Source organism: Ursus arctos, unplaced genomic scaffold (genome assembly GCF_023065955.2).
Source record: "Ursus arctos isolate Adak ecotype North America unplaced genomic scaffold, UrsArc2.0 scaffold_1, whole genome shotgun sequence".
Taxonomy (NCBI): Eukaryota; Metazoa; Chordata; class Mammalia; order Carnivora; family Ursidae; genus Ursus; species Ursus arctos.
In genome coordinates this window covers 75,100,894-75,223,484 of record NW_026622763.1, presented here as the reverse complement: position 1 = coordinate 75,223,484, position 122,591 = coordinate 75,100,894, and the positions used below count along the sequence as shown (strand labels likewise).

The 122,591-nt window shown below is 39.3% G+C and overlaps 3 protein-coding genes across 6 annotated transcripts; 1 reads left to right on the top strand and 2 right to left on the bottom strand.

The window, feature by feature from the left end:
• Positions 1-46,066: 46,066 nt before the first annotated feature.
• MAIP1 (matrix AAA peptidase interacting protein 1) lies at positions 46,067-61,242 on the bottom strand. Of its 3 annotated transcripts, none has more exons than XR_006408757.3 (5): positions 60,611-61,239; positions 55,170-55,241; positions 54,414-54,540; positions 53,180-53,281; positions 46,067-51,407 (listed from the first exon to the last, which is right to left on the bottom strand). XR_006408757.3 is itself a non-coding variant. In XM_026492241.4 (5 exons), exons 1-5 carry the CDS (start codon positions 61,049-61,051, stop codon positions 51,329-51,331), a joined length of 867 nt encoding a protein of 288 aa, XP_026348026.1. In that variant the 5' UTR covers positions 61,052-61,242; the 3' UTR covers positions 46,067-51,328. The 3 variants fall into 3 exon arrangements, 2 of the variants coding, with proteins under 2 accessions (XP_026348026.1, XP_048069920.1); XM_026492241.4 differs by having other exon boundaries at positions 53,180-53,327; positions 60,611-61,242; XM_048213963.2 differs by lacking the exon at positions 53,180-53,281 and having other exon boundaries at positions 46,067-53,142; positions 60,611-61,241.
• A 111-nt stretch (positions 61,243-61,353) lies between these two features.
• TYW5 (tRNA-yW synthesizing protein 5) lies at positions 61,354-83,303 on the top strand. Of its 2 annotated transcripts, XM_026492238.4 has the most exons (8): positions 61,354-61,458; positions 66,185-66,339; positions 70,802-70,871; positions 73,581-73,625; positions 74,695-74,832; positions 76,579-76,666; positions 76,975-77,091; positions 79,971-83,303. In XM_026492238.4, exons 1-8 carry the CDS (start codon positions 61,381-61,383, stop codon positions 80,225-80,227), a joined length of 948 nt encoding a protein of 315 aa, XP_026348023.1. In that variant the 5' UTR covers positions 61,354-61,380; the 3' UTR covers positions 80,228-83,303. The 2 variants fall into 2 exon arrangements, with proteins under 2 accessions (XP_026348023.1, XP_026348024.1); XM_026492239.4 differs by lacking the exon at positions 73,581-73,625.
• A 1,341-nt stretch (positions 83,304-84,644) lies between these two features.
• CUNH2orf69 (chromosome unknown C2orf69 homolog) lies at positions 84,645-97,909 on the bottom strand. Its single transcript, XM_026492242.4, has 2 exons — positions 97,450-97,909; positions 84,645-87,596 (listed from the first exon to the last, which is right to left on the bottom strand). Exons 1-2 carry the CDS (start codon positions 97,789-97,791, stop codon positions 86,769-86,771), a joined length of 1,170 nt encoding a protein of 389 aa, XP_026348027.1. The 5' UTR covers positions 97,792-97,909; the 3' UTR covers positions 84,645-86,768.
• Between the last annotated feature and the right edge of the window lie 24,682 nt (positions 97,910-122,591).

The window sequence follows — 122,591 nt, the reverse complement described above, 5'->3', positions numbered from 1 at the left end:
GCCTAATGTTACAGCCTTAGAAGAACTTATTAAAGAATGATTACCTCGTTTGAATTTTTAATAGTCTTCCATCTCTTTTTATGGATATCAACATGCCACTCCCTCACAGAACTACTATCATATGATTATTATGTTCATTAAGTCCAACAGCTGTCCTTCACCATGGGGAAAACTGAGGCCCAGAACATTTAAGCACCACTTTTCCGAATATCTCAGCTGAACTACCTGATGTATTGTGTATTTCTCTGGAAGATGAAGCTCTGCCTTGTGCAGTTTTGTCCTATTGCTTACATTGGACTCTACCTTTCCTCCAGTCATCTCATAAGAGTCTGCACAAATTTTCCTTTGGATCTGTGAAATTCTGACTACTAGCCCCCTGTTTTGAGAGGTGGGAAGTAGAACATAAGAGGAAGAGCCAAATGACCGCTGGTTGCAAGTGAGTTCTGTTTAAGAAAATCCATGCTCTAGTTTGATAAACTTTCTGCTCAAAGTTTCAATTAAGAGCAAGTGGTTCTGGAGTTTATTCTCAGGTAACAAGTTTATGTTCTAAAATCAGATTAGAAATTAGCTGGGTTCTTTGATCTTTTTCTTTTGCTTATTTGAATTTCTACTTTTTCTATAGAGAACATGAATTACTCATGTAACTTAGTAAAACTGTTGTAAAGAAGTTAGTAAATTGTGAACACTTCGAATTAGCATGAAGATGTTAACCCCATGGGAGGACTGTCTGAATGGAATGCTACCCAGCACTGACTGAATATAGCCTTAGGACTGTTTTTAATGGTTCTCTACTTCATTAAAGCTAAGTCTGCTAGGCTAATAGAGCAGTGTGAATTCATTTTTGAAAACTCACTCTGCTCCAAATACGTAGCAATGATGGATAAAGTACAGAAATACAGAAAGCACCAAGAAATTCAACTGATCTAAAAAGGAGAGATTAATATCTTACTGGGCCAGTCATGGAAGAGAGGTGTTGTTGTTTTTTCATCTGTATCTTTACAATTTTAATGTTTTTTCATTTGAGGTAATTGTAGATTCACATGCAGTTGAAAGAAATAATATAGAGAGGTCCTATGTACCCTTTACCCAGCTTCCCCCATAACACCTTATGTAACCATAGTGTAATATCACATTCAGACAATTGGCATTAGTATAATCCACCAATCTTGTACATATTTCATGAGTTTCACATGTACTTAGTCATTTATTTATTTGTTTGTTTTTTAAGTAGGCTCCATGCCCAGCATGGAGCCCAACGCAGAGCTTGAACTCACGACCCTGAGATCAAGACCTGAGCACAGATCAAGAGTGTGACACTTAACCAACTGAGCCACCCAGGCTCTCCAATCATGTATTTAATTCTATGCAGTTTTATGTTGCACGTACAAATTCACATAATCCTCTCCACTGTCTGGAGACAGAAGAGATTCATCACCATAAGGGTCCCTTGTCCTGCCCTTTTATGACCACAGCCCCCATCTCTCTATCCCCTGGCAACTACTAATCTGTTCTCCATCTCTAAGATTTTGTCATTTCAAGGCCGTCATATAAAATGGAAGAATCATACAGTATGTGACCTTCTCAGATTGACTTTTTAAACTCAGCATAATTCACTTGAGCTCCATCCAAGTTGTTACACAGAGCAGTTCCTTTCTGTTGCTGCGTAGTATTACATGGTGTGGATGTGCCACAGTTTATCTGCTCACCCATTGCAGGATATCTGGGTTGGTTTTCATGTTTGGCTATTACAAATAAAGCCACTATGAATATTTGTGCATATGTTTTTGTGTGAATGTTAAGTTTTCATTTCTGTGGGATAAATGCTCAGAATTTTTTTCTGCTTTCAAAAATAAAAACATAATAGGATGAAATTTACACTTCTCACAACCAGTCCATGAGTCCGGCTTAAATGATCGTGCTCATGTTAGAGATGAAGAAACTGGAACTGTCAAATGCTTCAGTAGAATTAGTCTCCATGGAAGCTTTGAAATTGGAATTCTCACTCATTTAAGGCCTTGTTTACTCTTCAAGGCAATCCTCTTAGAAGGGAGGTTTACTCCCTACCTTGCTTGAAACATACTCTCCTACCTCTGAGGTTGTTCATCTTAAATACTAATGTCTAAAATCCCAAATTCTGCACACATATCAGAGATGTCTGTGATTTTGAAAATTGATCCTTGGGGCGCCTGGGTGGCACAGCGGTTAAGCGTCTGCCTTCGGCTCAGGGCGTCATCCCGGCGTTACGGGATCGAGCCCCACATCAGGCTCCTCCACTGTGAGCCTGCTTCTTCCTCTCCCACTCCCCCTGCTGTGCTCCCTCTCTCGCTGGCTGTCTCTCTCTCTGTCAAATAAATAAATAAAATCTTTAAAAAAAAAAAAAAGAAAGAAAATTGATCCTTATCCCTATTCTCTTAATGAAGAGAACAGTCCAGCAACGGCAGACAATCAGGAATGCATTAGTGCCAACTGGGGAAGAGCAGGAAGTCTGCAAAGCCCTCAGTGAGGCTAGCTAGCAGCCAGAAATTCTTCCTCCCCATAAGCTGGAAACCAGCTGTCTCTGGAAGCTGTTGCTCCAAGGGAGGAATTACTTACACTCTTTTCTTTAACTCAAGAGATCAAGGCCTGGCCAAATGGAAGGCCAAGTCATTTGTCTGTTCGTTCACAAAGGGCAAATCTAGCATCCCTAACTTCCGACTGGTTGTACTTGAAAAAGTAAACCTGGACACCAAGAACCACCAAACCCTAAGCTTCGTTATATCTTCCTTTGACTGTTTTATTTTATTCAAATGGGCCACTCAATGATTATATTTTTGTCAATGTTTATCCATGTGAGAGGAGATGAAAAGACTTAATGACTCAGCAAAACCTAAAAAAAAAAATATTCTAAATCTATCAATCCCAAAATGTGCATTTCAGAAGATAGGGAGCCAGTCTAATTTAACAATATGCTAAAGAGGTAGGATATTTTATCTTAGAATTAAAGTCATCAGCAGTGAAACATGCAGCTTCTACGCTCTGCCTGGAAAAGACAAGAAATGTTCTGGCTCTGTTGTGAGAGCCATGCATTCAAGCCAGGGCAGGCAGGGATTCAAATGACCTGAATATGCCACTTTCCACAACTAATTCAGATTAAATGAATTCTCCACCTTTCCTGGTTACTGGGCTGGCCTGACATATAAACAGAATCAATCCTTGCCTATGAAATGGGATTCCACATAAGCAATAAAAACTAACACTTATTAAGTGCCTGCATGAGGCTACATACCTCACAGGGATTATTTCTGTAAATTTTCATGATAATCCTATAAGGTAGGTATAATTGTCCCTATTTTATAGATAATGAAACTGAGGCTTAGAGATAATAAGTAACTTGCCTAATATAGCTACTCATTAATGGATCCAAGATTCAAATGTGGGCACGTCTAATTGAGGAGTCCAAGTTCTGAACCATATGCTCAGCTCTTTACTCTTAAATTTTACATTAGAAAGCCACTTGCTTGGCATAAGATACAGTCCCTTATTAAGTGGCAATTTCCTTTGAGGGGGATTACATGTTCAGGTGTTATGGTATTACTAATCACCAACTCCAGTGTCAATGAGTTTTCCAAATCCTTTATAACTTGATAAAAAGCTGGGAAGAAGTGCATCAAGGAAACAAGGGGAATGAGTATGAGAAGTTTAAGGATGGCAATGAGATGTGGAGGGCCTTTGAGAGTCTGTAAAAAGGCTATAACCAGAGTCCCTATGACTATTGCCAAGTCTGCCTAAAGAGATTTAAAGCAAGCCTACTTTTTTTTTTAATGATTTTTTATTATATTATGTTAGTCACCATACAGTACATCCCCGGTTTCCGATGTAAGGCTCGATGATTCATTAGTTGTGTATAACACCCAGTGCACCATGCAATACGTGCCCTCCTTACTACCCATCACCGGTCTATCCCATTCCCCCACCCCCCTCCCCTCTGAGGCCCTCAGTTTGTTTCTCATATTCCATAGTCTCTCATGTTTCATTCTCCCTTCTGATTACCCCCCCTTTCTTTATCCCTTTCTTCCCCTACCGATCGTCCTAGTTCTTATATTCCATAGATGAGAGAAATCATATGATAGTTGTCTTTCTCTGCTTGACTTATTTCACTTAGCATTATCTCCTCCAGTGCCGTCCATGTTGCAGCAAATGTTGAGAACTCGTTCTTTCTGATAGCTGAGTAATATTCCATTGTATATATGGACCACAACTTCTTAATCCAGTCATCTGTTGAAGGGCATCTCGTCTCCTTCCATGATTTAGCTATTGTGGACATTGCTGCTATGAACATTGGGGTGCATATGGCCCTTCTCTTTACTACGTCTGTATCTTTGGGGTAAACACCCAGTAGTGCAATAGCTGGATCATAGGGTAGCTCAATTTTTAACTTTTTAAGGGACCTCCACACTGTTTTCCAGAGTAGCAAGCCTACTTTTATCCTTCTGTCTGTAAATGGCATTCATACCCACACAGGACTGGCCCTACTCACTGACCATTCTTTTATGCCAAATTAACTTTATTGATACTTCTAGGTGACAGTAGTACACATTTTTCATAGACCCCCCCAATATACTTTCACCCACTTCTTTGGGTCTTATACTCCATATAAATCGAGTCTTCTTGTCTCTGTTTATTCTCAGTAACTTTTGATGAATAAGAAACCTGTTTACAAATTAAAGGGATAGAGAGGAGTGGAAACTAACATGAGCTGAGGATCTGTTATATGCCAGACACTGTGCCAGGGACTGACATACATGACCTCATTAAATATTAACAGCAACCCACGCATGAAGGTGTATTATCTCCATTTTACATTAGAGGAAACCCACATCCAAAGCCTGCCCTCAGTTTCACAGCCTCACCAAGCCAGGATTCAAGCACAATCTTACAGACTCCAATCTCCATTTTTGAGCCACTACTAGATCAAGTAAATGAGCTATAAAGTAAATATCTTAGAAACAAACCCCTGATTAAAATTAAAATAATATTCAAAAGGAGCAGAAAGGATACTGATACCTCATACGCATCTTGGTAGTCAGGACATCAAAGAAGGGTAGATTGGTCTTGATGGGGCAGAGTAGTGAAAGTGATGGGAAAGAAAAACCAGCCAACCAAAAGTCTTGACAGCCACTCGTTTGGTGTGGTTGCTAATAGTACATGCTAGTCATGATCAACAGAAAGATGGCTTAGACTTCAAATCCTCTAATCCTTACCTGAGAGGAGGACATGCACAGCTGACACTCTAAATAAAGTTACATTGCTGATTACAGGGCTGGTTTAGGGCTTCAAAGCCCAAACTGGTCTCCTTGGGAGGTAGGATGGGCTCTGTGAGCTCTGGTTGCCTCTTGGTCTTCTAAGAGCAGCCAAATAGGAGATAGTCCTAGACTTTCTCGTTGCCCTATTACAAATGGGGTTTTATGTGAAGAGTGACAGCTTTTAGCTTTTGCCTCTCCCATTGGAGTTTTTGCTCCAATCCTTAGCATTATTTCCCAAATGAAAGAAAAGATGCACAGGGAATGCCCTTGGCCAAATTGTGTCCTTGTCTCACACCCAAATGCATTTTTCTTGGCTTGAAGGAGAAAGCCTTGAGCTCTTCTAGAGGCAATCGTTTTAATCGTCTCTTATTCACCCTATCAGTGAAGGAGGGATTCCCACCCTAGAGTTTTGTGGATGACCAAACACATGAAGCCAACACTGTACAGGTGAGGTCAACGACAGTTTATAAATCACATATACTCACAGACTGGGAAAGGAAGGCACTGCACATCACACATGGCCACATGAGGGTTCACTCAGTAAGAGAATGAACAACCAGGGAGGCTGTGCGAGAGAGATGCTATAGTATGAAGAGGGTGAAAGGCCCCTGATTTCCACGGGAGTATGTAATTGACTTATTTGAATAATTCTGTGAGCTGACAGGGACCTGAAGCCTGTTATTCAAAGATAACCAGGCACTATGCCTGGTCCCAGTGGTGAGAAGAGCTGCTAGGCTCTCCTCTTTCACAGGAGCAGGGCAGGGAGGTGAACTTGTGATTAGGTCCTCTCGGTTTTCCTCAGAAGTCAAGCAAGGAACACATAATATTAGGCCTTAGTTTTAGTCTTTGTACTGCAATAGCACATGCCATTAATGGAACGAACAAAAATACAGAAGGCATAATACAAATTTTGATTCGTATATGTCCTTCCTCTGTCAACTTACATGCTCTGGAAGTAAAGAAACATACCTGCCCCTCCCCTTTTCCTCTCCTTCATGAAGCCTTGGAAAATACTCAGTCCTTTTTGATGGAATGCCACAATAACCAGAAACTTAGAGTTACTGATCGAAGAAACCGATTTTTATTTGAGCAGATGCTGTCATCCAATTTTTAAAATGAATTTATCAAATATTTATAGAAACTCTGAATACATACCATCAGTATATGAGCTATGTCAGGGTTCTTTGGTTGCAGGCAACAGAAACTGACCCTGGTTGACTTCAGCAAAAAAGGAATTTGTTGGACTGTATTTGAGTAGTTTAGAAAAACAAACAAACAAACAAAAAACTTAAATGACTTAGAATCAGAAAAGAAAATAATCAGGGCAGCTCTGTGGATCATGGTAACAGAAATGAATGGATACTCTAGTAAGGACATCATAGTAGGAATGAATCAGCTCTAACACTTCAATCATTGGCTTAACATTCAAATTCCAAGGAGAATTTTAATGGCACTACTTAAATCTTGGCCAAGGAATGGCGGACACATTGATTAAAAGCCCCACCAAATCTGCAATAGATGAGGGATGATTTCTCAAAGGAAAATCAAATGATGTTTAGCCAAAGAAAGGGGAATGGATTCTGGGCAGGCAAAAACAAAACAAAACACACAGGTATTCATTTCTAGAGAGGTTTTCTTATATTATATGAATCAGAAAATCAGTGATTATTAAACAAAACCGGTAAGTCATATTTTAGTTCACTTGTTGGTTATACTTTCAACTGTGTATTTTTCCATTTGTGTACATATTTTTTCATTTAATTAAAATGAAGCATTTTCAATGTCTCAATACCTGGTTGTAGGGTAGATTTGTTATGGATTTAACTATTTATTTATTTATTTATTTATTTATTTATTTATTTATTTAAAGTAGGCTCCACACCTGGGGCTTGAACTCATAACCCTGAGGTCAAGAGGTTCATGCTCTACCAAACGAGCCAGCCATGTGTCCCCTGTTATGGATTTAATCCTTAAAGAAGCCAGTCTGCCTTTAAGCCTAATCTCTTACCTCAACTACAAGAGTAGGTCTTTTTATCTTTTCTTTTCCCTCAAAAAAATAAGTAGGAGTGTAAATAGATCAGTAGAAACTCAATTTGTTCAGTGATTTAAATACTGTTTAATGAAAGCGTATTATGTGCACACTGCAGTGCTAGCCTTGTGGGTAGTAAAAAAAACAGATACACCCAACAAAAGTACAACTGCCTACACCTAAGGAGTTTGTAATGAATGTATGCACACACAATTAAGTGAAAGTTCAAATAACAAATATGTAATCCAGATGTCAATGGAAACTACACATTCCTTTCCCTCTCAGTTTCCTGAAGAATCCAGAGGCTTCTGTATTCAAGGTCACTTTTGAATCTTAGTATCCGCTACCCCTGGAATCTTATTTTTACTTTTATTTCTGCCCCACAGTTGCTGCCTTTTCTCTGCTCTATACCAAACCAGCAGCACTCCTACTTAAAAAACAAAAAGGCATATATCTGAGTATAGTAGACCCCCTTATCTCCAGGGATACATTCCAAGACCCACAGTGGATGCCTGAAACCACGGATAGTACTGAACCTTATAGATAATATGGTTTTTCCTACATATATATATTTATGATAAAATTTAATTTATAAATTAGGCACATTAAGAGATTCACAATAACAACTAACAATAAAATAGAAAAATTATAACAATATACCATAATAAAAGTTATATGAATATGGTCTCTCTCTCTCTCTCAAAATGCCTTATTGTACTGTACTCACTCTTCTTGTGATGATGTAAGATGATAAAATACCTACATGATGAGATGAAGTGAGGAGAGTGACATAGTCATTGTGACATAGCATTAGGCTCCTATGGACCATCTGATGGTCTGTTAGAAGGAGGACCACCTGTTTTAGACTGCAGTTGACAGTGGGTAACTGAAATCATGGAAAACAAAACCACAGATAAGGGGGGCACTACTGTATAGCAAACTACTCAATCTTTGGAAAAATGAGGGGACTCACATCACAGAAGAGATAACTGGTTCAAAAAAAAAGTATGTGATTTCTATATTTTTAAAAAGTCCCTCAGCTCTTTCCAACAATTCATGCCTCAGCATTTTGCAACACATTTTAGCGCGTTCCTTCTCTAACTCCTTGCCAATAATTTGTCGCATGTTATTATGCAATGCAATTCAGTTCTCCTTAACTCAGCCCAGTCCCCCCTTGGCACATCCAAAGACCCTCTAGCTATTGGACAATAGGTCATCTACTTCCTCACTGGTCTCTATAAGAGAACTGGGCCAGTAAAAATAATTCCCCCCCAGGGATATTAATCTTACCACCCATCTTTGAGAGTTAGGATGGGGGCAGAAATGGTTATGGTTAGCTTAGATTTTAATATTTTAATACTTTTATCTTTGTTATAACTATGTGTGCAGGCCCATGAGGGAGGGAAGACTATGGGCCCAAGAGGTAATGAAAGGTTTTTCTGGGAAGAACTATGATTTGAACTCATGACTATGATTTAAAGGTGTGCAGACGAAATTTTTTTTTAATTTTTTTTTTTTTTGGTCAGAGAAAGAGAGAGAGAGAGCATCAGGCAGAGGGAGAAGCGGGCTCCCCGCTGAGCAAGGAGCCCAATGCGGGACTCGATCCCAGGACCTTGAGATCATGACCTGAGCTGATGGCAGACACTTAACCAACTGAGCCACCGAGGCAACCTGAAAACGAAGTTTAAACTGAAAATTTCAGATTACATTTATTTCCCTACCTAAATACATATATTTGTCTCTCTTTTCCAAACCCCATCAAGATGTCGTAAGTAATGTCGAAGGAAGAACAAACCCATTGTAGTACTGAAAAACTGAGGGGGTACCTTCAAGCAAGTAAAGAATTCCTGGAGGATATAAAGCAAATGGAAAATCCCCCTAAAGCTGAAGAACCTGAAACTCCATGTAGTTGAAAGAGAGGAGCGCTCTCCCTCAGAAAAAAAGAAAAAGAGAAGAGAGAGAGAGAAAATAGGAAAACAAATATGAAAGGAAGGAAGGAAGGAAAGAAGTTTCCCAAAAGAATGTTGGAATCTTAAGATTAAGGATAGTAGGAATTAAAAGAAGAACTGACTATGGGGAGGGAGGTTGGGTAAATAACTAAAGCCTGCAGAACAACTGCACCAGTACCCTGCTCTCAGTGTTGCTGGCTCTGTTGTTTGTCCCAGGATACACTCTTCCACTGCCCAAATAAATGAAAAATCTGATACAGAGTATTCCCAGGGTAGTTTTTGGGACCAGAAAATCATGAAGTTCCCGAGATAATGTATGATCACTATGTGATCCCCAGTGAAAAAAAACAAGCAACTTGTACATTTTTCCCTTAACTTCACTTATCAATTGCCAAAAGAAGGTTTGCAATATTCAGAACCTGTCAATGACAGGTAAACAAGGATTTTCACTTGGGCTGAGGAAAAGCACTTCAGCTACCTATCTAGGTCAATATAGAACATTAATAAATATGAATATACAGCCAACAATCATCAATCATTTCAAGAAAAAAAATGACATGAAAGAGAGGGAGCCGACTCCAGGAGTGAAAGAACTACTTCCTGAAGAATAAAAGTTAAGAGAAGAAACAAAAGAGAGTCAAGAGCATGTCACATCCAAAAGAAGAGCAGATGGTTTTAGAAAGAATTTATCAGAATCCTTGGAAATTAAAAATATGATCACCAAAATAAACAGCAGATGGCTCAAATAACAGAATTTACATAGCAGAAGATAAAATTAGTAAATTAAAATATCTGGCCAAGGAAATCTCTCAGGATGCAATAAAAAATAATGAGATGAAAATAGGTGCAAAATTAAGGGACAGGAAAGATAGTTACAGGAGATCCAACATTTGTCTAATTGGAGTTCCAGAAGGGGAGAAATCTGAGAGGAAATTATCAAATAAATAATTATGTAAACACATTAAAAATGTTCAACATTACTAATCTTTAGGGAAATGCAAATCAAAACTGCAGTGAGATATCTCTTCAACACACTAGGATAGCTATTATCAGAAAAGAAAAAAAAAAGAAAATGACAAATGTTGGCAAAGATATGGAGAACCTGGAACCTTTGCACATTGCTAGTGGGAAGGTAAATGGTGGAGCTGCTGTGGATAACAGTATAGTGTTTCCTCAAAAAAGTTAAATACAGAATTATCATATGATCCAGGAATTCCACTTTTAGGTATATATCCGAAAGAATTAAAAGCAAGGACTCCAACAGATATTTGAACATTGTTATTCATAACAGCATTATTTACAATATAGACAAAAAGTGGAAACAAACCAAATGTCCATCAGTGGATAAATGGATAAACAAGATGTAGTATAGCCATATGAATATTACTCAGCCATAAAAAAGAATGAAATCCCGATACTTACTTCAACGTGGAAAAAACTTGAAAACATTATGCTTAAATGAAATAAGCCAGGCACAAAAGGACAGTGATTGTATGATTCCACCTACTTAGAGTAGTAAAATTTGTGGAGACAAAAATTAAATTAGTGATTACCAGGGGTTGCAGGAAGGGCGTTATTGCTGAATGGTTACAGATTTTGGTTTCAGAAGATGAAAAAGTTCTGGACATGAATGGTGGTGATGGTTATACCATAATTTGAGTGTACTTAATGTCACTGGAGTGTACACTTAAAAATAGTCAAAATGGTAAATTTGATGTTATGTGTATTTTGATAAAATGAAAAATTTTGAAGCAAAACAAAATATATTATTTAAACAGACATTTCTAAGAAGAAAAATTATGTAAAATTTCACTGAACTTAAAAGTCTTCATATTGAAAGAACTCACTGAGTGCCGAGCAGGAAAAATTTTTTTAAGAAAATCAAACCTAGACACCTCATACTGAATTTTCTGAAGTCTAAGATTAAAGAGAAAATCCTAAAACCACAACACAGAAAAAGCAGATTACCTACCAGAGCAAAGGAATCATATTGACATCTTACCTGCAGTACAGGATGCTAAAAAAAAAAACAATGGAGTGATGCCTTCGAAGCTATGAAGGGAATTATTTTGAGTCTAGAATCCTTTCTTGAGCAAAACTGGCAATCATATGTGGAGGGAGAGCAAGTTTAGACATGTAATTTCTCCATTTACCAATTTTGAACCCTTCCTAGAGCAATTATTGGGAGATGAAATAGGGCAAACTGGAAAATTCATTTAAAAAAAGAAGTGCAATGCAAGGAAAAAAATAGATACTAAAAGACTTTTTAATTAAAGTTAAATAATTGTTGATAATGTGTCTATAAAACAACTACAATTTTTAAGAAAAGATAAGGATAATGTAAAATAATTCAGAATACTTAGAACTTAAAATTCAGAGTTATTTCAATGAAACCTGGGGAAGGGAATGGGGTAGAAAAATTAAGTGAAAAGTCTTGCGTAGTTTGAGGGGCATGAGATTTAGATATAGATTAAGCATCAATTTCAAGAGAAAATGTAAATTTAAATATGGTTATTAAAAACCTAAGAATACTGGACAATAAAAGCAAGATTTAGAACTTTCAAATACCATGGAGAGAAAAAGAAAACTTTATTAACAAAAGGGAAAAACAAGGACACACACAAAAATGTAAGCAAGACCAAAGTCAAGAAAGTCTTGCAAGTAGAGAACAACACAAGAAGGCAGGAATAGGACTAATGCATAGATTTAGCAAAAACCCAGCACCTGCATTGTCCTAGGGACTGTCCTAAGTGCTTCACAGGTATTGACTGTTTTAATCAAGCATACAATTATCTCAATAAAAGTGAATGGGTTAAATCCCTCAATTAAAAAGAAATTCGTCTGTCTTAAATTATGTTAAAGCAAGGGGAGAATGGGAGCAACAGTGGAAGTGAAAGCAAGAGAGGAAAGAACACCTTAAAATAAAATTAGTTAAATTTTTGAAAACAAAGAGCTAGGAAAATTACACCAAACCAAACCAAACCAAATAAACAAAGCAGGGATGGCAATATGATTATTGAACAATAAAATTCAAGTTGAAAAGCATTAAATAAAAGAAAAGGATTATTTGATAATGGTGAGAGCTATAAACCATTAAAAGCTTTAAGAGTACCAACTTATGAGCCTCAGAATAATATCAAAACATACTAATCCAAAAATATTAGGAATGCCAGGATTTGAATTGATTGAGACGGTAGAAAAGGGAAGGAGGAAGTTTTGGTAAAAAGAGATTACCCAATCAGAGCTCATACTGGGAAATGGTCACCTGGACTAAAACTGAGGCTCAGGGGAGGAGACTGAGGGAGAAATAAGACAAAAAAGATGGAGCAGGTTGAATGCCAGCTAAAGGGAGTCTAGATTTTACCTTCCAGGAAAGGTGATGAGGAGCAGAAGAGAGAGGTGATGAAAGGTGTTTTTTAGGAAGGTTAATCAGGCAGCAGTTACATGACTGGCCGGAGGGGCACTGGGGTGGCTCAGTTGGTTGAGTGTCCAACTCTTGATTTAAGATCAGGTCATGATCTCAGGGTCATGAGATAGAGCCCCGTGTGGGGAGTCTACTGGAGATTCTTTCCCTCTGCCACTCCCCCTGCTCCTCTCTCTCTCTCTCTCTAAAATAAACAAACAAATCTTAAAAAAAAAAAAAAAAAGGACTGGCTGGAGAAGAAATGGAGTATTGGCAAAAAGGCAAAAGTGCATGCTTACTATTGGTAAGTCAGCGGTACATTTTCATATTATACTTATGTTCTTGGACTATCACAAAGAAGTGTTTGGAAATTGAATTCAATAATGTATATGAAAGCACTCTGAAAACTGAGGCACTATAAATATGTAATATTAATATTAATTATTCTCATTCATTCTATAGTATTACACTTAAATACTTAGAGTCTCTAAATTATGATCAATGTAAATTGGTATCTGTTATCCTTATCCTCTAGGTAATTGGAAGCTTTGAAGAACTTGATCAAAGTGAATTCTTTTCACCAAGAAATCCAAGAAAAGCCGGAGTATGAGCAATTACAGAGGTTGTCCAAGCATATCTGCTTTCCTCTTTTTTTTTTTTTTTCCTTGCAGGTTATCCTACTCTATACCATGCAGAAAGTTAAGATACAGGAACTTGAAAAGGTCCTACTAACTAGAAGGACATTTTCTCCTGTGAGAGAAGCTTTCTTTGTTAGGATATTAAAGCAGTTTTGTAAACTTAAGAAAATTTTGATACTCACATTTTTTAGGAAATATAATTTTTTAAATCTATAGTGCTCAAGATATGCACAGAAGCAGGCCACGAAGAACAGATTCGCCTGGTTTTAGGAACTGTTGTCAGAGATGCCCCCCGCCCCCAATCAGCTGCATTAATGGAGGAAGCCAAGCTGGAGATCATGCCAAGGGTGGATCATTCAAAAACACATTGCTCTTTAGTTGGGAGCATAGTCAATTACTTCCTTTTCTTGTAGCTAGATCTTTCTAATTGCATATTCCTTAGGTTAATGTTCAAATTCATTTACTATCCCTGACCACACACTAATTTATAACAGTAGGAATGGCCCAGGTATGCTGTTGGCAGTGGTGCATTAAGCCCAGATTTAGCAATTTGCCACAAATAACTACAAATGGGTAATTCACACCCAGATAACAGAGAAACCTTAAATATATAGAACTTTGTTAAGAGTCAATTGTTAAATATCTATGATATCTGTCATTCTGTGTGTGTGTGCATGTGCGTGTTTGTGTGTGTGTATGAGAGAGAGAGAGAGAAAGACAGAAATTAAGAAAGATTTTATGATAATTTTATGGTAATGTTTTAGCACTAAAAGGTAATTCCCAAAATCTTGTTTTTGGAATTGAAGTCATTCTCTTTAGCCTCTCTCTAACTTCGAATGTATGAGGATTTTTATTTTTAAATGAAAAAATTCAATGATAATCTCTAAGTAAATTATTTTAATGTCACATATCAGAAAGAGAACATATATATTAAATATGAGACATCATTTCTCAACTGGTTTCATTAAGGATGATCATTTTCAGGATTTTTATCAAAGCTTCACACTGGCAACAAAAATAAACATAGTTAATTATTGTCTGGCTTCACAAAGCACTGTTGTGAGGTATTGAGAGTAGGTTTTAAGATAGATAGAATTATTATTGAAGGATATGAGCCATTTATATATTTTTCCATAATACCTATAAAATATAATTTAGAAGGAATTATAATCAAAGTGTATATACAATATCATTTTCTTCACAGATAGGAATCGGTGAGTAGTCCATCGTTTGGTGAACCTGTCCCAAATTACAAGGCTAAAGATAACATAGTTACTGATAACTGGTAATAACAATTGAGAAATTGAATGAACACCAGCTTGTCAAAACCTAATATTGGCAATGACTACCATTCTACCCACCTATCATTTTCTTGCTGCCCACTTGTTCTTCTTGAAGAGGATGTCTGGCTGTGACCAGAAGGGACCCTAGAACAATGTGTCCTTGACTATCAGACAGTGTGAGCTGATTGGACCTAGGTTGAAATATCCCCAAATATGAGACCATCACATTCTCTCTCTTGGTTTTGGATATGCAAACTAGAATGCCATTTGTAATCAGAGATGGAAGCTGCTATTTTTAGGGACATACGTAATTGTATATTTTTCAAAAGACAAAAGCATGAAGCAGGTGCAGCAGAGACAGCACATGGGACAAGAGAAAAAGGGAGAGAAAGAAAGTGAGCAAAAGAAAGAGGAGTTTACTGATCATTTTTTGGTTCTGTAAAATTTGGCTCTACTTGCTAAAGTTGGGCACCACGAAAGGCATCCATATCCTTACAATAAACTTCTCTTTAATTAGCCCGACTTAAATGGATTTCTTCCTGCAACCACGCATAAGAAACCGTTCAACCACTATGTTAATTTTCAAGACTTCTAAAGATGGCAAAAACTTACACTTTTCTGCCAGAATTTCAGAGAGAAGCAAGCAAAGCAGATATCAGAAATGCAGTTGCCTCATTTTTGGTTTGATCTCAAATCAGTTTAGGGAAGCAGTGGGTGAACATTATTTTTACATGGCCCACAGTCAACTTACTCTACTCAAAAGTGGGACTGCAAGACTAAGGAGATAGAAGTGGTCAAGAGTTTTTAAATTATTTTCTTTTAAGTGATGGTAATACCAAGTGTAGGGATTATACAGAGCAACTGGATCTGTCATACATGGCGGATGGAATTGTTAAATGATACAATAACTTTGGAAAACTATTTGACAGTTTTCTATAAAGTTCACAATATATTTGCCTTTTGGTCCAGCAATTCTATTCCTAGGTATTTACCCCAAGGAAATGAAAACATGTCCAGAAAAATATTGAAATAAGAATATTCATTTCAATATCATTTATTGTAGCATAAAATTAGAAACAATCAAACTGTCCATCAACAAAAAGATGGATAAACCAGTTATGGCATATTTACATAATGGAATGCTTCTTAGCAATAAAAAGGAAGAAACTACTGATACAACAACATGAATGAATCTCTAAAGGACTACTGAGTGAAAGGAGCTAGACCTCCTAAACTGTATTCAATAATAGGCAAATGTAATATATGGAGATATAAATCAGAGCAGTGTTTGTCCAAAGGGAGTGCTTGCAGACTTTGAAGAGAATTTTCTACGGTAAGAATTTTCTAGGGTGATGGCAATATTCTATAACTTGATTGGGATATTGGTTTACAAGTGCATACATTTGTCAAAATTCATCAAACTTTACGCTTGCAATTGTGTGCTTTACTGTGAGAGGAAAGTAAAGGCATTACTTGATCAAAAACATGTAAGAGGGCAAAAACAGTTACTGAGGCAGAGGGGATAAAGGAGGAGAGCAGAGGTGTGGCACATTCAGAGGAAACATGCTCCAGCTTGTTGTTCAACTCCAAGGTTCCTAGCATAACTGCTTCCCCTGGAGACCCTAGTAATAGACCTTGAAATTCCAGCACACATGAAATATATGAGTCTCTAGATGACTTAGTTAACCTCTCAGCTGTAAAACGGTGATGGTGATAATGGTAACACTCACCTGGTGGACCACCATAAAGATTGAATGAGTTAACACATGTAAGGCTCTTAAAATTCCTTGGCATGTAAGAAATACTTGATAAATGTTAAAATCTCGTTCTTTTTCAGAAAACCAAAAAGGAATTCTAAAGTGGGTCTTCATGCATAGACTCTACTGTGCAAGTTTTAACATACTAAGTAAAAAAAAGATATATGGACTTTTGAAATTTTGAACCTGCCTGTATATTTCTCTGAAAATGATGGTTTCTATTCAGGGAAGAGGCAGTCTGAACTTTTCGCAGGGATTCAAGAGGCTGTGAATTGTAGTAACGGTTTCACTGTGTTCCCTACCACAGTTGGGTGGGAAAGGCGCCATTGGGATTAAAAGCATTTCTTCCCATGCCAACGATTGTAAAGTGAACATCCCATTAACTGAGGCAGTTACTGTGTCTGCTTGTTTTCTCCAAATTACATAAACTATAACTAGTCAGACTACTAGTGGAATATTGAATAGTGCATTCGCTCTTACTGGTTCATCCTTCATTTGATCAAAGGCTATGAACATCTTCTTTTCACTTCAGATTTTACCAACAGTATCCATGAATTAGACCTCAAAATGACTACATTACTGCAAACTAGATTAACTTAGCCAGCTTATATTACTGGCAATAGTTTGTCTTTGTTCTGAGATAGATATACTGTCCTAAAAATCTGATATAGCCCTCTTTAAAAAAATTTGATGAATTCCCTAGTAGTGTACAGGAATCCAGAGACATTACTTACTGAAATGGATGCAACCGTATAATGTATCTTATTGAATCAGGACTATTTCCCAGTTGATTATTGGATGCATAAATCCAATCAGAGTTATCACCTATCGAACTGAAAACATTAAACTTACAAAGAAAAATGGATCACCCGGCAAATCATAAATATTGCCATGGCATCTACATCATGGTACTCTGTTGTTTTGAGTCAGGACTCGGGAGAAACATTAACTCTTTCATGGGACCAAGGGTAAGGTGTGTTCTCCCAGAAATGACCCGCTATAATCAGGTTTAGGAAGCTAAACTACCCTTCACATCTGAAAAGGCACCTTTCCAAGCAACACGTAATAGGCTCCTTCCATCTCCCTGTCCTTTCTCCCTTGGAGCCAGTGACCTCCAGAGCTGTAGACAAAGCAGCTTTTCTGCTGCATTTAAAACAGACAAACAGCACAGGAAGGTGACCCCATGTGATCAAGACAATATTAGGCTGTTCTCACTGATCATAAAAATACAAAGTTGAACTCTCATTAATATGCTGTTCCTGCTTTCCTCCTGAGAGAAAGTTGAATTTGGGGTTACCAGGAGAAAGCAGGGCTGTCTCAGGGTGAAGCAAAGTGGGTTTTTTCATTTTCATTTTAGAATGGCTTGTTAAATCCTCTGTTATTCCCCTCCTCTCTAGGTCCCATTATGTTTTTCTTTGTCTTGTATGTACACTTAGACATCAAGTACCCCTACATCTTACATATTTCTAGAGACTTCTGCTTTCAAATATGTTCTGCTATTTTCCCCATAAGCATATTCATACCAGTCAGATCATGTTTCCTGCTTTTTAATTTGGAGACCAAGGTCACTAGTACACCCATGATGAAAAGAGTTCCCTGTTTCGTACAGGCTGTGTGTCTTCATTCCTCCGTCATTAAGTGCGGCAGACGTTGTGCTACATTGGTATTCTCTGCCATAGTCTGTGTGCTAGTTAGCATTCTTTCAGTTGCAAGTGAGAGAAACAGTCTCTGGCTAAGTTAAGTTAAAAAAAAAAAAAGTAATTTATTGAAAGGGTGCTTAAGCAGTTCCCAAATCCGAGGATGAAGAAAATAGCCAAGCCCGCTGGCTAAACTCTTGGCAGCAGGAGTCCATGGACCTTCTCTCTGAAGCGCCACCACTGACGTGAATCATCTCCAAGGGGTCCTATCTCTGCACATCTCATTGAAAAATCCCAAATTGGAGATTCCCTCCAGAATCTGATTTGCTTAGCTTGGCTCAGGTGTGCACTGCTGTATCCTTCAGCTTCAGCCAGAAGGGAAAGCTACTTGATATAACACGACAGCTGGGGACTGCCCCCTCTTCCCATAGGGCATTCCCCTGAAAGGAGAAGGAAAATGGCCCTGAACTGAGATGTGACACCAGAAGGCATCTGAAGCTCAGGAACCCCTCTGGCTATTGTTTTGAATTGAATCACGCCTGGCAAGCTTTTCTTCGATACTTCGCCATAATACTTCCAACAGTGGCTGGAAGTATTGCCTCTCCATCCCAAACGAATGGCACATTCTTCAGCCCAAATGCTTTCATGGCTTTAAAAACATCGTTTGACTCACCTCGACACGGTATAGAGCGTGCAAAGCTAGCAATGGATTACAATGTACCCACCAAGCGTGATAGACCAGGTTTTGAAAAAGAAAACTTCTAAAGCCAAGTAAGATACATCTACCTCCCCAAAGACATAATTTAGGATGGAAGGGAGAAGGGCTCTTTTAAAATGCCAGCTGGTTAGTTTATAGCCTCTATCAGTGCCACAGAGATGGAAAAGTAAGGTGTCAAAAAAGTGAAATAGCTGATTTACTATCTACCGAAGATTAACAGCGTTGCTAGGCCAAGGCACGTCTGGAAGTAGAGCAGACTGAAATGCTCCTGTTGGACTCACACTGATGAAAAGGGGTTGGGTGAGCAGATTGACCAACTTCTTTCTATGGTGATGAAAAAATCGTCACCCATCATGATCGAATCTAGTCAGGCAAGATTTGGGAATCTAGATCGTTTTAAGGTTCGTTTTCACAAATTGGTACAAACAATGATTCTGGGACTAAATAACCAAATTTCCACTACTTATCTGAGTTAGGGATATCACAGACCCTTAGTCTCCTCTGAGGATTTATTCTTGTCCTTCTTTTTGGATTAAGGGGATGCCAAAAGGCCCCAAAGAAAGCTGCAACCTGGTGAAGGTTAGCATTGGCAAAGCTGATATGGCCAAAATGTGGGTCAAACCCAGGAAGCAAGAGGTCGGGCCTGACTGGTGACAAGCCCGTTTCAGAGCCAGACTGGGCTCGTTCAGGCATCAGATTGGCTCATCCTCTCTCTGAACACTGCGGGAGGCAGGTGCCCGGCTAGGAATCTTTGCTCCTCCTGGCCTGGGGCAAGAGCAGCACCTTCCTCACAACCAAGCCTGGGTCTGGAGGAGGGGGACGAGAAACAGAGCGCTGGACGGTTGTTTCTACACACCTGGAGCCCGAGGCCATTTACTGAAATAATCTAAGGAGGTCATAAACACATGGCTAAATTCTGGAACATATTAAAATAAAAATTAACGAGAAAATACCTTTCTAAACCTATTTTTTAAAAAATCATGTACTTTAGTAGTGTGCTAAGAAAACCCATCAGAGCCTCATCTAGTTTCTAAGCATTTCCAATGTTAAAGATAGCTTTCTATTTACCCATGACCCTGGGTATGACTTCACAGAATGCACAGCCCCTATCATATTTAAACTCTGCCACCTAAGCCTCTGAGAGATATTCGGGTATTAGGGTAGTGCTTTTAAACCCTGTCAGACTCAGTATCTCCTTCTAGAGCAAGTATTTTGTAACATCTCCTTTCCTATCTTGAGATGATAATAACAGATAATGTATCTTAACTTCACTTGTAACTTTAAAAAAAATCAATATAATGCCATAGCTGTAATTTTAAGAAATAAAAGGAAAGTGATTTATAATAAAATAAAATATATTTCAATATGTAAAAGCTCAGACAGGCCTGAATTAAAAGAATGAAAAAGTCAGATGTTTGTACCTATATGTAGAATTACTTTGGTTGCCAGAGCGAAAAATGCCAACTGTTATAGGCGCTATGTTGGCAACTCAAGTGCCCCAAGCAGTATCGCTGTCAGTGATACAAGTTTCTGGAGTGGCTAAAAACTTTTATTAAATTCCCAACAAAGCAAAGTAGAATCTTCCATCCATTTGCATGGTAGTTGCCCTCATGGGAAATTCAGTATATATTTAAACTGTACCTAATATAGTCTGTGTTTAATATAAAGTAGAGTTGGGCTTTACGCTTAGATTATTACAAACAGGTTTTTCACCTACATTGATGTCTCTGGGGATATTTAAAAGACGTGTAGATCACGCATCAATTATTCACTATGCAAGACTGTCTTGTGTATTGCCGAGTATACACAATCCCTGACACTTATCTCCCGAATGGCCATTGTACCCCCTAAACATTGTGACAATTGAAAATTCTCCTCCATGTTTCCAAATGGTCTTAGGGGAAGGTATCCTTGAGAGCCATTGAATTAGGGCATCATAGTATGAAATACCATTTAAACTATAAGAATCAATTAATTGACCCTTATGCAGTATCTTCACAGTTTTAAGGATAAAAATGTCAAGCATACAAGACTCAAATCTGGGGGCAGGAAGAGAGGGAACAACTTGAGGGTCCCTCAAATAATTTAAGCCAAGAACAAATAAGGATGTCATAAAAACCAGACATTTTTAGAGAACTAGTAACTATATCGTGTACCAACCTATACAGGCCAAACTGCCAGGTTTTAATCAATAGCCCAGAATGGAAAGCACTCATCCATTTTAGGTTGCTTCATCTACCTGAGAAATCACTAACATGACATCAGATCCTACTCTGTTCTGTGCTTCTGACCTTCTAGAATACTTTGTGTCTGCGGGTTTAGCATTTAATGTTGACCTTCTGTGACTTTTTGCATAATCTAAGTGTTAAGCCCTTTGAGGGCAGGGATTTTTTTTTTTAAAGATCTTATTTATTTATTTGAGAGACAGCACGCACAAGCCAGGGAAGAAGCAGAGGGAGAGGGAGAAGCAGAATCTCCACTGAGCAAGGAGCCTGATGCGGGCCTCAATCCCAGGACCCTGAGCTCGTGACCTGAGCCAAAGGCAGACTCTTAACTGACTGAGCCACCCAGCGCCCCTGACAGCAAGGATGTTTTCTGACGTATCTTGTGCTTCCTCACAGGGTGCAGTACACGACGGCAGATTGGCGAGCACTCCCAGGGAGGAACTGAGAACAAGGGATGGGAACTGCTTCCCGGGAGTGGAACCCAGCCGCAGTCAAGAGCGTTTGCTGTCTCCAGAGATGGGGAACCCGGCGGCATGTGCCCCGCCGGATTTCAGAATTGCTATGACTACTGCCTGCTCTTTACCCCTCATCCTTCCACCTTATACGTGAGAGTGTTCAGTGTGTCCTAACCGTGTCACCATTGATGGAGGGTATGTGTGAGGAGGAGGAGGGGACAGAGATCCTTGTATTTCTAGTTCCTAAGTCTCGAGGAAGAGGTGCTGCCCTGGGGGAGTCTATCTGAAACCCCTTGTCTGCAGCTGGACTTGGCTTCCATAATAATCCTGGACTTCAAGTCTGATACCACAATGACAGGAGAATTTTGAATGACCTGTGAAGACCATAGTAGATTTGCAAAAAAGGGTCACAATCTCTTTGGATTCCCCCCAATAACACTTGGTCCTATGGCCTGCCTTTGTCAACGGGACACTAGCACACATACAGCAAGAAACCTGAAGTGTGCTTGCACATGGTGGTTCACAGCTGTCGTTTGGAAACCATGTAAGCAAGCTTGAACTTGCCTCCTTAGGAATGAGAAGTTGTGTTAAGAGACCACAGCCGTCCCATGCATCCGTAAGCCGACTGCAACGGATGGAGTGAGCGAGCCCGGAGAAGCCCGGCAGGACGGCGAGGGGAGTGCAGCCCAAATGGCCAGTGCAGAGAATCATGAGCTAATCAGCGATTGTCGTTTTAATGCACGAAGTCTGGGCGGCGGTTTGCTACACAACACAGGGGAGCTGATGTGGTGGCTCGACCGCTCTCAGCGAGAGCAACCCCATCGCCGGAACAGCGCGGTGCAGTCCCCTGCATAGCACGGCCGAAGGCGTCATCATCTGGCTCACTGGAGACATCAAAGTCCCCAGCTTCTCGAAAGGAACGCCAGCCAGTCTGATTACTGGCTTGTTTTATGCATCCAACGTTCACACATAAAGGTTTCAATCTTGCTAAGGTATCAGATCCTGAAACCGCCTGAGACAAAGAAACTTCATGGTCCAGTACACCTACCTGACATTTTTAGGCAGTTCCTCTGACTTTAATTGTACCTTTGGCTCATGAAACCTTATATAATGTATCAGTTTTGCTCCCGAAAAGCTTTGGGGTTTTATCAAACTACATGTTGTTAGTTGACCCCTATGCGTTTCTCCCCATTATGCCGGCTTACGGCAAGGTACGTATGATTAAATACCATTAACCAAGGGGAAGAAAGAAGTCCCGTAAATACACACACCGACCTTTGAGCCAACACAGTCCGCAGGCTATTTCGGAAAAGAAATGCTGGAGTTTTCTTCCGGCCCTGCTCTTTCTGAGTTCAGTTGGAGCTGTGAGGTGAGAGAGGTACTCAGGTAGGAGTAACCAGGCCTGGTTTCCCAGCTACGCCATTCCTTCTGTTTTCTCTGGGATCCTGGAGTTACTGAACCTTCCCTAAGTCTCAGCGTTCCCGTCCCCTGACGGCAATGATGCAACCAGCTTTGCCGCTCACAGGCTGGGTGTGAGGAATAAACCAGGTAGTGTTTTTGAAGGGATTTTGAAAACTCAAGATGAAAACTTCAAAGCAACGCATGTCAGCATTACCGAGTGTTGACGGGGCCACAGAGGCTTTGTTTACAAAAAGCTGCCTCGAATGATAAAATTTCACCCATACCCGGGAATAGGTGAGTGAAACAGTAGGTGCCGTGCTTACCAGAGAGAAGCAGCCCACGCCAAGCCCTCCAGGCCTCGGTGCCCCGGCAGCTGGGAAGACGGGCCGGTGCCCTCCCTGGGCCGCAGTCTCCACCTTCTGCTCAGAATTTCCCTGTCGCCGTGCTGGGGGAGGTCTTTTGAGCATGCGTCGTGCTTTTTCATGATATTAGATCATTCGACCCCTTCTATGACTGCCAAAAAATTTTCCCCGCTCCTCTTATACACACACCCCCTGACATTTTCGAGGCCCGGGGCAAGAGGATGAATGCAAATCCCCCCGCCCTACGTAGAAATGTTTTTGAACTAATATGGTGCTTAAGTAAAATAGTCTCATATCTTGACAAATATACCTTCACGCTGACCTTGAAGGCTGGTTTCAAATTTAGAATTCCTCAGACCTCAGAGTTCCTTCCTAGGATATGGTGCCTTCGTACCCTCTCTTTCCCTTCCATCCTGCACTTTGAGGCACCCTAAGATCACACATATGTGGACATCTCTGTCTTCATGCCTAAGCTCCACCCACACCCCACCAAGATAGTGTTTTTGGCCCCTGGTCAGGCTGGGGGGGTGTCAGGGGAGTATGGGCCACACTCAGTAAGGCAGATGCACACAGAGGTTTGCACGGGCCCTGCAAGTAGGGTAGGAGCCTTTTGGACAGAGACTTCTAGAGTCCTAGATACCTGGAGTATGGTCCAGAAGGGGAGTCATGGGCCCCCTTCATGGCCACTTTCCCTTGGTCCTCAGCCTCACCTCCTGGAATCCCTTCAGCTGTCAGGCTTACCACTTCCCTTTCTCTGACTTCAAAAGCAAGCCACGACTTGAGAAGAGATTGGGGGTGACGTTAAAGCTCTTTTAAAGCAAACACGGCATGAATACCGTCCAATCATCCAACCGTTCTACTGGCAAAATTGACACAGGCTTTGAGCAGTTGCTATGGCCGTAGTTCTGCCTGGAGCTGGCACTGCCCTCTCTCTGATATTTGCTCCTGGCCTGTCCCTCTCCCTGCTACACTGGCAAAGTCCATACAACTGCTGCTCTGCCCCAGTCGACTTGCTGGACCTGGAAGCCTTCCCTGACCCCCAGTGTCCTTGACGGCAGCCCCGACACCCTTCCAAGTTCTTCCCAGCTCCTCTTCCAGGGCCTGGACGCCTCCGTCGATAAAATGGCCTGGACGCACAGTGCCACTACCTGCCGGACGGGGGCCAAGACCTGCTGCCTGTGTCCCCACGGCTCCTCCCCGCCCACTGGCATGGGCCCCACTGAGCCTGTCTGGAGTGAATCTTCCCCTCCACTTCCTGGGCGCTGGACAGCCATCGCGCCAGCTACATGGATAGAGTAGGTGCAAAAACAGGCGAGCAGAAGCAAGACTGATTCAAGCAGGGCCCTCTACATCTGGCCTCTGCCCTCCCTGTCTCCAGCCTTGATCGTCTCTAGTTTCCACCGCTGTGACTAGGAGCTCCTTTCCATCCCGTCCCTCCAGCCCAGAATTTCTGGATTCGGCATCTCCTGCTCCGATTTCTTTCCATCCCTGGTCGTCTTCCCCGGTTTGCTCTTTCTGCTCCCTGCTTCTAGCAGAAGCTGCGTCCTGACTCCGCTTTGGTGTGCTCCAATGTACCCTCTTGCTCCCCCAGTTAGAGCATCTGACTAGTCATCTCCCACCTGGGAGAGGTCAGATTCCTGATGCGCTTCCCAGGGCAACAGGCCCCTGTGTCCCAGGCAGTGTCACCTGGAGTACCTGGGTCCCAGGTAGAAGTATGAATGGAGGTCCTTATATAGTACATCTAAATATTTTCAAGTTATACATTAAGCCAACTGCCTGCTAAATAAAACACATTCTATTATCTTACCTGGACAGATATACCTTCATAGTGTCTTTGAAGTCCAGATTGAAAATTCAGTGTATTGAACCCCTCAGAGTTTTATGGCAAAATGTGAAGGCACATAAGAACTAGTCCCCAACTTGCCACACAACCCCCTTTTCTTTCTGACCAGGGTTTGCTCCACATGGGGAGGGATCTTGCAAGGACATGTGTGGACATCCCAGTCCTCAGTCCCAAATTTCATCCACACTCCTTGAAAACATCTTCCCTTTGCCCACCCCATCGTTGGGGTGACCAAGCCAGGGAAGAGGCAGGCACAGGCCTTGGAAGCAGGCCTGAGGCTATCCGGACAGGGAATTCTGGGGTCCTGGATGCCCAGGCAAGTGTGATCTAAAAGAGTGGATGTGAGCTTTACGTGGAGAGTTCCCCTGACCTACGGATTTCTTGCCTTGTGGGGACTGGCAGAGCAGGGGAAGGGAGGGAATGAGCCTTGTAATGCCTGAGGTCCAGTGCAGGACTACTCTTCCAGGCCTAGAGGCTGTTAGGAGAGAGACAATGAGGAAGTTTGGCTTTCAATGTGTCCAATTTGAGGAGCTGTCCAGAACCCCAGGTGGAGATGTCCTGCAGGCCTTTGGAAACATGGATGTAAAGTTTGATCAAAGAGCCACAAACAGCAGAAACTTGAACATCACTGAGCTAAAAAAATAAAATAAAATTAACTGGGATTTCCCACACCAGCTGACAGATGGTAGAAAGTTGTTAAAGACAGTGGAGTTTTGCAGTGCCCCTGGAATCAATGGTCCTCACAGAGCAAAGGTGGTTGCCTCTCCCTCTCCTGGTAAGGCTGTTTTAGCAAGATACGTGGCTTTCCGGGGGGCATCAGGGATTTTAGAAGGTATACTAAGATAGATTAGGTTTGGCTACAAGTGCCAAAAAATATCAATGACTTACATAGTGGCAGTCCAGGCTGCAAAATTGGTGCCACAACACCAGGAGCCCAGGCTCCTTCTATCCATCATTCTGAGTAATAGTTTCCACCTCATGGTTCAAAGTAGTTGCTCAAGCTCCAGTCATCACAACCACATCCTAGCAAGCTGGAAAGAAGAAGAAGAAAGTATATACCTTTCCCTTTAAAGACATTTCTCAGAAGTCATATGGGGCAGTTCTACTGTCATCTCCTTGTCCAGAGCTTAGAGACATAGCCATATCAGACTGCAAGAGGCTGGGAAATACAGCATTTATTCCAGTCAACTAGGATTCTCTCCTCACCCCCTTGAGCATGAGGGACTCGATTGCTAAAGAATAGAACGGAAACATAAGGACAATTAGACAATTAGGGACTCTGCCACAGGTTGGAAGAGAAGAGGTAACAGAATGAGTTGCCTTAGCAACAGCCTCTCTTTGCTTCTGATCCACTGAGAAGTCTTCGGTGGTCTGGCCACCTTTCCACCCTAGTCTTTCTGCTGCTGTTTAGGAGGGGGTGACGGAAACCTCCCTTGCCCCCCGACCTCATTTCTATTCAAGCGAAGCCTGCAGCAGTAGGCTACTATCTAGATACTGGGTGATAGCCACGTCTTAATTTGTCCTTGCTCTGCTCATCAAAGGCTATTTCTCTCTTTGAATGAGCTGTAGCCGTTATTATGCCCGGAAAGGCTGTGAAGTTTCCACGGATCAGCAGTTTTGGTAGTTGACTCTGCCTGATCAGATGTAGAGCAAATCATAAACTATTCAACATGTAAACACTGAGGATGTGCTCTGCGTGGCTAACTCATATGAGGTTTGCTTTGGCTAAATGGGTCCTGGGAGGGCTTTAATTCAATTCTTGTGGGGAAGGGCGGTTCTAAGTCCTACCAGCCCAATGTGGCAAATTCGGGAAGGAGAGGAAGTTGAAATGAGGAAAAGGGAGGAAAATAAGGAGCAGAGTCTTCGCTAAGAGATTCTGTCCTTTTCCTTCCTGATCAGCCACTCAAAGTCAAAGACTTCCTGGGAGCTTATTGACGAAAGTCTTCCGAATGTCACAACGCATGAGCTTAGGGAAGAAAAGATGGCAGTACAAACCCCTTGGGGCACCAGCAACGTGGCCACTCAGGCTGAATCCCAGCACCAACTTGCCCCACCTGGTAAGCCCTTCACCAGAACGACAATCTGTCCTTTCCACCCGTTAGCACTCACTACCGGCCCACACTGACAGAGTGCCATTATGGCAAATGTGTGGGGTTTGGAGCCAAGTAGAACCAAGCTAAAATTCCAGATCTGCTATTTACTAGGTATGGAGTCATAAACATGGTAACTTTCTGAGCCTTAATTTGCCAACCCGTGACATGAAGAGGAGGGAGAAATACCTCACAAGGTTGCCGTGAGGCTTGAGTCAAGAGAGTACACATAAAACTCAAGAGCAGCTCCTGCCCAGTCAGGTATACGCGCTGTAAATTCCCTCCCATCACCCCTTCTCCCCCACTGGAAACCCTGAAGCATGTGTAGGACTTGGCCAGGAAAACCTGCTATGTCTAATAATCCTCACCCACCCCCACTGTTCCCAGCAACAGATTCCCTCTCTGCTGCTATTCCTGACTCTCGGGTTGAGCCCTACCCTCACTTATCCAATTCTTTCTCACCAGTCCCAGAATGTCCTTTCTCAACAGCCGCCTGGCCCACATCAAATTCTCCCTGCCCCGGGGAGACGTATGGAGGAAGTCTTTCATTTCTCCTACCACAAAAAACTACTTGTTGGCTAGGCGATACCTCCACCCAGGTGACCTGGGCCTGGCCAGGGTGAGAGTAAACGCACAGCTGGGGAAGCATGCGGTCCTAGTAGCTGAAGGTCCCCTGACTCTGAAGGCCCTCAAAACACCCCCACGGGGACGAAACTCTTCTCTTGGGTTAGAGCAGGATGCAGGGCTAGCTGGAGACACTGGAGCCCCAGAAACTTCCTTCTGGGCTGTTGCGTGTGTTTGTAGTTCAAACTCCCTTATTCCTCCGTGACATTAGCCGTCGCCAGAAGAGCCTGGCCACATCGGGTCCAGTTAGCACTGGAGGCCTTGAGTGGAAGACACAGAACTTGCTCCTGATCCTGACTTGCTTCCTCAGTAAGAGACACTTGGGGAATCTGCCTTCTCTTCTTCTTCCTCCAGCCACAGGGCAAGGACCCCTACAGCCAGCCCTCTGCTTTGGCTCAGATCCCAGTCCTTGAAGTGGTTTCCTTCCATTATCTCCTCTCTCCTCTTCATCATGAATGCTTCCCTCTGGACTGGATCATTCCTAACACCATACATACATACTTTGTCATCTCCCGGTTAATAAGCAACCAAAACAAAATGGACACCCTCTCCTTACCCTGCATGCCCCTCCAATCACTATCCTACTTCTCAGACCTTTTAGAAGAATTGTCAGTACTGTCTGTCTCCTCTTTTTCATCCCCATTCCCTCCATGACACAATCCATTGTGGCTTCCATTCCTTTCTCTCTGTTGCCACTGCTATTATCAAGACTCCAAAAGATCTCCATGATGACAGATCTTGGGGGATATTTTCTATCTTCGTCTTGCTTGGCTTTGTATCAGCTTTCAGTGAAGTTGACCACTGTCCTTCATGTAACCTTTCCTCCTTGGCATCTGTAATGCCAACTGTGTCTGATTTTCATCCCTATTCACTAATCACCCTCTGTCTGGCTCCTTTGCTAGTCTACCCTCTTCTATCCAACCCCTAAATACTGGAGCTGCTCATTGTTCAGCCCAGAGCCTCATTTTTTCTTTACATCCTATTGAGGGCCAGATACGTCTCATCCATTCTCATGGGTTTAGATCTCTTTAAATACCATTTATGTGCTGATCACTCTTCAGTTCACAAATATGCCTCCAACTTCACCTCTGAAATTCAGACTCCACTCACTGCTAGAATTCTCCATTGGGGATCTCATAGGTATTTGCAAATGGCCGAAATGGAACTTTTGATTCCTTTAAACCTCTCTTTCTTCTTCAGCCTTTCTCCAGCAAGAAAAAGGCATAACACTTCTACCCAGTCAGTTGCTCAGGCCAGTAATCCTTGTTGAATGTAAGTTCCACAAGGGAGGGGATCTTTGTCTGTTTTCATTGTTGACATATCTCAAACAACTAGAACAGTGACTGGCACATAGTAAGCACTCAATGTTTATTTGTTGAATAAATGATTCCCTTAATTTTTCTCATGCTCCACATCCAATTCACCAGCAAATCTGATTAATTACACTTTCAATTCAAACTGTACTCCCACCTGCTCGTGCCTCCTCTTCTCCTGGCTACCATTCTGATGATCTTTCACCTGGATGTCTGAAATAGCCTTTCTTTTTGTCTTGCTGCTTCCACTTTTGCTGCTTGCCAATCTGTTCTCGTCACAGCATCAGATGATAGCACTCCTTTGCTTAAAATCCTTCAGAGGCTTCCCATTGGGCTTCGAGGAAATTCGAACTCCATTCCTTGGCCTACTAAGACTTGAATGGCTATTTGTAACTTTTTGACCTCATTTCATAATCATTTCAAACTTTCTCATTAACTTTTAGTCATTGGTCTTCCATGAATTCCTGGAAATTTCCAATTTCCTTCCACCTCAGGGCCTTTTCAATCACTGTTCCTTTTGCCTAGGAGTGTTCTTCTCTCTGCTCTTTGAATGAAGGATTCTTTCTCAGCTTTTAGATCTCTGCCTAAATATCACTTTATAAAGAGACCTCGTTGACTTCCTTACATAAAATAGCCCGCCTTTGTATTTTCTATTACAGTACTGCCACTAACATTGAATAGAATCCATCATTATTTTGACCATTGGTTTAAATGTTTATCGTCTCTCCCCACCTCTTTCTCTACTCCTCCCACACATTTGTTAACTCCATAAAATCAGAGGCTGTGTCTGTCCTGTTCACCATCATATGCTACTGAATCTGGTATAAGCACCAGCATTTGCTCTATACTGTATTTATTGAATAATGAATGAATGACTCAGATGTGCTTCACCTGTCAAGTTACATGTGCATTCATAAGATATCTGGTCCTACTTCACAATTATTTGAATGTTAAGTAACTCAGACATCAGCTTGCAGTACCCATTCTTTCAGATTTACATATAGTTGAGAGGAACTTTCCTTCCTGCAAAAGTTCAATGTCCTCCTCAGGATGTTTGTGAATTCCTGGTGTCTCAGTTCTCAAGAGCACTTCTGGTTTTAATTTGCTGCTCCTGTAAATTCTCGGTCTCATTCACATCTCTTCTCATGAAGCTGTTCTTAGATTTCTGCTCCAACATGCCCCAGATGAGAAACAGCTTTTGCTTTCTCATTGGCCTCAAACACCACCTGACCAGGCTTTGAGGATAAAGCAGAAGTGTTGGAGCATTTGCTGGGACAGAGGAGAAGCGAGGGAAGCAACAGTGTTCACACTACAGCACTGGGAAACAAATAGCTTTAAATTTCAACGTTAAACGTTCCTGTCCTTAAAAGTCCTAGAGCCACGACCACCACCACCTTACCATTGGTGATTTTTCACTGGTGGCATTTTGTGGCCCCTCTTCTCCTTTCCCACTGTTCTCCCCCTCATTTCTTTTGGAGAGCAGCTTAATGCTCTCTTCCCATTCTTTTAAACCAAAGGGTGGTGGGAGGGAGCAAAACGGGAAAAGTGACACTTGCCTTTCAAATAAACACAGAAACACCCTTAGAAACAGAGTGGCTTCAGGTTGTTGTGGTTCAAAAAAAAATACCTTTTTACTCTATTTTGCCTACTCATTCTGTGCCCCAATTAAGAGAAGTATATTTGTTGCTATAAGTGCCTACATTAATAGTGATATATAGAGAGATAGAGATGCTAGAGGGACAGTGAGATAGAGACAGAGACTGAGAGACAGAGACAGAGATAGAGATGATTGGGCAATTATTTTGGTTGTTTTCCAAAGAACTCCTGTGGAAAGGCCAGAGGCTCATGGTCTTGATTCTCAGTGAGTCATGACTTTGGAGTCTGAGCAAAGATTCCTCTTGACTGGGTCTGCAGCCCCAACCCCCACTCCTTCAGGCTGTACCTGTTACACGTTGGCTCAGGTAGCCCAAGTAACCAAGTCTGGTAGAGTGTGAGCTGTGGAAAGGATTTAAAGACATTCACACAAATCCCAGTTAACATTAGAGCCAAGGAAGAATAAGAATCCCCATTTGGATGTAAAAGTATGGAACACCAATGGTAATGGTTGTACTTGATTTCCAAAGAACAACTCTGAGCACATAGGAAACCTCACACATCTCAGAAACAATAAGGAAAATAATAAAAGGACTATGTTCCTCTGGTGAAAGAGATTGAAATCATTTGCTCTAGATGAAAACATTTGGAAAGGTCATGTTTAGATTACCCAAGGAACATAATAGCTGGTCTCCCCAGAGCTCAGAGCAAAGTGCAGTCTCAGACTTCACTTTGTGATTGAAGTACGTTCTCTTTTGCTCTAAGTACAAGTTGATATATTCTAGACCATTCAAACCAAGATAACGTGGTCTTTAAATACAAAATAATTTATACTTTTTGGAGAGGTCTGAGCCATTGCTGACTTGCTTAAATTAATGGGGAGTAGGGTTATAAGTGGAATGGACAGCATCAGTATTTCTGTGGGTTACTGAGTAGGATACATGCCAGGTATTCTAGAAAGAATAGAGATAGGACCGTCCCATCATCCAAGGTAAGGTAGAGAAACAAGGGGTTGTTGCTGTTCCTGTGGTTCTCCTCTTATCCCCGGATGGCAAACAGAGCCAATCCTTACCCCCAGCTCATTACCTCTCCCAACATACTTCCTTTGGAAGTTAAGTCTTTTAAGGAAGCTGGGGCCTGTCCACTGGGGGCCAGGTGCAGTCCCCCTGATGAAGACAGCTGTAGTCTTGTTCTCTACATGGCTTTTACTACCAACGCTTCTATCCCACCCTTCTTTGCCTGCTGCCTTCTTGAGTGCTACGTCACTAGACTAAGTCAGAGGAGGTCACTTGGTCAGAGTTCATGACTAAATGAATTCCTACTCAGTCTCTTCTCCTCTGCCTTCAGGCATAACTCACTTGGGAGATCCAGAAGTCAGGATGTAGGGGCTTCTGGACTGATGTTTGTATCAATAGTGACCCAAAGTCCTCTCACTTCCTTCACTGAGTAGTTCCGTAGTACCACAGGCACTGATATGATTCCTCTCTTCCCTCCACTCCTCCAACTTCAGTACATAGGCAAGACACTTAGAGCTCTCAAAGCCTTCTCTCCATCCCCACTGCCACCAGCCCAGCCCAAACCCAGACTGGTATGACAGCAATTCCAGACGCTTCCTTATTTTCTCTCTTTTCCCATTTTCCACACATCAGCCAGAATGCTCTTTTAAAATGCAAATCAGATGATAATCTCTGTCCTGCTAAAGCCTCCAATGCACTGGCGGCTTTGGAACATCTATACAGGTTGGGAGAAGGACTGTTGTGTATCACTTCCCTAATATTGGGGAAACAGCAATTAAAGAATGAGCAGAGGAAGGACCGATGGGGTTATGGCGGGTGGAGGAAACCTCAAACCACTTTGCATAAAATCTATTGTATCCTGTGCCTTGAATAGACCTGCATGGGGTAGCCCTCTGCTTTCTCTCTGCCCTGGGATAGGCCCACTGTCCCTTTGCTCACTGTGGTCCTTCCCATGAGCCAAGCTCGTTCTGGCCTAGGGTCCTTAGCACAATGTTCTACCCTCCATCTCTGCTTCTGCATGACTGGATCCTCCTTGGCCACCATGTCATCCCCTCAGAGAGGTCTTCTCTGACCTCCGTCTCTAAGACCACTTCCCATCCCCCCTTCTCCCTCCCTCCCATTATTCTGTATCAACACACCGGGCTTTCTTCATAATGCTTTCCTGAATTTTGTCAGTCTTCCTGACTAGACTGCAAATTCCAAGACTGCAAAAGAGCATTTCAATTTTGTTTCCCAGCACCTAGCACAGTCCTTATCATAATAGGAACTCAAAAAATACCCATGAATTAATGAATGAATGAATGTCCACTGGCTGGCTGTATTATTTCTTTTCTGGTCAAAAGAATCATGTGTAACTAAATGAAGAAGGTAGTAAGGATGAACAGCAAATTTGGGCTCTGCACGCATGGTTTCAACCATTCCCATGCCTAATCCTAAAGCTGGGGTTGGAAGTAGAGATATATTATTAAGGGATAGTCTGATGGTGCCCAAACCCAGAGAACAGGTATCAGGGATCTGGGAAGGAACATGTGGAGATATATCATTACCAAATTTAAGTGCATATAGAACCATATGGTCTACTGCTGGGTTTCCCAGCCCTCACACTATTGACATTTGGGGCTGAAAAATTCATTATCATGAGGAGCTATCATGGGCATCGCGAGACGTTGAGTAGCCTCTCTGGCCTCTGTGCACGAGAGGCCAGTATCACCCCCACCAGCAGTTGTAAACAACCCAAACTGTCTCAAGAAATCACCAAACGTCCCCAGGGAACAAAATCAGTCCCAGTTGAGAAGCACTGATCCAGGGAAGCACTTCCACCTTCAGGTGGGTTGCAGTGATCTGAAAAACCTTGGATCATGCCAAAGAAAGAAGAAAACGAGATTGGTAATAGGTTGCTTTTTATTCCTGGCATGAGGACTAGCACAAAGTGTTCAAAGGCCAGAATGTGTAATCAATCTAGCTTTAGCTTCAGAAATAGACAAAAGATCTACAGGATGAAGCCTGAAGCTCACTAGAGATTTCCCAAAGAAGAGAGGGGTGAATTAAATAGGACTAGATAAAATAATTCATGCAACAGCAACAGGATTTAATTACGGGTGACTGCAGTCTATGAATGCGAATCAAAACAGTGCCACGGGCACATGGGGCAATGATGACTGAAATGCTGCTCATTGTAAATGACCGGTGTATAAACCAGGGCTTGCTGGACGGAACGTGTGGCATGCGCTGCACCCGGGAGTGGCCTTAATCGATAGGCAAGTCCAGGAACGCAGTTCAGAGGCTGCTAACCTGATGCTATCGTTGGCCCATGGCACTGGGGCCAGAGTGCTTTATAAATCATCTTGACATCAGGCCAAGCAGGAGAAAAGCAAAACTGAGGTTTCGGGTCTCAGGTCTGGAAGGAGGCGGCTTGTGCACAGATACGGTGAGTAGAGGGAAACGATAGGGATGAGACAGAAGTGAAATGTGCTCTGCCCCTAGGAAACAAACGCCAAACTCTATTGCAGAAATGCAAATTTAGACGCAGAGAAGGCGTCAAAACAGTTAAGTAAATCAGCCTCTAAGGCACTCGGAATGGAAAAATGATTACAGCACAGAGCCCTCCCAAGGAAAACAGGAAACACACTGCACTGGGGGAAAAGCACAAAACCTTCCTCAGACAATCCTGCATGCAAGTGGAAACTTGAAAGGAGACGTGGAGCCGCACACTCTCCCACAAACACTCAGTAACCACATAACAGCTGCCTGATGCAAAGCAGAGCCTGTGAATATGTCTTTGAAATTATCAGTGGCAACAGCTGAATAAGACAGAAGCTGTGAAGGCTTCTTCACTGTTAAGAGAGGCTTTTAGAAAGTATCTGGGAGACCATGGGCCTCCTGATTTCAACAGCAGGGGAAAGCGTTTTGAAGCTCTAAGCCACAGCTTGAATGCAGGAATTGCTAAGAACGTTATGTTTAATTACAAAGAAATCAGCACAGATTTTCAGTGGGGAAACTGTCTTACAAACCTGCAAGGTGAATCTGCAAAGGAACATGTTAATGGCTGAAGCAGCCTCTCCAAATAATTTAAACACCTTTCCGGAAAGCATTTGACACCGTTCTTTGTAAAAACCCTAATCTGCACATATATACTCTGGCATTTACAAGGCAAGCTATTCTAACCACAATGAGGAAAAGAATCCCCCCCCGCCCCCCCCCAAGCCAATTTTGAGATAGGCTATCGGGTTACAGTCAATATGCCGGCATGGCAGGAAGAACACTGAGGCTCATTTGAAATACTGTGTGCGGCCCTGATAAGGACATAAATATGGAGAAGGTGGAGCAGAGAGCAACCAAGTGATAAAGAGACTCAAAGGAGACATACTTTACATTAGCACGTATCTTGCAAAATCAGCAACTGCACAGCACTTGGTCAGCAAAGAAGGGGATTTATGAGAGAATTTCATTGAGATGTTAAGGGAAAATCTAAAGGGATTACAAATGATAATGCAACAGGGCTGCTTGACTTTTGAATGTAAGACCAGGGTCTGCAAATTTAGGTGAATAAAAAAAAGATTCCTGTTTATTTGTTCAATGGTGGAGGGCTTGGGCTTGTTGAGGTGGGAAGGGGCCTTGAGTGGTGTTGAACGGGGAAGGGGGACAATGGAGCAACTGTCCGAACTGTGGAAAGGATAAACAAAGAGGAAAAGGAATCTGACAGCATCTCAGACATGGGCTTATAAACTCATCCCACTCTGGACCGGAGAAATAGATGTTTTTCTCCTTGGGTCCATCTCATGGTTTTATGTACGGATATGTTTCTCGTGGACCGACTGCATCGCGGATTTTGCGTAGTCCTGTTCCACAACGCGGAAGGCTGGTCGTCTCACTGTGATAGATCACATGCGTCATCAGGCTTCGTAATGTTCTCTCCGGCTTTTTTCTTACTTCAAGTCCAACACATCCTTCAAGATTCACCCAAATTCTACCTCCTCTAAGAAGTCTTTGCTGGCTTCTTCAGTTGAAAGTGATTCCTTCCTATTCTGAACTCTTCTGGCATTCTCTTTTCTTCGTGACGCCATTTATTGTGCGTTTAACTTACACCTATACGCATAAGTTATATCAAGAGCAAAGAAAAAAATGAAAGACTAGAACATTTTGAGTGGGGAAATAAAGCAGAACAATTAAAATGAGAGAGCTGGGATCTAACGCTAATTAAGATTTGAAAATGGAAGAAACCAATTTCCTTAGAAAAGAGAAAAAGGACTTTAAATGCTAATATATGGTTGTGTTTATGCTACATTATTTCGTTATGTTTTCATTAGGTAATCCTACTCTACAATACATGACTGCATATAGATATGTCTGTAAATGTGTATTTGTTTTTAATTCTGGAGGGACAGACACCTGCTAAAAACTCCGATTTCTTCCAGGGAATGGCGTGACTGATGGACACTCAAAAAAGACCTCATTTACATGACCACATCCAGTATGGAATGTGAGATGGGACAGGAGATGATTGAAGACTTTTTATTTGCCCCATTAGTGGATTATTTTTATTTTTGTAAATGCACAGTCATGTCCTCATGTGCGTATCTGCCAGCGTCTCAGAAGACATAAACCATCCCAATTATTTCAACAGTGAGACTTTAACATAAGGAATTTCTAACCAAGTGTTAAAGAACTAAAAGCATAAAAGAGGTACTAACTGCACAAAGCACCCGCCACCTCGGGCTGGGGTAAAGGGAGGTCGGCATCATTACATTTTAAAAGTTTGGAAGGGAGCTTGGCTGGTGCTGGTGCCTTGGGATCTTGGAGGACGAATTCAGATCCCTGACGAGGGGTGTCAGGGAAGGCTGGAAAAACTGCAAAACTGAAATCAACGCCTCCGGGGTAGAGTCAGGCGGAAGGGCCATTGCTGGGCCACCCCCACAGGAACAGGAAGGATGGGGAGCTGCTGGTTCCTCCTCTTCCTTCCACCTTTCTCTCTCCCTTTGACGCCCCCTAATGGAGACAAATGGCAGCGCTTCTCCCTCGGTCCCCGGGGATTGTGTACAGCGTGCTGATGCACCTTACTCACCCCTTAACCTTATCGGTTAAGTTGTATTGCAAACTCTATGATCCTCGTGGGTGAAATAAACAATTCAGCTCTATCATAATTCCAGGAGTCAGAAAAGGCATCAAAGAGGTTAGAAATGGATGCTGTGCTGATATCTAACTGGTTTCCTTGAAGAGGAATGTGGGTTTGGTAGGGAGTACACACAGGTAGGAACTAACAGGTTTTATTCTTTCTCTGGTTCTGCCCCTAAATGGGCAATCTTCTATAAACGATGTCATCTCTTTCAGAATCACAATAGTAAGGAATTAATCCCTGTCTAGTACTTACTAGGTATCAGGCACTAAGTGTTTCATGTATAGTAACTAATTCAATCCTTCCAACAGTTCTGTGAGGATCGGAGACTTTAGTTAATTCACCCAAGGCCACAAAAGAGTAAGGGGAAGACCAGAGTATGAACCCAGCAGTCTGCTACAGAGATTTTCTTTCACTACCAAGGTTTGCTGGCTCTCACACATGCCAGGCACCTTTCTGGGCCCTAAAGTATAGAACACCCTCTGAGGTGAGGACTGTCATCCTCATTCTACAGATGAGGAAAATGAAGCCCAAAGAGACTATGACTCTCTGGCCTCTGTTTGTCTGTCTGTCAAACTGAGGAGGTTGGACCAGCTGACACTGAAGGCTGTATCTGCAAGACCCTAGGATCCTATTACAAAAGAACTCAGGGGCCATGACTAAAACCTAACCACAAAGAAAGGCTCTCTCACATATTTATAGACCCCTGATCTCACAAGACTAATAATAGCACAATCTTGCACGTAAGTACAGAACCTGCCAACTCGATATAGGTTATTATTCCCCATCACCTAGTCTCCTGCTAGGAGTTAGATGAGAACTAAAAGGAAGGGGATCAACAGATTTTTTAGGGGAAAAAAGTCATTTAGGATAATCTGTTTCTTGCTTTTGGCATGTAGCTCCGTGGTCATTCTGCATCTGACTATAATCCTTAATACTGAATTGGGGAGGGGATAACACACATTTTTTATTACTTTGTTTTTTCCTATTTTTATATCCTATTTGACTTTTAAATGTTCAGTCTACCACAGACCTTTGAGATGGGTTAGTATTTTCGAAACGGAAAGGTCCAGAGACCAGGGATGCTTGAGAACTTGCCTGAGGATACCCGCCTGGTAAGAACTGAGCTGGGATTTGAACTTGTGATGAGTTTTACCTATAGTGACAGTAGCAGGGCTACCAAGACTAAAACTGACCTTATCTTGGAAATCCTATTTTTTAAATAAAAAACATCCTGTCAGTGTGTAACCTTGTAACTCCTGACAAGCCAGGGATAGGGATGTTAATAAATTGCCAGCCCTTCGGCCAAATGACCTGACACCACTGAATCCCTAAAAGTGTCACCAAAGCAAGTCACAGGCCAGCCACCTACCATGCTGATGGGGCCCACGGCTGTCCAGTGTCCCCAGGAACTTCCCACCACACTACTGGGCCTGATATGTAGAATATGACAAAACCCATAAAAGCCTCAGGAATGAGGTGATTTTTCTAAGGACAGACACCCATTTTCTTAGAAATGTTCCTATGGGGGAAAAAAGATTGTGCACCTGGGCTAAAGCCAACCTTTTCTGTTCACCCTCAGATGATTTTAGCCAGAACGTTTGCAGTGCCACATTGGGCTTATGATAAAGTCCCTACTAGCCTTTTGGACCCTATCTTCTGGGAAACAGAGTGCTCACTGTAATAACAAGAGGCCTGCCTCAGAGAGATCTTGATTCGTCACCTGAACATCTGTAGAGCCCCAGAAAGAGTTTGGATAAGAAAGCGAGTGAAGCGGAGAGAACAAGCCTTCCCAAGGAATGGTCCTGGAGTGCCCGTTCCAGGTCAGGACTCAAGCAACAGCTAAGCAGGAGGGTGGAGAGCTGTTCCTGTTTCTCCTCTTCCCTCCCCACATAGACTGGGCTTCCTTCGGGAATTCTATACTGTCTTTACAATGTAGCCACAGCTTGTGCCCAGTGTCTCCCTCAAACATGAAAATGAATTACTTTAATCAACTATCAAAGTCAATGACTAATGGAATCCAATATTTCCACTGAAGACATGGGGTGGTTTCTTAGGTCAGGGCTCAAATCCCAGGTCTTCTACCAGCTCTACAAATCTGAGTGGGTATATAGCCTCTTGAGCCTGGCTGTCTTCATTGGACAAAGATGGGCGATAAAACCCGTCTCATTGACTGGTGTATTAGTTTCCGTGGCTGTTGTGAAGAAGTACCACGAACTGGGTGGCTTAAAATAACAGAAACATTTACTTTCATAGTTCTGGAGGCTCAAGTCCGAAATCAAGGTATTAGCAGGGGTAAGTTCCTTCTGAAGGCTCTAGGGAAGACTCGTTCCTTGCCTCTTCCAGCTGCTGGTGGCCCCAGGCACACCTTGGTTTATGGCGGCATAACTCCAGTCTCTGCCTCATCTTTACATGGCCTTCTTCTCTCTGTGTCCCTTGTCTTATAAGGGCATCAGTCGTTAGATTCAGGCCAACCCTAAATGAGATGATCTCATCTTGATTTTTAGCTAATTACATCTACAGAGACCTTATTTCCTAATAAGGTCAAATTCTGAGGTTGCAAGTGGACACGAATGGGGGGGGGTCACCATTAACCTGTGATGGCTGGTCAGGGGGTTAAATGAGAAGTGTCTCACGCAACACTTGCATGTTACAGGCCTTTAATAAACAAAGGAATGGTTATTGGTTTTGTTACTATTGCTGCTGCAGGAGCCATTGTTTTCCTAAGGAATTTTTAAAAAGGTTTGATCTGGGAATGAAAGGGCAGGCCTAAGGAGCAGAAGGGAAGGGACAGCATAAAGATACAGCAGAGAGAAAGTAGGAGGTTCAGAGAGGGAGAGGAGGAAGTGCCAGAGTGACAGTTACCGTGTGGGCTCGCATATTGTCTGTGCCCCCTGGAGGCCAAGACCCTGGATAAGCTATCAGCATTGGTCAGGAAAACCAGACACCTCAGCCAGGTCCAGCCTGGCTTTACTTCCCTGAGGGAAAAGAAACAGAAGACTCTGGGGAAGGGAACTCTCCACATCCCCACTTCTGGTGTACGTATTTCAGAATGTTTCTTACAGCAGTGGAAGAGGATTAGGTTCTGGAAGCAACGCTCCCACGGGCTGAGGCCTTCTCACTGAAAAGTGACTCTATGTCTCAGAGCTGAGCATGGAAGGAAACTCATGATTTCAGATGATTCCTGAGCCCTGGAAACCAGCCAAGTATAGCGAAAATGTGAAGCCAGAGACAGCTAGAAAAGCTAGGCCCCTTCCTCCCTGAGGCCAGAATGACAGGCGTCCTGAATTCTCTAAAATTCAACACAATTCTGAATACACTAAAATTTCATTCTGATGTCAATTGTACGCTGCCAAGCACTGTAACTAATAGTTTTGATATGTTTGACACATCTTTACATCATCAGAGGAGATGGAAGGGCAGGAGGTGAGTCACAACTAAAAATTATTAAGTATAAAGATTCCCTTGAAGACTAACTTCTTTCTTCCAGAGACTTGCCCAGTGGCCTCTCAGCCAAGTGTTCCTAACCCTCTCTCTGTACCACGGATACTTTTTTTTTTTTTTTTTTTTTTTTGAGAGAGAGAAAGAGAGAGGGCGTGTGCATGACCAGGGGGAGGAGGGAGAGGAAGAGAGAATCTCAAGCAGGCTCCATGCTCAGCATAGAGCCCAACACGGGGCTTGATCTCACGACCCTGAGATCATGACCTGTACTGAAATCGAGAGTCAGATATGTAACCAACTGAGCCACCCAGACACCATTGTACCAGGAATACTTTCGACAGTTTGATTAAGTCCATCGGCCTCTTCTCAGAATATGTTTAAAAAAAAAAAAAAAGCGAAGTAAAATAAAAAAATAAAATAAAATAGCAAACTAATGATACCAATATTAAAATACCAACAACAAAAATAACAAATGTGTGGTATGGTCCATATGTGCTTTTTTATTGATGTATTAAATAACAAGATCCAGCAGCAGGTCCTCTCATGACCTTATTTTGAAGGAGTGAGGGATACAACCAATATTTCAAGAGCTCTGCAGCACCTATGGTGGGATCTACAAATACCTGTGATTTGTTGCCTACATTCATGATTGAAGAAAATTCTAAATTTCAGTAAGAGGATAGTGAAAATAAACACATAGCTTTTTCCCCACCCAATTCTATCCATAGAGATGTTTTGCCCCCAAATTAAGAACCCCTGATCTAAGCTAACTTTTCAAAGGTACCAGTTTCCTGTGGGGCTCTGCCAGCTAGCCTGAGCACCAACTCAGTTATGTTGGCAAAGGAGGCCCCCTGCTGGCCAAAGGGCTCAAGCGCGTCATCTGCAAACGCCCGTAATTGGCCGTGGTAGAAAACAATAGGTCAGGCAATTAATTCACTCACATCAAGAAATGGAGCAGGAAAGCTCCTTGTCAGCCAGGCTCCGGGGGATCTAATCAGTACAGATTTAAAAGCTCCATTTGGCTTAATGGGGAAGGGCCGATGGTTTGTGGCTGCTGGTCATTAGCAGGCGAGGACGAGATGCCAGCCCGGCAGGCTGTTTCTAAGGGGGCTGCTTTCACCTGCTCCTGGTCAACAACAACAAAAACCCTGCAGATTGCTTAAAGGTTAGATTTCCCCGTGGACTTGTCTAACCAAGATTTTTAGCAGCTGCCTTCAGTACTTGGCGCGTGGAGCCAAGGAGAAGGGAAGGAGAGCAGAAACGAATGCAGGATTTACCGTGTGCCATTAACCAGGGTGCTTACGGATAGGCTACTGCAATCAATGCCTAAAGCAACTCTGCATGGATTTTTTCATTAATTAGTTAGTTTTTATATACAGATGTAAATGAGGCTTGGAGAGGAACGTTGTCACTTGCTCATGGTCACTGGATGAACAGCCGCGTGGGTTGAAAGATGGGAGCCCATCTGATGCCCAGTCTCTGCCACCAGGGGCGGGGCAGTGAGATGCCCACAATAGTGCCCACTCCTCTTGGCACAGAGTTCTGGAGCCTGTTGTCTGGTTTGAATCCCGGGCTTCCGCACATACTAATGGTGTGAATTTAGAAAATTAACTGATCACTGTGTGCCTCAGTTTCCCAAGCTGTACAATGAGGATAATAGTACCTATTATAAGGGATGTTCCATCGATTACATGTAAAACCCATAGAACAGTGCCCAGTATCTGTAGACAATCCATAAATGATAGGTACTATTACTCTCGGACAGTATTGACAATATCGCCTTCTGAACCCCAGCACAGCAACCCAGCGGCCAATAGCTTAACCCGGTGTTCCTCAAATGCTGGTGATTTCGTTTCCTAGGAGACCCTTGGCGATGTCAAGACGTGTTTGGTTGTCACAACTAGGGGGCCAGAGATATTGTTAAATACCCTATAGTGGACAAGACAGCTCATCCCACAACAAAAAGTATGTAGCCCCAAGTGTGAGTGGTGCCAAGGTCGAGAAACTCTGCCCTAAACCGAACTCCCGTGAGGTAAAGGATATTTTGCCAGACATGATGAGACAGTACCTTGAAATGGGAAGCCCCCAGTCTAGCAGAGGGAGGCCAGACAATAAAGAAATAAATGAAAAAGAAACTATTGGATGACAGTAAATGCTGTGAGAAAAAATAAATCAGAGCATGATCAGGTCGGGCTGCTGTAGATTGAGCAGGAAGACTTCATGGAGGCAGTGGCATTTAAACTGGAACCTGGATGACAAGAAATGACCAGCCATTAAAGATCTGAACAGAGAGCATATAGCTGGCAAAGGGATAGTTCTTCCAAAGGTGCCAAGGTAGGGACAACCTTGATGTGCCTGAGGAACAGAAAGAATGGGAGGCTAGAGACCAGTGGTGAGGGGGGAGGTAGGTAATCAAGTAATAGTCCAATAAGTCTACACAGAATGGCTTCTTTTGGGCAAAGCTAATCCTTGGTTTAGTCCCTCGGAAAAATGATTGCCTCAAAGTACTTGATGGTGACAAAAATATGTGATTTGTTAAGTGGTATAAATTTTAAGTTGGTTTTAAAATTGGGTTTTTTCCCCCTTTAGGGAGCAATAATAGGGAGTCTCTTTCTTAGCAATAAATTAGTTAACAAGGTCAGTTATTGGAATTGGCTATTCCTGTTTGAGATAAACCATATTTTGCTCTATTGGCGCTTTTGCCCCAGGTAGAACACCGTATCACAATGCACATTGTGAGAATCAATAAAGCCAGGATAAGGGGTGGGGAGGAGGGCAGGTGAGGTGTTTGCTCAGCCCATACAGCTTTGCCCGTAGTTCCTCTGTGCTCACAGTCACAGGCTGAGGAAGGCTCATCACAGGATCTGATTATCTACTTTTTCCACTGTTGCTAATGGACTCTTCACATAAAGGCAAAAAGTATCACAGGATACTTTAACTACTTCTCATACAAAATTGAACCAGAGTTGTCATTCATTAAGCAAGTAAATGAGGTAAATTTTGATAGAATGTCCAATAGCCTGATTGGTTTATAGAACGGAGGGGAGTACAGTCACGAGGTTTCTATTTTTGAAGATGGGATAGACTATACCCAGAGTCCTCCAGGCAGGAATGCGTGTGTGGTGTAAACAACAGGAAGTGAGCCCTCAGAGGTCTGGACATACTATTTGGAGCATTCTTAAGCAGCTGTGGGCTCAGTCTTCTCTGGTGCTCTATCACATCCAGGTTTTAAAAATTAGCTGGGCGATGGTTAGGGCTATTACCAGACCCCAGCAAGAAAGCATATGGGGTTCTTCCTCAGTGAAGCTGGCAAAGCAAACCTATCAGCCGTTTACCAGAGTCCACACCGACTCATGACTCAAGTAACTCAATTAGGGCAAGTTGCTCGTTGCCGCCTCCTCTTCCTTTAGTTTTAGGACCCCTAGTTTTATTTGGGCAATAAAATGTACCCAGCAAAAAGACAGTATTTCCCAGCCCTAATAAAATTGTGTCTGGCCATATGTCTAATGGAAGTGTTTTGTGTGATTTCTGAGAAAGCATCTTTGCCTCTTTGCTTATTCTTTCCTTCCCCCCATTCTGCTACTGGAATATAGATATAATGGCTGGAGCTCTACCAGCCATTTTGTACTATGAGGACAAGTGTCATACTCTAAGGAAGGCAATGTTGACTGGAAGGAGCCTGGACCCCCAAGGACTCTGTGGAGTTGGCATACCAGCCCAAAGTATCCTATCTCTGGAGTTCTTTCATGTGTAAGAGAAGTCAACTACTTCTGTATTATTTAAGTCGTGATCTTAAAAGTTTTCATTTCATGCAGTCAGAAGTAATCCTAAATGATATGCCAATATTTGCATGATTTACCCAAACTGAGATTGAATGACCAAGATTAAGTACTCTCATAAAGTTTTATTTTTATCTAAGTTTCTTAAAACTATTATTTTGGAACAATAAACAACTTATAATAAGATTGACACTATATAAGGTCTTAGCTAACCAAATTCAATTTCAAATGTTGCCCCCATTAATCTAAAGGGTATTTTAAAGCACCTTGGCAGATCTCATCACAGAAGAGAATGGAATTCAGGTGTTCAATGGTCTCTTTCATTTAACACTGGTCTAAGACCTCTTCCATCACTAGTATACGGAAATAGAGCCCCTCATCTTCAGGCTCTTATAGCAGAGTAGTCAATAATCCTCAGCTAATAATAAGTTACCAGAAGATCTGGGAAGTCCCTTTTTTTTTACCAAGCTTCCTGATCTTTCTGATGTAATAGTATGAGCTGACTGGCTCTACAATAGCCATTCTTAGAATTAAAACAAGAGAGGTAATTACTTGCAGCATGTGGTAACAATTGTTACTGTTCACCAAATGCTTCTCAATCTCTGTCTTTCAGCCACATGATAGAACTGTACTTGGTGGATCTCTGTAGTTAAGTAGGGTCATGTTCTGGCCAATGAACTGCATCACTTCCAAGTTTAGTCTTTATTTTTTTTTTTTTTAAAGATTTTATTTATTTATTCAACAGAGATAGAGACAGCCAGCAAGAGAGGGAACACAAGCAGGGAGAGTGGGAGAGGAAGAAGCAGGCTAATAGCAGAGGAGCCTGATGTGGGGCTCAATCCCATAACGCTGGGATCACGCCCTGAGCCGAAGGCAGACGCTTAACCGCTGTGCCACCCAGGCGCCCCCCAAGTTTAGTCTTTAATTGCTAATGTGAGACCCTGCAAAGTTGCATTTTTTATTTACCATCATATCAGGTAGTGGCTGCCCATCAGCTGTGTCCAGGAGGGCAGGTGGTGTGATACCACTGCTGAGTAGAGCCCCCAGGTATCTCTTATTAATAGCATTAGCAGTGTAAACAAAAAATATTTTTTTTGCTTCAATCCACTGATATTTGGAGATTGTTTGTTACTGCACCATAATCTATATTATCCTGACTGATACACTACACCATCCAGAAAAAACCTTCTGAAGATGGGAGTGATCACAGCAGAACTGAATGATACAATCTACAGTTCCAACATTCAGAGAAGAGATGTGGGTAAGTTTCATGCACGTAACCCTTTTGACATCAATAAACTCTGTTCATGAAACTTTTTTGTTAAGCAGTTTCCTACAACATATCTATTTACAAAAATCTGTCAGTAAGCAAAGCAATTCTCCCATTCCTCAGTGACTTCAGACCCTATCAAATTTACTGCCCAGCCTGGCATTCAGATTCCATACACCATTAGCGCCACCGTGTGGTATTTACAATAAATGACATTTACTATAGGACTATAAAAAGCAAGGTCACTTATCAAATAATATCATTTACCCACTGAGAAGGGGATTGCACATGACAAAAGAAACCACATCCAGCTTGCTGGGACACCAAATCAAAAGCAAGAGGGAAAATTTTCCTGTCATATGAACCAGGAAACTCAATAGTAGTGAGGCTTGCTCATTTATTTATTCATTCAACTAATATTTACTAAGTTCTGCCATATACCAGATATTGTTCTGGGCCCTGGAAATACAGCAGTGAACAAGACAGACAAATTCCTTGCCTTGGTTGGAAAGACAGACAATGGAATAAATCAACAAAGCAATATATACTACACTGGCAGATATGATAAGTCCTATAAACCAAAATAAATCTGAGTTAGGGCATAGAGAGTGATGGGGGAGGAATTGTTTTAAATAAGGTTGACAGAAATAAAAGCAAACGGTCTACATTTAACTCTCCCAAAGTTACTTTAGAAAAATGATCCCAAATCTCAAATATATGTAAATATGAGCATTCTCTTGCAGATATTAAATGTAAAATGCTTCAAGATGCCCAAAGGTTGGTTTCTAAACATTATCCTGTCTTAGTCCAATCAGGTTGCTGTAATGAAAGTACCATAGACTGGGTGGCTTAAACAACGAACATTTATTTCTCACAGTTCTGGAGCGTGGGAGGTGCAAGATCTAGGTGACAGCAGATTCAGTGTCTGGTGAGAACCCTCTTCCTGGATTGTAGATGGCCATTTTCTCATTGTGCCCTCATATGGCAAAAGGAACTTTCTGGGATCTCTTTTTTGAGGACAAATCACACTCATGAGGACTCTGCCCTCATGACTGAATCCTTCCCAAAGTCCTCATCTCCTAACAACATGATATTGGGGGTTAGGATGTCAACATATGAATTTAGGAGGTACACATTCAGGCTATAGCAATCACCCCAAAAAGAAATCATGATTCTTTGCACAAAACACTGATTTTTCAGGGGCGCCTGGGTGGCGCAGTCATTAAGCGTCCGCCTTCGGCTCAGGGCCTGATCCTGGCATTCTGGGATCGAGCTCCACATCAGGCTCCTCCGCTAGGAGCCTGCTTCTTCCTCTCCCACTCCCCCTGCTTGTGTTCCCTCTCTCCCTGGCTGTCTCTCTCTCAAATAAATAAAATCTTTAAAAAAAAAAAAAACACTGATTTTTCAGATCTGAGGCAGGAAATGAACATGAAGATCCTGGGACATATCTTTATGCCAAAAAATGCAGAAGCATTCAAAGATTAACAACTACAGTCATAATAGTCTTTACCTGTCACAGCAAACAAATTATAGGGGCTCCCACTGGCCAAACTGGGGGCTATTTAAGAATCGAGAGGATAGTAATTGATATTACACTGGATGACTAAAATTCATGAGTTTGTGGTGATTTATCTTTTTAAAGGGAAGGGGCTCTGTTTTATAGAATGCCAATAGAAGGTATTATAGAATTAGAGAACCGTTGTTTTGCAAACTGTAGTAGAATTCATGCAAGGATCATCTGGTATATTAATTCCTGTTGCCAATGTAACAAATTACTACAATCTTAGTGGCTTAAAACAACACAGATTTATTATTTTACAGTTCTGGAGGTCAGGAGTCTAAAGTGGGTGAGCATGGCCGCTCTCCTTCCGCAGGCTCTGGGGGGAAATCTGTTTCTTGTCTTTTCTACATTCTAGATGCTGTCTACATTCCTTGGCTCTCATGGCCCCACATCACTCCGACTTTCGCTTCCATTACTGCATCTCCTTCACTCTGACTCTGACTTATCTGCTTCCCTTTCATAAGGACCCTTGCGATAACATCAGGCTCAGGCCCAGATAATCCAGGCTATTCTTCCCATCACAAGATCCTTAATCATATCTGCAAACTCCCATTTTGTCATGTAAGATAACATATTTACAGGTTCCCGGCATTAGGATATAAACGTCGCTGACACTATTATACAGCCTACAGCTGTGTATGGTAGTATGTATGACTATATATATTTATTTGTGTGTACGTGTTCTATATATGTGTATATATGTGTTCTATAATACCAAGTACGCAAATCACTTGTAAGATATTCTTACCAAAAATGTTTACCTTGAATCTAATCAAGCCTTTAGCCCTAACTTCCAGCCAGCTTACAGAAATGACACCATAATAAAATAATCAAACACATTCTGCATCAGACATGCTATATGTTTACTACGCTATATGTTATACTATCCTAGACTCCTCAGAATTACAATGCCATAAAAATGGAGAATATTCCAAAAGTTTTAAAAGAACTTAAGACATAACTAAATGCAATGTGTGAACCTTGATTGGATCTTGGTTCAAAGACATTTTAAAGACAATTGGTGGAATTTTAAACTTGGGTTAAATATTAGATGACATGGAATTATTGCTAATATTCTTATATTTATATAGGATACTGTCTTTATTTTTGGAAATGCATGTTGAAATACTTAGGAGTGAAATATACAATGTCCAAAACTTACTTTCAAATAGTTTAGATAAAAACTGTGTTGGGGGGGCTGGAGAGATGAAATAATATGGCAAAATATTCATTTTTTTATTCTAAGGGGAGAGTATATAGTCTATATTGTAGCTGTGACAGTTAATTTTATGAGTCAATTTGGCTAGGTCATGATACTCAGATATTTGGCCAAACATTATTCTAGATGTTTCTATGAAGGTATTTTTAGATGAGATTAACATTTAAATCAGCAGATTTGAGTAAAGCAGATTATCCTCCATACTGTGGGTGGGCCTCATTTAGTCAGTTGAAGGCCTTAAATGGAGAAGACTGACACCCCTCCCCTGTAAGAATGAATTCTGTCAGGAGACCACCTTCTGTCTTAAACTGCAGCACTGACTCTTCTCTGGGTGTCCTGCCTGCCCACCTATCCTGCAGATATTTCACTTGCCAGCTTCCACAATCACATGACCCAATTCCTTAGTAACTCTCCCTTATCTCTCCCTCTCTTTCTAGCACATATATAATAGGATGTATTTCATTATATATAGATAGCATATGTATAATATAGATAGCACATACATAATAGGATATTTTATATGTTATATCTTATTCATAGATAGATATCTTCCTGGGCTATCTAATTTATAGTTAGCTTGCTTAATTGCTAGCCTCTCAAAAAGTAAAAAAAAAAAGAGATTAAAAGTAGCAAGTTAGGGAACAGCAGGAGGAGATCTAACTAACCCAATTGTATGTAAGAAAATGGCTTTGAAAGGGCAACATATATATATGAAATGCATTACATCGGGACATGTAGTCTTTCCTTTATGCATAATTGAAGGCAGATTCAAAATTGGAAAGGAAGTGATGATAAACTAATAACAGACTTTAAAAATAAACTTCAGGAAACATTTAAACAGTTGGAGTAGACACAATACACCCAACACCTGAAAGAAAGGGTCTTTGTTCTCTCAGTGTCAATGGGCTCACACCTGAAATAGCGGACTTAATCAGAGAAAGTACAATGAAATGGAAAATTGCCAATTTGGAGAGTTCCAACATGTAGCTGAACATTTTCAAAGAGATTTAAAAAGTCAACTAGCTAGAAGTCAAACCAAATTTATGTTCCTTTAGATAAAATAACTGGCCCCCAACTTGATATCTCGGCTATTATAAATAATGCTACAATGAATGTTTTAACTTCTTTAGAATTTCACAGAAATGTAATTATACAGTAAGTACTCTTTTATGTCTGGCTTCTTTCTTTCATTTGTCTATCTGTTCATCTACTGAACATTTGGGGATCTTTTTAGTTTGGAGTCATTAAGAAAAAAAAGCTATGAACATTCACATACAATACTTTGCAAAGATGTAGGCTTTCACTTCTCTTGGATAAATACCTAGGAATAGAATTGCTGGATCCTATAAGCATATGTTTAACTTTGTAAGAAACTGCCAAAATATCTTCCAAATGGTTATACCACTTTGCATTATTACAAACAGTATTTGAGAATTCCAGTTGCTTCAGATCTTCACCAGTATCTGGTACTGGCAGTTTTGTTATTGAAACCATTTTGGTGGGTTTGTAGTAGTATCTCCATGTCGTTTCATTTTCCTGTTGACTAAGGGTGTAGAGCATCCTTCTACGTGTTTGTTGGCAGTTTGAGTATCTCATGGAGAATCTATTCAAATCTTTTGCCCAATATTTAGTAGACTGTTTAACTTTTCATTATTGAGCTTTATAAGCATTATTTATATTTTCCAAATACAGGTTCCTTGTCAAGTATAGGTATTCCAAGTATTTTCTCCCAATCTGTGACCTGGCTTTCATTTTCTTACTACTGTCTTTCAAAGATCGTAAGTTTTAATATATTCCAATTTACTTATTTTCTTTCATGACTGATGCTTTGTGTGTCCTAAGAAATCTTTGTCTCTTCCAAGATAGCAATTTCAAAGTTTCTTTCTACAATTTCTAGAATTTTAGCTTTTAAATCTATGACCCATTTTGCAATCCAATTTTGCACTAGAAGTATGTATGGTGTGAGGCAAAAGTTGAGGTTATTTCCCATTTGAATAGTTATTCCATTTGTTAAAAAGACTACCTTTTCCTCAATTACTTTGGCCACCTTTGTCAGAAACCAATTGTCCAATAGGCATATATCTTTCTGAACTCTATTCTGTCCATTGGCCCTTAAGATTTTTTTTTTAAAGATTTTATTTATTTGTAAGAGAGAGAGAGCACAAGCAGGGGAAGTAGCAGGCAGAGGAAGAAGCAGCCTCCTCGCTGAGCAAGGAGCAAGATGAGGGACTCGATCCCGGGACCCTGAGATCATGACCTGAGCTGAAGGCAGATGCTTAACCGACTGAGCCACCCAGGCATCCTGATCCTTAATATTTCTTATAGGTCTACTGGTCTACTGGCAACAAATTCATTTGTCTTTTCCCTGTCTGAAAAAGTCTTTTCTCACCTTTTCTGAAGGATATTTTTGCTGAATATAGAATTCTAGATTAATAGGCTTTTTCTTTAAGCACTTTAAAGATCTTATACCAAGGTCTCTAACTTGCACTTTGAGGAAAGAAATACACAGTCATTCCCTGTGTGGAATGTGTCTTTTTTTTCTCCAGGTACTTTACAATTCTCTCTGGTTTTCAACAATTTGATTATGGTATATTTAGTAAGGTATTCTTTATGTGTTACCCTGCTTGGATCTGTGAATTTATAGTTTTCATCAATTAGGAAAAAGTTCAGACATTATTTCTTATATTGTCTTTGTCTCCCTTACCCCAACGTCTAGGAATCCAAATACAAGTATCTTAGAGGACTTGATATTATCCCATAGTGGCTGAGGCACTGTTGTATTTTTTTTCTCTTGGTACTGTAGTAAGCTTCAATTTGACTGATCTCTGTTTCTGCAGTGAGCAATCTGGTACAATTCCATCTAGTCCTTCTCATCTACCTAGTGATCAGAAGTAATCAAACAGCAGCAGTGATTTTTAAAAATAAATCTTAGATGTACTGGAATTATTGGTTTAAATGTATTAATGACAAATAAAATATTTAAGGACTATTAATTTAGAAATGTGTAAATAGTTTTTTCAATACTTCCTTTACTGTCTATAAAATTAGGTTGTGTACAAGTGACATTAGAAATGATATTGAATATGAATGACACCAACAATGGGCTGTTGTGGTTTTTTTACTTTGATCTCTTTTATAGAAGGTGATAACAATCTGTGGAAAATGCTTTATTGTATCATGCCAATATACTACAAGGAATAGTTCAAAATAATACAAAAGTAAGCCACAGACTTGTCTAAGTGAAAATCAACACATCCAAAAATTTCTTTCCTTAATTTTTCATAGTTAATTGCCAGCAGTCCAATAAGCTGATTTTTCCAAGAAAGATCATTCTAATAACTTTGAATGTTCAATCCGTGCAATGGTCCAATCAGGCTTTACTCCTTGTGTAAACTCCCTCTGAAATCTAGGGGAAAATATTATAAATAATGTGAATCTTAACATTAGCCCAAATACTTCTTGGATAACTATGTAATTTGCAAGTGTACATTAGAGACAGTTTTTAGCAACAGGCTAATGGTTAATCATAAATAAACATCAAAACAAAAAAAGTTTAATTTACCAATTCAATCACAAAAAATATCCTCACAAAATTAGAACATTCTCCACTAAAATGAGTATTTTTGTTTTCCTGAGGTAGGCTCCACACCCAGTATGGAGCCCAATGTGGGACTTGAACTCATGACTCTGAGATCAAGAACCGGCCACAATCGATTGGGCCACCCAGGTGCCCCAGAAATGAGTATTTTAATGAACTGATATACATTCCAACATCTGCCAGTCCTTAAGAGAAACTTAGGTATTATTCTGTTAAGTACTTGCTATCACAAATGCCTAATATGCGGAAAAAGAAATTGCACCATGGTGATGGAAAGAGTACTTTAGTGGAATTTGGTTTATATACATTAGATCAATCTTGAAAATAACGGTGCTTACGAACTGTCCATGGTCTTACTATGGAATATCAGAAGCAGCAGAGGTGAATATTGATTATATTGTTCTTTAATTATAAATAATGTCTTTAAAAGGAGATGATTCAGATTTTGTATAATAACAATGCAAAATTCAAAATAAAGAAAAAAGAAAAAAAGCACCGTCCATTAAAGAAAAGTGAAAAAATAAGGATACCTTTTACCTTAGTGAAACAGAATATATTTTCTTTCTTAGGTCCTTTTTGGGATTTGTTATTTTAAATCAAGTTTATATAGTTTTGGTAACACAACAGTATTTTCTTTAAATAAATATTAAATTATGTCTCCACTGACTTGCATGACTGGTTCACTGTCCCAAATTTTATTAGCACAAAAATACATGCTAGTGTCTCTTTTAAATAAGTTGCTAACCTACTAGATAGTACGTCTTTATAGGCAGGAATTTTGTATCTGAACCCCTACCAGAGTACCTGGTAAATAGGAAATGATGAATAAATGTCTAGAGAGTGGATGGTCCATGTGCCAACTGTGGCAGATCTTATTTTCCAAGGATGGTTATAACCATATGCCCCATCCCACATGTTCTTCTGCAGTGTGACCCTGCTAGTGCCCCATAAAAAGGTGGAGTGTCTCCATGCCCTTTCAACTGTGTAGGTCCTAGGACTGCTTTGACAGGCAGAATAGGGTGGAAATGATCCAGTCCTGGGCAAAGCCCTTTACTGGTCTAGCCAACGACCACATAAAATGTGTCAATAGCCTGAGACTACCACAAACCCAAGCCATGAAGAGAGGCCTTGGAGAATGAGACGTTTTGTGGAGAAGTCAAGGTGCACGTGAGTGACGAAGCCGTTGTGGAAATGAATCCTCCAGTCCCTGACACCCCAGTTGATGCGAAAGGAAACAAAGAAAACCCCACATCTGAGCCTTACCAAAATTCCTGAGCAGTAAAACAGCAGACAAAATAAATGGCTGCTTGAAGTGACTGAGTTTGGGGGGGGGGTGGTTATAATGCAGCAATAGACAGCTTAAACACCTTTTAAATTCGGCAATATTACCTCTTTCTAATCTCTGAACACTTCTGTTTCATGTCCAGTATGTCTTTATGACTTTCTCTCTTCTTAAATAACTTGTCAAATTTCAATCCTTTTCTTCCTAAAGCTCCCTTTAGTTTTCATACCTTCATACTTCCTTCATACTACCTTCCATTTTCTAGAGAAAGGAAACAATGAAATGAGATTAGACTTACTCATAGCTTGCACTAAGAAGTTGTTTAGTTTCCACGTTCTGATCCCCCAACTTAACCTGGAATACACTGGCTCCACTTAAAGTTTCACTGGGGATGTTGGCACTGGTTAGATACCAAAAGCACATCAGGATGTTAACAAACTTCCTTCCTTAGAGAAAAAACACACACACACATATACAAATACAAATCACAATAATCTATCATCCATATATCCAAAATGAAATTAGAAAATGGCAGTAGCTACACAGTTGTTACAGATCATATTTTATACTTATTCTAGTCTAATTTAAGATACTTACATTGACACCTTTTTATTTTTAAAAAATTCTTAGGGTTTATGATGTATTTGCCTTCTTCTCTGCATCTCAGAAATAATAGTTATGATTTACTGAGCATGTACTATTTACCCTAATTCACTTTGCTATGTGCTAGTGATTATGACAGTGTCCTATGTTAAAATCAGGTAGTGACCATGATGCTGAGATGCAATTTGAAATATTAGGGGAGAAGAAAATATTTATCACTAAAAGTACCTGTAGAAATGTTCCAAATTAACATGTGTGTAAAAAATGTTTAACCATTAAACAGTCCTATATCAGAACTGCCTAGAAAGTGTGTAAGCAAAGGCTAGATTTCCTGTATGCCTGGCACATAATACATTTGCAATTATTTGTAGAAGAAATAAATGAGTCAATACATTTTTAGGAAGGCTCTAGAGAAAATGGATGCATTGGACAAGGAGAAGAACCAGATAATCACTAAAGTTCCTTTCAACCTTTTTCATGACTCCAAACAAATCCAATTTGGGAGTTCCACAGTTAGTCTTACTTTCAAAAAAGTCATTAACTGATATTATTTTTCTTTTACCCCTTACTCTTTCTATTTAATATACAGCTGGACATTTAAAATGCTGAATTGTTTCCTTCAAGTGAGGAAATCTGAAACACAAATATTTTCTATTTGAGACATGATAGCAACCTTAGACAATTTTCATCAACTTAAGTGATGATGCCATCTCTTGTGAATGAAATAACAGTAGAGGAAGGTCCTCGATAGAAGGGTTTAAGTAATTGTCATATCTCAATTCTCCCAGAGTTAGGTCTTGAAAGAATGAATGTATTATTTTCCCTGAAGTCGGCTTGTACCAACAAAACCCCACTATTTCATGATTACCCCCTAGTTTAGCTTATTGGCAATTATATATCATTTAATGTTGACTATGCTCTAGCATTACCTTTCTCATCATAGTAAATGGAGATGTCTCCTGTTGATGTGTATACAATTTCATCTATGTCAGCAGCAAGGGCATTTTTATGGTTGTCAGGTAGTAAAGTAACCTTTTCCTTCAATACATGGAGCACCTAAGTATGGAAAAAGCAAACCATAGTCCACTTGTTGAATTTTCAAAAGCCTCTCAAAAAGCAGATGAATTCTTTATGGAATCAATTTTTCTAAGCCTATTTTTATTTTTTATTTTATTTTTTTTTTTAAGATTTTATTTATTTATTCGACAGAGATAGCCAGCGAGAGAGGGAACACAAGCAGGGGGAGTGGGAGAGGAAGAAGCAGGCTCACAGCAGAGGAGCCTGATGTGGGGCTCGATCCCATAACGCCGGGATCACGCCCTGAGCCGAAGGCAGACGCTTAACCGCTGTGCCACCCAGGCACCCCTAAGCCTATTTTTAAATTCACTACCATATTTACTCATATTCAAAAGCTAGGCTGAAAGGCATCAAATTGTTGAATAGGTAATTCCTAACAGAACATTCAGTATAAAGACAATTGAAAGACATCGTGTTTACTTACTTATTCCTTAAGTAGCAAGTCATTCTATGCTTTTATATGACCCAAAGTACCCAAAACTAAAGATACAGGGACTCTACTTTGGCTGATGGCACACATACCACTTTTAAGTAAGGGTAACATATATTATTCTATTGCAGGAGAATACTACATTTATTTTTAAAGGAAAATTAAAAGTATACTTTACCTCTTTGGCCACAAGTTCTTCCAATAGATCAAATTTACACTGTGACAGTAACTTGGACACATGAGCAAAAGCCTTAAAAAAAAAAGTGAGAAGAGGTTGGTAATCGTTATTTCAAAACACCATGCAAAATACCATACAATATACAATGCTCACACTTAAATAGCTTAGTATCACAAAGACTATTTCATGATGAAGGTGGTAAACAATGTCAAATACTATGATACCACTGTTAGGCATGACTCCTTCAAAGTTGGTTGGCTTTTCTCTTCTCATACGACTTTCCCACATATACAGTAGAGAGCTGACAGCCGATTATGTATCCACTCTCAGGAAAGGGGAAAAGATGGTGTGTGCATACACATTTGCTCCTCGATAAAAATCCTCCTACAGATTTCCTTTTAAAATAATAATGAAGTAATCACTGTTATCACTGTAATGACTACTATATGACACCCCCCTCTTAACCATGAACACAAAGAATTTGAGAAGCAGTGCAATCCAGATTGTAATGGGAGTCTGGAGATTTGGGTCTTCAATCTTCATTAAGATTGTTAAGGTAGGTTTGGAGAAGTGGAGAGAAGATAATGAGTTTACAGTCTAAGCGGATGCCAACTCTGAAGTATGAGATCCCACTGTAAAGTAGGGGGGAGCCAACTGTACCCCTCCATATTCTTAGCAGTGAGAAATGAAACTGTGTGTAAGACTCCACCTGTCTTCAAGGAGCTCTCAGGCTACTTGAGAAGGGAGGGGAGTAAACTGACAAGTTCAAGAACTATGACAGGGGTCAGAACAGGATGACCTGAGCAGAAGAGCCACTGAAGCCAATCTGGGAGGACCAGGGAGGGCCTCTTAAGGAAGTAACATCTAAGATGAAAGCTGAAGAACCAGCAGGACCAGGGGGATGCACTGGCACGCCAGACAGACAATAACTGTTCGGGATGGGATGTTATGGGATTAACAGTGTTTCCCCCAAATTCATATGCTGAAGCCCGAGCTCCCAGTACCTCAGAAGGTGACTGTATTTGGAGACAGGGTCTTCAAAAAGGTGATTAAGTAAGATGAGGGTGGGCCTTAATCCAATCTAACTAGTGTCTTTGTAGAGAGGAAATTTTGACACACAAAGCACCAGGGTACATGCACGCACAGGGACAAAACCACGTGGCAAACAGAACGCAGCCATTTGCAAGCAAAGGAGAGAGGCCTCAGAAGAAACCAAACCTGCCAATGCCTGGATCTTGGACTTCTAGCCCCCAAACTGTGAGAAAATAAAGTCCTGTGGTTTAAGTAACCCAGACTGTGGTATTTTGTTATGCCAGCCCTGCCAAACTAGACAATAACAGAGTTGAATTTTGAGAAAATGCATATATCCAAATGGATTCAAGGACACTCTGCAAACACTTTAGAGGCCCTAAGGACACTGTATATATTAATAAGCCTTCATGTGAGGAAGATAGGTGGCACTTAGGTGAGAAGAAACAAAGACCACAGTGATCATGGTGAAACCCAACCATTACATTCTAGTTTGCATGGCCAAGGTATGAGGTTTGGGGGGCCGAAGATCCCACCTGAGCAAATTATCTGATAAGATAATAACGAACCAATAGGAGGCTGCTCTGACAAGGCTTTGATAATACAGGATTATCTAACTCAAAGAGGCTTCTAGGAAATAGCCCTCTAAAACATGCAAGCAAGACACAGGAAAATAAACACTGTATGATTAATGTGGTTTGAGGGCAGTAACAGGGAAGACAGATCATATGCCCATATCGATAGTGCGATATTGTGATAGAAGAAGAAAATACACCCTTGTTCTTCATTCTGATTCCTGCCACAGAGCTCCTAAAACAAGCCTCTTTCAACCAAACGTGAGTTTAGGCTAATGAGGTGACTGTTGTCAGAGGACTAACCATGTGATTAGAGGGTTGGAATTTTCAGTTCCACCCCTAGACTTCAGGGAGGGGAGGAGGGCTGGGAATTGAATTAACCACCAATGTTTTGATCCATCATGCCTACATAATGGAACCTCCATAAAAACCCTAAACAAAGGGATAGGGAAGCTTCAAGGTTGGGGAACACGTGGAGGTGTGCCCAGAAAGCATGGAAGCTTCATACCCTTCCCACATACCTTGCCCTATACATCCCTTCCATCTGGCTGTTCCTGAATTGTATCCTTTTTAATAAACTGGAAATACCAAGTAAAGTGCATTCCTAAGTTCTAGGAGCTGTTCCAGCAAACCATCGAACTTGAGGAAGGAAGATGTGGAAACCCCCAATTTATAACTGGCCAGTCAAATGGGGCCCTGACTTGTGATTAGCATCTGAAGTGGAGGCATTCATCTAGGACTGCGCCCTAACCTGTGGGGTCTGCTTTAACTCCAGGGAGTTAGTGTCAGAGCGGTAGTAGGATGCCCTGCAAGGCCTTGATGACAAAGGAGTGTCTAACCTAGAGAGGCTTCTAAGATATAGCCCTCTTCTTCACAGAAAAGGTTAAGACTTGCGAACAAGAGATATAAGAAAACATACAGTATATGATTAATGTGGTTTAATGTCAGTAATAGGGAAGATATGTTATATGTACATATTAATGGAAAGCAGGGTGTGTGGCACTAATAAAGCTTAGCATTGGACCACCTATTTCCCTGCCTCATGTGATGAATAAAAGCTTGACTAGATTGTACTTAACCATTTCAATTTCTAGTGACTAGAGGACCAAGACTGCTTGTAGACTGGGTCACAGGACAGTGGTTACAATGCATCCTTGAGCCAACTGTTTTATCATTTATAAAGGAGAGTTAGACTAGAATGATGATCTTTAAGATGTCTTTTTGTTTTCACGTTCTCCAATTTTTAAAAAATCTGAATGAACATGATCTAATGAAAACTTGATATTCATAACCCAAAATAACATTTTATTGCTGGAAGTTAAGCTTAAGGAGAAAAGGAAGTGGAGCCCACGAGAGCAGATAAACTAGCTAATGTTTCTGCACCAGATTGTTCCCAAACCCTAGAATTATACCCATGCAAAAAAAGATACAGTCGCATTAAGAGAACTAGTAGGGAGAAGGTTTTTTTTTTGCCATGTCCTTTTAAATCTTAGGTGTTGAAGAACTGATTTGCTTGATATATATATTTTTTGTTATTATGATATGTTAGTCACCATACAGTACATCATTAGTTTTTGAGGTAGTGTTCCATGATTCATTGTTTGCATATAACACCCAGTGCTCCATGCAATATGTGCCCTCCTTAATACCCATCACCAGGCTAGCTCATCCCCCCACCCCCTCCCCTCTAAAACCCTCAATTTGTTTCCCGGAGTCCATAGTCTCTCATGGTTAGTCCCCCCTCTGTTTCCTCCCCCCTTCATTTACCGCAAAGATAAAGGTGTAGTGAAAAGAAGGGCCATATGCACCCCAATGTTCATAGCAGCAAAAATGTCCACAATAGCCAAACTGTGGAAGGAGCCAAGATGTCCTTCAACAGACGAATGGATAAAGACGTGGTCCATATATACAATGGATTATTACTCGGCCATCAGAAAGGATGATTACCCAACATTTGCATCAACATGGATGGAACTGGAGGAGATTATGCTAAGTGATTTGCTTGATGTAAAAGATACATTACGCGGGGCGCCTGGGTGGCACAGCGGTTAAGCGTTTGCCTTCGGCTCAGGGCGTGATCCTGGCGTTGCGGGATCGAGCCCCACATCAGGCTCTTCTGCTGTGAGCCTGCTTCTTCCTCTCCCTCTCCCCCTGCTTGTGTTCCCTCTCTCGCTGGCTGTCTCTCTCTTTCCAATAAATAAATAAAAAAAAAAAAAAAAAAAAAAAAAAAAGATACATTACGCGACCAATGGTTTAAGGCACTAGATTAATATTTGTCATGGATGACCAATATTCCTTTCGAAAATGACAGTGGTTAAATGCACAAAAACTGATTTAGATGAGGCAAAAATTGTTTACAGACTGGCTGATTAAGGGGCAGAGACACTACTTAATAGCAAGGAGGAGGGCTAAAATAGCTAACAGCTGGAGACAAAATCAGAGCGTGGCTAAAAAGTGTTTCATGCTCCTCTGTGTTCTGAGGAAATGGGGCCTAAGGGCTGATTCCTGCCCATGTAGGGGAGAGGATTTCATTCCTTATTGACATATACATGAGCTGGTACAGTTATATAATGTTATGAGGTAGACAAATTAACATATCATCAGTGAGCACTGTGGAGCACAGTAAGATCATGCCAACTTACCTCAGCATGGACCAAAGATTTTGAGAACTGACATGAGCAGAGGTTCACCTCTTACAATGCTATAAGTCAAGCTTGCCCTTTGCTTTTTAATTTTTTATAAACACATAGAGCAGTCAAGAGAGTTGACTCAGGGAAGCAGGAACCAGGAGTTAATATTGACATTGATTATATAAAGCTGGAAACGATTTATGACTGATGGGTTACACAAACAAATATAAATGGCTGTGTTTACAGAAATAATCTGAAATAAATTAGGAATAAATATATCCATATCAGTATACAATCAGTATTGTGAAATGATTACACTAATCAGAAGTTTAAGATATATGGCAGTATGAACTGGGAAATAAACTATGACTTTTATTTATCAACAGTTCTGAAATGTTTGGGAATGACAAACTCTTGAAGGGATTCAAAAGAAATTTACATATGGACTTTCATCCTCGAAAAATGCATGTACACACAAAATCCGTAAATAATCTCAGGACCCAAAGTGACCATTGTGTGACAAGAGTAAGGCAGGGTATTACCAGTCACTCAGAGAGAGAGAATAGGCAGGGGTTAAACTCAGTGTGCAGGGTGCTGTGCACTTATCGCAGGCCAGGCTGTCTCAGCAAATTCTTTGAAAGGGGAAATCTGCTTATCTGTAGGTTATTCTTTAAAGAGTATGATGGGGAGGGATTGGGGGTACGAAGATGGGCAAGGAAGCTCTACCAAATAGCTAGCAGGAAGTTTTGTTTTTCTACCAAAATCGTATTACTGCACTATGAAAACACTGTCTTATTTACTCTTCAAAACAATCTTATCTATTCATTTATTCAACAAACATTTGTGTAGTGCCTACTGTGTGCCAGGCATTGTCTTCTTAATTTTGCAGAAAACCACGTTCAGAAAAGATAAAGCGATGTAGCTTTTAAGTGGCAGAAATGGGGTTTGAATCGAATCCATTTCTATCGGATTCAAAACCTGTAGAGTGGAAAAAGAAACTGGGGGACTTCACCCTCGTGTCTCAATCGAACCACGCAAACATAAGCGGAAGCTTAATTTAAAAAGTAGCCAGAGGACTCTGTGCCTGGGTCACTACCCCTTTGGATAACTTGGGACCCGTGAGGAAAACTCTTCGCTAAACCCTTCTTGCGTGTAACAGCTGAACGCATGAGAGGCTAACGGGTCAACCCCAAGGAAATAAACAAACCTGCTTCGCTCCCTCAGAGAATTCTGCGATGCTGAACTCTTGGTCGAAATAGGCCCAGATTAGGAAGGCGTAAATTCGAGTCCGAACCCAGTTGATGGGGTTGGAGAATCCCAGAATGATCATCTTGGTTTTCTGGCGCGGCTGGGGCTGCTCCTCGGCGCTGTAGCCGCGCCGAGGGTAGGCAGGGAAAGCAGAGAAGGCGGCGGGGAGTCCCGGAGGGCTAAGCAGGGGACGCTGCGGGCCCCGAGCGGGCGGCGCCGAGGCCCAAGTGACTCGAGGAAACGGGGCCGCTCCGGAGCCAAGGAGGCGGCGGCAGAAGCAGCAAAGTCCAGCCAACGGCGCTCTCACCTCGGCTATACCGGGAGTCCGGGGTCGAGCGGGCCCGCCGAACAGCGGCGGAAAGAGCAGCAAGCGGGGCAAAAGACGAACGGCCAGCGCCATTTTTATGACTTTTCACCCCAGTCCCTGTCTGTGCTGTGTCGAATGAAAGTCGGTGGGAAACCATCTGAGCAGCATCCGGAGAGAGACTAGTGAGCAAAGCCGACCTGCTGCTGCCACCTCTGGTCAGTCAGCCCCATTCGGCCGCTCCAGCACGCAGCTCACGTAGAGGCCTTTTAGGCCCGGGCCGCCCTCTCCCACCAGCCGCGCTTCCGAGTCCGCCGGTGCCGCGGACCTTTTCTCTCCGGCTCGTGTTTCCGGGCGGATGGCACACTGAGGAAGGTGTCAGGCCAGGGTTTCCAGGACTTGGGAGAGGACGGGCGTGAGCAACCATGGCCTGGCAGAGTCTCCCGGTACCCCGGCTTGAGGGCGTTTCGCAGGAACGGTTCATGCAGCACCTGTACCCGCAGGTGAGGCCCTCTCTACCACTTGGCGGCTCCGAACAGGTTTCTTGAGACCCAGGGTATGGGGAGGAGGCAGCGGGCGGCTGAAGATGGTTGGTTGGCTCTCTGGCTAGGGGAGATGGCTCATGGGGAATGTAGAATGGATCATCTGCTAAGTTTTCCAGAGAGAACAGCTCCACGTTTGGGGAGCAGGATGACAGCGGAGGGCTGAGTGCGAGAAATGGCTTGCCTAGTAAGCACTGCTCCCTGCGAAGAGTGGCCTTTCTGGGACTGTCTTATACGGCCTTCTTCCGTTACCATGGCAACGAAGGGGGCTTTCCCACCCCATCTTGCATTGGGTTTCCTGAAGTTTAGAGGAGGTTTCACCGCCCCACTGGTGGCGCGTAAGATGCCTGGTCTGCTCGAGTTACTGGATTCAGAAGAGCAATTTTTCACTGCACTGAGCCAGAGGGGAAGCAATGGGAATCCCTCAGGAAACTTCCACCGGTTTTGGATTCTAACTAACCTGAGTTCTAGTTCAGACATTGGAAGCTCTTACATGTGTAATTCGAACCTTAGTTCTTTAAGAGAAAACTCAAGAGGAAAATATTAAAGAGAAGTATTTTTACTTGCAGTGCTTTGTAAGGGAACCCATACTTCAGAGAAACTGAGACTAAAGAGCCCAGCAGATATTTAAAGAAAAAAATAATCCACAAGGTTATAGTTAGTATGCTTAAGGTTGAACTCCTGTTTCCCTACAGTTTTTCTTGATATTTACAAGGTGGTCATAGAGCTACAGTTCTCAGTATTAAAAAAGCAGGAATGAAGTTTTTTCTTTTAGGAGTAAGCAACCTACAGAGAGGATCTAAGCCTTCATTTATTTTTGGGTCTAGTGCTGGATGGTTTGTTGTTGCCCTCCCCACCCCCACCTCAGGATGTGTTAGTATAAGATGTTTGCAGGGCACCATGGTGGAGATCCAGTGTTGTATGTGGAAATGCTTTGTAAGATGCATGGCAAAAGGTATTTTATAATGTAATCTTCCCAGGCAAGATATATAATATGTCACAGAGAACGCATCACTAAGTTTCATAAACTGGAAAATTGCAAACAACACTCTGGTCACAGGGTAATAAAATTAGAAATTAATGAAATTGGAAAACAAGATCTTTCTACTTGGACACACTAAAGAATATCTACAAGGGGGCATAGTCTTCATATTTTTAACATGTTTTAATAATTAACAGTGTGATATGGGTGCATTAATAGATAGACCAGAGAAATAGAACCAAAAGCCTGGAGATCTACATATATCCAGAAATTTCCATTTATATGGAGATTCAGTATGTGATGAACATGACATGTTAAGAATCACTAGGGCAAAGGAACTTTTAAATAAATGGTGCTGGGGCAACTGGATAGTTTTAAAAAACTGGATCATTTTTTAAAAATGATGAAATTAGATTTATATCTGAAACCATACACAAGAGTAACCTCTAAATGGATCAGAGACGCAAATATAAAAAAATGAAACTACACAGTACTAGAAGAAAACATGGGTAAATTCCTCTATAATGTAGGTCTGTGGAAGGGCTTTCTAACTATGACTGAAAATTCAGATATAGTAAAAAATTAAAATTTGAATGCATAAAATACAAGCTGGGAAAAAAATATTGGCAACACGTTTCATAAAAGGGCCATAAAAGCCCATGTATTTAAAAACCTTTAAAAATTAAAGGGCTGGGGTGTGAAAGGCCAAAAGTCTGATAAAATGTGAGCAGTTGACCTAAATAAATAAATAAATAAATAATGGCCTCTAAGCATAAAAAGATGTTCAGCTTTACTCAGAACTTCAAGCCACACCGATATGCCATTTCTTATATAACTATCATTGGCAAAAAATTAGAAGCCTGATTTTTAATGATACTCTTGGTGAGGCTATGAAGGAACTGGCACTCTCACACTTTATGCCAAGTGGTACAACCCTTGTGGAGGGGAATTTGGCATATCTAACAAAACTATATATGCTTACTTTATGATCCAGCAGTCCCTCTTTTAGGAGTTTACTTTGAGGATTATTGCAGATAAGCTAAAAAAAACTATGCATAGGAGAGTGATTGATTAAATTGCTCATTTACACTATGGTGTACAAAGCTGTAAAAAAGAGTGAACCGATAGCAGTGATTTCCAGGGTATATTTTTAAATTTAAAAAAAATCAAATTACAAAAGAAAATACATAACATGCCACCTTTTTGTGAAAAAAAGAAAGGGAAATAAAGAAGTACATATGTTTTTGGTCTCTTTGAAAAAAAAAGAAAGAAAGAAAAGAAAAAAAACAAGAATGATAAGCCAGAAATGAGACTGGTTATCTATAGGGGATGAGTGAGTATGAGGTGGCTGGGGTGACCTTTTGGTATAGTTTTGACTTTGGGGAGCACATTAATGTTTTACATTCTAAAGTAATAGTAATAATAAAATTAACAAGGATGAGGAGGAATAAAAAACCCAAAACTCAAATATAGAATATAAAAAAATAATAAGCAAGGGGAAGGAAGATAAGTAACTCACTTTTGAACATAGTACATATGGTATGTCCTCAGTCTAAAGACAAGAAGAACTGTAAACATATACTGAATTCTAGTTAATAGACTTGTTTTATGGTGATGTGACTTAGCAATTGTGAAAGTACTTACTGTGAATTTATGCAACTGATTGAACATTGAGGATGATGGGGCAAGGTTTCTCATTGTTAAGAGAAAGGAGTTACAAATATATAAACAAAAATTAAAATGAGTCTTGTGTTATAAGATCGGAATTGAGGTATCAGTATTAGAGGTATTATGGTTCGTTCATACATACATCCATTAAGTGTGTGTGTGTGTGTGTGTGTGTGTGTGTGTGTATGTGTGTAGTATGTATGAATGCTTGGAGGGAGAGAGAAATAGATATGGTATATACATATGTGGGTGGGGGGGTGTGCGCACGCGTGCATATTTGAGAAAAAGGAGAATGACTATACACAGACTTCCACATATTTCCTAGCTCTGTCCGCTAAGAAGGCCTAGAAGTAATGATACCCCAATACCAATGAATATATCTAACACCCAGATCATGGTTTCTAAGTAGCATTCCCTTTAAAAGAAACCAGAGCTGCTTGAAGAAATGACTAGGTCTGGGATAGAAAGAGTATAAAAGGATTCTGGATTGTGTTTTTGTGCTATAAAGTAAGGAAGTGTTCAGGCAAAAAGTCACAAGAGCCAGCTTAATTTGGGTCCTGCTGGCCAAATCTAAGAAAATTTGAGCATCACAATCACATCAGTAGATTATAACCAAGTGAATAAAATTAATAGAGATAAATAAATAAGCTCATTTTGACTTTAGAAAGCCAACTAATGTAGAAGATGATGGAGTTTTTAAAAAATAATAATTTTTGCATTCATCATAGCAATACTTAATTCAGGCAGGAATTACCAGTTGATCAAAATTAACATCACAAATAATAGAGCAGGATATCATGTGCTACCTGATGTGTTGCACTGAGGACACAACATTGCTTCTTTGGTACATTCCTTCTAAAAATGCATAACCTGAATCTAATCATGAAGAAACATCAGATAAACTGAAATTGAAGGGCATCCTACAAAATAACTGGCCTGTACTATTCAAAAATGTCAAGATCATGGAAGGAAAAGGCTGAGGAACTGTTCCAGATTAAGAGACATGGCAACTAAATGCAATGTGGCATCTCAGAAATAGGAAAAAAACAACAACAACAACAAAAAGCAACTATAACGGATATTATTAGGACAGTTAGCAAAATTTGGATATGGACTGTGAAGTCGTAGAATTATATTAGTGTTAAAGGTAATTTTGATAATTCTGTGGCTATGTAAGAAGATGTCTTTGTTCTCAGGAAATATACTCCAGTTTTTGGAGATAAAGGAGTATGATGTCAGCAACTTACCTTGAAGTAGTTAAGAAAAAATTTAATTATTTTTAATAATATGTTCCTCTCTACACACACATAGAGTGAGAGCAAATGATAAAGTAAATGGGGCAAATGTTAAATTAACTGTTGGTGAATCAGAGTAAAGGGTATATGGGAGTTCTTTGTTCTTGCAACATTTCCACAAGTCTGAAATAGTATCGAAATAAAAAGTTACGAACAATATTTGACTGTAAAATACAAATTTTAATCATTTATATTTTTGTCATAATAATACTTGTGAAAATGCCTTTATTTTAAAAAGATTTATCTATCTATCTATCTATCTATCTATCTATCTATCTATCTATCTATTTGAGAGAGACAGAGAGAGAGCAAGTGTGAGGTCAGGGAGGGCAGAGGAAGAGAGAGAATCTTGAGCAGACCCTGCGGAGCGCTCGAGCCCAGATGTGGGGCTTGATCCCATGACCCATGAGATCATGACCTGAGCAGAAATCACTAGTTGGATGCTCAGCTGACTGAGCCACCTAGGCACCCTGAAAATGCTTTGAATAATGTTCAGATTTCTTGTTCTCAGCTAGTGATGGTACTGCTGTTTTATTTGGTTTGTTTTCCTAATGTTAAAATTTTGTTCTAAGTATATTACATTGTTGCTCTTCCTGCTTTGTAGCATGAATTGTCAAAAGGTTTGAGTTTGAGCATTTTAGGAATAAGAATCATTTAATTGTCCTTCTATTGCCAAATATAACTCCTGATATTATTGTTTATTTTCCCTAATTTTCTGTTGTATATTTTTCCCCACTTACAGAGAAAACCCCTAGTGTTGGAGGGAATTGATTTGGGGGCATGTACAAGCAAATGGACAGTGGATTACCTGAGCCAAGTTGGAGGGAGAAAAGAAGTAAAGATTCATGTTGCTGCAGTTGCCCAGATGGACTTCATTAGTAAGAACTTTGTATATAGGTATTTTCTTCTGCGGTTTACTCTGGGACTACAAATAACTTATTTTAAACCTTGAAAATATTTTTGTATTATTATACAAAGACCATATGGCATTACATCTTTTGGCTGCTTTGATATAGTCATGGAATAGCTTGCTAATTTTTAAAGAATAGCTTTTAAAAGACAAGAATTCTGAGTTTACACAATAATATAAAGACATTTTCAAAGACCATTTTTTTCAAATAGGATATACGCCTGATACCTTTCGGAGCTATGGAAGGAACTGGATTTCTGTAACTGGAGTTAAGAGTACCTCTAACGTTGGCAGTGCTATACTCATTCAGTGCTTCATTTATTAATTGATCCTACCTCATTAGTAATTCTTATCTAGAGTAATGAATTCTAAAGTTTTCCTTCATAACCTATTTTGATTTTTAATGCTCTTTATTTTTAGAAAATTTTCTAATTCCGAATTGTTACAGAAGCATAAGCCCGTGTTTTCTTTTTCTGCTCTCTCCAGAAATAAAGAACAGGTAGTTGCTATGATTGGTATAGTTTTTCATCAACTTGGATAGTTTTAAAAAAATCTTACAAAATTTTCTCTTTTGGCAAAATAACCTTAAATACTTTTAATTTCCCTTGTGGTTGTCATTTTATGTTTTGGGATGTCTTAAAAGTAAGTAAGATATGTAAAAGCTGCTGAATGTCCAAACTTGAAAGTTTTAAATGTTGTGATCTTATAGATGTAATATGTTATTTATTCCCATGTTTCATTAAAAATATTAAAAAGCAAATTTTTATATTCTGAGCATGTGCAGTTTCCAACAAATTCAGTCTATTGAAAAACCATGTAGTTCACAAAAGATTGATTTTTAAAGAAAGGTGGTTCTCACTGTTCCTTCCAGAGTTTAGAGATGAGTTAAACAGAGCTTGTAATGTCCAGAGCCATTCCTTTCTCATTAGAGTTTTCCAAGCTCATATAGCAGCTTGCCAAAGCATTTCTTAGTTTTTGATCCTTTGAATAGTCACCATTATAGTTTTGATTTTTAATAGGCCGTGAATTGCATTTAATTGCCGTAAGTTTTTCTAAGTATAAGAACTTTTCATTTTTTATTAAATCAAAAAGGTGGAAGAAAGTGCTGGAATGATGAACATTTTTAAGCTGGCAATTAGTGATGTTTATTTTCCAGAGAGTCCAAAGCCATAACAAATGGGTATTGAAACTTCATCTTGAATTGCTTTGCTGTTTTGTCATGTTCCATAAACTTTTCAAACTTGTTTTTGAATCACATACATTATGTAATGTTCCTATCCCATTTTTCTCCAAGCCTTTCACTAAAGCTACTAAAGAGTTGCAAGATTATTTTCTTAGTGCAAGAAAAAAATAGATTTAGTCATTTTTGGCAGTTACCAGGGAGTAGGAAAGAAGGGAGGCATCTGGGTCAGAAAGAGTCTAGGAAGGAAGAAATTGTACACACATACATCATTGTTATCACTTCAGTTTAAGGTTGCATTTCTGCTTATTAAATATTTGAAGAGCAATACATTTCCAGATCTCAGCTTTACTTCTTTCTTCTTGCTGGCTCTCATTGTTCTTCCAGAATCAGGGTATTGTGAGCGAGAGGAGTATTATGTGGTGAAAGAATCCTGTTGGTTTTCTTCTGGTCATAGAGTTAAAGAACTAAATCAGTCTGACTCTTATATAAGCTTTATTTAACTGCTTCTGTCTATCATATCACCTAATTCCTGTTATCACCCTGCTCTTATTGTTTATTATACTTTTATTAATCCTGATCTTGAGTTCCCAAAGCAGTCTTTGCAAATGGGGAACAGGACAGTGAAGATTTTTTTTTCTTTTTCTTAATGTTGGCAACTACTTTCATGCTGCTGAAGGGTACATTATCGTTGTTAACCCCACCATTTATCCTTTACTGAGCACTTACTATATATCAAGTACTGTGCCATGCATCCTAGATTATGTTAGTCATTTAATTTAGAAACAGTCTGTGAGGTAGTTTTTGTTTTGTTTTCAGTAATTAAACAGTTGAGAAAATGGAAGCTTAAAAACATTAAGTAACTTACCCAAGATCATATAGCTTGAAATAATGGAACCAAATTTGTACCCAAATTTGCTTGACTCCACAGAACCCATGATCCTAACCCCTCTTTGATATTACCTCCCTTACTGACGTGTTTACCAGTCCAGATAGATGCCCTTCTTTTTGAAACACGCGTAGGGTAGATAAAACCTTGAGTCTAAGAGACTTCCTAATTCATACCTTGTTTCCCCCTCTCTAAGCTTTGCTTCTTCAGAAACTCTGACAGGCACCACTACCTAAGGAAAAAGATTGCTGAGAGCACCCAAGTTCTGCTTCTCTGGGTTGAATTACTCTATCCGCCCTGTTCTTATAGAGGTCTTGAAACACTTCTGAGTTTTCCCTAGTAAAAAGATAAGCCTGGACACCTGCACCAATTACAGGGGTAGCCCCGGACCTGAGAGGCTTCCATAATTTCCCCAGACTCTTCAGAGTTGCTTTGGTAGGAATGAAGGGTATATGGTTAGGTCAGAGATGGAAAACATTGCATTGGAAGATGCCAAGTAAATTTGTTGATATAATTAACTAGAAACTGTAGTAGCAAATTGGTCTGAGCAGATGGCAGACTCCTGTCTTCTCTCTTGCAGTGCTCACTCTTACACGTAATCATCAGCAATGTCCTCAAGTTCAGATTGACATTCACACCCACAGGACCCACTAGTCCATAATCTGGCATCAGATTCACTTAGCTTTACAAAAGGATACAAGGCAGGAAACCACATTCTAGCCGTATAGTATCAGTGGAAGTCCTTATACCAATCCAGGAGCCGTTTTTTTTTTTGGTTCACCAAGTGACAGCTTAATTGCAAGGGAATAAGACTATAAAGATGGGTACAGAAACACCTTAGCTAAATTAAGCCACATAGTAGACAAAAACCAGTGACATGAAATGGCCCATGAATTTAGTTTCTAGGTTCCTCCAAGGGACAAACTCAATTACAAGAGTTACGCCACCCACAGGGAGGCCGTATCTTTTGCTTCTTAACAAATAGATATAATCCACTCATCAGCCTTTTAGTTCAGACATAGTTCATCAATCAAGGGTCATTTTTACAATAAACAATCTTAACTGATATCATAGGTGACATTCCACATTTATCTTAACTCATTATGTTTCTACAAAAACATTGCTAGGAAAAGGTAAGCCCATGGTCATCTTCTTATAGAGAAAGAGAAAGGGTTTTTGCTAATCCTTTCTCTCCTCTCTCCGCTCCCTCAGTACAGATTGTTCAAGTGGAAAGATATTTAGTGGTAAGAGTGAAAAGACTAGAAGAAAAAAAGAGAGAGAGAAAAGACTACTACTCTTTTTTTTTTTTTTAAAGATTTTATTTATTTATTTGACAGAGAGAGAGACAGCCAGCGAGAGAGGGAACACAAGCAGGGGGAGTGGGAGAGGAAGAAGCAGGCTCATAGTGGAGGAGCCTGATGTGGGGCTCGATCCCATAACGCCGGGATCACGCCCTGAGCCGAAGGCAGACGCTTAACCGCTGTGCCACCCAGGCGCCCCCAAAAAAGACTACTACTCTTAATCAGAGGTGTGGAGGTTGGGGGGAGATGTTTTTGACCCAGATGCTTTTGAGGACTTCATTGTCTTGATTTTACTGTTATCATCTTCATGTAGGGGTCAGTACTTTTGCTTCCAGAATGATGAAGGGACAGGATAGGATCCAGAGAAATGGTAACCCTCCAGGCTCAAGAGTGAGATAAAAGGAAACGAACTGCTTCTGTGATGTTCAGCCCTGTTTATAACAAGGGAAGGAGACAGCCATTTGAACAGAAATATTGAAGAATAAAACGTGGTCACTTCCCTGAATTCTCCTTGAGGTATTCCTCAGAAGCCTTAAAATGAGAGAGTGGTGAAGAGATTGAGAGCAGTGTTGTGGGCTTCTGTTTTCTGTGGTGGTGCCGAAAGGCAGGAAGATCAGTGAGAGAGTGAAGGACAGGATCTTGACCATTTGCCTACTATTTCTTCCAAAGTAGCACTTGGTAGTTTGTCGCATCCCTCAGTCACAAGACTTGTTTTGCTCTGACACTTGAAGTAGCACATTTGAAAGTTTGTGTATATCCGAAGGTAACCAGATACCATAGAAACATTTTTCTAACAGTAACTTGGAATAGGAGGGTATTGACATAAGGATTCATCTGTCCCATAGATTTAAAAGTCTTTAATTTTTAAAATCATAATTTTAGACAGTCTAGGGCAAATAAGCACACTGCTAAATGAATTTTGAAAATTTAGAATTCCACATAATAGATTATAATAAAATTATGGCTATTATAAAACAAAACAGCGTATACAACTACAACAAGCCTATATATATATATATAGTGATAAGGGTATTACTAGTTGATTCATTGAGTCCAAGGCTTCTTTGTCTTTATTTCAGAACTTTACCTTTTGATAAGTTGGTTCAGAGGGCAGCTGAAGAAAAGCATGAAGAATTCTTTATTTCAGAGGTAACTGCTTTGAACATACTTTCTTTAGAAAGCATTAATATGTATATACTAGGTGGATTTTCTTATACGAGAATATTAGATATACAAGAGCTGTAGCCTTCTCTGATGGCTGTTTTTAAGGTTTGGTTGTGTATGCCAATAGACCTAGTTTTGCTATTTATTAGATCTCAAACCTTGGCCAAATTATTTTTCTGTGCCTCAGTATACTCACTATAAAATAGGAACAATAATAGTACCTATTTGATAAGGTTTTTGTGCAGTTAACTAAATAAAATCTGTAGAGTACTTAGCACAATGCCTGACATGTAGAAACTCCTCTCTAAATGTTAGCAATTAATAATACTTTCTTTGAAAATGCTTTGGTCTGGGGCGCCTGGGTCGCTCAGTTGGTTAAGCAGCTGCCTTCGGCTCAGGTCATGATCCCAGGGCCCTGCTCAGCAAGGAGCCTGCTTCTCCCTCGCCCTCTGCCTGCTGCTCCCCCTGCTTGTGCTCTCTCTCTCTGTAAAAAAAAAAAAAAAAAAGAAAGAAAGAAAGAAAGAAAGAAAGAAAGAAAGAAAGAAAGAAAGAAAGAAAGAAAGAAAGAAAAGAAGAGAAAAGAAAGAAAGAAAGAAGGAAAGAAAGAAAATGCTTTGGCCTGATAGGCAAAGTTCAAATGCTGAAGGAGAACTTTATTTTCGTATCTTATTGACTATTAGACTATTTCTATATTTTATTATTGTTATTATCAGTGTGATTTCTGTTGTATTTGCTATAACATTGTTCAGGATTAAATGCAGAAGAATTCTACTTATTTACATTATAATCCAGCTTTAAATAATTCAATTTAAATATCTTGAGATAAAGCACTGAGGCTTATATATAAATACATTTTTAAAAAATTCACTGTTATCTCTAAAGCACATTTTAAAAATAAACTGCTTTTTAAGCTTTGAATAAAGCTGCTATCTGCATTTGAGCCAGCTGGGCTGGTGGCCAGTTTAGTAGTGACAGGTGCTGCCTGCTCACAGTTGTCTCAACAGGTAGTGATTACACCAGATTACCACCAGGATCCCTCCAAACTCTGCAGGTCTGTGATTCTGTAGTATGATTAGATTGTCTATTGAAACTGATTCCATTAACTATACCTGAAGTAACAGTGTATGTTCATCTTATCTACATACATTGCATAATCTAGACAGTAAATCCTTTATCTTGTCTCTGTTTCTTTTACTTCACTTGACTTTTCATGGCTATTTAAATCTGTGCTGCTCATTACCCTTGGACAGGAAAGCTCCAAAGGGCAACTGAATATACATATATATTTACATCTTAAAATTATGGAAAGAATATAGATAAGATGAACATTGTTAGTTCAGGCTTTCAGGAAGCAGGTACTAAGATGGAATTAGGAGTGCAAATAGGTTTACTGGGGAGTAATACCTCTGAAAGGAAAGGGGAGGATTGGGTAGGGGGAAGCCATCAGACAGTGACCTAGAACTGAGGGATTCTCTGCCAGCTCACTGTGGAACTCCTGAGCAAAGACCGCCTATTAGAGGAGTGCTGTGTGGGTGGCGATGTCTAGGCCTTTTGCCATCTTGCTCAGTCATTGGTTTGGCCTATCCCAAGAAGAGCATGACCTTGAAAGGCTGAGGTGGACCTGAAAGAATTAATAGTTGGCGGCCGTAAGTTAATCACACTCTTTGCAGCTAGCAATGAGTTCTTTCCTGAAGGGGTTCTGAGCAGTGCACCTCTGTGTCTGCTCCATGAATTTTTTTCCAATCCTGAAACATTAGAACTGGTAGAAAACCCTTAGGATTTTGAAGAACATACTTCGAAACCTATTAAGCCATAATAAATTTATAGAAATTATCTGGTACTACTTAAAAATATAAAAACATTGAATCTGAGAGTAGAGTTAAATTTTTGGTCATAGATTTATAATATTTTGTTAAGGTAACTAACATGGATTTTTGAATTTTGTTCAGGTAAAAAAGAGGCAGAATTCTTGAGTTGGATTGCCCTTGTGCTTGACCCAGTATCTTAGTTCTCTCATTCTTAGAGGAAAGGCAGGCAACAGTAGTGTTTTATAATTCAAACAGTTCCCTCTTAACAGCTACTCAATGAAGGGTAATTGGCACTTTTTTAAAGTATGAACATAAATTTACTACTCTGAAATGACATTTTTTTTTTGAAATGACATATTTCTCATTCATACATGAACTGACTCTAAAGGATTTGGCTTGAGAATTTATATGGCCAGTGGTAGGCTTAACTTTATAAAATGCAGTGTTCCAGATTTTTAAGAAATGTATTACTGAAAGTATAATTATTGTATTTATCTCCTATTCTACATTTGCATTATATTAAGAAGTTTGTTATTGGCCTCAACAATACCTTGAGATCATGTGTGTTATACAAATGAGAATTCTTTTAAGTCTTCTTATTGTTAAGAGTCTAAATAATTTAAAGCCTAAATTAAGCATTGTGTTTTAGATATAATAGATATGTGTTGCCTTTCATACTTACATATTTTATGAATCCAGTCATTATTACAAGCAGCCTATAAAGACATTTCTTCATATGGCCACCAGAGAGCATTACTAGAAAGGGTAAGAAAATAGAACTGTTTCAAAAACAACTAGGTTAGATTTTAAAACTCATTTCCTTCCATCTTTACTTTCTATTATTTTTACATGAATATTTATGTTACTTTTCTTTGGGGCGTTTAAGGATGAGAAGTACTACTTACGGTCACTTGGGGAGGACCCTAGAAAGGTAAGAATTCTGAATGTAAAACAAAGACTTAAAACCTAATGGATGTATATATTTAAACTGGCACTGTAGTTTTTATACTTATTGCATGACATATGACCTGTTTCATCTTTTTCCCATTCTTTTCTCAATGATTTCTGCCCTTGAATAAGAAGTAAAATTATTAGGGGTGCCTGGATGGCTCAGTCGGCTGAGTGGCCAACTCTTGATTTTGGCTCAGGTTATGAACTCAGGGCCCTGGGGTCAAGCCCTGAGTCAGGCTCTGCACTTAGCAGGGAGTCTGCTTGAGGATTTTCTCTCTCTTTTCTGCCCCTCCCCTGCTTGCATGCATGTGCTTTCTCTCTCTCTAAAATAAATAAATGAATCTTTAAAAGAGAAAAAAGAAGTAAAATTATTAAAATTTGATTAGTTTTTAAGTAGGACCATAGTATCTTAGTGTTTAAAGTCATCTCCTCTAATCTCTACACAATTAAAAAATCCTTTCTACTATATTTTACAGATGGCCATTCAGCTAATAAAATATAATAAAAAATAATTATTAAAATATTGAATAATTCATAATATAAGCTTTGACATGTATTCAGAGTCAAATTAATATGGCTGCATTGTTAAGGAATGGTCCCTAAAATGATCAAGTAGGATTCTGTTTTTTCCTTTTCTGTCCCCATTTAGTTCTGGACTTCTTTTAGTCTCTTTCCTTGGTAAAACCCACAGGTTTTATGTAGTTGATAAAGTTCAAATTGTTAACTCCTAAATTTTAAATGCTTATTATTGGGGTAGATGGCAATTGTGTGATTGTTGTCTAAATAGGAAGAACCTATTAATGAAGCATATTAAGATTAACTGTACTGATACTGTTGAATCTGCAGTCTGTTACATAGTCTGTTACTCTTTCATTTGAAAGATCATGTGTTGACTGTGGTCACTTACTAGTATTTTAAAGCAAGGAACAGAGTTTTACCCCATTCCTCCTTAGTATCATGGGCTCTGATGGCAGCCTGTGAGGTAAAACAAGCATTACACAAATATTGCATTTATTATTAAAATTCTTACCATGTTTCTCTCAATGCAGGATGTTGCAGATATCAGAAAGCAGTTTCCTTTACTGGAAGGAGATATCAAGTTTCCAGAATTTTTCAAAGAGGAGCAGTTCTTTTCCAGTGTTTTTCGAATTAGCTCACCAGGATTGCAACTTTGGACCCACTATGATGTATGCTACATAAATGAGAAATCTGAAGCTACAGTAGATATTTAGCACTTATAGACATAACATTTACAGTTTCAGCTTTCTGTAGACTACCGTAAAGATCTTGGAGACATAATTTACTGAAACACTGAGATTTGAAAACAGGTGCTCTGCAAGTTGGTGATATGGGAATAAATTATTTAACTAATGCTATAGCCTAGTTAGTTTCTCACATTTGCATTTCTCTGTGGTGGTGTTGATTCGTTATATTTTGTGTGTTTGTGTCAAGTTTTATGAAGTGGTTTTTTAATATGTGAAAAATGGCCACTAGGTGAGGGGTAAAGTTGTACAAGTGGAAAAAGCAATAAGGTTGTGACAATGAGGATGGGGAAATGGTACAAATGACTAGATGGAACTGTTATTCAAGAGGAAGGCAGAAGTTTGTGGAGAGCCATTTCCAGTTTTAAGAATTTAGGGATTTCTGAAGGTCTTAGATTATACATCTCTTGAGAATGTGAAATGTCCACTGTATTTGTTGAGCAGCAAGATGTATAGAATATTGTCCCTGATCATTTACTCTATGATATTATAATTTTACTTGCTTAAATGAATGCATATAAATATTTTAAACACATTAAAAGTATAGTATTGTGTATGGTTTGGTGTCGGGTGGAGAAATTTAGGAAGCTAAAGCAATACCTAGTGGGTTTCTAAAGATAAAATAATTTTTTAAAAAGCTCTAAATCAAGCTATAGTAAGTTTTATAAGTGTGTTATAATTCAGCTGAGGGCCCCTTGGGAGAATTTTAACATCATAACTAATTAAATGAGAAAGACATAAATTATTAGCATATTTTTTAAAGGTTTTGCATAAATGATGTGAAAGAATGATGTGGTAACTTAAATATATTTTTAATTGTATTATGTGACTTTTAAATTTTAACTAGTATCACTTTTGTCTAGATTTATAATAGAATTCTATACAGATTTTCTTACATTAAGAGTAAGTCAAAGGAATGCTTGCTATATAAAGTTTACATAAGAAAAGTGTTAATAATGAAAGGAAAGATGCTTAGGTAGAAGCGATATGGAAATAATTATGAATATATCTTGTTTAGTATATATTTTAATTCCTTGGCTGAGAATTACATAGCTCTGCCTTTTAACATTTTCCACAAAGCGTACCCTTGTATATGCAGAAATAGTCAAGATTACTCCATTAATAAGTACATCAAGAGAATTTGCCAGGTTATAATCCTATAGAAATAATTTGGAAATCAAGATGCCTGTAAAGCTAAAGTATGGTTGGCCATATGTATTAAAAGAATTTAGCGATGGTTGATTACAGCAGTACCTTGTGTTTTCCCAGCACTTAATTTTTGTAAGTGCTTTCAATCTGTTGCCTAACGTTGGCTGTGTAACATTCCGTGACAGATAAGTAAGTACTAACCAAGGAGAGCCTCAAACAGGTGTCGTCACTACCCTCCCTGTCAGAATGGTGGGGCAAGGGCAAATAGTTCTCAGATTTCCTAATGGCTTGCCAGTCCTTCCCATTTTAAGGCAGTGCTACAGGAATATCTTTAATAGAGGCACAGTTGTATTTACAATAGAATGTTTGCATTGTTAGATTAGAATATTACTGTGTTTTAGATAATGTGAGTCAAGTCCTACTGAAGGATAGGGTTTACATTTAACTGTTTGGAATATACCATTGGTTCTGTTTATTTAAATTTTAGATATTGCTTATCCATAAGTTCTTATTGGCCTTCAGGTAATGGATAACTTCTTAATACAAGTGACGGGAAAAAAGCGTGTTGTACTCTTCAGTCCTCGAGATGCCCAGTATTTATATTTATCAGGTACTTTTTTTTTTAAGTTTATAATTATGATGTATTTGTGTTCTCCACATGTATATAGGTAATGATAGGCTGTATGAACAATGAAATTTTCAGATTTTCTTAGTTATATTATAGGGATGTCAATAGTCAAAAAGGGTGGATCATTGAAAATTGTCTTAGGTTTCAGGAGAATAGTAATTCTTATTACAGTGTGGATACAATAAATAATTGTACAGAAAAGAATAAATTTTCAGGTTTATATTTGTGATTATCTTTTTAGAAATGCTAACTTTGCTTAATCTATATTATCCTTTTTTGGAACTTTTCAGGTACTAAATCAGAAGTACTGGATATAGATAACCCAGACTTAGCTAAATATCCGCTGTTTTCCAAGGCTAGAAGGTATGAATGTTCCCTTAAAGCTGGAGATGTATTATTCATTCCTGGTAAGATTTCTAGACTTCATTCATTTGCTGTTTATAAAATCTGTACTCTGTCACTCATCCATTACATGATTTTTTTAGTACAAAAGTATATTTGTTATACGTATTCTATTCTATACAAGTTGATTTTTATATACAACTGTATGTATGTTTAAAGTATGCTTAAGCAAATTCTTATAAAATTAACAGTCTTGCTTTTCAAAGGCAATCTATAAATATACCATTATACTCTTATTAAATGACATCAAATAAGATACTTTATATCTGGGAAAGGATTATACCTGATTGTTCTTTTTAATCATTTCTAAAATATTTGCATATTGGGACAACTGCGTGGCACAGTGGGCTGAGCGTCCAACTCTTGTTTGGTTCAGGTCCTGATTTCAGGGTTGTGAGATTGTGCCCCACGTTGGGCTCCGCACTCAGTGCAGAGTCTGCGTAAGACTCTCTCCCTCTCTTTCTGTCCCTCCCCCCATCTCTCTAAAATAAATAAGTGAATCTTTAAAAAAATAATAAAATATTTGCATATTTTAGAACTATGTCACTTAAGTATTTACCAAGAAATGGTAAATATATTTTAAAGCCAAAACAGATTAGAGATTTTGTTAAATATCAAATTGTTATAATCTCAACACCTGTGATGTCTTTTGTGTGCATTATTTTCTATGGTCTGAATTAGTGTCACTTAATTTCTTTGCACAATACGCATTAGTTGTTAGTAATTGATGTAATTAACATCTGTAATTCATAAGTGAATACCTTAAGATTATAAAAATCATAATTAAGATTAAAGGAGTGCATTAACAAATTGTATAGTCATATTTCTCATATTTAAGTTAATATATTTTTAATCATTAATACCTCTTTTTCAGGGCACCTGGGTGGCTCAGATGGTTAAGCGTCTGCCTTCAGCTCAGGTCATGATCTCAGAGTCCTGGGGTTGAGGCCCATGTCGGGCTACCAGCTCAGTGGGGAGTCTGCTTCTCCCTCTCCCTCTGCCTCTCCCTATGCTTATGTTCTCTCTCTCAAATGAATAAATAAAATCTTTAAAAAAAAATACCTCTTTTTCAGTGACAGAATTAAGTAGAAAAGTATTAATAAAAATATGATGATCTCATTTGGTTCTACATTATAAATTGCTTGAGGAAAAGGAACCATGTTTTGGCAATCTTTGTATTCCCTGAGGGGCCTGATACAATGTCCTTAGCATCATTGATTATCTATAAAAATTTTATACATTAACTTCTTATTCTTATGTTCTTTGTAAACAACCAGCACACTAGTCTGTATTTTATTTTATTTTTAAAGATTTTATTTATTTATTTGACAGAGAGAGAGACAGCCAGTGAGAGAACACAAGCAGGGGGAGAGGGAGAGGAAGAAGCAAGCTCCCAGCAGAGCAGGGAGCCTGATGTGGGGCTCGATCCAGGACTCTGGGATCACGCCCTGAGCCAAAGGCAGACGCTTAACGACTGAGCCACCCAGGAGCCCCAGCACACTAGTCTTTAAATCCATTGCTATTATTTAAATTTTTTGGTTTTGTATCTTTAGAGAATGGTTAAGAGCTATGCAGTTTTCTTATTCTGTATACAACTTAAGAAAAAAAAGAGCCAGAAATACTTAACATTTGCATATATTTTTAAATAAAAGCAAAACCCCCATCTTTGCATTTAAATTTAACAGAATGGTTAGCTTTTTTTCCTGTTATATTGAATAAGGAAAAAGATTCTGAAAGAAAGAATAGTTAAGATTAAATCCATGTTTGAAACTAGTTTTGCAAATCAAAATATTTTAAGCTTTTGTTTTTCCTAGAGCACTCTTAGAATGAGTTTGTTTCTAAAATTTAGCATCTTGTAAATCTTACTTTCTCCCATTCACAAGATTAAACATTTTTTGACGTGACTAGTATTTTAAGGTTTTATTTATTTATTTGAGAGAGAATACTGGCGGGGGGAGGGTGGTGGGCAGAGGGAGAGGGAGAAGCAGACTCCCCACTGAGCAGGGAGTCCCACTCGGGGCTCCATCCCAGGACCCTGAGATCATGACTTGAGCCGAAGTCAGACCAGACGCTTAAGGGACTGAGTCACCCAGGTGCACCATTTACATGACTAGTATTTCATCTTGGTTATATTGTGATGTTGCTTTCCTATTCCTATAGCACCCATAGTTTGAAAACATTTAGACTCAGTTGAAAACAAAGAAATAAACATTCTAGAGGAAGTGAAAAATTAATTAGCTATATCATATGATAAAGTTTATTCATCTTCTCCACCACCAAAATATTTGTTTTAGTTTTATATACTTATTGTACAGGAGCTGAAAGGAATATAAGACATTTATAACTGCATTACAAATATAAGTATAAAACTAAGGAGGCTACAATGAATGCAGATTTAAGCAAGTTAAAAACCAAATGCAGCTTGAATAGGAAGTCTTTGAGAACAAAAGTACTGTGCTAAGGCAGAAAAGGTCAAAGATACTCCTCAAATAATTGAAATGTTCTGTGTACAAAAAATAAACACTTTTAATGTGGTTGTATGACTCAGGAAGTGTAAACAAGTAACACAAAACATAGCCCCAAATTACAGAACTACAAAACAAATATAACTTTATTATGTCTTTCAAGTTAAAAGGGAAAATTGCTATTTCCAAAAGTTTTAAAAGTAGGGTTGTGTTATTGACACTTTAAATTGGTTGGCAATTCATAAAAGTTAAAATGGTTCTGTTAAAAGCTGGGAGTGTGCTAACGAAGGGATCTAGTTACAAGAATTTCTTACATTGGCTATATGCAATTTGTGATATTTCACTGACATTTTGTTTTTTTTTTCTTTTTTACTCTAGGTTTTATTTTTAACTTTTTTTTCCCTTTAAACTTTTTCCAGCTTTATGGTTCCATAACGTAATTTCTGAAGAGTTTGGAGTGGGAGTGAATATCTTTTGGAAGCACCTTCCATCTGAATGCTATGATAAAACAGATACCTATGGAAACAAAGATCCTACTGCAGCATCAAGAGCTGCACAAATTTTGGACAGAGCTTTGAAAACACTGGCTGAATTACCAGAGGAATACAGGGACTTCTATGCACGGCGAATGGTCTTACACATTCAAGATAAAGCCTATAGCAAAAACTTTGAGTAAATAATGAAGTGAATGCAGTGAATATAAACTTTTAAATATAGTTCAACTCAAATATTGGAAAAATATAACCACATGTAAATTATTTTTTTAAAGATTCATTTTTTGTTAAAATAGGAAAGAAAAACCTCAGATTTATAAATAAATATGAATTGTTTATATGGTTTCTATTTAATATAGATTGTTATGGGTGGGACCACTCTAGCTTTCAGATGCAAATAACTAAAAATCCAACTTAAAATGACTTAATAAAATATATTGAATCATTATACATGAAGTCTGCTGATAGAATGGGCTTTAGTATTTCTGATCCAGTGACTAAGTAGTGTCCCCAAGAGCCTCTAGGGTTTTTTCCTCCCATTTTCAACTGCAGCATTGGCATCATCCTAAGGCTGGCTACCCTTGTGGTCATGGGATGATTGCCAGTAGCAGTTTGAGCCATGTGCGTCTTCATTTACATGCAGTGGAGGAGTCAGGCTGGATTCCAGGGGCCTTCTCTTAATATGCAAAAGCTTTCCCAGGATTTGCCACCAAATCCTTGGGTCTCATTGACTTAAAAGTAGCTTAGACCTGTCCATCCCTGAGTCAGTCACTGGGAAAGGGTATGGAATAACCCATAGGCCAGTTGGGTCTCCTGGAGCTTAGAACTCTCTTCCTCTGAGGCACATGGGGTATATATGGGGACAGCAAGGATAATTTTTAAAATCAGGATTGAGATTAGGAAAAAAGGTGAGCAACCAACAATATCTACTACATTTATCTTTTGAGCTTTTTATATTTTTTAAGATTTTATTCATTTATTTGACAGAGAAAGTATAAGCAGGGGGAGCAGCAGGCAGAGGCAGAGGGAGAAGCAGGCTCCCCGTTGAGCAAACCCTGACATGGTGCTCCATCCCAGGACTCTAGGATCATGACCTGAGCCAAAGGCAGACGCCTAACCGACTGTGTTACCCCGGCGCCCCCTTTTGAACTTTTTAAAATGCGGATGTCTAGGTCCCAACTTTGTAGATTTTGATTTAGTATGTTTGGGGTTTGGTATAGTATCTGTATTTGGTAAACCTCATGGGTTGTTTTGATGTATAAGCAGGATTGAGAAATTGGATCAGATGATAGTAATTCAGATTATTAGTTTTGTGATTCATCCAAAACATGTTTAATCTGATCCTGGTTTTTCTTGACACTCAATGTAAGTCAGGCCTGCCTCTTTATTCAGTTTTTCAATGTCAGAATACTCAAATCTGTTTTAATTTATACCTATAGCTAAACTTCAACCCACTTAGTTTTCCCTACTAAATGCTTTCCCACCTATCCCTTTTTTAGAGAGAGAAATTATTTTTTTAAGAACAAATACAGGAGAGATCCCAATAATGTTGTCATCATTGAAGACAATGAGCCATTGTATGTGGATCTGTGCCATTCTTTGTTTTGCACCTAGTAATTCTATTGCAATGTCACTGAAGAAAGACCAGATACATCTACTGAGCACAAATGTGCTCATCATCTAAAGTAATCTGAGTGCATCAAGTTGGTGCATTTTAATTATGGAGAAAATAATTTTTTTCTGTTAAAATAATTCATCCATTCATATCCTATGTTTGCAGTTGGATTAATTTCAGGTATAAAAAGATTATAATAAGTAAGAAAGTAAAATATATAAAAAATTATTCTGAACTTCTTAGGTGTCTTTAGGAAGAGATATTAGTTACTCAGTTAACAAAAGTGAAAAGATGATCTGTCAGAAAAGGAATTACTACATTAGTCAGATTTAATGATTAGTTTTTTTTCATCTTTGGTTACTTCTTACATTAAGCAAAGAAATTCTTTAATGACTCCTTTTCCTTTGGTTAGGAGAAAAAAAGACAAGACCTCTTTCAGTTTGAACAGTACTTATAGTCAGCTTTTAAATAAAACCCTTCTTGGTTTTGTTTCTTTTTAAAAAACCAGTAAGAGTATCAGTGCAAAGTACATATCCAGAGTCATGTAGAAAACTTGGAAGTAAAACTGAGATTACAATCTTCCCATGAATATTCATTTTAATCAGTTATTTGGGAAGCAAACTGGATGACCTTAGGTGATTTAAATAACTTAGTCTTTATGAAGCTTATCCACCTCATCTTTAAACTTGTACTTTATAGGGTTGCTACAAAAATACAAAGAGATAATTCAGGGCAAGGACAGTTGATGGCTGATGCTAGCTTTCAGATTTGAGATGGCTCTTGTTGCAGTATTATAATATCTAGAAAACTAGAAGTTTTAAAATTATTTCCTTGGTCATAATCTTTAATGTTAAGAGTGTTTATTTTAAATGTAAAGTATTTTTATCTTTTTTGGTCACCTGATTGAGACCGAGATGTTTTTGATTTTTAAAATATTAAACAGTATGTGTTAGCTGCAACTTCTCAGGAATTCCCGATCTTAGAAATCATTTTATCAATCCAGATTGCTTAAGTGATTGTCCAGGCTTACACAGCTGCGTGATACACCTGGAATTAACGGTTGTGACCAGATCAGTCATTCTTCATGCTTTCTCCCTTAGGTGCAGCTCATCTCTTTTTTGTTCTTTGGCTACAGTTTGGGGGCTTGACCTGATTCACAAAGGAATTTTTTTCCTCTGTCAGCAAAACAACTCACTATACCACATGGACAAAAGATACAAAGTAAGACAAAGGGATGCAAAATAAGATTAATGAACAAGTAGACAGCAGAGGGTAATATAAAAATGGAATACTATGCAGTCAAAGAATGAGAAAATGGAATACTATGCAGTCAAAGAATGAGACAGAGCTATTGTAGTACTGGCAAGAAATTTTTCCAAGGTAATTAAATGAGAAAAATGTTGGAAACTATGGCTATAGTATGCTGCCATTTGTGTAAAACAAAGGTATTCTGTAAGTAAACATTTGTATATGCATAGAATTATCTCTGCTGGGATACACAAGAAACCAGTGATAGTGATTGTCTCTAAGAAGTTAGACAAGTTAGGTGGGCAGACTGGACTCTGCAGTTGTGTATTATTTGACCTCTTTTTTTTTTTTTGCCCCTCTATCATTCTTTCAAAATAAAATTCTTTTAAAATACATGTGTAGACTCTAAGTATTAGTTTTTCATGAACATTAACAGTGTTTATCTTGGCACATAATTACATTGGAATTCTATTTATTCAGTAATTAATTTAAAACTTGTCACTCAAAATTTTTTTTTTTTTTTTTTTTTTTTTTTTTGAGAGAGAGCATGAGAGAGGAGAGGGTCAGAGGGAGCAGACTCCACGCTGAGCTGGGAGCCAAATGCGGGACTCCTCCAGGATCAAGACCTGAGCTGAAGGCAGTCGCTTAACCAACTGAGCCACCCAGGTGCCCCTCAAAATATTTTTAAAAAGGGAAATAAAGTCAACAAGGCTTATTTTGTATCTTTCCATCCTTTTGAACAGCAGCTATGTGAACATTTGGAAAGAACCTTAATAGGGAGGCTTTTCTCTCACCTATCTCAAGTTGCCAACAGACATCTAAGTTGACAAGGAAAAAAAAAAAACATGCAGGAAGCTGGAATGCAGGTCTGGATGGAGTTGGAACTGGGCTGCCGTGACTCCTTCCTCCGGTGCTAAAAAAAACACATGTAGTGAGGAGGAACTAATGTATATTGGCAGTCACCCACATATCCCTGGTATTACCTTAAAGTCTTATTTGAAGCATACAGTCCATAACTACTTGGGTGTTTTAAGTACACCTAAGTTGTATTCTATTTTTTTAAAGTTCCATTAAGTGGGATACTAAAATGACCATCCTAAGTAACTGCCTGTCTCTACCACTAAGAGCTGCTAGGCCTCTCTGCCTTTGTAAAGACCAACCTGAATTTACAGATGAGGTCTATCTACATATATATCCTATCCTCTAAAACATGTTTCTCTTAAAGGCCCTTAAATGAAGTATGACAGAATAGTTCTTTTAAGAATTCTACCTCTATTCTGCCTTAGACTATTACACATTTCTATACTCAAATGCTTGGGACTGTTTTGTCTGTGCCTAGATCTTTCTTCCCTTGGTGGGTGCTTAGATATTACATGAATGAAATGAAAAACAGATCACACCATATTCTAACTAAGTCTTGTAATGATAGCAAAAGGAAGAGATACCTGAAATGATTAGCACATAAAAAGAAAAACTTACTTTTGAGCGATTTTTTTCTCCAAGAAATTTAACAGAAGAAATGGAAATAAAGCAGATTTTTGTGGGGCAATTTAAAGGTGAGAAGAAATGTATTTTTACAAGGAAAGGTTCAAAGTTGCTCATATGAAAAAACATGGAGGGTTAATGAAAACATATACAAACCTAAACTGGCAAAGTGGAAAGAAATAGCTTCTTCCTTCCACGTAACAATCTCAAGTTTTAACAAACCTGGTGACATAAAGCACATCAAACAGACGTCTCTGGATTAAATTTAATACAACTGTACATTCATGCTGTGGCGGTAACAACTTTCACATTATCTGTATGACTTCTCAGTTGACTCTCATGACACAAACACAAAGGCACAGTCCAAAAGGATACACTAACATTTACAATAGTTTTAAACAAATGTAGAGAAGACAGATTTGAAGTCTTAAAATATTTGAATATGGATCAACTGGAATATATTTTCATTCAAGAAAATATTTCTACTTTCAACACTCTCATTTTGCTGCAGTCGCAGCTCCAAGTGTCCAGTGAGTTATTCTTAATATCCATTGAACATACATACAACAATTATAAATAAGCAGTCCCATGACTAGATAGCTAAAGAACCCAGATTTTTAAATATCTCAGATTTTTTAAATGAATCCTTCTGCAAAAGGTCCTACTTTTTCCATTTTAGTTAATTCTGTAAAAATAAGTGCCTTTCTTCCTCCTCTCATTAGTGCATTCACTACCTTGGCTGCTTAACATTAGATACACATTAATTTAACCAAGGATTATTAAACATTGAAAGAAGCCATCCAATCATGGTACTTTAAGATTAGGTAATAAAATGCTAAAATCAGGACTTGTCTCCTTGTTGGGAATTTTTGGTCTCAAAAGAAACAGGTATTTAAAGAAACTGAAGCAATATAAACGAACTTGTCCTTAAAAAAAATTGAGATACTATTCTGTACTTTATAGAATTAAGGGATGTTATTTTTAAGCATTTGGTGAGTAAGAAGTCTTATAAATCTGAATATATGGAATGTATTATAGAGTCATTAAAATATAATTCTGGGAAGAAACCAAGAGATTAACATTTTAATTCTGTATTTTATAAATTTAGGTCCTCTGGGTTATTAAGGTATTAAGCTTCAGTGTCTTTTTTTTTTTTCAGCCTGAAAGCAGCCATGTTACTTCCCTGCTTAATTATTTCATGACCTGCAAAAGCTAATTATTAATAAACAATAAAAAAAGTGTTCACCTTTTATTGTAATTACACAGCTATCAATGTTGGTTGACATTCATTAGATCTTGGTTTCTCAAAATGTATTTATCTAGGTCAAGAAAAACAAGCAGAAGGAAACCTCACCCAAATTATGTAGCAGTGTTAAGCAAATTCAGTTTTTGAGCCAAAATTAAATCATTTGTGTCTTCAAACTTTCCCTGTAACTTTTCTTATAGCAATATAATTTTGCATTTGGCCAAAGAGAGCTGCTTTCTTTTGGCAGACAAAATCATGCTTCTGGAGAAACACTGCCTTAGATCTATAGACTCTGTCTCCTTTTCAATACGGCAGTAACAAATAGAGTGCTACACATTTATTTCACCTAAGTTGATCTCTTTCTGAAGACCAATATGATAAAAATGTGTAGCATACTTTTACCCAATATACCTAATTACGTTCAATTTAAAACAATTTTCCAAAAGAACTGGTTTTTGGCCAAGAGTCAAGAAACTCCAAAATATCTGATCTAAAAGTCATCAATTAAAAATTAAGCCATGGTGCTTAAGTGTACTGATTTTAAAAAACAAATGTACACTACTGCATGTTCTTGGAAATTTGGAAAAAAATATATTTTGACTCTTAAGAAAAAAACACTGGTGGCACATTAAAGAATGATTATGAGTTTACAAAACATTAAGAGGCAATTCCAAAATTATGGAAAACATCAGTGTGCCTTTGCTTTATTTGAAGAGAAATGGAGTTTTGAGTGCCAAATAGCTAATTACTGTTAGTGTCACCAAAATTAGTTCCAAACAATACTCAGAAAATAAACTATCCCCAACAATAAAAATTTTCATTACCTATTATAAGGACTATTTCATAACTTTCATTCTTAAGGGTCTTGTATCTCCTTGTAGGATTATCACAAACCATCTTTTACTTTTCAAATGAACTAATTCTAACCCAATCCAAAGTAAAAACTGTTCACATTCACAAGCAAGGAATACTATTGCACATTACACTCATTTTAGGAATGTGTGCTTCCTCCCCCCGCCCCCCCAAAAACTGACAATGCATCTATGAATTACATCTCATTATCTGAATTTATAACACTCAAAGTGCTTCTGCTCTTCCACTGAACAAGTACATTAATATTCTCATAGTCTCAAAATACTTCATGAACCCTGAAGTGATTCTCTATGGAAGGAGCTTCCTTTGCAAAATGAATTTGGCTAGTCACCTGCATACCAAAATCTCCAAGAATCTGAACAAATTTCTTGTGCTCCTTTCCAATCCAAGATCTCATTGGATCACATACTTGGTAAGGTGTTACATGGGTATGAACAATAATCCCTGTTTGTGCAAATTCTTTCAAGATTTCTGGATAAGTAACCCAAGTATTGCTTCCTCCAGAATGACCGCCATCCAGCCAGTACATTGTTCTTATGCTTTTGATAAAAGCATCTATGTTCTTGTCTTTCTTGGCTTCTTTTAATTCAAAAAGCAATTGATTCAAAACAACACAACCTTTACTGAATCCAATCAAAGTAAAAGAAGCACCATTTAGTGATGGTGGGTAAAAACTCATGGTGGACTCATGGGATTTTTCACAGGTCCTCTCTTTTTCTCCCTGGCAACCATTAGGAGTGTGAGAAGAACTGGATCTACAATTAGATGCTTTGGAGTCCTTATTCAAATCTTTCACATTCTTCTTTGATAACAAACTGTTCTGACTTAAGTTAAAAGCATTAACTAGTAACATATAAAGGTGTTTAAAAGCTCCAAAGTCAGTATTGTGTTCTGGAGCACCAAACATATTACTTTTCACAAAATTGTCATAGCAGCTGAATTTGTGCAAATGCATTCGGGAACACTTTATCACCCAAATATAACTATTGGGGAACCGGTGGGCTAAAATGGTGGCAACATTTTCTAGACTCCAGTTTTCCCACTGATAATTCTCAGGATGACGAGTCATAATTTCATGGTAATTCTGAAAGGTAAGAAAGATGAAACAAGCATTAAATACACATTTATATAAAATTATTTCCACAAAATAGTTTCCCATTTTTATTGTGGAGGAAATTTGGGTGTTATATGACTAATAGTTAATGTACTAGAAATGAAAACTATAAATCCATCATTACTTTCTGATCATAAGATTTTAAACAAATAATTTTAGTTTAAACCTAAAATCCATCAAAAGACAAGGTTATGAGATATACCTAAATAGCACAATAGAAATTTTAAAAATAAAACTTAATTTAAAAGGATTATATTTTTAAATAAATTTTATTTAATATACATACAATCTCCTATTTCTAACACATTAACTGAAAATAAAAATTGGTTTATTAAACAGACTTTTTGACCAATCCAGAACTTTAAAATATTTTTCCATTAAAGCTGCTATCCTGAACCCTCCCTTTTTGGATTACTCTAACAACCTGAATGCTAAGTTTGATTTTAATTTTGGTATTACAGTTAACCCTTGAACAACATGGGTTTGAACTGTGCAAGTCACTTACAAGTGAGTTCTTTCCTATAAATACAGCATAATACTGTAAATGTATTTTCTCTTATGATTTTCTTAACATTTTTTTAAGATTTTTAAGTAATCTTTACACCCAATGCGGGGCTCGAACCCACAATCCTGAGATCAAGGGTCCCATGCTCCACCAAACTAAGCCAGTCCGGTGCCCTCATAGTAACATTTTCTAAAGAAAAATGTTACTTCATTGTAAGAATACAGTATGTGATACATATAACATACAAAATATGTGTTAATCAACTGTTTACTTATCAGAAAGGCTTCCATTTAACAGTAGGATATTAGTAGTTAAGTTTTTGGGGAATCAAAAGTTATATGTAGATTTTCATCTGGGTGGGAAGTCAGTGGCCCTAACCCCTGCTTTGTTCAAGGGTCAACTATGCAAAGCTGCAAAGAACGTTCTAGAAAAATCTTTTTATACATCTGTGATTACATCAATAAAAATAAATTATTGGATATGGGGTGTCTGGGTGGTTCAGTCGGTTAAGCATCGACTCTTGATTTCGGTTCAGGTCATGATCTCAGGGTCATGAGATCAAGCCCCGCATAGGCTCTATGCTGGGCATGGAGCCTGCTTGAGATTCTCTCTCTCCCTCTCCCTCTGGCCCTCCCACAGCTCACTAAATAAATAAATAAGTGAATGAATAAATAAATAACATCTTTTAAAAATAAATAAAAATGAATTCCTGGATATGGAAACACTGGGTCAAAGAATATTCATAATTTAAGATTAGTTATACAGACGACAATGCTATCTTCCAAAGAGGTATGTATAATTCTTTTATCTCCGTTCAATTTCTTACGCAAAGGATAGTTTATTCTAATTTGGATTTACTGAAAATTTGAATGAAGTTGGAATTTTATTTATATATTTGTTAGCCACCTGGATTTCTATTTGAGTCTGTTCACACCTTTGGCCCTTTTTTATTTGGATCTTATTTATTATAAGCATTCTATATATATTAATAACTTTTTGTATAGGTTCTATGATATGCATATAAGTTGTTTTCCTTTTTATTTTTTATTCACAGTAGCTATTTTTAAAAAGAGGGAAATTCATTCAAATTTATTAATTTATTCTATGAGATTTACTGGATACCTACTGATTGGGTATGGATCAAAACAAACTAAAGCCCTGCCCCCAGAGAGCTTACACTCTAGTACAGAGATACACTACAGACAACTCCATAAACAGCAACACTGTCCAACAGAAATATAACATGATCTACACATAAAATTTTCTAGTAGCTATATTTAAAAAAGTAAGAAGTTAACAGGTGAAACTACCTTGAATAATATATTTTATTGAGCCTAATATATCTAAAATATAATTTAAACATGTAACCAGTATAAAAAAACAATGAGAGATTATGACATTTCTTTTTCTTACTAAGTCTTTGAAATCCAGTGTGTGTTTACACATAGCACATCTCAGTTTGAATGCTAAATTTTCACTGGAAATACTGGATCTGAATTTAGATTTCATAGAATTTACAGCTGAAAAAGTAGATTCACATATCCAAGTTGTTCAAATATACTTAAAAGTTTTCTAGGAACTATCAGTTTTTAGATTTAAAGTTAAATATAATTAAAAATTTAATTCCTTGATTAGACTAGCATTTCAAGTGGTCAATAGCCACAAGTGGCTAGTAGTCAGACAGCACAAAATATTAAGATGGTAGTTAAGTGCAATGGAATATAATTTTTAAAAAGCAGGGCATAAGGAATACAAGGTTTTGGAGAGGATGGAAGATTATTATTTGAAACCCAGCGTGGTCTCCAGTAAGATGATAGTTGAGAAGTACCCAAAGGAACCAAGGGAGTCAGTCATGATATTTCAGGCATAAGGAATTGCAACTGCAAACAGCCCTGATGCGGAAGCATGTGTGGTATAGCCAAGATACAGCAATGAGACTAGAGCAGCTCCAGTAGTGGGAACAAAAAGAAAGTGGGGGCGCCTGGGTGGCTCAGTCGCTTAGGCGTCTGCCTACAGCTGAGGTCATGATCCCAGGGTCCTGGCTGGAGCCCGGGCATCAGGCTCTTGGCTCAGCAGGGAGCCTGCTTCTCAGTCTCCCTCTCCCTTTCCCCCTGCTTGTGCTGGTGCTCACTTGCTCGCTCTGTCAAATAAATACAATCTTTAAAAAAAAAAAGGAAAGAAAATGATCGCCAAGGTCAGATTGTTGGGGAGAGGGGAAGGTGTGAGGACTTTGGCCTTTGCTCGAAGCAGAGGGCTGATATAATTTATGTTTTAAAAGGATTACTCTTGCTCCTACGTTGAAGGGTCAGGAGTTGAAACAGGGAGACCAGCAGGAGGTTCCTGAAGAATAATCCTAACGAGAGAAGGTGGCTTGAAAAGAGTGGTAGTAGAAATGAAGGTGATAAGAAGTGGTCAGACCCTGAATATATTTTGAAAATCGAGTCAACAGCATTTGCTGATTGACTGGATACAGGGTGTGAGATAAAGAGAAACAGAGTCGTGATTTTCCTTTATCTATGTTGAACAATTTTAAATGTATTTCTCTTTTGACCTAGTGATTCCACTTCTAGGAATTTATCTCAGTGATATATATATATATGCATAAATAAATAAGCATGTATAAAGCTATTTATTTGTTTCAGAAGAATGAAGCAGGCCTAATGAGTACTCATAGGCATTGTAAAACAAGTGCTAAAAAACCCCAGTAAGCTATGCTACCATTTGTGGTTTAAAAAAAAAAAAAAAAAGGGTTTGCGGGGCAGTAGGGTGGCTCAGTCAGTTGAGGGTCTGACTCTTGATTCCACTCAGGTCATGATCTCAGAGTCCTGAGATCAGCCCCGAATCAGGCTCCACCCTCTCCCTCTATCCTTACCCCCCCCCACCCCCACCCGCAAGTGGGCACGTCTGTACTCGCACACTCTAGGGTGCACGCTCTCTCACTCTCTCAAATAAAGAAATAAATCTTAAAAAAGTTTGCATCAGCACAGAACGTCTCTGAAAGAACACATAAATCAGCAACAGTGGTAGCCTTGGGGAAGAGAAATGGGAGACTGGAGAGATTGGGATGAAAAGGAGACTTACTTTTCAATGTATAACCTTAAATAAACTTAATTTTTAACAATGCACATATTTTTCTAAAAGTAATGAAAGTAATACTCACTATAAAAATTTAGTCTATATACAAAGGTATAAGGAAGACAGAAAAACCATCCATAAAACCACCAATTAGAAATAATCATTACTAAAATTCTGGGAGTCTAGCATTTCAGTTTTCTTTAGTATACATAAACATTTGTAAATATGTATATAAGACAGCATTCTTACTTCTCCCTCAACAAGCTTATACATACAGTTTTCACTTAATATATTACAGGCATGGTTCAGTATCAATAAATACAGATTTGCATCATAATTTTTAGACTTCCCATCAAAAAGATTAATATCAATTTCCACTCTCACTGGAAGTATACAAGAATTTACCCATATTATCCACACTGGCTATTAGCATTAATTTTTTAATAAATCTTCACTACTATGATAAAATACCTTACTTTTGATTTAATTTGCATGTTTTGCTTCCTAAGCTGGTTGAATATTTTTCTATCTTTATTGACAATTTTCATTTTTTTCCTTTTGTTAATTCTCTATTCGTGTCCTTTAATTCTCCCAATTGAATGCTCAAGTCCTTTTTAACAGTTCATAATCTCATTAATATTAATAGTTTGTCAAATATGTTAAAAAATATTTACTTCCAGAAGGGTATCGTTTAACTTTTTATGGATTCTGCTACTGCCCTTTGCACATTCAGATTTGTGATATAAAATTAAAACAGGAACTTAGATCTCAAAGGGCTCATCTAAATCCTTTTTATAGCTAAGGAAACTGAGGTCTAGAAACTAGTTATTTCTATTATAGTTATTTGGTTTATGAGCCAAAATGAACTCAAGATTCTACAATTCTCAGTTTAGTGTGTACCACATAGGAGGTAATCTAAAAACTTGGTATTTTCTTTGATTAGCCCCAGGTTACACGACCAGAGGGGGAAAATGCTTATACTAAGGAACTATGCACACTAAAATATAAAAATAGTATTGTTACTGTTATATCAAAACCCAGATCTCGAAATAGTGGATAAATACTACCATATTCTAAAAAGAGACACAAAACATCCCCATAGGACTTGTTAACAGGTGGCCAAAACTGGTTCTGCAACTCCAGCTATTACCCAGGGCCTATCTACAGAAAAGGCTAAAGACTGCAGAAAGAGTGTTTTCTTTTGAGAATTTTCATCCCAATTGGGAATGTAACACACTTACTTGCTTGTAGCAAGGAATGCTTGTAGGGGGCATGATGCTTCTCATCACCAGTGAGGCAAGTGGCAAAAAAATCTCTTGGAGAGATTAAGGGGTGCTTATTTCACAGGCAGATCTTGCGGACCTGCAAAACTCAGAGGCCCACCCCAGACTGCTACTAAAGTAAAGGTACAAAAGATTCTTGGGAAAACTTGATATGCATGTGTCTCCAACAGTTTGGAAACATTCATGATTAAATTTCAAGTAAGGTGGATTATTCTTACAGCAAAGCAAGGATAACTATATTGGATATGAGCTGTACTTCCATCAAAAACAGGGGAAAGGAGCATCTTTGCTGAGCATAAAGTAGACATCCCAAGTAAGCAAGCTAGAAGGACCATAACAGGATCCAGCCTAAGAAGGCTGCCTGACAAGAGCACAGGAAGCCCCAGGGCACAGGATCAAGTGCAAAATAACAGAATACATATATTTATATCTGCTCCTGGTTCCTGGCACAGAGCTCCTAAAACCCTTGAAATTTCCTGGGTGACAGGAACATCTTTGTTCGAATGAGGTGACTCTTGTTGGGCTCCAGGATAGGAACTGGTCAACCAGAAAGACCAAGACACGATTAGAAGTTTGAAACTTTCGGTCCCACTCTCCATTCTCCAAAGAGAGGCTGGAAATGGAAGTTAATGATTGATTGTAACTATGCAATGAAGCCTCCATAAAAATCCCCAAATCATGGGTTCAGGTAACTTCTAGGTTGGTGAACACACAGGTGCTAGGAGAGTGGTGCACTGAGAGAGGTCTTTGGAAGGTCCACACCCCTTCCCACATACCCTATGCATCTCTTCCATCTAGATGTTCATCTGTATCCTTTATCATATCCTTTCATAGTAAGTGGGTAAAGTAAGTACACTGTTTCCCTAAGTTCTATGAGCCACACTTGCAGATTAACTGAACCCAAGGAGGGTATCATGGCAATCCCAATTTATAGCCAGTCAGCAGCAGCACAGGTGACAACCTGGGACTTGTGACTGGCATCTGAAGTGGGGGGGTGCAGTCTAGTGGGCCTGAGCCCTTAACTTGTGAAATGTGACAATAACCCCAGGTAGATACTGTCAGAATTGAGTTCTAGGATATCCAGCTGGTGTCGCAGAGCATCACCTGGTATGGGGAAAAAACCCACATATCAGGTTTCAGGAGTGTTTGAGTCTGGCAACAGTGTGAGCAGTAAAGGTGTGATAAAGGAGAAGTGAGTCATCACTCACCAAGACATACACTTAGGGCACAGTCTTCTATATATCCTAGCCTTTAGGAGAACAAAATTTTTTTCAAGGTAAAATTGGAAATGACCCAAACGTTCACCAAGTGTGAAATGAGTAAATAAATTGTATATCCATACACAGAAAACTACTTAGTAATAAAAAGGAACATACCACTGATACAGGCAACAGTAAAAATGAACTTCAAAAGCATTATATACTAAGTGAAAGAAGCTGGACACAAGACTACATACTATGATTCCAAATTAATGAAAATCTAGAAGAGGTAAAACTATAGTGAAAAAAAGCAGATCAGTGGTTGCCTGGGGCTAAGAAAAGAGACAGAAGTGGGGCACAAGGGTACTTCTTAGGGTGATGGAGATGTTGTATAACATGACTGTGGCATTGGTTACATAATTGTAACATTTGTCAAAATTCATCAAATTATAAGCTTCTATTTAAAAAAAGAGAAATAAGTATAATTTTATATCCTGAGGCTTTTAAAAGCAAGATAACTCAAGAAAATTGGAACATGCCTATTTAAAAAAATCCTGATTCTCCCCTCCAAAATCATTACTGATGGATAAAAAAAAATCAAAGTACCTAAAGAAACATGAATTACTGTGTTCTCAGCTTGCCTGTTAATTCAAATGAGAAAATAACAAGTATAGAATAAAAAAGGACACACAACAACAAAATGATTGCAAAAGCAACATCAAGAAAGTAATGGTAATTCAAATTTAAAATTACATGGACAACCAGATCTAATTGATACCAAAGAATAAATCGGTGTTAACATGAGGTAAAGCTTCTAATGGTACTCTACAAAGTTCTGTTGGCCCAATTCTGCTCAGTATTTATCCAAATTAAGAATAAAGATATAGGAAGTATGCTTATTTAATCTATATAGGATACAAACCAGAATAATGGTTCTATAAAAAAACTGGTAACACAAATAGTTGAGCTGTATCTAACGGTAAATTTCACATGGATAAACATGAGGCTCATAAAAATCAAGTACAAAGACACAGATGAGAAAATCTGAGCCAAAAGCATTTCATATAACAATAGCAAGATTTATCAAGCACTTTGTGCACTGCTTAAAGCAATTTGCATATATTCATTCACTCATTCAACAAGTTACCTACTGAACACCCACTACATGCCAGTCACTAAGCATCATAGATGTATTAGTGAAAACAATGGACATGAAACTTACATTGTAGTGCTGGAAGACAGACAAAAACCAAAATGAATAATACAGTAAATGAAATGGGTAAAAATAAAAGAGAAAAGCTGACAGGGATCCTGTGGTCATGTGATTACTAAATAGGGTGGTCAGAAAAGGCATCACTGTGAAGGCAACTTTTAAGCAGACTCAAAACAGGTGAGGTAATGAATCCTACAGATAACTGCAGGAAGATTGTTCCAGACAGTATGTGTTAAAGCTTCTGAGGTAAAGGGTGTCTACCATGAGAAATAGGAAGAAAGTTGCTAGGGCAGAGTAGAACTGAAAAAGGAGACCATCAGAAAAGCAACAGAGTGGGAAAAGGTGAGGACTAAGAGCCCTTGGAACCATCAATAATTCTCTGGTTTTTACTCTGAGTGACAGGGGAAGCTACTGGAGAGTTTTGAGCAGTGGTGTGGCATAACTGGACTTACTTTTAAACTGATTCATCTGATCACTTCCAGAACGATTTAGAAGGGGAAGCAACTTCATTTATTGATGGAGGTATGAGGTGTGAAAGAGAGGTTACTAAAAGATAACTTCAAGATTTCTAACTTGAGCAACTAAAAAAGAATTTCCATTAACTGAGATAAGGAACACTAGAGGAAGACCAGATTTAAAAAGCAAAGATCCAGAGGTTTTATGTCTGAGATATCTATTAAGTATCCAAAAGGAAATATTGTGCATGCAATAGGTAGTCTAAAGTTCTGGGGCTCTATCTAGGCTAGATACACAAATGTTGAAGGTCATTAGAGTATAGGTAGAATGTAAAACTACAAGACTGAAGGAGATTAAGGGAGTAAAGTTGGAGGAGAAAAGTCCACAAATTGAGCCTGATAATAAAAAAGGTCATCAGAAAGATAAGGAACTGTTACTCATTAGGTATTCACGTATTTAGTTCTCACTGATATCCTATAAATTATTTTTCCTATTTTATAGTTGAGGTAGCTGCATTTGGCCAGAGATTTCATAGCTAAAAAGTGCAGAATCAGGATTCAAACCTAGGAAATCTGGCCTCAAACACTTTTGATGCATTTACCTTATTCTTCTCTAAAGGACCTGGGTTTTTAAAGCACTTCATACTCTTCATAAATCAACACTATATCACTGTCCAAAAAGCTAATGGAATCTCAGGCTACATTAGGAAATGGATGATGTCAAAACAAAAGGAGGTATTAGTCTAAGTGTATTTAGCACTTTTTAGACCTGTATTGTATTCTGGCTGTCACACTTTATAAACATTTAGTAGGTGCTCAATAAAGGTTAGTTATCATTATCATCATCATCATCATCATCATCATCATCATCATCATAGATGCACACAGTAGCTGTTCCTCAAATCTCTGCAAGTTGCCATCAGTAATGTCATGCTGTTTTCCCAAACTGAGCAAGAGAGCATTAACTGAGTATCTTATCTTAAATCTAACAACTAGTTTTTCCATAGTTATCAGCAGTCAATTAGGCCAGTTAATAAGAACAAGAGAAAAAAACTACATGTATCTTAATCATCATTTAACACATGGCACAAAGTTTGTAACTATATCATTTTAAAGCATCGATTTCAAAAACAATAAACTAATACTGTTTCATGGTATAAGAGACACATCTAGCCCTATTTTAGCTTTACCTGTCTACAGCAGCACTACCCAACAGAACTTTCCCTGATGATGGAAATGTTCTGTGAAAATGCTCTGTATTTGCGCTCTCCATTAGGGCACACACACTCTCCATTAGGGCACAGACCTTAGGGGCTTCTGACCACTTGAAATGCAGCTAGTGCGACTGAGGAACTGGATTTTTTATTTAATTTAAATTAAATAGCCACATATAACTAACGGCTACCGTATAAGACAACAGAGTTCTGGATTAAGATCTAAATTAAGACCCAGCTTTCCAGGACAATACATCCCCCAATATTTGTTTGAAGATATAAAATTAATAATGATAAAATCACATACAGAAGTAGAGAATTTAGGTGAGCACAAAATACTGCCACGCTTAGCAATTACTGTCTCTTCCACCCACCGTTCTTTTCTAGGGTTACTAAAAGTGTCATACCCTTATTTTTTTTACTTGTTTGCTTCTTAGTTACTGCCAGCGTTTTCGGAACACTACGTGCTAAGTTAATTTAAAAGCCATCCCTGTCTCCTGCCTAATACACACACACAGACACACACGCACGCGCTCGCGCCTCTGAGAAACCAAGTTATAGAATGAATATACATTATGTGCCTCATTCCTTCGGTCTCAAAATCCACCCCCTCGAAGCCCGGACTAACAGCTGGCTCTTCCGAGGTCGATCCTAACCCTCCAAGGACACCTTCCCTCTGGGGCTCCAAAAAGCAGGGGGTCAGGGGTGTGGCAGGGGCGGTTTTGGATTTCGTGGAGCAACGCAAGAGCCACGCCGTGAGTGCATGTGTGGGTGTGTTCGGGAGAGGCAAGGAACCCGGCACTAGTACGAGGGGGAAATTGAGGGAATTCGCATATGCACACGAGGAAGGAACAGGTGTCCACGCAGGCCCCAGGTTACCTGCACATCCCCAGGGAAATAGAGAACGTGATGCTGGGGCGCAGGCTGCGGCTCCTCCTTCGCCCGGTCCCCAGAGAGGGCCCGCCGTTCCGGTCCCTCCCCCGCCGTCTCCGCCGCCAGCAGGAGCAACTCGTTGCTGCGCTGCGGGTCAGCTCCCGGCACTGTGGACAGCTGCAGGCACTGCGGCCGGCGCCCCTCCGCCGAGGGGGAGCACCGCGCACCGCTGCCGCCGCCCAGGTTCATGGTTTCGGCCTGCGAGCGGGACGCGGCGATTCCGAGGCTGAGCTGCGGCAGGAGGAGCAGCAGCGGCGGCGGCGACCGCAGGAGCCTGAACTCCCACATGGGTCGCTGCCGCGAGAACGGTTCAGGGGCGGGGGGAGGTCCTGAGGGAGGGACTTCGGCAGGCAGCCCAACGGTCAGCTGGAGCGGCCCGGGCGCGACTCGGCGCGGGGGCGACGACGGCGTCAGAGGCCGACGTCCGCGCGCAGCGTGCGTAAGGGAAGGACGGGTGTGCACGAAATTGGACTCGGCTCCCGGAGGTGGAGATGGGGGCGTAGCCCGAGGAAGACCTTTGTGATTGGTGGGTTCCGCTGTGCGGGAAGTTCGAACGGAAGTCTGGTAAAGAGCTGGAGGAGAGCAAACAAAGAGGAAGGAAAGGACTCTGAAAGAAGGGCTGCAGTTGTAGCATACGCACAGCAGCAGGAGTGGCCCGAAGGTTGTTGTCCAGTGACTGGGCAGAGTTTTGAGTATACTGTGCTCCCGTTTCGGTAGGCTCACCTTTCAGGTGAAACTTTTTATAGTTCTTTGAGCCCTAAATGAAGGGAATCTTCCTTTTCTCACAAGCTCGAGTTTCTTTGTAGATACAGAGGATTTCTAGGTTCATGAGAATTTATTGTTAGATACGAAATCTAATTCACCTTTGACTGGTAGTGGGGAACAGGGCACATGGACTGGGACAGGAAAAATGGAAAGGCATTACCTGTTACACATTGTTGTCCCTGGTGTTTGTAGCCAACGGGATTTGCTATTTTAGGGTTTTCAAAAACCAGTGTGGTGGCCAGTTGTGTAGGAGTAAGATTTGGCCAAATGTATCCTAAAGACAGGGAGGGGGGAGGAAGGGTTCAGTATTTTAAATCTCAAGATGTTTGTGAGGCAAGGCACTGTAAGGAGCCTTATAGGACACAATATTAGTGAGAATTTTAAAAATTATGGCCAACATTAATTGATGTCTTACTATAGAATTAAATACAGGCATAGACCAGATTTGGCCTGTGGGTCACAAATGTGCAATTTCTCTCCTGCATGTTATAATGAATGGATACAGAAAGGCAAAGAATGGGGGGAAAAGGAGACCTTAATTGTGGGTTCCTGGGGGAGACTGAATAAAAAAGGAATGAAGAAAGAAAGATTTTTAAAGCTTTTTCTTGGAATTTGAATTGGATCCCATTTGATATTCTTTGAGAGATTCCAATAATGTTTTAATTCTTTCCAATTTTTCTTGGCTTTGGACAGGTATTTTGTGTGTTTTCATAAGCCTCTGTACCAAAATTGGATACCGAAAGGACCAGGCTTCAGATGAGGTATGCAACTCTATCATATAATTTTGCCCTCAAAATGCCTAATAAAACAAGATTAGAAAAAAAGGCATGTGGGGATTTGAAAGCTTATTTTTTGCCTAGTCTCCCTAGCTAAGTGACACTCTACACTGCTCTTGTAGCATGTGATTTAAATACATGTTTCAGCAAAATCCGTAATCCAAATCAACCTAATAAAGGACATCTGTGAAAAGCCCATAGCTAACATTATTAGTGGTGAAAGACTGAATGTTTGCTCCCTAAGAACAGGAAGAAGATAAGATGTCTGTTCTTGCCACTTCCAATCAACACTGTATTGGAGGTTCTAGCCAGGGCAGTTAGGCAAGAAAAAGAAATAAAAAACATCCAGATTGGAAAGGAAGGAGTGACACCATGCAGATGACATGATCTTGTATATAGAAAATCCCAAGGAATCCACTAAAAACTATTAGAAATAATAAGTTCAACAAGGTTGTAGGATACAAGATCAATATACAACAATCACTTATACTTCTGTACACTAGCAATGACCAATCTAACAGTGAAATTAAGAAAATTCCATTTATAGTAGCATCAAAAAGAATAAATACTTAGGAATAAATTTAATGAAAAAGATGAAGAACTTGTATACTGAAAGCTACAAAACATTGCTGAAAGATATTAAAAAGACCCAAATAAATGGAAAGACATCTCATGTTTGTGAATCAGAAAATATTGTTAAGATGGCAATTCTCTCAAAGTTGATTTACAGATTCAGTGTAATCCCTATCAAAATCCCAGCTGCATTTTTTTGCATAAATGACAAGCTGATCCTAAAATGCATATGGAAATGCAAGTGACCCAGAATAGCCAAAACAGTCTTGAAAAAAGGTGATCAAAGTTGGAAGGCTCATAACTCCTCCATTCCAAAACTTCCTACAAAGGTACAATAATCAAGACGATGTCACACTGGCATAAGGATAGATATATGGACCGGTGGAATAGAATGGAGAGTTCAGAAATAAACCTTAAATTTATAGTTAATTGATTTTCAAGAAGGGTGCCAAGAAAATTCAATGGAGAAAGAAGTCTTTCAGCAAGCGGTGCTGGGGCAACAGGACAGCCACGTGAGAAAGAGTAAAGATGGACCCCTTTTTTTACACCATACATAAAAACTAACTCAAAATGGATCATAGACCTAAATGCATGCACTGAGACTATAAAACTCTTAGGAGAAAAAATAGGAGTAAAACATGACCTTTCATTAGCCAAAGCCTTCTTAGATATGACACCAAAAACACAAGAGTTAAAAAAAAAAATAGATAAGTTGGACTTCATGTAAATAAAAAACTTTTGGTGGCTCGAAGGACACCAGGAGAAAGTGAAAAAACAACCCACAGAATGTGAGAAAATATTTGGAAATCATATACCTGATAAAGAACTTGTACCGTACATCTAAAATATAAAGAATAATGGGACCCCTCGGTGGCTCAGTTGGTTAAGCATCTGCCTTCAGCTCAGGTCATGATCCCAGGGTCCTGGGATTGAGTCCCACATCAGGCTACTTGCTCAGCAGGGAGCCTGCTTCTCCCTCTGCCTGTGGCTTATCCTGTTTGTGCTCTCTCTCTCTGACAAATAAATAAAATCTTTAAGGAAAATAAAATAGAAATAAATAATAAAGAATATATAAAGAATATTTACAACTTAGCAATAAAAAGACAAATAATGGGGCTCAGTCAGTTAAGCATCTGCCTTCGGCTCAAGTCATGATCTCGGGGTCCTAGGATCAGGGCCTGCATCAGGTTCCCTGCTTAGCGGGGAGTCTTTCTCCCTCTCCGTCTGCCCTTCACCTCTCATTCTTGCTCTTTCTTTTTATCTCTCTCTCAAATAAATAAATAAATAAAATCTTTAAAAATAAAAGACAAATAACCCAATTTTTTAAATAGGCAAAGGATCTGAATAGATATTTCATAGAAGATATATAAATGAGCAATAAGGACATGAAAAATACTCAACATAATTAGCCACAAGGGAAATGCAGATCAAAAGCACAAGAGCTAGCACTTTACACCCACCAGGATGGCTATAATAAAAAATACAGATACTGATTAGTGTTGGTAGTGATGTGGACAAGTGGAACTGTCAAGCATTGCTGGTAGAAATGGTGAAGCTGCTTTAGGAAACAGTTTGACAGTTTTTCAAAATGTTAAACACAGGGGCGCCTGGGTAGCGCAGTCGTTAAGCATCTGCCTTCAGCTCAGGGCGTGATCCCGGCGTTCCGGGATGGAGCTCCACATCAGGCTCCTCTGCTGGGAGCCTGCTTCCTCTCCCACTCCCCCTGCTGTGTTCCCTCTCTCGCTGGCTGTCTCTCTGTCACATAAATGAATGAAATCTTTAAAAAAAAAAAAAATGTTAAACATAGATTAGCCATGTGGCCCAGAAATTTCACTCCTAGGTATTTACTCAAGAGAAATGAAAACATATCCACATAGCAACTTGTTTGCAAATGTTTGTAGTAGCATTACTCGTAACAACCAAAAAGTGGAAACACCAAAATGTCCATTAACTGATGAATGAATAAATAATGTGGTATATCCATACAATGAAATATTATTCAGTAATAAAAAGGAATGAAGTGCTGATACATGCTACAAATCGATGAACCTCGAAAACATTATGCTAAGTGGCAAATGCTAGTTACAAAAGACCAAATATTGTATGAATCTGTTTATACGAGGTGTCTGGAAATAGCACATCTATAGCACAGAAGTAGATTAGTGGTTGGATAGAACTGGGGAGGAGGGAGACAGTTAAAAACTACTCACTAAGTCTAGCCCACAATTAAGGGAAGGAGAATTAGTCTCCAGTTCTTGAAGGGAGGAGTGTCAAAATTCTTGTGGACTTATTTATTTATTTATTTATTTATTTATTTATTTAAATTCAATTTAGTTAACTTATACTGTATTATGAGTTTCAGGGGTAGAATCCAGTGATTCATCAGTTGCGTATAACACTCACTGCTCATTACATTACCTGCCCTCATTAATGCTCATCACCCAATTACACCATCCCCTCGCAACCTCCCCTCCAGCAACCCTCAGTTTATTTCCTGGAGTTAAGAGTCTTATGGTTTTCCTCCCTCTCTGTTTTCATATTGTTTTATTTTCCCTTTCCTTCCCCTATGTTCATCTATTTTGTTTCTTAAATCCCATGTATGAGTGAAATCATATGGTATTTGTCTTTATCTGGCTGATTTCACTTAGCATAATACCCTCTAGTTCCATCCATGTTGTTGCAAATGGAAAGATTCATTCTTTTTGGTGGCTGAGTAGTATTCCATTGTGTGTGTGTGTGTGTGTGTGTGTGTGTGTGTGTGTGTGTGTATATCACATCTTTATCCATTCATCTGTCGATGGATAACTAGGCTTTTTCCATAGTTTGGCTGTTGTGGACATTGCTGTTATAAACAGTGGGGTGCAGGTGCCCGTTCGAATCACTGGTTGTATACTTTGGATAAATACCTAGCAGTGCAATTGCTGGATTGTAGGATAGTTCGAATTTTACCTTTTTGAGGAACCTCCCTACTGTTTTCCAGAGTGGCTACACTAGTTTGCATTCCCACCAACACTGTGGGAGGGTTCCCCGTTCTCCACATCCTTGCCAACATCTGTTGTTTCCTGAGTTGTTAATTTAGCCATTCTGACTGGTGTGAGATGGTATCTCATTGTGGTTTTGATTTGTATTTCCCTGATGCCAAGTGACATTGAGCATTTTTTCATGTGTCTGTTGGCCGTTTATGTTCTTTGGAGAAACGTCTGTTCTTGTCTTCTGCCCATTTCTTGATGGGATTTTTTGCTTTTTGGGTGTTGAGGGTTTTTTTGGTTTTTTGGTGGTTTTTTTTAAGACTTTTTTATTTGAGGAAGAGAGCATAAGCAGGAGGGAGGGACAGAGGGAGAGGAAGAAGAAGACTCCCTGCTGAGCAGGGAGACAGGCTCGGGGCTCAATCCCAGGACCCTGGGATTATGACCTGAGCTGAAGGCAGATGCTTAACCAACTGAGCCACCGAGGCACAGCAAGTGTTGAGTTTGATAAGTTCTTTATAAATTTTGATATTAGTCCTTTATTTGAAAGACATTTGCAACTATCTTCTCCCATTCTGTAGGTTGCCTTTCAGTTTTATTGACTGTTTCCTTTGCTGTTTCCTTTGTTGTTTTTATCTTGATGAAGTCCCAATAGTTCATTTTTGCTTTTGATTCCCTTGCCTTTAGAGACGTGTCTAGCAAGAAGTTGCTGCGGCCAAGGTCACAGAGGTTGCTGCCTGTGTTCTCCCCTAGGATTTTGATGGATTCCCATCTCACATTTAGGTCTTTCATCCATTTTGAGTTTATTTTTGTGTATGGTGTAAGAAAGTGGTCCAGTTTCATTCTTCTACATGTGGCTGTCCAAGTTTCCCAACACCACTTATTGAAGACTGTCTTTTATCCATTGGATATTCCTTCCTGATCTGTCAAAGAATAGTTGACCACAGAGTTGAGGGTCCATTTCTGGGTCCTCTGTACTGTTCCACTGATCTATGTGCCTGTTTTTGTTCCAGTACCATACTGTGTTGATGATTACAGCTTTGTAATACATCACGAAGTCTTATGGACATATTTTAAAACAACCATACCCAGATTCTACTCTAGCTATACCAGGATTCAGAGATCTTTGAACTTAAGGTAAAAGGAAATAAAAGGTGAAGTAGACTTGGCTAAACCATTACCTATAAAACATAAGATGACTCTAAACGGTTATAAAAAAAAAAAAAGGCAGACTAGGGACCTTGGGACTCAAGGAATAACAAGATGGTAAATACACTGGATTTTCTTTTTGCCTCATATATTACAGAATTAAAGTTAAAGAATCCAGCAACTCAGAAACTCCAATAGACATAAACAACAAAAGTTTCAAGAAAAGCCTGCTGTCACTAGACAAAGCAGGAGGGAAGGGGAAGCCTGCCAAGATCGAAAACTTTCTGAAAATAACTGCTCGACTCCCGTAAAATACCTTAAAAAAAAACCAAAAAAACAAAAAACTGTGGTCCACCCAAGAAGCAAAGGCTGAGTGGGGAACCTAGACTTCTACCCTCAGGTTGAATGAGGTGCCTTGACACCTCTGCTTGGGTGGTGGTAGAGAAGCCCGCATACAGAGCCTGATCTTTCATCTCCATCACCAGTAACAAGCCTTTTCCTTCCCCCACATGGTCAATGGATACCATATGGAGAGTCAGGACTTCCACCATTCCTCAGCAATAATGAGGCCAAACCTACCACAGTGTCATTACAAACCATGTGGAGAAATGGAACATCTGTCTATACTCAGTAGTAATGAGTTCCCTCCCGTCAATTGTCAGAGCAGGCCAAACAGGGAATCTGGGTTTCTACCACTACATGGCAGTAACAGGGTAACAACCCTTCTCCCCTGCTGGAGTGGTATCAGGCAACCTTTAAAACCAAAGGTTTAAATAAGAAACAGAATCATATAATATGAAAAATTCCAGGTTTCATTTGAAAACCACTTGTCATACCAAGAATGAGGTAAATCTCTGGGGTGCCTGGGTGGCTCAGTCGTTAAGCGTCTGCCTTCGGCCCAGGGCGTGATCCCAGGTTCCTGGGATTGAGCCCCGCATCGGGCTCCCTGCTCCACTGGGAGCCTGCTTCTTCCTCTCCCCCTGCTTGTGTTCCCTCTCTCGCTGGCTGTGTCTCTCTCTGTCAAATAAATAAATAAAATCTTTAAAAAGAAGAATGAGGTAAATCTCAAACTGAATGAAAAAAGACAAATAATAGATACCAACAGTGAAATGTCAGAGGTGTTAGAATTCTCTGGTGAATATTTTATTTTATTTATTTTTTTTTTTTTAAGATTTCGTTTACTTATTTGACGGAGAGACAGCCAGCGAGAGAGGGAACACAAGCAGGGGAAGTGGGAGAGGAAGAAGCAGGCTCCCAATGGAGCAAGGAGCCCAATGCGGTGCTCGATCCCAGGACTCTGGGATCACGCCCTGAGCCGAAGATGCTTAATGACTGAGCCACCAGGCGCCCCTGGTGAAGATTTTAAAGCAGCAATGATAAAATGCTACACCAAGCAATTACAAACACACTTGAAAAAAAATTAAAAATAGAGAGCCTCAACAAAGAGATAGAAAGTCTCGACAATGCAAAAGAAGATAAAAAAAAAAAAAAAGAACCTACATAAAAACTGTAGTGGATGGACTCAAAAGCAGTGTAGGAAATAGAGGAAAGAGTCAGGGAACCTGAAGATAGAGTAATGGAAATTGCCCAATCTGCACATCACAGAGAAAATAGACTGTAAAAAAAATTAAATAAATAAACAGAGCCATAGGGAATTGTGAGACTTTCACAAAAGATCTCATATTCAAGTCATCAGAGTTTGGGAAGAGAGGAGAAAGACAGTAGGGTTGAAAAAGTACTTAAAGAAATAATGGCTAAAAATTTCCCAAATTTAACAAGAGACATAACCTATAGACTTAAGAATCTGAATGAACCCCAAACAAGATAAAGCAAAAGGAATCTATGCTAATATACATCATAGTTAAACTTGTGGAAACTGAAGACAAAAGAAAAATCTTGACAGCATCCAGAAAGAACTGACACCTGATAAAGGAAATTCTCAACTTTTATGTTTGTTGGCCCTGCTCCTGGGCTTCCAGGGAAGCTATACTTGAACATTAACCAAGGCCAAAGTGACTGGACAAAACCTCAAAGCAAGGGGTCCATTTCTGTCCCAAGCACACATTGTACATCTGCTTTGTTAAAATAACCAAAAAGGAGCATTCTGAACACAAAAGATAAGAAAAAGAAAGAAACTTCCCTGGGGGCGCCTGGGTGGCACAACAGTTAAGCGTCTGCCTTCAGCTCAGGGCGTGATCCCAGCGTTATGGGATCGAGCCCCACGTCAAGCTCCTCTGCTGTGAGCCTGCTTCTTCCTCTCCCACTCCCCCTGCTTGTGTTCCCTCTCTCGCTGGCTGTCTCTCTCTCTGTCGAATAAATAAATAAAATCTTTAAAAAAAAAAAAAAAAAGAAAGAAAGAAACTTCCCTGATTCCCATAGATTAAAGTCATACAGCCCTAATATACTAGAAACTTAAGATAAGGTCTGCTACTTTCTGAAATGTCCTTTGTCTAATAATTTGTAACGTTTTAATGTAAAAAAAATGTATATAACCCTACATCAAGTGTTCCTTTGCAGGAGCACTCTCTTTGTGAAGTTGTGTATCCCCTACAGCTGTCCTAACTTCAGCTCAAATATAACTCTCTTATGTCCAGAGATTCTAAAAGGTTTGTTCATTTTACATCAACACACCTTACCTATCGGAGAAAAACAATGGGAATGACAGCAAATTTCTCATCAGAAACATGGAGTCGGAAGGAAATAACAATGTTTTTCAAGTGCTGAAAGAAAAGAACTGTCAACGCAGAATCCTATATCCAGTGAAAATATCTCAGGAATAAAGGCACATGGATCTATAATTTGAAAATAAGTTTAGGTGTTTTTTTTTTTTTTTAAGATTTCATTTATTTATTTGACAGAGAGCACAAGCGGGGGGAGCAGGAGATGGAGAAGCAGACTCCCTGTTAAGCAGGGAGCCCGGTGTGGAACTCCATCCCAGAACCCTGGGATCATGACCCAAGCCTAAGGCAGATGCTTACCCGAGCCACGTAGGCACCCCAAGTTCAGTTTTTTAAAATTTCATTAGGCTCCTTTTTCATCTTCTTACTGTAGGCAACAGTAATACCTATTGTTTGCTGTCATGTGACACAGGTCACCATTGTTCAAGTCTTCAATATGATTTCCCAGTTGAGTTAGTATCCCAGATTGCTCATACTGTCACCAGCCTCAGATATCAGTCTAGGACTTTTTGGGTGGAGGGAGTGGGGAACGTCATTATTCCTGACATGTAAAGAAAACCTGCTTATTTTTCAGAGAATGAAAACAAAAGAAAAGAGAAATCAAATTCCCAGGTTTAGCCCCTAAAGCTCTAAGCTGTCTTTGTTTTTGGGTAGCATTTTTTATTTTTAAGCACTACTTTTTCATTTTTTTTAAAGTATATGAATTTTATATATACTGCTTAGTGAATTTTTAAATTTATAACTTTATTCTTAGATCAGTTTCAGATTTACAGAAAAATTGAATGGAAAGTACAGAGTTCCCATACTCCCTCTATCTCCCCACCTTAGTTTTAGTTTCCCTGTTATTAACATCTTCCATTAGTGTGGTTCTTTTGTTACAATTGATGAGCCAATATTCTTACATTATTATTAACTAAAGTTTATAGCTTGTTTAGATTAGGACTCATTTTTTGTGTCTTACATTTTATGGATTTTGTCAACTGTATAATGCCATATACTGACCATTACAGTATCATACTGAATGGTTGCTCTCCCCTAAATATCTCCTGTGGTCCACTTATTCATCCCTCCCCTTCACTCCTCCCTCTCACTGAACCCCTAGCAATCTCTGATCTTTTTACTGTCCTTTTGTTTTGCCCTTTTCAGAACGTCATATGGTTGATATCATATAGTATATAGGCTTTTCAGATTGACCTTTTTCACTTAGCAGTATGCCATTGAGTTTGCTTCATGTCTTTTCATGGTATAACAGCTCATTTCTTTTTACTGCTGAATCATGGTCCATTGTATCCATTTACAACAGCTTGTTTATCCATTCCCCTATTGAAGGACACCTTGGTTGCTTCCAAGTTTTGGCGATCATAAATAAAGCTACTATAAACACTTGTGCGCTGGTTTTTTTGTGTGAACATAAGTTTTCAGGTCATTTAGGTAAATACCAAGAAATGTAATTGCTAGATCATATGGTTAAGAGGGTGTTCAGTTTGGTAAGAAACTGCTGAACTGTCTTCTAAAGTGGCTGTACCGTTTTGCATTCCACCAGCAACGAATGAGAGGTCTTGCTGCCCCACATCCTCGCCAGCACTTGATGTTGTCAGCGTTTTGGCTTTCAGCCGTTCTAAGAGATGCGTAATGGCATCTCATTGTTTTATTCTGTAATTTTCTGATGACATGTGATGTTGAGTATCTTTTCATATGTTTATTTGCCATCTCTATATCTTTTCTGGTGAAGTGTCTGCTCAAATCTTTTGTCCTTTTTCAATTAGACTGTTTGTTTTCTTACTGCTGAGTTTTAAGAGTTCTGTATAGATTTTGGATACCAGTCTTTTACCAGATGAGTGGTTTGTGAAGATTTTCTCCCAGTCTGTAGATTGTCTCTTCATTCTCTTAACAGTGTTTTTCACAAAGCAGAAAATTTTTAATATTTATGACATCCCACTTATCAATTTTTTCTTTTATGAATGGAGCTTTGGGTATTGTATCTGCAAAGTCATCACCAAACCTGAGGCCACCTGGATTTTCTCGTATATTATCTTCTAGGAGTTTTTAGTTTTGCATTTTGCATTTAGGTCTATGCTACATTTTGTGTTAATTTTTGTGTAGGGTGTAAAAGCTATGTCTAGATTTCTTTCTTTTTTCTTTCTCTTTTTTTCTTTTCTTTCTTTTTTTTTTTTTTTTTTTTTTTTTGCAAATGGATGTACACTTGTTCCAGCACCATTTGTTGAAAAGACTATCTTTGCTCCTTTGTATTGCCTTTGCTCCTTTGTCAAAGATCATTTGATTATCTATGTGTCGTTCTATTTCTGAGCTCTCTATTCTGTTCCATTGATCTTGTCAGTAGCCTTTTAATAATTTCTCTTATTTGCTTATGCGGATTTGAGTTGAAATTTTATCAGTTGCAGCTGAACTATTACTGATTAATTCAAGCACTTGGTACATGCCAAGCACTGTGCTAATCTCTTTACATAAATTTAATCACAACATTCCTTTGAAATAAATGAGGAAATTTGGGGTTTGTGAATTTAAATAACATGTACAAGATCATATCACCAAAAGTGACCCAGGTCTGTCTGCCTGTCTATACTATACTACCTGTCAAAGATGACCTTGTAACTCCTCACTCAGACTATTACAGTTGCTCTAATAGTTTTCTTCTGCTAATTATTGCCTTTAATTACACTACGGTTGCCTTCTAAATTAAATACTGACTCCTTAGCCAGCATTTAAAGTCTATAAACTACTTCTCCAGCTTTTTTCCTATATTCTCTTACAGGCTCGGTGGGACTCCTCTATGATCTTGTGTTACACCCTCTGCTTTACTATATCAGTATGTGACCTAACCTATTCCTTTTACTTGCTGCAACTCCAAGTATTAAAATTCCTCCTGTCAGAGTCCATCTCAAATGCCATCTTCTCTCCTGATTCTTCTCAATTTTGTACTGCCACCTTACCCCAAAACTGGAACTGGGAGCACTCTCCTTAAAGTAATCAAAGCATTTCATTTAAACCTCGCTTGTGGCACATCTTCTGCCTTGTGTTTCAGTTATAAGAATTTGACTTGACCTAACTACTAGACTGCCACCACCTTGACAGCCTGTATACTGGGTAGAGCCTGGCATGTATTTTTTTTTTTAATTTTATTGAGTATATAATATCTATGCCAAGAACTTCACTAAACACTGGGGTCGCAAGATAAAAGACATAGCCTTTGCTTTTAAAAAAAATATATAGAGTCTAGTAGGAGAAGCCAGACCAGAATGCAATTATTTTTCTATAATTTATATTCTAATATGAAAGTAAACCTCCAGTACTGCGGGATGGAGCACAGAGTATGGAGTACTTAATGGAAAATCTGGAAAAGAGAGAAGACTTACCAGAGGTCAATGAATGGGAGGAGGAAGGCTGCTGAATGAACAACATATGCCAAAGCAGGAGGCCCAAGACAGCATCACGTTTAGCGCGCACGTAGTTCAGATTAGCTATACTATAGTGTTTGAGTTAAAGAATGACAAAAAAATGAAGCCAAACAAGCAAGGAATGGCTATATCTTAAAGGCATTTCTGAGTCTTGCAAAGGAGTTTGCCTGGCATCTCCTGAAGGACATGGAAGTCACTGAAAGATTTTAAGCAAGGAAATTTTGCGATCTCACTCTGACAATCTGTGGATAACAGATTGGAATTAGCTGAGACTAATGACAGGAAGGAAGAGCAGCTAGCAGAATCCTGCAGTAGTCTAGATCAAATAGTGTTAGCATCTGAATAGGCCAAGGTGAAGAGAGAACTTATCTGAGTGATATTTACGAGACAGAATTTATAAGACTTGGTGATGGGGTAAAGTAATTCTTTAATATCTCAAATTCTCTGTATCTGGAGATTCATTTAAACAATGTCTTCCTCATGCCAACTTAAAGAGGTACTTCTTCCCGTTCCACTGTATGAACTACTGGGATGCATCTCCTTCTTCCTTTCTTATCACCAAGAACCACCTTGCCAAGACAGCTACCAAAGGGACTCTCCAAGGAGGCTCTGCCTTATTATTAGAGCTTCTGGTTCTACTAGAAGGTAAAAGAGCCTCTGCTCACACTGCCGAACTTGGGAGAGATGTACTTCTTTTGGGGGAGAGGGGGCAGTGAAGGGGGAGAGATATACTTCTAAAATGAAAATAGGAACTCATTTTTTCTTAGAAATAATATTAAAAGATAAGTATTCAGGTATATCATGTGTTAAATGGTCTATTTTTTTTCCTTTATGGCCTATTCTAGGTAGATATAACTGTTTAAGGCACTTCAATGACAATTTCCAAACAACCTTTTTTTTTAAACCTTGGAAATTAAGTTGGAGGCTTCTTATATATACTGGTGTACCAAGGAGTTGGGAACAGTTCACCTCAGCAAGAAGGAATATTTTATTGCTGACATTTTTTGGACTTGCTGTTATGTGATGATAATAATAATGAAGTAGGGCACCTGGGTGGCTCAGTCGGTTAAGCATCTGCCTTTGGCTCAGGTCATGATCCCAGGGTCCTGGAATCAAGTCCCACATTGGGCTCCCTGCTTAGTGGGGAGTCTGCTTCTCCCTCTCCCTCTGTCCCTCAGCTCATGCTCTCTCTCTCTCTCTCTCTCTCATTCTCAAATAAATAAAATCGTCAATAATAATAATAAAGTAAACCTATTTTTAGTCTGTTTTATTATTGTCTTTAAATTTTCTTGCAACTAATGCACCCCTCGTTGCCTGCTCCTAGAGCTGCTGCTTCCAGTCTCCTTTCTGCCCCACTGCTTGGCCCATTGCTGCTTATATATGAATCAGCAGTTGGGAAATAGAAATTAGAGGTATGTTGTAAGACAAGAAAAATTCTGAAGGAAAAAAGCCTAGACATGAATCTACATTCTCCATTTTGCCAACAAAATGACCTGGAGCTAATAACAACTTCTCTGAGCCTCAATGTCCCCATCATTAAAATAGGGTTAGGGGCGCCTGGGTGGTGCAGTCGTTGAGCGTCTGCCTTTGGCTCAGGGCGTGATCCCGGCATTCTGGGATTGAGCCCCACATTGGGCTCCTCCTTTGGGGGACTGCTTCTTCCTCTCCCGATTCACCTGCTTGTGTTCCCTCTCTCACTGGCTGTCTCTCTCTGTCAAATAAATAAATAAAATCTTAAAAAAAAAAAAGGTTAAAGGGACACCTGGGTGGCTCAGGCAGTTAAGTGTCTGCCTTCGGCTTAGGTCATGATCCCAGGGTCCTGGGATCGAGTCCTGCATCGGGCTCCTTGGTCAGCAGGGAGCCTGCCTCTCCCTCTGCCTGCCACTCCCCCTGCTTGTGCTCTCTTTGTCTCTGTCTCTCTCTGATGTAATAAATAAATAAATAAAATCTTTTTTAAAAAATTAAAAAATAAAATAGGGTTAAAATATCTATTTTGGGGCGCCTGGGTGGCTCAGTGGTGAAGTATCTGCCTTTGCTCAGGTCATGATCCCGGGGACCTTGGATCGAGTCCCACACCGGCCTCCCTGCTCAGCAGGGAGCCTGCTCCTCCCTCTCCTGCTCCTCCTGCTAGTGTTCTTTCTCTCTCTGCGAAATTAATAAATAAAATCTTTTAAAAATAAAATAAAATAAAATATCTATTTTGTTGAAGATTAAGTAATGTAATCTATTTGAAGTACCTGACCCTTAGCATATATTCTCAAAATATTAATTCTCTCCTGTAGAAAACATTTTCATATTATCTGGCTGCCCAGGTTGTTTAGAATATACTTGCTACATTTAGGGAATTCCCCATCTTAATGTAAGTGCTGTTTCCCCAAGGTGAGCTCTGAAAAGATTTCCAGACTCTTACAGCTAGGGTGCAGACATAGGACCTGGCCTTCGACATTCAGCACACCTGCACAAGACTTTGACTGGAAATGAGTAGCTTGAGGAAGGAAAGATTCTGCTTGGAAACCAATTTGCTGGCAAAAGCATCTGACATTTGGTGGTGGAAGTGTTTGCAAGGTTAAATTCCTAGCACAGAAGCGGCCTTGGTGGACGGTGGAATTAGCAGCAGTTGCTTTTAGTGTTTGTGGGGGCAGTAGCTAGTAGTGGGCGTGACCTCCTTATAGGGCCCCTCCCACGGGGTGCTTGTGAGCACTGCTCCTGGAAGCTGAGTTCCATACCTCTCCCTCCAGCCTCCCAGCTATTTCCTGAGTCTTTCCATCTCCTCTTAAACTTCTTTTCTGCTCATTCAGCCAGAATTGGCTTATGTCCTTTGCAACTGGGAGCCCTGACTGATCTACATGTCTCTATTGGTGTGACTACCTGTGAGTGACAGGCCAAGAAGAATGTCATGATAGAGACAGTAATGGTGTAATTTATAATTGCCTTGAACAGAAGTACATATTTCTGGAGAGCAAATCTTAGAAAAATTTAATGAGCTATAATTGAGTGGAGATTGAGGACTATAACTTTTGGGGAAATCATAATATTAGGATACTTGTGCCCAGTTTTACTATCTCTGTTACTGTTGGAAATAGGTAAGAGAACTAGATTTTCATGCTCCCCCCAAAAGAAATTATTTCAGAACCAGTTTATAAAAAAAATTTAATCCCTGGGTGTTGATTCTGCAGAGCAGTCCCAAGAGAGTTTATCAATTCAAGTCAAAGCCAGAATCAAAATAAATCAGGCATTATATGGCATATTAAATTTCTGGAGCTCAACTCAGTTCCCTTAATCTCTTAGCAGCAGTAACAGAGTGGCAGCTCTCACTCATTGCAGTGGGGAAATAACAAAGCAAGAGTAAAATTGCTGTTGCAAAATGAAGCACATCACCACATTTCCATCTAATGCATTATAGTTCATGAATCTCCCAGGAGCCAGAAAAACAGTGAAGTCTTTAAAAGTGAATCCAGATGTCAGCCATCACCATGGCAGTGCTTTAATTATTGAAAAACAAAGAAATAACTCCTTAGGTACATTCTAAGCAGGTGTTCCTTCACAAAAAAAAAAAAAAAAAAGCTACAAAAAACCCCCAGAATAGCTGAAGAAGCAGCTGTGGCATTATACCCGCTTCAGTCTAGAGAAGAAAAGTACAACCTAAATAACAGAAAACCCAGAGGGAGCTTAGAAAAATCACAATTATTAGGATTTTGCAAGTATTAATCTAGGCAACATAATGACTAATTAATATTAATTACTCCATTTTACAAATGGGAAAACTGAGTGCCTCCTACGGCAGCCACTTTGAACTCAAAGTCTGTCAGTCTTGGACGAGTTCACTGTATAATGAATTTATTTTGCAAGATCTTTTAAGTATACCTTTATGGCATGGGGTGGTTTTTTAGAAAACATTTATTTTAACACAAATAATCCAATTTCAATTTTCGGAAAGTTCGAAAATAAGGATCAAAAAAGGAAACATTTAAACCATCTCCAATAACTGCTATTTTAAACTGGAATTTCAAAACTGGGTCCACGGTTGGGCTTCAGAAGATCTGTGAACCTCTGACACTAAAGCAAAAAATGACAATGTGTATTTATTTTTCTGGGGCGGGGTTGTATATAACTTTCACCACATTTGCAAAGTGTCATCATTCAAAGATTAGAACTCTATCCTTCTGGACTTAATATATGTGCCTGGAGGAGCAAAGACACCACCTACAGGTCACAGCCTGAGAAAGAATGTGGCCTTTATCTAAAATGTTAAATGGGCCAAATCAAGTAGTTATTTCTAAAATTTGGCTTCTCTTTTGCGCACTAGCCTTGCCAAATTATAAAATATTAGGAAAGCATTTCCTTTCTTCCTTAAGTGTTGTATTTTTGTTTTGTTTTGTTTGTGTGTGTGTGTCTTTGTATGTGCAGTCTTGACAGCTGCTGCTGGACAAGCAGAAATAGATGCTTTTGCAACTCACATTAGTGGGAAAATCTGACAGAAACAATAAAGTATCTACAAGAAGCAGCAGAGTCAAGCTGGTGATATCATGGATGAATAATTAAAACCTGAATCTACTTGACGGCAGAGGGAAAAAGCCAGTTGAAAAAAAAGAGGGAGGACATAAAGGAGAGAATGAAAGAACCGATAGCGTCTTTTGGAAGAGCTGAGGGTAAGAGCTTTGTGACTGAACAGGACAGGAAATCGGGACCACCTTCCTTTGATGTTAATGAAACAGGAAAAGGAAAAATATTGAGAAAGACTCTGTGGTGTAAAGAACACTAGACGGAGGAGTTATTTGATGAATTACACCATCCATTCAACAAACTTAGTGAGAACTTACTAGGAGAAGCACTGTGGATAGAAATGTGTACGAAATAACTCTCGGCCCAAGGAATATACAGCATAAGTGGGGAGACAAATATAAATCAGTTCTGCAAGGTAGCAGAGTCACAATTGAGGAACAGTAATGTTTGTGAGATCTTAGCGGGGATGGTTAGGAAAGGCGTTAAAGAATGGTACTCAAAATGGGTCTCGAAATAGGAATACAATTTGCTGTTATCTGGCAAAGGAGAAGAATGAGGACAATACTGGAGAAGAGAGCAAATCCAAAGGCATGCAGGGGTGAGGAAGCATGGCCTGGGTAGAAAATGCCTTGTACCTTGACCTGGTGGCAAAACAAAGAACTCAATAGGTGGTCCAGGGCTAGCAGTGATGTTGGTTTCTGCAAAAACCTGGGGAAAAGAAAAAGATCCTTGCTAAGTGACAAGTGGGGAGAGGATTAACTCGAGAAATAGTTGGAAAGTCAGAGTATCAGGATGTATACCTGTTGGGAAAGCCATTATGAACCCTTGCCAAAGCTGCATTACCAACAAAGATATTGATAACTTCAAATTAGAATCAAAATCCCACCCGCCTTTAAGAGACTACAAGAAAGAGGGGTGCCTGGGTGGCTCAGTCAGTTAAGTGTATGCCTTCAGCTCAGGTTATGTTCTCGGGGTCTTGGGGTCGAGCCCCAAGTTGGGCTTCCTGCTCAGCTGAGAGTCTGCTTTTGCCTCTCCCTCTGTACCCTCCACCCCCTGCTCATGCTCTCTCTTTCTCTCTCTCAAATAAATAAATAGAATCTTTGAAGAAAAAAAAAAAAAGACTACAAGAAATAGTTCTGTGTCTCTCATCTCTTTTACCTCTGTTTATCTATTGGGCCAAGCTTCCCCCAAACGCCCACTCTCGTGTTGCTCTGTTACTATCTCCAGGGCCTCAGGATGAAAACTCTGGGAGTACTATTTACATTGTATTCTGTGTTTTCAGGTTTCAACTTACACTTCTCTAAAGAAGTCTTCCCTGACTCACGATTTAAGGTAGGTTGTCATCCTCCCATTATGCTTATCTCAGCCTCTTGTGGAGTTTAACTTGAATATATTGATCTGGGTCTCAAAGGAAAAGGCATATACTAATTAGGATTTAAACATATGGAGGCCTATAAGATGGCCCAAGGAAACAGTGTTGGATAAGTGGAAACAGTGTTGGCCAAGATCAGAACCTTGAAGAACGTATAAGAATTATTTCCAGGGGCGCCTGGGTGGCACAGCGGTTAAGCGTCTGCCTTCGGCTCAGGGCGTGATCCCGGCGTTATGGGATCGAGCCCCACATCAGGCTCCTTCGCTATGAGCCTGCTTCTTCCTCTCCCACTCCCCCTGCTTGTGTTCCCTCTCTCGCTGGCTGTCTCTCTGTCGAATAAGTAAATAAAATCTTTAAAAAAAAAAAAAAAAAGAATTATTTCCAGGGAGAGAATTCAATGATGGAACTTGACAATGAATGGTCTGAGAGATAGAATTCCTCAAAACAGGTGAGGAAGGGGAGCTCTTTAAGGAAGTTGTAGTTTACAGTGTAGAAAGTAGTGCTGAAAACTGTTGAAAGGAATCCAAAGTTGGGGCCTGGGCCTTTGCTACCTTTTCAAGAGAAATTTTAGCATAAGTAGGGGAGTCAAAGCCAGGTTACAGTGGGTTGGAGACTACATTAAAGATGTGGAATAGTTTAGAATAAGTATTTTAGGAAACTTGACAATGAAAATGAGAGAGGTGAAGCAGACTAGCTAGAGGGGAACTTAGGACCAAACAATTTTTATTAAGGCTGGAAAAGATCTCACCAGTTTATAGGTGAAGCTAACGTATCAGAGAAATTGACAGTACAGATAGCATAGGTGCTAAAGAAGACAGAAGGGTTATTATCCTTAAAGAAGAGTAGTGTACTCCTCCTAACATAGGAACACTTCTTCCTCTGACACTGGAGGGAAGAATGCATGTGGCATAGGTCAGTTTAGCAGACAGATGAACAGGAAATCTGTGAAGAAGGAAACAAGGCCATCGTTTGAGAATGTAAGAGTTGGGGTCCTCAGGAGAATGGCAGAAGTTTCTGATAGCTGCTCGAGATGGTAGGTGGGATGAGAGAGGGGATTTCCACCAAGGATTAGTAAAAGGATTGGCAATTAGTATTAGCACTCCAGCTGAGGCCACTATGATTCTTTATCCACTAACTCAGGTCTGCAGAAAATACCACACCAATTTTTACGCCAATTTAAATTTAACTCTGAGCCTCAAATTAGTAAAGCTGGAGAGTAATTCATTCTCAGTTATTATTGGGCTCCCAAACCTTCTCCCCCCAGAATTGTACAAAAGCCACTACCACAGAGACTCCTCCAGAAAACTAGATTTAAATTATTGGCTCATTCTGTTTGCTACTGAAATAACCGCTGCCCAGCCCATGAGCCATCTTTCAGATCCGGCAACTCTGCTGCCTGCTTGGGGAATGGGAATCTCTTGCTGATCAGTAGCTACTGTGCCTGCAATCCCATCTCCCTGTATGTCTGCTGCCATATGTATCACATACTTGGCACTGACACTCTGGGATCTGTCAACCTCTGACCTTTCCCAATAAAGGATGTAATACAATGATTTTAAAATCATGACTGGAGGGGCAGATAAAAAGCAAAATTTAAATAAATCAGTACAAGCCATATCGGGGGTAGTGATGGAGTATGAAATTAAATGAAGTCGTCATTTACTAAGAGATTAACTGCAACCTGGGTAGGAAGTTCAGAATCCTATTTTCCCAGATCAGGTGATTAAGTTTTAAAGATGTTTACAGCAAAAATTAGGAAACTGTGAAACTCAAAAAGATATCTAGCCACACATGATTTTCTGGGAAACTAAATTCTAGAGGATAGTGTGAGTTAGACAGGGTCATAGGTTGACATAGCAAGCAGAACTCACCCATGGTGGATTGACGATAACTCAAATTCTTTGACATTCCTCTCATTGAGAGGTGGAGTTGAATTGCTCACTTCTTGAATCAGTGGACTTAATGACTTCCTTAATCAGTGGGATCTGGTGGAAGTGACATTCTAGAACTTCTGAGGCTAAGTCATTAAAAGCTCAGGGGCTTCTTTCTGTCTGGGCCTCCTGAGCAGCCATGTAAGAGGTTTGGTTACTCTGCAGGAGAAACTACCTGGGAATGGGTTCACCTAAGCCCAGGCTTCTAGACGTCCACCTTAAGACAAAATGAGTGAGTTACACTGTCTTTGACCCTTCAACTCAGCTCAACAGTCAGCTTACAACACCCAAATGGCTGCCTCGTCAAAGCTATATGGAGCAGACAAGTCTCCTAGTCAATCCCTGCTTGAATTTGATTTTAAAAATCATCTGATATAATAAAATTGTTGTTGTTTTAAGACACTAAGTTTTGAGGGAGTTTTTAAGCAGCAGTAGATAAACTGAACATCAATGGAGCAAGCAGAAGTCCCGATAAGGACTCCATGAATTAACTTATAACTTTGGTAGAATGATCCTGGAAGTCACATCTAATCTTGACAGTGGTCCCAAATCTCTAACCAGTGATCCATACAGCAGTTTGGAATCTCTGATCTAGCCCGCCTATGATTGTAAATTATGCCCTATAGTCAGGGAAGTCAATTGTAATGATGAAATAAATCAAACTCTTCATAATAATAGATTAGGAATGATCTTTGTAATTATTGCTGTTGTGTTTGTTATTGTGTTTGAAAAGATAAAGAGAATTTGATATGTTACCTTGCAATTTAAATCAGAAAAGTAAAGATAATTTGATGTTAGACTTAAGGTTTTAATTTGAAATGTATAAAAGAACTGGTGAATTTGTAAATAGTGCTTGAATGTGTAAGAGAGTCCTGATTTGATACATGCACGAGTTTGGTTCATTAGACTTGTAATAGCTATGAATCTTAGACCTTGCTTGTTGAATTGTTAGTTTGCCTTGTCAGTCATGTAAAGTGGCTCAGATAATCAGATATCTTAAATTTGTCAATATAGTTTAAAAGATTTATTTTTTGTATGTAAATGGGGGCTAACTTTAAGGAATTTTAATCTGTTGAATTTATTAATTGATTGAACATTCATCAAAGAATAAATGAAAGTGATTTATAAGGGATTTTTACTTCCCAGTACACTGGTAATGAATAATAAGTCTGACAATACCAAAAGTCTGGGGAAGACCACTTTGTTTAAGGGAATGTAAAGTGATGCAGTCCTTTGGAACACAATTTGGTGTATCTTACAATCTAGTGGTTCTACTCCTAGTTATTTATGCAAGAAAGATTCTTGCATGTATACACTAAGAGATGTGTTTAAGAATGTTCATAGCAGGGTGCCTGAATGGCTCAGTCCGTTAAGCGTCCCACTCTTGATTTTGGCTCAGGTCATGATCTCATGGTTGTGAGATGGAGCCCCCTGGCGGGCTCCCGGCTGGATGTGGAGCATGCTTGAGATTCTCTCTCTCCTTCTCCTTTTGTCCCTCCCTCTGCTCACACATGTGTTCTCTTTCTTAATAATAATAATAATAATATAAAAAATAATAATATAATAATAATAATAATACAAGACAAAAACTGAAAACAACCAAAATGTCCATTGATAGAAGGATGGGTATATAAATTGTTGTTTATTCAAATTATGGAATAGTATATGACAGTGAAAAATGAGTGAACTATAACCAGATGCAGTAACTTAGGTGATCGTCAGAAATGTTATGTTAGTAAAAAAGCAAATTATAGACACATATAAAATATGATATATAAGTTCAAAGATGTATCAAACTAAATATGATTTAGGAATATACACACCCATTTGTAGATAAAACTATTATGGAAAGCAAAGGAATTATAAACACAAAATTAAAATAGGGAGTTATTTTTAGAAGAGGTGATAAGGATGATCAGAGAGGCTGGAGGGCTTCAAAAGTAATGTTCCTTTTCTTAAACTGGGTGGTAGCTGTAAGGATGTTTATTTCATTGTTCTTTAAATCATGTCTGTTATTTTCTATGCATCATTTTATATGTGTGTGTATATGCACATGTATATACATGTATTCTTTTGTAAGCATGAACTACTTCATAATTTTACAAAATTCACAAAGTGAATTTATTAGATTTCCAAGTTGTGTCTCAAAGCTTCAGAATAATTAGTTTTACATTTACAACTTGAATGAATTGGCAGCTATTAAAAGCACAACAGTTGTTAGGTACTGCCGTCCTGTTCACCCATAGAAGCCCTGTAGAACATTTCAAAACCCAGCTGGAACAGTTCCTACCTTTCTTGCCATTTGCCCTTTCTCCTCTCCCCAATGGGGTTTCTACCATAATATTTTTGATGAATTTTAGCTTTTACAAAAGATGGAAAGAGTTTGAATATATGCAACTTTTGCTTTTAAATTAAACCTGACAAAGGGAACTATAGCTTCAAAGCTTCCCTGACAAAGGGAATCCAAAGCATGGCTGTCTGCTTGAAATGGAAAGAGAGAGAAATATAAGGAAATAGAGAGGACAAGCACAGACTCATAAATCAAATTATCTGGCTATAGATGTTTTATTACATTTTTATAATTTCTTTTTCTACATTCAATTTTTTTCAGGATTTTTACCATTTATGTGATCCCTTCCTATCAGTTTGTTATAAATGATATGTTCATTTAGAAACGCCATATGCTATTTTAATAGCATTAACAGCCAGAAGCTTCTCTCCCTTCACAAATATTTTTTTTAAAAATTGGTCTATTCCTGAAAGTCAGTTTTTCATCCTGGCATCTGAGTCAATGAAAGAGCCTTAAACCATCCCTTGTGACTTTATAATCGGATTTCCCTCAGTGAAATCCTTGTGTGGGTATTTGCTGCTTAAAAATCTCCCAGCTACAAATTGCCCTTTAGGTTCTAAGTTCTGTGCTCTCTCCTTCAGAAATTCTGCTTAGTTCTTTTCCCTCAGCAGACTTTTCTTTGGTGGATTTTCAGGTAATCATTAGGCAAGAGACAAATTTCGGAACCCCCTTGCCTTCCTTTTCTTGCATTTGACCTTCAGTTTTCCTCTCATGTATTCATTCTTTCTCTGCTTGTACCTTTTGCTGCTTTTCCTTTGAACTGCTTCCCTTTTCTGAGTGTATGGCTATTAATTCCCCAATTCCCCAAATAAGCACCCGAGATTGAGTATTTTGTTGCTAACCTGCCCCTTATTTTTGCTGTATCTTTATTTTGCTTGTCTCCAGTCCCTTTTCAATTTTTGTCCTGACTCATTCCAAACATAATTTTATGCCTTTTGCCAAATACATTTTCTCTTGGTTTTATTCCTTTTTAAAATTTAACTCCCCTTTTCTTGGCCATTATTTGAAAATTTAACAAAAGTTATTACTTCACATATATTAACTTTATAAGTTATTGACTTACAAAAGTTATTATATTATTTGAAACTTACCAAAGTCTCTTCTGGGGCCAAAACAATAGACTTGATCTCTAAATTCTCATTTACAGATGGCCAAAGGAGGGGTGGAAAGGGAAGTATCTTGCCTTAAGCCATATGTTAAGTCTGTTAGAAAGGCAAGCTAGATCAGAGAGCAGCTGCCCTCACACCTGCCACCACCTGCTGCACTATCACCTGAACCACTTCTTCCTCAAGATGGACCTAGGGACCACCTACATCAAAAGTCATCCTGCTCGCTTTTCTGCTCTAAACCCGAGGATTCAGCTTTAAGAGATAAGGCCCAGAAATCTCCATTTTTAATAACTCCAAGATCATTCTTAGGCACAGTAAAGTAAAAAAGAAGGAAGGAAGGAAGGAAGGAAGGAAGGAAGGAAGGAAGGAAGGAGAAAGAAAGAAAGAAAGAAAGAAAGAAAGAAAGAAAGAAAGAAAGAAAGAAAAAGAAAGAAAGAGAAAGAAAGAAAGAAAGGAAGGAAGAAAGAAAGAAAGAAAAGAGAAAAAGAAAGGAGGGGAGGGAGGGAGGGAAGGAGGGAGAAAGAAAGAAAGAAAAAGAAAGAAAGAAAGAAAAAAAGAAAGAAAGAAAGAAAGAAAGAAAGAAAGAAAAGGAGAGAAAGAAAGAAAGAAAAGGAGAGAAAGAAAGAAAGGAAGGAAGGAAGGAAGAAGGAAAGGAAAAATTGAGAGAGGGAAAAAAGCCACTGCTCTACTCTAGCTCGGCTTCCTAAGGTAGTGAAGTAACTAATCCTTTTTGTGCACATACTGTGCATCCAGTATTGTGGTCTATTTTTACATACACATGTTATTAGTTGATTTAATTCCATAAAAATCCATTGAGATAGGTTTTTATATCTATTTTATAGTAGAGAAACTGAGATTTGAGCCAAGGTCATTAAGCTGGTAACTCAAAGAGTCCATGTCTGACTCTATCGCCCTGGATTTTAAGAACCATGGCATGGCACGTGTTTTAAATGTAGCATAAATAGGGGTGCCTGGGTGGCTGAGTCGGTTAAGCATTGGCCTTCAGCTCAGGTCATAATCCCCAGAGTCCTCGGATAGGCCCTGCAGGCTCCCGGCTCAGCAGGGAGTCTGCTTATCCTTCCTTCTTTGCCCCTCCCTTCCAGCTCATGCACTCTCTCTCAAATAAATAAACAAAATCTTAAAAAAATAATAAATGTAGCATGAATAACTATCAGATATAATAATGTTACCATATATATGGGATTATATTAATCTCATACTGCAAACTATAAAACGGATAAATTGATTAAACTTAAACTTTTTTATTGATATGATTGACATGAATATTTTATTAGTTTCAGGTATACAACATAATGATTTGATATTTGTATATATTGTGAAACGGTCACCACAATAAATTTAGTTAATGTACATCACCACTCATAGTTACAAATTTTTTCTTATAATGAGAAATCTCTCTTAGCAACTTTCAAATCTATAATGCAATATTATTAACTATAGTCACCATGCTGAACATTATATTTCCAGGACTTATTTATC

Bases quoted from the DNA above. Each gene is read 5' to 3' on its own strand.
- MAIP1 (XM_026492241.4), bottom strand. From the start codon at position 61,051: ATGGCGCTGGCCGTTCGTCTTTTGCCCCGCTTGCTGCTCTTTCCGCCG. The intron at 54,541-55,169 runs GTAAAGTATACT...TTCCATACTTAG, and splicing joins AAGAACTTGTGGCCAAAGAG to GTGCTCCATGTATTGAAGGA. The intron at 53,328-54,413 runs GTAATGCTAGAG...TTTTTCTCTAAG, and splicing joins CATTTACTATGATGAGAAAG to GAAGGAAGTTTGTTAACATC.
- TYW5 (XM_026492238.4), top strand. From the start codon at position 61,381: ATGGCCTGGCAGAGTCTCCCGGTACCCCGGCTTGAGGGCGTTTCGCAG. The intron at 61,459-66,184 runs GTGAGGCCCTCT...CCCCACTTACAG, and splicing joins TGCAGCACCTGTACCCGCAG to AGAAAACCCCTAGTGTTGGA. The intron at 76,667-76,974 runs GTACTTTTTTTT...GGAACTTTTCAG, and splicing joins CCAGTATTTATATTTATCAG to GTACTAAATCAGAAGTACTG.
- CUNH2orf69 (XM_026492242.4), bottom strand. From the start codon at position 97,791: ATGTGGGAGTTCAGGCTCCTGCGGTCGCCGCCGCCGCTGCTGCTCCTC. The intron at 87,597-97,449 runs GTAACCTGGGGC...CTTACCTTTCAG, and splicing joins ATTTCCCTGGGGATGTGCAG to AATTACCATGAAATTATGAC.